This window comes from Scomber scombrus, chromosome 7 (assembly GCF_963691925.1).
Source record: "Scomber scombrus chromosome 7, fScoSco1.1, whole genome shotgun sequence".
Taxonomy (NCBI): domain Eukaryota; kingdom Metazoa; phylum Chordata; class Actinopteri; order Scombriformes; family Scombridae; genus Scomber; species Scomber scombrus.
The window spans coordinates 6,270,455-6,414,633 of NC_084976.1; the positions used below are offsets into that span (position 1 = coordinate 6,270,455).

The 144,179-nt window shown below is 42.1% G+C and overlaps 2 protein-coding genes across 2 annotated transcripts; one reads left to right on the plus strand and one right to left on the minus strand.

Annotated features, from left to right (window-relative positions):
• The first annotated feature begins 6,118 nt into the window (after nt 1–6,118).
• si:dkey-122a22.2 (uncharacterized) lies at nt 6,119–30,114 on the plus strand. The gene is made up of 11 exons (XM_062422776.1): nt 6,119–6,258; nt 6,893–7,055; nt 7,255–7,326; nt 7,463–7,539; nt 8,210–8,310; nt 11,309–11,425; nt 14,148–14,222; nt 25,086–25,224; nt 28,008–28,090; nt 28,200–28,296; nt 28,413–30,114. The coding sequence occupies exons 1-11, from the start codon at nt 6,199–6,201 to the stop codon at nt 28,578–28,580; spliced, it is 1,152 nt and encodes a 383-aa protein (XP_062278760.1). The 5' UTR covers nt 6,119–6,198; the 3' UTR covers nt 28,581–30,114.
• Nucleotides 30,115–30,306: 192 nt separating this feature from the next.
• zfpm2a (zinc finger protein, FOG family member 2a) lies at nt 30,307–116,352 on the minus strand. The gene is made up of 8 exons (XM_062422393.1): nt 116,346–116,352; nt 115,646–115,804; nt 108,382–108,483; nt 91,895–92,019; nt 74,484–74,595; nt 34,190–34,396; nt 33,264–33,491; nt 30,307–32,922 (listed from the first exon to the last, which is right to left on the minus strand). The coding sequence occupies exons 1-8, from the start codon at nt 116,350–116,352 to the stop codon at nt 30,362–30,364; spliced, it is 3,501 nt and encodes a 1,166-aa protein (XP_062278377.1). The 3' UTR covers nt 30,307–30,361.
• Nucleotides 116,353–144,179: the final 27,827 nt, after the last annotated feature.

Below are 144,179 nucleotides of genomic sequence, written 5' to 3' on the forward strand. Positions count from 1 at the left end.
TAATGATATAGCAGGTAAAATGGAGCTGTCACTTCACTGTATACCAGTAACATAGTGCAAGTTCTTTAACGTGACAACCTCAGAAATAAAAATGCAGCTATTGTAACTCACAGCTATTGCTGCCACAGAGAAGCCATACATCGCAACAGAATGCTAATGGAATATAATACCAAAACTATAGATGATAAATAAAATGACAAAAAGAGATCAATAAACTTTATATTGAGAGTCAGTACAAAAACTACTGATTTATTATTAGTTGCACAATTAAGAGCAGTTTTTATACTATTAAATCTTGATTAAAGGTAGGATCCATGAATGAACCATATCAGCTACTAGTTTTACTCTCTAAAATACTGTCTGTATAGGCCAACAAAATAAACATCCTGACAGTGATGAAGTGCAAACACCGTGAGCCATTGCTTTACATGAAATATGTGTCCTTGGGAGATTATAGCCTCATATAAACTATTGCTTCCTCTCCAGGGATTCACCCAGGAAGTCCCCTGCAGGATGAAGTTGTCATTGTGGGTGGAAAAAAGAAGCTAGACATCAAACTAGTTTAGTATTGGGGCCGTATGTTGCAGAAAAGCCTCTACATGGACACAAGAAATTGATGTAAACATGTGTTTTAGATGCTGTACATGGTTGTGCTTGTGTTTAAAATGTATATGGTAATTTTATGGCTCACTATATGCCATGACATGGTGATGTATGTACAGCCATGTATCAGTTGTTGGGCAGATAAGGCTCAAGGCCAAATGCAGACTAGTTTCTGCCTCTAGCTGCATTGACAACGCCAGGACTTCGTGCCCACTGAGTTGGAAACTGCATTTCTCAAGTATAAATGAAGACTTGTTACTGTATTGATTGATGGTGCACTTCAGCAGCGAGGGGCTAAAATCGATGAGCGCCGCATGGAGTCCGCAGACTGAGGGGCTGAAGACTGATGCCTGTGATGCCTACCCTCCTGAAGACCCCAGAGCTGGCTCATAAATAAATGAAGGAGACAGTGCATTTCCTGACAAATAGCTTGTTCTTTATCAGAGGGAAGGCCGATATTTACCTTTTCAAAATGATTCATTGAGAACAGAAAAACCCCCATTAAAATATAAGCAATCATACATTCTGCAGATATACAATATATTCCTGTTATTCATGGAACAGCAAGTCAATTCATCAGAAATTAGTTAAAGAGGCACTTTGTTGCAGCCACTGTAAACAGTCTTGCAGAAATTAATTGGGCTTGAGACCTATTGAGAGGCAGTAAGTATGAATTTTTCATCTGAGCGTGTCTCAGTGAAATTACTTGGAAGACATACTGTACAATATATTGCCTGTAATGTTAAATAAAGCTCAATGGGATTGTTGAAATTAAAACTTACTGTAATACAACCTTGGGAGTGATACTATACACCCACATTTTAGTCTATAGAAAATGAGTTGTACTGTTGCTGATTGATCATTGGTGATTGATGTGTTCACAGCAACATGGAACATTGAGTTTTTTTACTTTGTATCAACTGCTGCTACTCGAGTTCTGTATTTCATGCAGCTGTGTAGACAAAATTGACACTGAACAAAGATGCAGTCAGTCAGTGATGACAAGAAAGTGTTTGAAATGAATAGTCTCTTTTGGTGATATTACACCATTTAGTATGGCAGGCAGTTGCTTCATCCATTTATAGCGTATTTCCTATCTTAGCTACAGGACAGGAATATAGTTGTTGTAAAGCTACCAAGAAAAAAGGGGAAAAGGAAAATATTTCCTTCAGTCAGAAGCATTAACACTTGTATATAAAGAAGACCCTAGAAGGCCCTAGAAGTCTACAGACATGCCAGCTGCTCCTATGCTTTACTTAGGCACAGCATTGATAATGGCTAATGTCAGCATGCTTACATGTTCACAATGAAAATGCTAATGGTGCGTTCCATTTGTACTTGGAGCTTGGAATTTCCAAGTTCCCAGTTGGAAATTTTAACTGGAATGACCCCTGAAGTCAGATTTCACACTCGGAAGGTCGGGCGAAATTCATCAGCCCCTGATCTCAAAATCCAAGATGGCTGCCCCATGTATCAACAGTGTGAAAGTTGTAGCAATATCCTGTTTATTAGCAGTTTTGTCTTATTTGTGTCTCATTAAATCAGTCACACAGTACTGTCCAACTTCTATCTGTGGACAGTGAAAATAATGCATTGTTATCTAGTGGTATTGCTACCAATGGCTAACCTGGCTAGAACTGGTTTTCTGACTTCTAAACTGGAATAATTCAAACTTTTGTGTGCCAGCTCCGACTTCAAACTTCCGAGTTAAATGAAATGCAGCATAACATACAGATTTTCAGCAGGTAGCTTCTATTGTTTGCCATGTTCATCATCGCTGTTTTCAGCCAATAGTTCCAGGTACTAAGAAACAAGAGCAACAAAACTGAACTAGGAACTAAACTAGGAACTAGGATGCTGGTTCCATTTCCACTGTGTCTGAAGTACTGTAAGATAAGGCAACTTAGACAAATGACAAAAAGATTAAAGACAGTAGTTTGTAGTGTGTTAGCATGTTGACATTTGCTTATTAGCAGGACACACTTCTCGAGTTTGATATTGGACAAGTTCAAATACTTGGGTTAGATGAAATGTCAAAGGTCACCAAAGTCATTATAATTCATGCTCTGGGGCACAACGAAGGTTTGCACTTAATGGCAATCCAGCCAATGGTTGTTTAAATATTTCAGTCTGAACTAAAGTGGTGGACTGACTGACAACCCAACTGACCAATATTTCCATCTCTGGAGCCACACTGTGAGTGTAGCTAAAACCCACAGCTACTGTTTATCACAGGATTTCCTTTTAAGCACAGGAACATCATGTCGCCATTCATTCAGGTGGATTTAATAAAGGCAAGAAAACATGTTGTGTGATATGAATGCCCCAGCTGTATTTGGTGATGGCCTTTGGTGATACAGATAGCCCGGTGCGGAAATGTCACCCAGTTAACTTGCTCTATGCGACAAAACAGATAAGACAAACAGGAAATAGCTTTTCATCTGCCTTGCCATGCTATCTCAATTACAATTTGATTTCATGAACTGTACATGTGGTAGTCTCCTATGCGTGTGATGTCTCAGTAGGATGTGATTTAAAAAAAAAAAAAAAAAATCAATTTCGAGTGCTTGAGATCAAAATTGAGCGCTATTGTTTGGGAAAGAGCCGAAACAGGCCAGAGAGAAATGGGAACAGAGGCATGTGAGAAACGTCAAAATAATAGGTTATTATATGCACTCAGGCTCTGCTTTTCATTCCATTTTTACAGGCTGTCCTCTCCTATATGTGTTGTTTGGGAAAGGTGCCCTGTAACTAAGGATGAAATGCATTGGCTCTGCTGAATGTCAGGGCTTGGGGGAAGAAGCAACACCTTAAAAATGGCTGCTGCCTCTAGACATGGTACAAATGGCAAAGAGGGTGTCAAGGTGACCTGGCACTGAAGGAATGGCTTCTCACTGTTGTGCAACAGCAGTGTAGAGATGTTGAATGGGGCCTGAAGGCAGATGTTGCTTATGAGAAACACCTAATTAGAATAGCAAAGCGTGTAAAGGCCAAAGGGCATTTTCTTCTTTTCTATGGGAACCAAAGGACATGTTAACATCATGTTAATCCCAAGCAAACATAAACTACAGTGCTCTTTTCATTCATTTTAGCAATTTTATATATACATAATTGCAGAACTGTTAGTATAAGGAATACTATAGCATTTCAATGATATCAAAGATGATTTTAAGGATTATCTAAAGGTAACTGTAAATACAAAAAGCACAATTTAAATCCCTAAAGGGATGTCGTAAGAAAATTTTTTTCATTGGGAATATTACATGGAAATAGAGGGAAAATGCTTTTCAGGAGAAAGCAATCATATAAAAGCATGACGGGTCATATCTGAAAATCTCATGGTTCAATCACTGCTGGAATCTGTGTTTGATTTAGAGCTTTGTCAACAATCAGAGATGTATAAAGCCCTGAACCCTGCACCAGTAATCCAAGGGACAAGCTACAAATACCAACCTTTAGTCTGGCGGTAAAGGACATCATCTTGTTCTTTAGTCCGAACCTTTGATGGAATGAGCTGTCTTTGATTTCCCAGAGGAGGCAGACAGTGAAAGACCCGGGTGTTTCGTGCACTGATTTTTGCCACCGCTGCTCAAACCTGACAAGCCACATAGAAGTCAAGAGCAAGGCGACTGTTGTTTGAATGGCATTCATAAACTGTACAGTGAAGCTACAGTTGTCTGATTAGGCCATCCTTCTCTCAGTCCTAATTATGTGGATCTGGAACAGAAGCAAGAGGCTGCTAAGGCCCTGCGTCATTAGCTTTAATCAACCCTGGATACCCTGAAACAAAAACAACGCACGCACACACGCATGCACGCGCATTTACACACACACAACCAATCTGACAGTGAGTCAATACCTGACATTCATCATTTTGGTACAGCCAGGCTTTTTAATTACTGCAATGAATTCCCCACATGGCTCCAGTCACCAGTCACCTGCTAAATATCGTTGAGCTTTTGCTTTGTCTAGACACTATTTAATGGATAAATGGTCAGGGTATTCCACTTTGGTTCTCTCTTTGGTAAATATTAAAGAAAAATGGGAATTCATCTTATTTACAGCTACCGCTCTCAAAACAAAGAGAGCAAAAATAGGGCCTCATTTTATTCTGATTACCTTTTGCCGATGTCATGGGTCGCCTAAAGCTGGAATCCTTTCCTAAAACCATTAAGCATAATTATCTAACGTCTTTCTAGTGTCTGAAATGTGCAAGATGATTACAGAAATGGAGCACGGCCAATCTGCACACCCCATTACCAACAAGTGCTACGTGAAAGTCTGTGTGAATGATGCAGGAACATCATCAGTATGAATGTCACAGTACCCCAATGACGCAAACCAGCCCCGTTTGGTACGACGCACAAGTATGACTGCATAAAAACATCCATTTGCATAAATTACTTGTCTTGGAAGCAGCTGTCCTGCCCCTCGTAAATGCGTTATTATACATGATGAGGGTTTGATTGGGTGTTCTAAGAGGAGCAGGGGACGTGCAATCACAGGCCCAATTTCTCATTACCTTCATCTATTTGGTTATATCAAGATGCAGTCTAAATTTTCCATATGTGTAGTCGTTGACCTCCAGTTTGTATTAGGGCTGTATTTCATTTGAGAGAGTGATATGTTTAAACAAAGTCTTATTAAATGGTGATTATGTGCCTATCCAGTGTTAATCCTGCTGCCTTTGCTGGGTAAGTGCAATACATTATGATGTGGACTACAGGATGAGTGATGAGGGATATAGCGACCCCCGCAGGCCAGCATCTATACTGCTATACTTCTCTACCTTTGTGTCTTTCCTGAGAGACAGACAGGCAGAGAGAGACAAATTCTTGGCATTATAATTTAAAATAATCAATAGACACAAATAAAATGACACCAAATGTTGTAAATTACTAAGTAAAGAGTGACTGTGATTAAGAATGAAAATTGTCATAAAAAGTATCAAATCAAAGTACACATATTTATGTACTTTGTCCTGTGAGCAAGACAGACAGGCTCACAGATGCTCATGTAAAAAACAGTCACTTACAACTTCATTAGGTACACCTGTTCAACCTAACTCAATCCAATACAGTTCTGCCATAAAAATGTTCTTTTTTGAAGTTTATACATTTTCAGTTTTTGTTGACATTGTCTGTGATAATTCTACTTTATGTTTATTACTGAGGTCATACTAAGTGGTGGTGGCGTACCGAGGTGAATTATAGTGAATGGTGTTCCTAATATTTTGCCTCTCTCCTGTATGTTAATACCATCACCCACTGTGACCTCAATAATAAACATAAAGTAGAATGATCACCTTCATGACAATGTCAACAAAAGCTGAAGATGTATAAGCTTCAAAAATCTTTGAATTTATAGCAGAGCTGTTGTATTGGATGGAATTAGATAATAAGGAGTCCAGTGAATGTATAACAGGAGGAGTAGGTTGCTGCTTCAAAGCAACGCGTTAACCTGACACATTTGTCCCTTATCGGCTTCTGTACCTCAAGTAACAAGGAAGTAACTAAGCAGGTTCATTCATTCAGCACAGTTTGAAAGCAGTTTGTTCAGGCGGTATTAGATATTTGAAATACCATTTTTTGCAAAATGCGGAGAAGAAACGAAACTCCAGCACCAAGCAGTGAACCTGTCAATACGGATAGAAAGGTAACGCGTCGTTTTCAATAGTCACTGATTGCAGCTAACTACAGTTTGCTAACTTCCATGTGATAGCTGATGTTTACCCAGCTAACATTAGAAACACTGACCTGTTTGCTTGTCTTCGTTCAAAGTATATTAAAGAATGACTGCTGCTGCTTTCACATTGGTCTAATAATACTATATTGTCTCTTAATTGGATGAGGAAATTTTGTACGAAGAAAATGGAGCCAGACTCCATAAACAAGAATTGAATTTTAATATTTGTGTGCTTGTTTATAGCTTATTTACGCCTAAAATTACTTATATTTTATTGTGAAGCATCAGTAACAATGGTTCTGTAATTCGGCATACATCCATGACCATTCATTGCCCATATTTGCCAGTAGTTTGCCTTTTACTGGCTTTTCCCACTTAACATATAGTTGTTAATGTTAGTTGTGATTCCCTCAGTTAACTTGTCTTTTGTTTCTCATGATAATTGAATATAATGCAATGATTATATATGTCAGGACTTACAATTAGGGTCTCACAGGTGTCATTTATAGATATACTGTATGTTTAAATATGAAGATGTTTTCTAAAAGTGGGATGCTAAGTCAAAGTTACTATGTCACTATACTTTCTTCTCTGCATGAACCAGGATGCTAGTCAAGGACCGCACAGGAAAGCAGAAGTGAAAAGCACACTCTCTTACAGAACTGTACTCCTGAACATTGGAAAGTGTTTGCTTTTAATCATCATCATCCCTCCATTCCTCAACTATGCATCACTGCAGAGAGAAGGACAGATGCTCTTGCCCAAAGGTTCTCCTATTTAAGTCTAACAAAGTCATTGCTCATTTTGAGTTTAATTTTTGCCAAACCTGTAAAACAAATGTGTTAATTAAACTGCGTCTATTAGGAGGCTGTCGGCAAGTTTTTTTCTATGAAGTTCTCAAAGCCAAATGAGACTTCTTGTGTGAAGTTTAATCTTTGTCTCTGTTCTGTTCTGTCTTACATCCAGATGGCCAGATTGTTGATGTTGGTTTGGGTCAAAAGATGCATCTTTTGTGTAAAGGGCAAGGAATACCAGTTGGTAATAAAACATCCTCCATTCTATGAATTTAACATACCCGTTTAAAAAAAGCGTCTACATTTTCTGTCATATAATCCATAACCCATAATCCTGTATATGTGGCTCATTTGTGGCTAACCAGTCTGTTTATCTTTAGTTATATTAGATGCACCAACTGGAACATCTTCAGACATTTGGATACATGTCCAAGAGAGTGTTGCTACAATAACTAAGGTGAGGAAATGACACAATTACATGTATCAAATTGAATAGATGTCTTGTATTTCTGTGTTAAACGAGTGAGCCCAACACAGCTGAAACATATCTGAAATGTTAGATACATCATTAATGACCTACGCTGAGGGTGATAGACAAAGGTTTTTTCCCTTGAAGAATGAAGTCCACTGTGGTTAACTTTGTGTGTGTGTGTGTGTGTGTGGGTATGTGTGTGTGGGTATGACTGTGTGTGTGTGGGTATGACTGTGCGTGTGTGTGGGTATGACTGTGCGTGTGGGTATGACTGTGTGTCAGGGGCATTTAGGGACAGTCCCTGCCACATCGTCTCTGCTCAGCAGGGACTCAGCACAGCACAGAGTCTGGCCTGACAGCCTGCCCCATGTTGTTTGTTTGAAATGTGACCTGAATGAGGTCACAGGCTGGTTGGGGATGGGCCTAGATCCATCCAAACTACTAAATCACCACCGCAGTTACAAACACAAACCTACACTGCATTGTTTTCACTTGCATCTATGTCTTTTTAAGGGGAATCAGAGTTACATGGCTGTCACACTTTTTAAAATGATTGTCCAAGATAGGAAAGAGCATCTCATGTGTATTTAGAGCATGGTGTTATTTAAAGAAAACCCTGTAAACCTGTGGTGTCCCTGTTTTTCACACTGCTCAGGTTTGCACATATGACAGAATGGGACTGGGCTTCAGCAAGCGGATGATGCAGAATGAAAGCACAGGAACTGAGAAAGTTTGGGGGGTGTCAACGACTGGACGGTGAGCACCCTGCTTGTTGGCACTTATCCTGACTGCTTGTGGCACGTAAAATGTTGGGTAACACTTTTGTTAGTCATGCACGCTGTTGTACACAAAGTCTACATTGTAAACATGATGTCTGTGTCTGTTTCAAATTGTCTCTTTTTATACTGCCATGAAGTGTTTTCTGAATGAGCGAGTGGGCTGATTTACACCTGCAGGGCCATCTGTCTCATTTACTTATTGTTGCTGAGTTTGTGAAAATTCGGGCCAAATGTTTAGTAGATGTAGTATCTGTGTCTGATTTCTGCTCATTGTGGGATGCCCAAATCTACCATGGATCATTCTGCAGGTGACACAGGTCTGGATCTATCAAACAGCATCTCTTCACAAGGCATCTTTGTTAAATTTCTGCATTAATAAGCTTGTATAGCTTCCATGTTGACCTAATAGAATGTCTGTCGGTTTCAGGATACTCTAGCTCGAGATATTAGGAGGAAAAATGATTTGGAGATAAGCCAGGAGTTTGTGTAGGAGGAGATATAGCCAGTCATATTCCTTCTAATCATCAACAGATGCCACTGATGAAGGTCACACATGACCTAATGTCTATTCAACATCTATGGCAGTTATTTTTAGCGGCGGATACTTGAGTTTAACAATCCAAAGGGTAGTCCTGTCTAGGGCTGTAACTACGTTTTTTTTGACTGACTGACTAATCGTTTCGTCTTAACAATATCAGAAAATATTGAAAAATGTCCATCACAATTCCCCAATGTTAATGATGTAGTCAAATTACTTGTTCCCTCCAACCAACAGTCCAAAATCAAAAGGAAAAAACATTTGAGAAGCTTGGACTGTCAAATGTTTGGTCTTTTTAGCCACGCTAACCATGCGGCTCATCAGTTGCCCAGTCCAACACACCACCTAGACTGAAATATCTCAACAATGATTGGATGTGTTGCCATGGAATTTGGTAAAAAACATTCATTGTCCCCAGAGGATGAATCCTATACATTTTGGTGATCTCCTGGCTTTTCCTGTAGCGCCACCGTGAGGTTGACATTGTGGCTTTTGAGAGAAGTGTCTCAAAAAACAAATGTGATGTATTGACTGGAAATTAGGTACAAACAACTCGACATTCATCCAGTGCCATCATCAGGTCAACATTTGAAGTCATCCAGTTATGGTTTATGAATTCAAATCACATTGCCATCAGTCTCAGCTGTACTTTATGTCTAACACTAATTAGCTCATGTTAGCATGCTAATACACTAGACTAAACTAAGATGGTGAAAACCATGGATACCTTTATAAGAGCTGGATACCGGACCAAAAATGGCCCCATTCAGTCCTATAAGAATTGCTCGGCTGGCGTATATACCAAAAGGTACTAGTTTCCAGGTTTACTTCTTTGTTATGTGGCCCACTAAATATGTGCAGTAGTGTTTCCCGTGTTGGCCCAGTTCGTGAGTTTCCGCTCGGCCCATAGACTTTACATTGTGACAGTATCATACAAATATATGAAACTTCCATGGATCAAAAATGTATATTAGAAAGAGTAATTGACCTTGTCTGTTGTTTGAGGTGTCTTGTCAACAGTTTTACAGACGTCCCTTTTGAAATGGTGATCTATGGGTAAAATGCTTTTTCGGCTGCAGGTGAATTATTTGCTGCAATACCGTGAGTGACCACTGGGAAAACTGGCTAATGGCTGAGCAGCCAGTTGAGCGATCCAGCTTTTATAGTACATCCCTGGTGAAAAATAACAAATTATGAAAATTATCTAATTATGCCAGGTAACCGTCAGCATATTAGCATTGTCAGTGTTAGCATTTTAGCACGCCGATATTAACATTTAGCGCAGAGCACCGCTGTAGAGCCTCACAGAGCTGTTAGCATGGTTGTAGACTCTGTCTTTTTGCCTGATAGATCAGTGAAACAATCATTGCAAATTAATTTAATGTTGACCAAGTTTGATAAATTGCCCAATCACCTCATGTAATGTAACTATGACAGTGTAAGTTTCCACTCAGTTAGGTTTTATGTGCAATAAATAATCTTTAGACATCATAATCCTCTCTCTGGCTGGTTGGATCTCTTAAATGTACCATCAGCAGACACTGATGTGTGAGTGGGCGCCTCATGTCCTGCCTGCCTCTGCCGAACACACCACACCACAGCCCCTGTCCTGTCACCTACTGCTGTCGGATTGGGCTGTAATCTTCCTCTCTTTGACATCGTTACGCGTTTGTCGAGCCTTAAATCTGCCTAAGGGATGAGCAGACATGATTCACCGGCAGTCAGCAGTCTAGTTTACCTTGGCATTTGGCCCACAAAAGTAGGTTGCTGCCCATCTGAGATGCAAGCAATCAATTTCACAGAATTCAATATCTCAGGTAGTTTGATGACTGCCGAACCTTAACCCTGTGAGTCCTGTGAAATCTCTTCATTTCAGTGTGGAAGCCCCTCAGGTTTGATTTATTAGCACAACAGAACCAGGACAGTGGCAGATGGCTCTCAGAGAGGAGCTGCTGCATCTCATATAATGATGATGCTCCTCCTGATTATATAAGTTTGCTGGTGATTGTTTTTTTCCTACTGTACTTTGCTATGGAAAAGAGCCAGCAGTCCCCCCCTCCTTCATGCTGTCATTGGGATTTCAGTGGTGCTGTTTATTTTGGTGCCACGTCTGGAAGGAGATTAAATACAAAACTAAAAATACAGCTGACCTTAACTTTCATCCAGTTGGTAACATTCTTTATCGTAATTTTAGGGTCTAATTTTTCCCCCTCCTCTCTGAGGTCATTTCTGCGTCTTCATAACGACTCTCCAGTGAGTTCCTAATAAACCTCTAAACGAGCGGATCAGAGATTAACGAGATTAATGACGGCCTGTCGTATTCATCTTTCATGTTAGTGTTCCTAGGCCAAACTAGCTTGAATACATCAACCTCCTGGCCTAGTTTGCAGCGTGTCCTGGTTTAGCGCAGAGACAGATGAGCTGTGTTGTCTTGCAGGATGGTGGACGATCTGCACCGACTCCTGCAGGCTGCAGAGATAGCCAAGCCCTTCATCCTGGTCGGCTCTGAGCTCGGCGCGCTCAACAGCAGGTTCTACAGCCACATTCACGACGTGTAAGTTCACTGTAAATAGTTGATAATGATGATATATGATATAGGATGCAGTAGTTACTGTAAGATCATTCACAGGTGGCAAAATAAAATTGCTGACACCATCCAACAATAGTAATTTGGTGAGTGACATACAGAACAACAACACCAAGCAATAGTAGCCAGATAAAATAAGTAAAAGGAGAAGACTGGTCTTATTTGCTTTTGCCAATAAACATGTTAATCAGTCTCTCAACAGTTTCTAACTTTCCTTACATGTCCATCTCTCTCTGTCCCATTTGTTCCTGTTGAAAAAAAGGTTAAAAGGTATATGTTGTATATTCAGCTACAGATTTAATAGGTTCCTTTTTTGTCTAGTTTTTCCTTAAAATTCCTATTACATTGAAAAAAAATGATGGGTCATATTGACGTGCACTGTTTAAATACATTCACAAACAGGCAAATAATCAGTTCAAACCAATGGCATTTAATTATGGCTTGTTAGACAATTTAGAAAGACCATAAGAGGATTTGATACATACACACTTTTTAAATTATTTAATAAACATTTTTCCATTTTCTGATGTCTGACATCTTGACAGTTCTATAAATGTAAAAAATAAGGATTTTCACTGTCTTAATAGTGTTGTCTTTTTATATGTTGTAGAGGTACCGCCAATCACCCAGATGTGATATAATCATTTTTGCCAATATATATTCCTCTCCCTTTTTCATTATTTCCCACATGATGAGCACAATGTAATGTTTCTGCTTCCTGCACACATAAAGTGCAAGGCATCTTTCAAAGTTAGTCTTTTTATATCAAAATGCCTTCTTTGTGTTACTATCAATCCACTGTAGCTCAACAAGGAAACATTGTTAAAAGAAACAAAAAGAAAATTTTGGACACCTCCTATTGGCTATAGATGAACTTTAAAAATCAATTTTTAGCTCTGAGCAAGGAATGAAATTTTAAATACTACAGTGCTGTGTTACCCAGTGCAACAGTGTGGCTCATTGATGTGTTTAGTTTAATAGTTTATAGAACTCTATAGCACAGAGGAATAAGGCTTTGACTACTCAGACAATACTTGTTTGTTGGATCAACTATTTGTTGGTTTTGGTCTCTTCATGGATCATACAAAATTAAATATGACCAGCCTTATTCTTTGTGCCTAATACTAATATCTAATACTTTATAGAACATATTCAGTCTCTCTTAATCTCATGCTTATGGGGCTAATGAGGGCAAACATGCTGCCAAACATGCAAATTAAGAAAACATCTTTATCATCAACACATGTGCAACATTTAGAAAATGCGCTGCAAATCCTACAACACAACACATTACAGAAACGACAACGGAAATGTTTTCAGAAGACACTTAAGAGTGATGAACATTTGAGCTGGACTGATACTGGATTTTAGGGGCCAATACGGATATTAGGGAGTCAAAAAATTCCAATATTGATATATTAGCCGATAATCTTGTGTATACAGAATATATACATAAGCACACATTTTTGTTATGATTCCTCAAATATAGTATCAAACACAAATGTAATGTAACAAAAAAACTCACGTCTGCATATATTAGACTTAAATTAAACTAAAGGATAACATATACATAAATACTGCCTGTATAACTGACTAAGTCAGGCTCTACTGAAACAGAAGTGTTTCCAGTAGACAAGAGTGATGAACATGTTAATAACTCATAGGCTAAAGTTTGTTAAAACACATACAAGGCATCTTTCCTACTGTAAGGTGTAAGGTAGACAACAAGCTGCAACTTTATTTTCATTAAAAGAGCCGTCCTCCCAGCTGGACAAATACCATTGTTCTCTATCTACAGCCGGCTGTGAGACTAGTGTGCAGGGAACATCTAAAAACAACAAAAGCAACAACAAAAAGAGATACTTGAAACTATATTCTAAACTTCACTCTTATACATTTTAGTGTACCCAAAATCACTTACAGTACCATGTTAGTGGTCTGCTGGTTGTTAGACTACAACATATAGTTTTGAAAAAAAGCTTTTGAAAGACAGCTTGTTATGCTGGAAATTAAGTTGTAGCTTGTTGTTTGCCTTACTACAGTAGCAAAGAGACAACCTTTGTATTCTAACAATGTTATGCTAAGTTGTTATTTCTATGTGCATCACTCTTAAGTGTCCTCTGCAAACACTGTTGTTGTGGTATTTGCAGTGCGTTTTCTAAATGATGCGCATGTATCATCATATAGATGAAGATGTCATCTTAATTTGCTTGTGTTTTTCTCTGTTTCCATTTGTTCCATTAAGTTGCAGCACATTTGCCCTTTCTGGCCTTCGTACACTCTCTTATACAGAATATATTTCCAGTGTCCATTCCCATCATCCCCCATAACTCAGCCATCTCACAGACAACACAGTGATTAATGTGACAAGCAGCTCATACCAGGAATGAAAGATTTAGTATTTAATCAGGCACAATGTTGCTGCCGTTAAGGGAGGAAAATTAAGTAGTTGTGAGTGGATGACACCTCTCCAAATGGAAATATTGCCCCTGGATCTGGTGTACTTGTGGTCATCTGTCTGTGGGGGTGGTGGGCGAATCTACGGAAAGACAGACGGGATAACGTTATCCATCTCACACTCATTACGGCCCGGCCCGGGAGGGTAAAGTGGAAAAGGGTAGTCAATGAGTCTTACCTTGTCTAAGAGTGTACGTGTGTGTGTGTGTGTGTGTCCTCTCCTTGTCCTCAGGCAAGTGTCGGACCTCGTGCTGATTGATCCCATCCCAGAGGGCGCTTTTGAGGAGGACCAGTGGAAGGAATACTGGTGAGTTTGTTGCAGGATTCAGAGGAGTAGGATTGACAGAATAGTGGGGGGTGAGAGGAAGCAGCAGAGGATAAAAGGGAAGAAGGAGAGAAGATGGAGAGATGTTGAAGAAGCAGCAACTATGGGAGGGATGCGGAGAAAAGAAGATTGAGAAAAGAGGAAGGGGCAGAGCGCGGAAAGGAGCAAAGAGGACGATAAGCAGCTCTAAAGGGCAGAGAGAAGCAAGATAAAAAGTGAGAGAGTGGCAGGGAAGAGGAATAGCAAGAAAAAAAGGGAAATGCATGAAGAAAAAGAGGATTAGGTTGAGGAGAGAGGAGGCGTAGAGGCACGTGTGTTTCATGAGTCAAGCTCCAAACTCCTCTCCTTTATTGGCTTTTTACAGTAGGAATAGTTGATTATCTTTACTGGGTGGGGCTCATTAACATGATTAATTGGAGGCCAAAGAAACTCATTAGCCGATCACACACTTTAAGCATGAAACAGATGAGGGGAGAGCGAGGGTTGTGGCGGTGCTCGGGACTGACTGACAGTGTAATAACACAGCTTTAATCCTCCAGGCAAGATATATGTCAAGTGGTAGTCATTTTCAACACATATATCTCATTATGCAATAATTATCATATAGGGGGAGTGGGGGCACGGGCTGTTATTAATGATAACAGAGAGTCTGGGGGAGGAAAGTGTCAATTATGCAACACTAACAATATCTCAGATTGTTTACAAGTATAGCGTGTCATGTGCAATCATTAAAAGGTATTTCACTACAGAACAGACTATAATTAATCAGTTATATAATTTAGTAAACCTCGCTAAGCTGTTAGATGTAACTGACAGCCTAGAAGAGACAACTACATGATAAACAAATCTCTGGAGTGCATCTCTAGTATGCTTTTGTCACTGACTGAGCAGATCAAAAGGGTTATTTTTCCTCACTGAAAATCCAATAATACAGTGCCTACGTTAAGTATTCCACTTCCTTTGCAAGATTTTGTGATTTATTGTTGTATAAAATGGAATCAAAGTAGATTTAATGTGCCTTTTTTATGCTGAACAATGAAAGAAAATACTGTTAGGTGTCACAGTGAAAGCAGATCTCTACAAAGTTATTTAAATTAGTTGCAAATATAGCATGCAATTTACAGGTTTGCACAAGAATCCTATCACAGTCAGTTTTTAGTAGATGCACCTTAGTTTATGTGGAACGGTGTTTCTCAGCTTTGCACATCTGCTCACTGCAAATCTTCTCTCTAGTCATACATTCTCAACTGGGCTGAGACTCTGACTAGCTCTGATTTATTGGAAATCAAATCTCCCTCATGTCTTTCAAGTCACGCCCTTGTTGCAGACTGCATCAGGTTTTCCTCCAGAATCTCACTGTGTTTTGCTGCATTCATTTGACCCTCACAAGCTTTGCAGGGCCTGCAGCAGAGAAGCTTCCCCACAGCATGAAGCTGTTCTCACCGTGCTTCACAACGGGGATGCTTCTGTGTTCATGATGATGTGCTTAGACCAAACATGGTGTGTAGTCTGATGGCTAAAAAGCTCAGTTTTGGTCCCTCTTATGAAAAAAATACATGTGCTTTAACATGAAACTTTCAAGGGTGCATGTGCCCCTGAATATTTCACATGCAAAATATTCGGGGCATGGTGCTTTTCAGACATTTCACATGTGAAATATTCGGGGCACGGGGGTTTTCAGACTTTTCTGATATGAAATATTCAGGGGCACCTGTGCTTTTTGGACATTTCAAATGTGAAATATTCGGGGCATGTATGAAAGTTTGAATTTCACATGTTCTTTTTTCATAAGGGTCATCAGAGTCTTCCTTGTACTTTCTGGTTAACTGTGGCTGTGATGTCTTTTTCTTAAAAAAAATCTCATTTCCACTCTCACCCAGGTAACTGCTTCTGTTTTAAGCACAGTCTCTGAATACTCAGGACTCCTTCAGTTTTGTCACAGGTCTCTCGGTGGACTCCCTCGCTAGCCACCTTCTTGCACGCTCCCTCAGTTTTTCAGGGCAACCTGCTCTCGGCAAGTTTAATAGCTGTGCCACACTCCCTTCATTTTTTAATGACTGCTTTAACTGTACTCTAAGGAATGTTCAGTGACTTAGAAATATTCTTATATCCACCCCCCTGGCTTTTCAATCACTTTTTCATGGAGTTGCTCAGAGGGTTCCTCTGTCTTCATTTTAGAGGTTTTGCTATAATGCTGACTCAGAGGTGCAGGTATACTTATACTGCAGTCAGTTGAAAAGTTGGTCCCCATTTAATTAATTATGTGACTACTAAAAGCTATGAAAAGAGTTGAATACTTGTGCCGACATATATTTTGTACTTTAATAATCATAATTAATGTAGTATCACTTTGCAGCAATCTATTTTCACTTTGTTTGACTTTGATTCAGTGTTTTAAAACAAGAAAACTTCCAAGACAATGAGTACTTTTATAGGAGCAATATTTCTGTTATAAAGTAGTACTAATTGTCATCTGGAATCCTTAAAGAGGAGTTAGTATGTGCTGAGAGAGGACAGAAAAGAGATGGTAAAAATCAAATAATCTCATTTTGACCATGACTACACGACTTAATGCATCTGCGGCTCCGTCCACCAATATTAGCTCGCAGGTTATATAAGCACGAGTCGAGCCTGATAAGAAAAACGGATCCCTGAAAATGGCCTAATTTGTACGTGACTCAAAGTGGAGCAGCGCCATTTATCAGGGGTATGTGTCCAATTATCCTCCTGATTAATAGGCATTCATTTCACTGAGTACATGACAGTGCAGCCACAATCCAATTACTGTGTAGTGAAGAAGTGGAGAAACCAAATGAACCAAAGACTTACATTTACTCCGTAAAAAAAACAATTTTATCATCACCGCCGTCTGATTTCCATGGGGGAGTAAAAATAGAAACAGGGACGGGGATATACAGTAGGAAAGCTATAAGAACTGCAGCACAGCTCTACACATCACAGCTTCTCCTTGTGCTATTGGCATCCCTCAGTTGCTCTCCTCCCTTTTCTTTCCCTCTCTCTTTTGTTCAACGAGATTGCACGTAGGTGTGTGTTTCTTCTTCAGATATGGGTTTATTAGCTGTCGGAGGTCTAACAGTATTTGGTACACAAGATAAGTAATGCAGAAGGGAGCGGGGCTGCACCTGAGCAGGATTGCGGGGAGACGGTATCAGCTTTGCACTGGGACTGGAGGATTTACACATCAAAGACCTGCTCATTAACAGAGGCTCACTCCCAAAATTAGTTCTGTTACATCCTACAAAACGAATCGCCACCATCTCCCGAGAGATGTATTTCTGTCTGTGTGTGTGTGTGTGTGTGTGTGTGTGCATTGGAGCTTGTGCACACTTGTTGTAAGGGGTCAACGTTCTTATTTGAGATTTTCCTCCACAGACGTCGCAGCACGTGTCTCATTTCCTCGCAGGCGCACAGATAATGCTTCCTGATGAGAAAACAAGCGGCGGGTCTAGCATCAGAAATTAGCACACAAGCCCCGGCATACGTCTGCATAAATCGCATTCAGGACAAGAGCCAGGGGTTTGAGTCAGTTGGCGCTGTTGTTTTTTCCATCGGGGGTGGAAGCTTTCAAATCAGGCTGCAATGCAACGTGGGATTGACAGTAGAAAGATGACAGATGGGGAAAGGTGGATGGTAACTGGAGGGGCGAGGTGGGGGATGCTGATTGTTGGGCAAACTTTTACCACATTAATCTATCATTACTCTGTTAAGTGCAACTCTGTTCTCACAGCACCAACTTGAAAGCATCCTCATCCCTTTAGCATGTATCTCACTGCTTTGAAGTGTTAGCGGTGATCATTTGAATAATTTGATGCTAAGTCACAAAGTCTGTGGTCCAGGTCTGTTTTCTGATATGCAACTGTATAAAAATCCACAGTATATTGGTTTTTAGCTTACATGATGCATGTAAGTGGCTGCTGGGGGAGTGTGTCAGGTGACGAGTCTCTCAGTGTCTCTCAGTGTCTCTCAGTGTGGGCCTAACAGCTGTGGCGGCAGGCCTGGATGGAAGCGTGATTGAGTTACATTTCCCAAAATGAAAACAACACTTCCTGTCCCATTCATCATCCTACCCTGTCATCAATACGCTCGGCATGGCAACCAAGCACACACACACACATACACACAGGGTCAGGATGACACAAACATTTACACGCGCACATACTGCATGTATACACACACCTATTCAGTAACATATGTGTTATTCAGTCTCCCGCACAGCTTGCCGCAGTGTGTAGGAGACGTTCTGTGACTCACCTGGAGCCTGCTCTGTTTGACGGCCAGCGTATGACTGTCACTTTGACTGACGACCCTTCAGAGTCTCACAACTGCTGCATTTGGTTTGATTTATAAGCCAGACAGGGGTTTAATATGAGGAACAAGAAGAGGGTTTCTATCCACTTTGTTAGCAGATAGATTTACAGGCATGACAGAGTCTCCTCTCCTCTCCTCCTCTCCTCTAGTCTAGTCTCCTATCTTCCCCTCCTCCTCATTACCTTGCTTTCCATTGTTGAGACATTTAAACATTTCAATTATACTTGGACGCTACAGTCATTAATTTAACACCTTGAGAGGCGTTATGTAATGGCTGAGCTCTCTCTCTCTCTTTCTCGATCCGTCTCCTCTGCCTTCATTGGTAAACAGTAGCAGCCAGTGATGACATATCCAGTCTCCCCCCCTCGGAGCCCATTGGCTTACACTGTGAGCTGCGTTCAATAACCCACTGGAGCACAGCCCTCCTCTAAACCCCTCTAGGGGATCCTCTGCTGAGATTGGCAGCAATCACCTGGCCGTGGGCTGATGGAGGGAGGGAGGAATAGAGAGAGAAACAGAAGGAAAAAGTTGCGACAACAGGGAGGAAAAAGGAAGCAGTAGGAGATGATGCAGCCTGTCAAAAGCATGACGCAGATACTAATGATTGCTTTAACTCATTAACTTTCGAGTTGTTTATGCCTGTCAACTTTTACACACAAAATTTGGTTAGAAAAATTAACAATCAAGTGAATAATATGTTTAAAATGTAAAAAATGATATATGCACAGTGCCAGTCAAAACTTTCTATGTCCAAACGTTTAACTGCTACTATATGCTTTGTACAATTTAAGTGATAGAAAGCTTGGTATAGACTGAGCATGTGAGCTAATACCAACATTGTTACCATCCACATACAGTATATACATACATTACTGTATACAGTCTGTCTATGTTGTGCAGAATCTGACTGTGCAGGCTCCAGCTAGTGTGTAATTCATTATACTTCACACCATGGTTCTGTAATGGCTCCCTGTGTGTCGGCCTCCTCCCTCAGTCTCTGCCTGACTCCGCTGCCTCCCCTCCCCTGACCGTCCGGAGACTCCCAGACGAGTCAGGAATGCCAATTAATTGTAATTAGGAACCACTGTAAGCGTAACTATTGCTGTTACACTCCACTAATGAAGCAGGGCTGCCGCGGCCCCTGTGTATTTACCTCGGTGTAATCTATAGTATTGATGCAAGGAGGAAAGGCTGAGAGCAGGCAAGGGATGCTCACTGGCCTGGCTTAGGCTGTGGTGCAAGAATGACACCTTGTGTTCATTGTGGGTATTACAGCTGCGAGTAAAAGATTTGAATTTGTAGTTGTCTTGTATTTGAGCAGTTTATGAAACACTTAGAAGTGTTGTTTATTCCCTGATCAAAATGATTGTAAATACTGTCAAAAACATGAAATATTCTAGGCTCAAAATTGTGATTATATTTCAGTTTTGACTTATTGTTTGACTGTGTACAATGTTATAAAGTAGCCGATCCCCAGAGCTCATATCCTGGATTTCTTCAGTGAATCAAACAGTGAATGACAGAAGTGAAACTACATAGTAATTAAGACCAATTATCAGGCTCATAATAAAGCAGATATGGTCCTGAAAAGGAATGAACAGTAATAATGATGTAGAAAACACTTTTCGATTGTCCTCCAGTATTCAGAAAAGCAAAATCAGGGTAGTTCATATCAAATAATGATCTGATAATTATAGAGAATGTAACTGACATGTATTTGCTTTATCAGTAAATAGTAGTAGTGCAGTCTTTGGTCTGTTTTACTCTGTAAACACTATTTTACAGCCTCTTGTTGACATAAAATATGATAAAATGTCCTCATAGGGTGAAAATATAAACAAGTGGATGTTACTACTTTTAGAGACAAAGTTTCTGCCAGGGTCTTATTTTTTGCCTTTTCAAATGAAAATGTTTTTTCAAAAATACCACATAATACCACATCAGATTAACATAAAACTGTCTCCCTATATGTGAACAGTATTTTAGTTCATAGTGAAAAATAGATGGTAAAGTACAGTTTGTTAGGTTTATTTGACATTATGAGAAGGAGGTCATATAAAATACACAGATTTTAAGAATAACACAATAACAAATAACACTTATTTCTAATGCGGTCATTGATGAAAAGATAGCACAGATGCAGGAAAAAAATTCCCCAAACTATTCTTATCATCAGTAAAATCTGTCCAAGTATATTAGTCTAAGCATGGCAATCCATACAGTAACTAAAGGTAGTGTTAATTGGCTGGTTGAGTCTCTTTTTTTTTTTAGAAAGGTCAGATGTTTTAGTGTCTCACACTGATTGCAACACTTTAATTGACTGTCTGCTACCATGAACATATTTACTGTGTGAATCTTTTTGAGAATTGTGGTTTAGTTGGTGTAGAAGAGGCTTGGTAGTTCAATGCCCGACTCCTTCTGCTCACATGCAGAAGTGTCCTTTAGCAAGACAGTGAGTGAACCCCAAATTGCTCCTGATGGTAAGGCCATAAATTTGTAGTAGACTTGATTAAATAGTACTAAGTACCTAGGTATTAAGGTATTAAATGTTATAAATGAGGGGGTTTTAATGTTCCATCCTTGTCATACTGAAGTCACATTTAGCTGTAATGAATATTGATTCTAACAAGCCATCATAGATCTGCTCATGTTGTCCTTTCTCTAAAAGAGTTAAAGGCCCTCATCATGTACCTGTCCACGTCTATATTCCATTCATCAGCGATAGTCTTTAGAAGCCTTTGCACTAACCGCTTTTTCAAAAAATGTTCTTTCAGGCCTAATAGTTAGTTGAGCCTCATGTAATAGTCCATGTTTAAATGTTCTCTGCTCATTGTAATAGTTGGCAGAAGCTCGTGTAATAGTTCGTGTTTTGTCTGTGAGCAGGCTCTCAGGTAACAGAGGCCCTGCATATGAAATGAGATGGTAATGAGGAGGAGGGAGGGAGGGGAGCCTTATCACTACAGGGCCAAATTCCGACAGTGAATTGCGCAGTTGTAACAAAAGTAACAGAGCGTCCATTCAGCCTGCACTAATCCAGATGGGAAAGTCAAACAGCAGAAAGTCCACGGCACAAACTCATTTCATCACTTTATTAATTTAGATATTGCCTCCTCGCTCCTGTGGGGAGAAAAAAAAAAAGAGCCCCTCTGAAATGACCAACATCGGTGAGGCGTTTTGCTCTACATGGTTCCCCCACTTCGTCTCCTCCCGTTATCTGTTTAATTCATCCCGCCAATCTTGGCTGTCTTTACCCACTAAATTTCCCTTTGACACGCATGCCTTGCTTCGCATAATCCTCACTCCGGGGCAGAATTAAAAATGGAAAAAAAGAAGGAGGGAATAGGACAGGTGGCTGGAGAATCCTTGAAATAATGTTCAATGCCAGACTCTGGAATGATTTGACCAGATTCGAACTAGGGGAGGCCTGATAGGAAGAGGAGGGGGGCTTTTTTCCCTTTTATTTTTGGAATCAAGGGGTAAGAAAAGGGTGACAGGTGGAAAATGTGCAGAGACTGAGAAGTCCCTTAAGAGCCAGGTCTAAGAGTCAGTTCTAAATTGTGGTGCCAGAATGACTTCGGGGAGGAAAACTGTGGCAAGGAAGATGAAAATGTCAAAGTGTCACTCTCCAGAGGTCTGATTTGAAATGTTTTCTCTGCATATGAAAGACTGAAAATTAGAATAGTCAACTTCTTTCTCTTCCCCTCCTCTGCCTTTATATCCATTATTGACCTGTAGGGACTGTTTGCTGTACCATGAATATAACAGATAATAAGCTATCTCTACACAGCCATTTGTAATGATGGAACAACCATTCTGTGCTGCCTCTATCAGCCTTATCTGACCAATCAATGCCGACACGCTCCGAGCTCCATATGTCAAGCTACAGATCTTTGGTTAGCGACACGTTCTATCAACAACAGGTGCAAATGGGTTATTTTACACATGAAAAGTGCATGTTTATGATGCCGACTTGATATGAGGAGTATAATGGCAGTGAAGCAGTACCTGCCTGTTGTAAATTGCAGTTCACTGTGGCGTGTACTGCTGGCATAAAGATACTGTTACAACTCAAGTATTGGTTGGCTTTAGTGCTGAAAGGATTTAGTTGATTCAATGATTGACAGAAAATGATTTGACTTTTGACAACTGATTAATCATTTATGTCTTTTATAAAGGACTTCTGCTTGCTCTAGCCTCTCAAATATGCTTTTATCTCATATGAATGTAAATAGTATATCATATTTGGTTGTGGACTGACATCCAGACAAAAGAAGTCAATTGAAGACATCATCTTTGACTTTGGGCTATGGAAGCAAATACAGACCATAATAATTAGTCTAATAAAGACTTTAACCTTTTTCTAAATAATGTTGAATTTGAAATACAACAGATTTTCTAGCATTTAAATATTTTAATCTGAGAATCATTGATTTGAATTTGATTTGAATTAATTTAAACCTCCAAAGTTATTCCACATTTTGCAGTGCTAAAAGTTGGATTTTATTTTTGGTTTAATGTCTGGTGTCTCCAGTGTTCACCTGCACTTCTTTTTCTTGGATGTTGTTACTGAGAGAAGATAACCTGATGGGACAGATGTCTTATGGATTCACTTCACACACTGGAAGGCTTTTTTCAAGTTCAAGTTTGAATTTTTCATGTTGAATTTCTGCTATCGGAATTTCACTGATCAAATCTGAACAACTTGACTTTTTTATACAAAAAAAAATACATTCAAGGTTGAACAACTTGAAAATGTTTCTTTTGCATAGCAGGCTTGTGAATTTGTAAACCCTTTAAACCAATATTTAGACATTGCACAACTTGAATTAATTAATGTTCTCAAAGATCAAATATTTCAATGCTATAGATAATGAATTCATCAGAAAAATAACTGACAGTAAATCATCGATTGCAGGCTTAGTAAGCTGCATGTGTACCTCTGTGTTCACCTCAGGATAGACTGCAGCTGAATGTAAATGCTGCTGTATAAGCTAATGGAGTTTAATGTGTTTTTTTCAGTAGTGAAATCTACTGTAGGATCACACATAGCAGAATAAAATGATAAAACTTGGGGGCTACAGTACTATAAAGCGTGGCCCAGTTCAGTTATAAGACTGAGGCAGGGACGAGTGTCTCCTGGTGCTCGGGGGATGATCTACAATGTGTTGGCAGCATGTAGGGGCAGGCTGCGCCGCGCGGCACAGGGATGGCGGCAGCAGCAAGCGCACAGCACTATTGATTGGGCTCCACAGGCTGAGACCAGCCAATTCAGAGCACCAGTGAGCCGAGACCGATTGGGCCTCCTGAGTTACAAAATCGCAGAGCTCTTCTTCTCTCATCTGCCAAAAAAAGAGTGTTTCTCATTCCCCAGGCAAATGTTTTTTGAAGAGAAAGTTTTAGATTTTAGGTTAAAAAAGAACCAGAGGAAGGTAACTATTCATGTATGACTTTGGTTGTTTCACTGTTACTTTCATCATAAAATCACTCTTGTTGTTGAAGTGAAGCCATTAGAACTTTATAATGTTGTTGAACAGCACGAATCAAGACTAACTTGATCATTAACTTACTGTTTTGGATGTCATACTTGTACTTTTAACATTAATGGAAAACCAGTGATAGAGACTCTGTGTTGCACTGATGGTTACAATTTAAAGCTGCACTAATCCATATCATAATCCTAATGTGTATATATTTCAAAAGCTTAAATCATTTTAAAGGGATAGAAAGTGGTGAACCAACATCTCCCTCAGCGCTAGTGTGTTTTTGGCCTCTTTTAGCCCATTGTTTTGGTTTTATGGCCCACTAACTCTCATCAACTTCACTTCCAGCATTAGCAGGTGGCCGTTCTCAGTTAAAAAGTGCTGATTAACTAACTGAAGGCTGCTTTCCCAGCACCTAATTAATATTGGTGACTGGCAACTGAAAAATATTACCAAGCTAACAAGTGAAGACTTCGTAGAGTCCAAAATACAGGAGAGTGAATATTAGACTAACATTGATCAGGTGGACAGAAATGAATGTTAATGATGCATCTGCTGTTTATAACTTCAGCCATTAAAACTTTACACAATGATGATATGTTAACGTTCATTCAATGAATCGATCAAACTTTATTTATATAGCAACTTGGTACAGGTTCATGTATTTCAAAGTGCTTCACAGTTGATTGACAATATGATAATAAGACAGAACAAGTGACAACATAAAGAAAAGGAACAAAAAGGATTAAGGAACAAAAATAAAGAACAAAAGAAAAAAAAAATTAGAAATAGTTTTAAAATTTGGAGCAAAAAACTAAGTTAAAATAGATGTGAAAAAAATAATAATGTAAGTAATGTCAAATAAAAGGGATGAAGTTTAATAAAAGCGATACTAAAACGAGGTTAAAAAAGAGATTAAAAGACAAAAAAAACCCAGATTACTAAAACAACCAAAATAATCAATTAATACAGCTTTAAAAAAACGATTGAACTGATTTCCTGCTAAACCTTTATTGGTGCGTATGTGTTTGTTCAGGTATGGGAAGCTGTTGCCGTCGCTTCAAGCCAAGCAGTTCTCCGCAGCTACCGGGCTGAGCCGCATGCTGATCATCATGGGGGCCATTGAACCAACTATCAAAGGCGAAAATGTCTCGGAGGAGGTCATCCAGCGCCAGGTCAGGCTCATGCGCGCACACACACACACACACACACACAGAGACTCTACAATGGAGAATTCCCTAAGGGGTATGACATTGATTGTTCAAAATGAAAAGAAAAAGATGTAGGGTTATCATGGTGAAAATGACATAGCAGAGTCAGAGGTGATTTATGGATGAATATGAGAAGTGATTTATGTGGAAAGGTGCTAACAAGCCTTATATGTTTAAAGTCATATAGTCTGAGGATGAAGTTAAGGCATTGTTCGTCTGTTCAGATTATTTTTGGGGGTCCTTAACCTTAATTAAAAAAAATAAAAATAAAGGAAAGGTGATATTTTTCAGGGATTTCAAATATACTCCCATCTTTTCCTCTACAGCCACAGGATGGTGCTAGTGCGAGAATAATCACGCTCCCTCCTCAGCAAGAGATACGAGTGGATGATGATTGCAGGAGCGTTTGTTTTCATATCGTCAGAGACCGTGAATTTGGCATGATATGACACCAGACGTCATTTTGAAATAAATGAGAACTGAACCCGTTCCTGGAGCTGACATGACACCACCACAAATGCAGTGTGTCTTCCTGACGCCTGCTGTATTGTAAAGTCAGCCTTTTTGACAGGTCATACACTTTGCAAAGGAAAGAAAAGGCTGTTGGCTGTTAATATGGAGTACAATCTTTTTTTTCTGCCGTGTATGGCAGATGAGGTTTTTATATACAGGGGGGAGGGTTTTTATTTCCCGCTTGTCCGTAGTAGGATCTGCTGTGAATCTGGTACAGGGGGAAAAAACAAAAAAACACATACAGCCGTGACACTTCAGCCTGTCATGAAGTCCTGTAGTCATTTTTATTTGCTGTGGAAAACATCTCAGGCAGAAGAGAAGTAATGGATTCTGGTGATGAACAACAACCAATATCTTTGGTAACATGGGGAAATGCTCTATATAGACTGACACCTTATTTTAGCAGTGAAACAAGCCTCAAACACTCATGTAGGGTGCATCAGGGACGTAGACAGAGAGATTATAGCAGAAAAGCTCATTTAGTGGCTATTTATTGTATTCAAACCATTCAATCCAACTTCAAATTCTTTTATTTTTTGTGTAGAGAAGCAACTTACATTAAAGTGGTCCTCTGTGAACATCAGCAGCATTTGTAATATCTGCTCAGCATCATTTTTAAAAATGTTTATTTGTGTGCAGCTGTCTGTAATGCGATGACGCCTATTCTGGGATGAATGGGAGCAGTTCGTTAAGGCTCCTTGTTCTCTGCTGCCAGCCACCCACAATTTGATGGCAGTAGTGATGAGGGACCTATTTCAGCTTTTCAAGTATTACAGTTGTTGCCAAGGAGATAAGGACATCATTGTGCTCGAATTCTCCAAGGACAGAGAAAGGTTTTGTAGACAGGCTAGTGAAGGTTATAACGTACACACACACACACACACACACACACACACACACACACACACACACACACACACACACACACACACACACACACACACACACACACACACACACACACACACACACACACACACACATATATACACGAGCATCGCCGAACTCAATAGAGCATGCAGTCCATTTCTCAAGGGCATGTTCTGTAACCACTGCTTAATTGAACTGGAGCAGAATTGTTTGCTGCCATGTTAACGGCACCAAAGCTATCTGGTTTCATCACATTTGGGTGATGGATATGGTTAGAGGGGGAATTCTGCTTAATTTAAGAATTCACATCTGTTCTGGTCCATCCGGTGAACTTCACCCGCCCAGAGCTGGACAATCAAAGAAACAAGATTTCAGATGCGATATCAGTATTCTGCTCGGAGCTGCTCCGCTGAATGAGCTTTTCCATTTTTCCACAAATTATTATGGAAATTGTAAATATTGGATGAAATCACCAAGTTGCTTCTGTATTGGCAATGAGAGACTTTTTAGTAGTCTCGGTGAATCAATCAGTGTGAGAATACTATCATTTGTGCAGTGTGATGATGATCAGTGATACTTAAAGGACCACTCCCACCAATTTTCAACTTTATCTCTAGCTATCTGAATTAGGGGTATAGTGTGAAAAGCAATAAAAGTTGTTAATGTTCTCTGGGGTGCAGCTGCCAAATCTGTTGTTCTTCTGGCACCAACACTGTCATGTGACATTTTCAGGGTTGGGGGGTAAGGAAGAACTTTGGTACTTTCAGCTTGGATTTCTAGTCTCCACCTCTGAATTTCTGTAGTGGTGCTTTCAAGGACGGTCAAAAGTGGGTCTCCCAAAACACACCGCCTACCTTGTTAATCTAGTGATAGGGAAAAGCAGACACTAAATTATAAGAGATGTGGGGCCATTATTTAAACTTATGAGTCTAAATATAGTGCTGTGGAATGTAGACACAACAGAGTGTGGATAGTTTGTCAAGCAGACAAACTCTCCATAGACCTGCAGCTCTTTATATATCCATGACACAGAGACAAAGAGCAGAGCAGAGGAGAGGAGGGAGACAGAGAGTCCTGACCTCACGTCCTGCTTGTTGATATTGGCTGGGGGTTACACAGCCACTGCCTAAATGTCCCGAACACAGCAAAAATAAGAAGAAAATAAGAAAATAGAGGCAGAGGGCAGAGTCTCTTTAGATAGATACACCACCACACACTGCTAGTGGTGATTTGGTTGGATTCTTTTTGTATGAGGTTATATATTGTTTTTTTTATTTGCTGTACGACATCATCATATTCACAGTGTTGAATTTTCCTTGTAAGATTTTATGACTAATTTACATTTCCTGACATCTCTAACATAGAAATACCTACTCAGTAACCCTGCCCACCAGAGTAGTGCTGTGGATGAGCATTACTTTCTGAATGAAAGTGCATCTCAAGTAAGGTATGACATACTTAAAGACTTTTTTCAATATTTTCTGCAGTGAAAGTAACAAAAAAACACTGAAATATAACATGAAAAATATATTTACATCTTTCTGTTGTTTTTAAAGGGACATCACGCAATTTAAGCCCCTCTCCAGCAGGACATCAGTGAGCGTGATCACCGGGGATTCCTTTGACCAGGAAATACCAGATCACCTAAACCAAGTAAGCATGTTGTACTGAAGCTGCACAACTCTGTGATGCATTATTAAGTCTCCCGTGACAATATTGTTGTAACGGTCGTTTAAAACCTGCTATAAATGATCTTTTCCCTGCACCAGATGGTATCTAAGCTTCAAAAGAAGTTTCTAGAGGAGTCCTACCCATCAGCCAATCACATTCACATAAAAGGAGCAGACCGGCGAATGATCTACAAGAAGCCATCTGCCATCAGCCAGCACCTGAGAAAGCTAGTCAACCAACGGCAAGCCAAACAGCTGAGAGAGTGACACATGGCTAAAATGTAACTAAACAGCAGACCTGGGCTGAGCGATAGTTGAATATGTTTTAAATATTCAATAAAATATTCCACTTATCTTGTTTAGCATTTCCTGCAGCAATACGTAGAGATTGTCTCCAAGTCTGGTGAGGTTCATCATGGAGTCAATTTTTGAACATATTTTTGCACGGCTCTGCTGCATCAGAAGCTTTTTAATTGAAGATAACTGGAGGGTGTTCAGTGTGATGAAATATTTGCTTTGTCTTAAGATTCAGAAAATCTTATCTTCCACGTCGTTATTTCAGTCTCTTTACCTGGTTGGCCAGTGCCAAAAATTAATACATTACTTCTTATCAGTGTAAAGGCCACACACGTCACTGCTCAACCTGATGTTTTTTTTATCTTGTGGAGCTCGGTCTTAATATTCTGCAATGTTATAGCCATAGGGAAAGGTACAGTACATTGGGTTCCTCTGTCTCTGTTACATCAGCCTCAGTCATTTATTACTTGAATATAATTGAGTTGCACCACAAAGAGACATAGACCTTAACATTTTGTTTAGTATTCATTTTATAAATTGCACACAGATGAGTCTTCAGAATTTTTATGAATGAATTTGTGTACTTTTGTGTAGTATTTTTAACCCTCATTTTCTTATTTGTGTGGCAAATGTGAGTTGTTTTTATACAGTAATGTGAAAGAAATACCAGACAGCAATGGTTTATCCTGAGGATTTAAGTTTAATTATGACACCACATCAAAATAAAAATTTCCAACAGATCTGGAATTTAATTCCATCCATATACATGCATAGCAACAACGTTTTAAGAAATATTTTCTCCCATAATCAGGACATTGGAATGATAATTTTACATCAGTTTCCCCACTGACCTCCCACCCATCTTGTTCATCAGCAATAAACTTAATTCTTGTACAACTTCTTTTTTTCCCAAAGGGGTTACAAATAATTATATGCACAGTCCCCATTTCATAATACTGCTTTCAGTAATGTTCCCTCATTTACAAAGTATTGCATTGAGAGCAAATTTCAAAAAGGGAGAACAAAGTGTATCATCAAACAGAAATACGAGTACTATACAAGAATGCTGCCATCCTCATGAAAACATCCACATCTGAGTTGAAGAAAAGAGACAGGGACAAACAGCCACATATGTATGCAAAGCCATGTGTATATGCCAAAATGTGAGATGCAGGGTTGTGCCTGGTTATCACCGCCAAATGGTGATTTTTAAGGCTAACAAGTCATTAGTAGCAATCTGCAACCTACATTGTGGGCATATACAGAAACTGGTACAGCAAATAAGAATACACAAGTGCCTCAGTAGCTATTTTTGTGTCTAAAATGCATCTCATTTTTGTATTGTCTATTGTTTCATTGAGCCTACATTACAGTGTAAACAATATGTGTGCTACACAAGAATGACTATACAATAACATTACAAACAACTCTGATATAAATTTCATTTGAATTTAAATTAAGATCACTACTCCTATTAATACTGATTGTAAAATAAATTAATGTGAAAGTGGCACCAATATTATTCTTGATTCATTTTTCTTTTCTTTTTCTTTTTTAACCAATGGTTTTGCATTTTTAAGTCTTAAAACGATGAAAGAAGAAGCTTCTCTTGATTGTCCACAAGCAGCGTTTAGCACTGCGTGATGCACTATTCCAGACACAACAGTGTACCAAAACAAAGGAGAAAAAAGGGGGTAAAAGTTTGAGGGGGAAGGTGTGGGGGCGGTAGAAGAAGAACATGTCTTCTCAACTTATTTTACATGCTCTGCAGCATGTGATGAACAGTAAAACTTCTTATGGGTAATAAAGTTTGACAGGTTGTTGAACTGGATATCACAGAGGCGGCAGTACTTGCCACTTCCAGAGCCGTTCACCCCTTTAGTGGCTGTGGGTGCTGCCTCCTCGTTTGGGGACTTGGAGGAAGGTGACATGTTCTCGTTGGAATCGGCCTGGTTCTCAGTGGCCCACGTAGGTGAGGGATTGGGGGCTTGGCCGTCTTGCTGGGGCTGGTTCTCTTGCTGTGGTGGAGCTGTGCCTGAATGCTCCTCGGGCTTATGTCCCCCGTTGACGATGACCATGCCCCGATTTTTGGGCAGTAGGGGAAGGGGCTCCTTTCCAGGGTGGGGGCAGCCGTTAGCAGCCGGCTGCTGGGCCTGCTCTCTGGTTGTTCCTGTCTCTCCTCCTCCTGCACCTCCTCCTCCCCCGTTAACACTCTGCTCCTGTTCGCTAGCCTCTCCCTGCATCACTGGGCCCCCAGTCACATAATCGGTTGGCTTTATCCCAAAATACGGCGATATTTGCTCAGGACCTTTCATCTTCTTTATTGCTCCGGGATAAAGGCAATGGGGCAGAAACATATTCTTGTTCTCATCTTTTGATGGGATGAGCTGGGGCTCAGCAAAAGACTTGAGTCCCGGCACAGGCCCCAGGTGAGGGGGGAACATGCCTCCATTCTGCACCATCACCTTCCCATTGCCATTCTTCTCACATTTGCCTGGGCTCTTATCGTAGACGTCATCAGGGTTGTTACTGCCTTCGCTCTTCACATCTGGGAACATGGTCAGCTCCAGGCTGCCAGTCTCATTGTGTTGTTGCTGCTGTTGTGGCTGTTGTTGCTGCTGAGCGGCAGCAGCGGCAGCAGCGGCGGCTGTTGCAGGGCAAAAGTTCTGTTTGTGTGCCAGGTAGTTCTCCACTTTGTTAAAACTTATCTTGCACACAGCACATTCGTGATAGTCCAACAGTCTTTTAGGAGAGCTACATGTCTTGTCAGAGACTGGCGAACACTTTTTGCTGAGATCAATAGGAGCGTCTAGCTCCTGCTGCTCCACAGTATTGCATTTGGGAGCCAGAATAGGTTTAGTGACAGTCAGAGAGGCCTCCAGGTGTTTGGGTACCATACCTGGAAAGATGTCACAGCGGGGGTGGAAGCGGTCTGCTAGGCTCTCTACAGCTTCCTGGGATGTACAAGGGTTCATAGAGGGAACCCCAAGGAAACCTGGCTGGCTCATAGGGGGCCTCTGGTGGTCCTGGTCAGGGAGACACATCTCATACATCTTCCTGCGTTTGCGGGTTCTCATGGTCCTCTGCATGGAGGGCACCTTGTTGGCAGACATGCGTTTCATGGGTGGGTCGTGACGGGTGGCACAGTAGTACTGCTTGTGGACCATGAAGGTCTCATGACGGCTGAAGGTGATATTGCAGGCCTCGCAGGTTGTCTTGTTTGGGTCATTGTCACTTTCCACCAAACCAGTAGTGGGACTTTTCCCCTCCAGCGGCTTGCCATTGAGCCTCTCCTCAGCCCCAGTTGGGGTAGAGACCTTCTTCACCTGTCCTGCTAGATCCTTATCAGGCCCTTTGGCCCCGGCATTGATCATGTCCAGCACATTGGAGTTCAGACAGGCAGACTGCAAGAGGTGGCTGTCGGCCTCTGAAGGGTGGCAGCCAGTCAACATGCTAACAGAACTGTGGCCACTGTTGGGGCTCACTGCCTCAGGGACCTTATCTGAGAGGGCAGAGAAGTCAGGGGACTTTGCCATATGTTGCCAGCGGCTATTACAGTAGTGCTTTTTGTGGACCAAATAGTTGTCCAGGTTGCTGAAGGTGATATTGCATTCAAAACAGGTGGCCCCTTTGGGCATGAGAGGACTGTAGATGACAGGGGGGTAGCTGTTCCCTCCGTGGCGCAGCCTCCGGTGAACTAGCTCTGACATTTTAGCCAGAATCTCAGAAGCCTGCGGGACCACTGAAATGTCTTGGGAGAAAGCAAACTGAGACAAGAAGGGGCCCATGGGAAATGTAGGCATGTTATGCTGCACAGGGGAGGAGGCCAGCCTGGGGCTGGAGGGCTCAGACTTGATCCTAGTGTAAGAAAAACTGGCTTTGCTGCCTTGGTGGGCCTCTCCCTTCTGAACAGACAGCATGGGCTTCTTCTCAGCCTTGTCAGCCTCTCCGTCTGTGCTGGTCTCCTTGGTGAGGGCCCCTTTGGGACTTCCCAGCAGAGCATCCTTCCTGTTGGCCAGTTCAGCACGGGCCTGCTGCTGCTGCTGCTGGAGGCTTTCCTCAGGCCCCCTGGGGGAATGCTCGGTGCCGTCGCCTTCCCTGTGAAGTTTGCTGCCGTGCCCATGTAAGTCCTGATGCTGTAAGAGTTCCCTGTGGCTCTGGAAGCTGATATGGCAGTGATTGCATCTGAAGGCCGCCTGTGACAGGTGAGACATGATGTGATGCTGGAATGTAATAAGAGAATCTGCCGTGTAGTTACAGATTGTGCATTTCAAGCTGGTGCCAGGAGGGAGGCTCTCTTCCATTTTGACACCTGTGAAGGAGATAAAAGGGAAAAAAGCTCAGAATCTCGCCTCCCACTTCTCCTTTAGAGTTAACTGTAGAAACCATCAAACGCTCATGCATTATGCCAAGCTTATTCCCCTCCAGTAGATGTTTTTTTTTTTTTTTTTGCTCAAGGATAAACTGTCAACTATGCCAGCTGACAGAAGGATATGTATATTTCTGAAAAGGAATGACAGTCATTTCCCCCCAAAACAACACTTTTCAGGATCCTCTTTCTTTTAAAAGTGATTGAAAGTATCCATCTCTAAGTGCTGTATAAAAAAAAGGAAAAAAAAGAATCCTATGTCCTTCATACATGATATCACTCACCACTGTGTGATGTGCTCAAGTGCATTTCCAGGGCCCGCGCTCCAGAGAAACTCTTGTTGCACTGTGGGAAGGGGCAGATACTGGAGGTCTGATGGGGTCCGTTGTCGTTCTCCTCCACGACTGTCTCCGGCTCTCTTTGCCGCCCGCTGCAATAGTACATCAGATGGGCCTGCAGGTTCCTCTCACTCCGAAACCAGATTCCACACGCCTTGCAGGGGAAGATGTCCTCTGGAGAGACACAGAAAGGTACAAAGGGGGGATATGATATCAGGGTACATACAGTACAGTACTTTCTTATTCACGTAAAAGTATAAAGATAAAGAGCTTGCACACATGGACACACATGCCTACACATACACATACTCCTCTTCTATACTTCTACAGTTCTGACTCTCAAAGCCTGTGTTAAAAGGCTTTTCCACCAAATCCTCAGCTGCTGCATATCGCTGTGTTGCTACCACTGGGTTGGTGCCCTTTCTCAAGGGCAAACAAGAACACTGGACCATCTGCTTACAGAAGCCTCCCTGTTGAGCTGAACCCAGATAGCCCTCGCTAAGTAAACAAACACACTATTTGCATGAGGCGTGTATTTTGCAATTAACACGTTAGTTTGAGCCTCAGTGTGTTTATGTGAACCCAAAACTTGAAGGTCGATGGCTCTTATCTCCAGTGCAGAGACTCATCTGGGTTAATCTACGCCCGGCGGAGACGACGCTCCTTGTTAAGCAGGTGACTGAGTGCAGGCTGTGGACTGGTGTGTGTGTGTGCGTGTGAGACAGAGACAGAGAGAGAGAGAGAGAGAGAGAGAGAGAGAGAGAGAGAGAAGAAGAACAAGAGCAAGTGTGTGTGATTGTGCGTGTCTAAACAAAAGCACATCTCGGTCCAGCTCTGTGTATGTGTGCTCGTGGCGGCGCGTGGACACTCACTGTTGACGATGGCAGTGGGCAGGATGGAAGCCATCGCGGCCTGCTGCGGCAGGAGCTGGATGCTGTCCAGCAGCCTGGCTGGGTACATGCCCTCGCTCAGAGACATGTGGTTCACCGCCTGCAGACGAGAGTCAAAGTCCACTGCAAACGCCACCAGCTCCTCGCCCTCCATCATGTTCTTGGTGGTGGTGCACCACAGTTGACCACCTGGACAAAGCAGAGATAGAGCAGACGTTTAATGCTTGCTGTGAGAGAAGAGAAAGCTTTGCTGTGTGTACACATGATTAATTCTAGCCTTAAATGTCATTATGTAAAAGCAGAAATGTTGTTTGTGTGAGCCTTGGATGGTGTGCAACATCTCAGAGACATGTCAGTGGCGTGTTGCACAACAGTATGAAGTTAAAACAGGATGTTAGGTAGAACAAGTGAAAAAGTGGATTGTGCAAATGTGTAACTTCAGTCTACACATCTTCCTTGGAATTAGAAATAAGCCTAATAGTGTTTTGAAATTAAAACCTGCATGAAAAATAACCGTTTTATTAATTTTATCACATTCATTACTGAATATGCCTAATGATGTTGAGAATTTATTTAGTTTAGAGGTTCAGTTCATCCAAATGACGAAGATTTTTTTTTTATCACCTAACATTACTAGATTTCAGCACAGTGAAGCTGAATGGAATTTCAATGGTAGTGCTCACAGCATTGAAAATGACATTCAGCAGCATCATCTCATTCCAATATCAATGCCATTACTCTGGATCATCAACAGAGCCTGCTGTCAACAGTTTCCATGAGGGACTATTTTTTCTGGAGTTGTAAAGATTACTTTTCACAGTGAGGTCTGTAGATGATCCAGAGTAATGGAAACACTCTAATGTCATTTTTCAATGCTCTGAACACTACTAATGAAAGAGTTTTGGCATCATGGCAGAAATCTCAGGGATGTATCAATCTATACGTAACCACAGTCAAACCAGGTCAAATAAAGCCAAAACTATGTAACTAACGGTAACTTAGAGAATTTGTTTTGTTGTTATTTGGGGAAAAGATAATTCTTTTCTTTTTTTACTGTCACTCAAATGTCATTTTAGACTACTGGCGCTCACATCCAGAAGCAGAGCAAACCTCTGCTCGGGTAAACTGTAGCCTACAGTGCTGTCAGCTAGAACACTGAGACAGGTCCTCCATATTATTAGATTGTTGTGTTTTGGGATTAAGCATTCCTCTGAAATCTTCTGAACATATTCATTAAGTCAGAGGAAGGGGGAGGGAGCAGGAGGGAGGAAAGGGGGGGGGGGTAGAGGAAGAGAGTGAAGGTTTTAGCTTAGATAATATTTATCTCAGCACATGACAGGCTTTTCAGCTGCACTTCATTTTCCATTGAAGAGATTAAAGTTTTTAATATGACTATTTACAGAAATCTGGCTGGGGAGATAACAACAAACTATGATACGCTCCCGCTAAATGGCAGAATTAGGACATTGTTTCTGAGGAAAGCTGGACAATTAATTAAAGCACGCTGTTAGCTTTCAAAGATGTGCAAACATACCAACGGAGTGTCAGGCTGAGAGGGGACATGTGATTTGAGCCCTGGCTGATGTGGAATAAAGAGAGTCCTGAGGAGAGGTGCAAAGGCAGGGGGATGCTTGCTAGAAAGCCCCCACACATGTGGAACACTGATTACTCATGTTTACACAAAACCTATGAATCACCAGGTTTAAAACCGCCCTGTAGACATGGTGAAAGTGCTCAAGTAAGGCTCTGTATGAAAACAATCCACTTCTTCTGTGGATTTATTAGGAAATGGAAAACCAGGGGATGGAAACAGAGCCACCATGAATTTACACTACTACAGCATGCATTATGTATAAATCTTTGTTAAGTTGCTAGAATGAATTGCCCCATTATTTCAATTTAAAATTGAATATTTCAGATTTCACATCGCTGTTTTGATTAAAACCTTTCTAGCCCTTCCTATCTGCTGGTGAAGCACTGAAAATTAGACCAGCACAAACGTGTCAAAGGAGTGAAATGGTATTAAAATATGCTATCTTTCAAAGTCCCATTTGTGTGCAAGCTTTCTCCCTGTGTGTGTGTGTGTGTGTGTGTGTGTGTGTGTGTGTGTGTGTGTGTATGCGAGCGTCTTCACCACTGTGTGCATGTCAGCGCCACTTTAAAGAGCAGTGCCTATCTGTCGGCCAATCTGCTGTGACGAGACACACACTTCAGGCCGCTCCACTTCATCGTTTTGATTCTGTCATACCACACACTGCCTGGAGAGGCCCTTTGAATTTTTATCTCCTAATTAAAATAACAAAACTCCTCTCCACTGTCTGCCCAAGTTACCATCAAGGTAGATACAAACTGCCACTGACAATGGCGGGGAATATACCGCAGTCATGGCCACAAAAGTTTCTCTCCTCTGTGTGGATCTCTTAGTTCAGACGCACTCAGCTTACAAAGAGAATTCTAAACCAGGCCCCCCGACGCCCAGATACAAATCAGTGTTTTTCGGATCAATCTAAATCAAAGATACTGTATGCTCTCCTCAGCTGAAATGAAGTAGATTATGTGGAGTCTGATGAAAATGTTTTACTGCATTCTGACAGCGGAATATTCGCTCCGATTGCATCCCTTTAGCCAAGAATGCTACAGATCCATCTGTTGTGTGTGAGAATGCTGGAAGTGAGTTTTAGGGACTGCATGTCCCAGTTTTACAGAGCTGCACAAAACACTGAGGCAGCACTCTGCTTGTTACACTCACTCATCCAAGACAAGGTAGTGAGATACATGTGCTCAGGCTGCAGGATTATGGTATAAACTACACTTAATATTGTCATCAGAATTAGGAATCAGAGCTGCTTCTCTCACATTTGTGACAGTTTTAACTGCAATTTTGTGTGTTATGTATTGAGTTTTTGACTTTTCTGAAATGCATTATGCTGATATTTAGCTTTATAATATATGAATGTTTCACACAAGTCATTCAGGAGTGTAAAACTTTATAAGACATATTTGAGTGGTTACTTATGCAATTAAATGTAACATGCATACCTATTGTATGTGCATACACTGACACCTGCATACAGACTATACTGCAGGAACATGATGCAATAAATACCAGGCATACGAAACACAGAGGTGTCACACTGAAACAATATTCCACGAAGGAGCTCTCTGGAAAAGATTTGTCATGGCTGTTCTCCCCTGACAGCCTTTTTGTGACAGGTGATTTAAATCACAGAAACACGGGTGAACCACCTATGACAACGGCACAATCCGTATGAATGAAGAAGTCAGAAGGAGGAGGAGAAGGAGGGGACGGGGGGGTCAAGAGTTAAAAAAAAACGAAAGACCCAAACCGTGAGTCGTGAAACTGGGGAAAAGGCTGGAAAAAGTGCAGCTTGGTGATTTGCACTTGTTTGCCTGCTAACTGTCTGCAGTGAGCTGCCTTTGTGCAGTGGCCAATGCAGTTGGAATGAAGGCTATTGTCTAAATCCTCCTGCAGAGCACCTGATAAAAGAATAAAGAACTATGACATATTCTAAAAACAATGGAGGAATTAAGGGGAGACAATAGGCCAGCTGCCTCATTAAAACAATCAAAAACGGCATCCTGTACGTAGTCCAGATAATTAAAAACCACTGCTTCCTACAGTCTCTCAATACCATATCCACCAGCTCACTGAAGCCCTGAGACTATGGCTCCCGTTGGCTAAATGCCCTCTCTCCTCTCTTCGCCTTTGATTAATGCTTTATTTGAACATGCAGTTGAAGATGAACATATGAAGGAATTCATGAAACAAAATTATAATGCAAACCCTTTCCTCCCCTATAAGTACTTATAAACTAATCAAACGTCTCAGGATGAATCGCAGGGACTTGGGGCGTGTGTCCCCTCCCCTTTGCCTAAAGCCCCAAGAGATTTCAAAGTGCAGGCATCACAGGGCATTTTTTAATTTTCTCATTTTAAATGACTTTATAAGAAAATGGATGTGTACAGTATCTGTATATGTATGGGGCGGAGGCAGGGAGCATAGAGTATGAGATACTTGAGCAGGAATGAATATTTTTTTCCTTTTTTTTTTCTTTCTGTGCTCCCCTGCAAACCGCTACCGCCACCATATCTTAATGAAGCCGCAAACAAATCTCTCATGCCTCGTGCAAAGCTGAGAGACAACAAAGCAGCAGAAATAACAGAAGGGCCCGGATAATTAAACTGGCCTGAAGACAGGTATTCAAATGTTGGTGTGTAAACAGCACAACTCTTTAATAGTTTAGCTGTAAAATGCGTAGTTAAGCACATCAGCACTTGCCTCTCCCATCTGTCCAAACACATTACCATTGCAGAGGCCATTACAGCACTGGAGTACAGTCCCACTGCACCGCAGCCACATATGATGGGAGGGGTTGAATGAGGCTTGTGGGAATACTAACAGTAGCCCAGTGGCATTATCTGACTGCATCGTGGGGTCATGTATTGTAAAAGTTTGCTTGAAGTATGTTGCAGGAAGTGTTAAACATATATTAAGGAGCAAAAGTTAAAAAAAATACATTTTTCTTTTTATAAGCTCCGTGATGATGGTGTAGAAACTTCTTTTTTCTCTGGGTCGATTTTCAGGGCCCTTAAAGTTAGCGTCTCTGTCTATTGGCTCTGCTGCTAACTGCTGGTCTTAATTGTGAAGTGAGGCCCGTGGTGCCTGAAGCCACAGAGAGGGTTGTAATTAAAGACCTCTACTCTTCTTGTCTTCAAATCAGCTCCAACTCCTCCTGGTCAAATGGGAACAAGCTCCTCGCACCTTCGAATATCAAGTAGCTGCATGCTGTTAACTGCCACTTCTTGCTTTTTTAACAAAGCTTTATCATAAGGAAAGATGGGGGAAGGAGGAGGGCCTACACCAAACAACTTCCTAGTAAACTTCCCCACCTTTTTTCTGACACTGCGCATCTTGTGAAAATATTAATCAACAAATGGTGGATGAATAATATCTGTATCTGCACCTGACAGCAGACGGTTGCTCCGACAAACACTAAACAAATCCTTCCTCATGAATACTGGTAAATATTTGGACTGTTTCTGGATCATCAGAGTTGAACACATTAGGATGACTCATGGCTGTCACGCCGTCGTCACAATCGGAGCCAGAGCAAGCAAGCAGAAAGGAAAACGCTGAGTTAGACCTGAGCGGGAACATCATTCACAGGGTCAAACAAGCTTACTATTATTGACGGTACACTAAACTAGAATTAGCTGACTCTACTATTATTTCTCTAAGGCACTGACACAGATTGACTCTCTCCCTCTCTCTCTCTCTTTCTTTCCCGCTCTTCCTCCTCAGGTTTTTTTCTTGTTTTTAAACCAGCCACTAGGAGGCACTCTTCTCATGCTCAAGCTGCAGCCGGTGGATGTTTTTTTGCTGTGATGATGCAGAGACGCCTCAGACATGGCATAGCAGCATTTGCAGCCAGTCTGCCTATACATCCTTGCAGGTAGGTGCTAAAGATCTTACTCTCATGAGAAATGTATTTGGGTCCCACAGCGTTCCTCTGTCCTTATTTTGACTTGATCTTTACCTGGAAATTACGTTGCGCTGGCTTGAATATATGAGTGAAATGTATGATTTTTCTATGATTTCAAAATCTTTTGTCTGTTGTTGCCGCATCTCTGTAATGACAGCACTCAAGCATGCCTCATACATGCTTTATTTTTTGCTCACATTTTATTTATTTTTTAGGAATTTTAATATTTTATTTCTAACATTTCAATTCTTCAGCAAGCAAAACAATCCTCCTATTTTCCAGCAGAATAAATACTGTTCAGTAAATATGTGTTTACAGAGCCCTGACTTGCCACATCTTGCCTGACCCCCCCCCCTTCCTAAAACACCCCCAGATTTCACTCCTTTCCCTCCACTACAGTGTCCAGACTAATTTTAGCATCAAGTGTTTTTGCAGATATAGCCAGCACCGAGAGCTCATGCATGGCCTCGAGCGAATGGCACGCGGGTCAGAATCCACAAATTAAAAAGTCCTCCCAGGGGAGCCTCACACACACGCGGCTCTCTCTACAGTATACATTCACAGGCAACAAAGACATAAAAGCAGCACACCACACCGAACAATGTCATCCAACACACGGTTTAGGAATTGTTTGAAGACCAAAAAAAAAAAAAAAAAAACAGTTAAAAAAAAAAAAATTGCAATGATGTGATTCAGCAAATATTTTTTTTTACTGTGTTAAAAAAAATTAAATGTTTCACTTTGAAATGAAAAGACGTTTCTCTGGCTGGTCTCTGGAGATTTTCAGCACAGTGAGAACGATACAGGCAGGGGGATGTTTGCCTGCTAATAGTGTTGTAATAATTTTGAGGGAAGTATAAAAAAAAAAAAGAAAGAAAAAAAATGTGAATTAGCAGCTATTTTTGCTCTATTAGAGTGCAGTGACAGAGCTTGAGTATTTCAATTTCACTTTGCTCTACAAATGTGTTAATTTTTCTAAGTTTTTCAGCAGAAATGTATTAAATTATAGCAGAAATATTTCACACTGCAAACACCACCTTCTTTCTTATGAATTATTTTTTTTAAAGAAAGCATTTTAAGATGGAATTTATAACTGTCATTTTTCTTTTTTTTTCTTTTCCAAACAAATTAAATGTTCTCCCATAAACAATATACTGACATTCAGAGCATTTTACATTTTCTATATAATACACGTAACACATGTGGGCTCTGTGCTGTCAGTCTGAGACAATACCAGTCACAAATTCCAACAGTACAAAGCGGTTCTCCCTCATTAGCTGCCACACACACACACACACTCACACACAGTCAGCTCCTCCCTGTCCACAGTAAAGTGGAGTAGACTATTAAAGCAGAGCTCTGACTGGCTCCTCTCCTCTCTCCTCCACTCTGCTTTATTCTTTATTTGGACAGGTTTGTCCCATTGAGCACTCTATTAGCTATCCCTCTCTGCGGGTAGTGCTGCCTGTGTCCTGGTTGTGGCCAGTCGACATGTGTTTACTGTGGCCCCTGCTGTGGCGGCAGGCTGGTTGGGGGCCCGTCCTGACCAAGCCCTGCTAATGGGACCAGAAGACCCCTCGTGACAGGACGGGGCTGTGTTGAGCACCGCAGCAGACCCTACCCCTCCCTTTCCCTCTAGCTGCGGCCCCATGGCCCATGTCCCCCTACCCATCATGCCTCGGCGGGAGCAGGTGAACGGCGAAGGGCCAACGCCGGCGAGGCTCGCTTTTCCTGGGAGAGCAGAGCGCCATCGCCACGCGCCTCAGTGGTTCCTCCAACATGGCTCCGGCCCTACACCACATGGGCTGGCTGGCCATTCTGCGTGTGTGTGTGTGTGTGTGTTGGGAGGGGTGTATGGTGGATGCCAGCCCTAATGCAAATGCTTGCCGTTTAAAAAATGGGAGCCTCTCTCCTCCTCTGTCTCTCCTCTTTGGAAAGGTCTTTTTTGGCCTTCTGGTGCTGGCAGTTATTTTTTTCCTCTCCAGAAGGACAGAGAGCCAGAGAGATGCACCTGTCATCCATTTTGGAATTCAGCATTATTGATCTGGTCATAAGGAATGGAATTTATGAAGTTAAGTGTTTTTCTTCATGAATCCTTATCGATTTGCGCCCTGACAACCTACATTTTTCTTATTTGCAAAGTGTTTGCGGGCCTTATTTACGAGCACGCTAATTTGGTGTACTACACAGAAATAATACACACACACATGCTCTGACACACACACACATGCACACACACACACACACACACACACACACACACACACACACACACACACACACACACACACACACACACACTAGGTACCGGTGCAACATCCCAGCATGCCCCCTGTCTCTGCACCCCTGTAATTCTACATATTGCTTAAAGTATGCACTAATTAAATTTTCTGTCGTTTGCAAGAGAAATAAATAATCTGCAGCTAAAAGGCCTAATTGCGTTTGTCACATTGTGTCTCGGTGGCTGGTGCATCGGGAGCACAGCCGCTGCCCTTGCTCATTGCCATTCTGTCGTCCTGGCAAGCCCCCGCGCTGCCCCAGGTATCACCACGCGGCCATCTGGAGCCGACATCTGTCTCTCTATTGATCACAAGGGTTTAGCACTTGATCAAACAGACTGCGACAGGAAATTGCTCTTTTCCCCACAGAAAAGGCCAATCGCCTGCGTGAGGGTAATAGAGTGGAACTGAGATGCAGCACCAGCGCGGTGGGCAGGCGGGCACGGGCACAGCCAGGCAGGCAGCGGCACGGCGGTGTCGGCCGCTGTGGAGGTGGCAGGGATGGCACGGGCGTCCGAGCCCACTGCCATATTTCTAACAGTTCTGCTGATGCAACAGCAGCTTTGCAGCTACGATCTCTCATCTTTTTTTATATGTTTATATAATTCACAATCGTGCAATTTTTTCCCAGTTTCATTCCACGCACATCATCAGGAATGTGTGTATGCGTGCAGAAGATGAGAGAGCATCATCTCAAATTAAAAAAAATGTCATTTGAAGAGCAGAATTTATCTTTCAAGTCATTCAGGTAACTGTCTAAAGCCAACAGCTGTCTGAAAGTGTTAGAAAAGCTGGATTCAAGTGAAATATGCTGCATGACAAGTGCACCAGATGGTGGCAAATTAATGTATTTCCTCTAAGAAAAAAAAAAACACATCTCAAAATACTTGACACCAGGGTTGCATTATGATATTTGAGAAGGCCTTTCTATCAGTTTTTTAGAAAAATTTAAATAAAAGACAGAGGGGGAATTCTAGCTCAAACACTGCACTGCTTTGTGCAATGACTGAACAAACATTTGTGTTTTTATTTAAAAAAAAGAAAAGAAAAAGTATTTAATATGTAACTGAGAACAGGGTGTAATGTTTCAATAGTGGGAAATCCCTGACAAGGCTGCAGTTGTCTCTTGCTCACTGGTATCCCCAGTGGAGTTCAACACACTATTAGTGCCTGAGGTGAACAGCTCCTGAATGTGTGTTACAGTGTGTTAGCTGAGGCTGTGGTCCACATCTAAAATAGTGGTTTTCTCGCTGCTCAGGCATGCTTTCCAGGCACTCACTGTAACATCATGTTTAGCAAGTATGGACAATTTGATACTGAAGGTGACATTTATTCAGCATTGTAGAAAAATATTTAATTGTTCCTGCAGAGAGCGAGATATGTTTCCCCTTGCCTACAGTGCTGGGATTGTCCTTTGGAATATGATGCAAATTTGGGATGAAGCAACTAATTCCTTCCTTGCACCTCTGTACACCCCCCACCCTCTCTCTCTCTCTCTCTCTCTCTCTCTCTCTCTCTCTCTCCTCTCCCCACCCTCTCTCTCTCTCTCCCCCCCCCCACAATCCTCCGCCAGCCTCCATCCTTCCCCAGACACGAAGGATTCTGATTAATCGTGTGACCGCCCCTCGTTTTGCATTTTACACAATCTCACGGCGCCACGGTGAGATGTGTGAGGTGTTTCGCCACTTTTGGCAAGCTGAAAAGATGTAGCCCAAGGAAGAACAAGTCGAAAGTATGAGGAGGGAAAAAAAAAAAATATGACCAGGGGACGTGATAAAAAATTATCAGCCAGTGTGTTTTCCTGTTTGGTTTTAATCTACATTTAATTAAATTCTTATCTGCTGTGTGCTTATGGCTGCATTTGAATGGCGAGGCTGCATTCATTATGAATGGTAAAATTGAACTCAGTACATTGTGTGTGGCCCAATAAAGAAACAAGACTCTTATTGCAGTGCATGCACAAGCTCCGACAGACATGCGGAAAAAATAAGTCAATTAAGATCTGTCTTTAAATTACCGCTGTATCAAAACAAGGGGCGGGAGCATGCTCCATAATAGAATCCTGACAGGGGGGAGAGAGCACAGTTGACTGTGGTTAATATACATCCCATTTGATACAGCCAATTGTATTAGCCTGTTTATGGAACACGCGCAGTCGATGCACACTAGATTTACTAGTCTGTCATGATAGTTCATAATCGACAGTGCTGGGGATGAAAAAAAAAAAAAGAAGAAAAAAAAAAGTTGACTTCTATGAATGCAGAGGTCAAATGAAAAATGGCTGCAGCAGTATAATAAGAGTTCCTCATAAAGATTCTGCTGGTTTATCTGAATGCTAGAGGTCAACAGCAAAGGTCAATGACAGAATATGTAGACAATATGTGGGCCACACTAGATACTGAGGAGTTAAACCCAAAGGAGAAGAGAGGAGAAGAAGAAAAAAAAAAAGAGAAGATTCCGCTCCAAAATTGTAATGCTATTGACAAAAGACACACAGCTTATAACGGGCGGGCGGCACTTCATAAGCTAAGAACAATATCCCATAGGCAGCACCCCGGAAAACGTCGAAAAAGACCCTGAGCCGACACTACAAAGTTGGGCCCCGGCAAAATCCCTAAATCTTCCCGTTTGCTTATTCTGAGCAGCGTGGGGGGAGAGGGAAGCTCCCTGCTGCCTGCCCATGTTTACAGAGCCGTTCTCATCTCTAGGCCTTGCTCATCCACGGCACTGACACACGGTGTCGACATGATTAGGGGTCTGCCTTTGCATAGGGCTGCGTGTGTGTGTGTGTGTGTGCGGGGGGTGGAGGATCGGCAGATGAATGACTTTGGTGCATCGGAGAGGGATCACAGCAGATAATCGCTACCCGACTGCTGCGCTGGAGCTCTCAGATCTGGTCTTTAAAATAATGTTCGGAGTCAAGTCTCTCCAAAGCTTTTTTTTTTTTTTTTTTTGTGCAGGTTATCTTCCGCATTTTATGTTTGCTGTTTAAATCTTAACAGGACACAAGCAGCAAGAGAGAGCAAATATGTCTGGAGTCGGAGGAAGCGGAGTGGAAATGTTATTGCGAGGGGTTAAGATTAGCTGTTGCAGGGGCTGAGGAGATGAAACTCCTCCATTCGAATGGCTTTCATTCCTTGAGTAAGAAAAAAAAGAAAAAACTTGGAATGTTGTATTTAACCTTGGGAGGCCGGATCCCTGAGAGAAGAAACGAAGAGGATAATGAATCTGACCTCTCGCTAAAACTGACATCGTTCAAAGACGTTCACTCAAACGCAAGACAAACACCAAATCTACTTAAGTGCATTTAAATACAGACCACCACCAGCTCACAGACAGAGTGAATACAGTACAACATAAATTCCAATATCATAAATACTGCTATCACACAAACAGAGAAGCCATAAAGTACGGCTGCCTGTGTCTGGGACTATAAACCTCTGGCGTTACTCATAGGGAATAAACACACATGCACAATTTACTGCACTAGATCCCCCCTTTGTTTATCTTTTAAATAAGCACAGTTTATCACCCTCCTGCATAAGCAAATTGCATGCAATGTGTGTTGTTTTAACATTTGATATGGTGTCCAGAAGATTCATTTCTCCCTACAAATTCAATTGTCTTTGCAATATCCTGCTGCCATAGGCATCAGGCCCCATCACCTGTTCGTTATCACTGGCCGTCCTGTTTGGGAGCTCTTGAATCGGTGCCATGGCATTGACTCTCAGTTAACAGCAGGTCTCTGAACTTCTCACGGTTGATGGCGGAGGCTGGAAATTACGCTAACAACTAATTAACATCATAAAGAGCGTTTTAAATGGACGGACGACACCTGCAACCTTCATTTGCACACGCTAACACAAAAATTACCTGTGTTTTTATTTTTGCAGATAAAGCATGCATATTTTTGAACACCTAGAATATTCATTTTTTTTCTGTCTGTGTGTGTGTGTGTGTGTGTTTGTCTGGCTTTCGAATTGGCACCGCTGTCCTTTTTTTTTTTTTTTTTTTTTTTTTTACTATGTACTGTAAAAAAAAAAAGCCTAGGACAAAATAATAATTGTCAAAACAGAGTGCTGGCAAAATTCCTACAGCTATTTCCCCCCCCCTTTAGAATCTCATGAGTTTGTATGCACCTTTATAAAAAAGTGAAAGCCATTTTCTGTGCCTGAAATAACACATTCCATTTCTAATTTCTATTTGAATATAAAATATTTCCAGGCAGCAGACATGGACCTCCAGTTACTGGTCCGAATAACAAAGTGCCGCCTGTCAGTCTGAGACACTTTGCTGGCTGGCTGAACTAAGCTGGTTTAGACTGACAAGTCTTCAACGGTGGCAGCCTCAGCTTCCACTGGCAGACCACTCTCTGGAGTCCTTTCTCACTCCCATCCGTCACCGGCTCCCAGCCTCACACAGCCTTTCCCACTCGCGGCCAAAAAGGAGATGACCACAATACAGTCAAGTATCCGTGTTCTTTGAAAGCTCTCTTCTCTCCCTGTGTCTTTACCTTTAAAGGTCTGAAACAGCGGCTAACTTCCACAGGACGGTAATGCACTCACACCTCATTACAGAGCCACATTATGGACTACAGCAGTAATACGGCTTTAATCTTCTCCAAATCGTTATAAATGTCAAGCTGGGGCCAGGGACTTCCCAGTCTACTGCACCAATGGCTTAGCCTGCTATCCCCTCTTTTCCGTATTAGCTATAGCCAGAGAATTACATTCACTGCCAGATCCCCTGAAACTTTCAACCCCTTTTGTTCCAACATTCAATGCACCATTAACATACCCTTTGAAATCATCTCTCTCTCTTTCCCCCTCCCCAAAAAAAAAGCCCCAAACAGCTAAATATGAAAACAGTTGATACCCCTACCCCGCCACATACACCGCCCGTACCTCCCCCTTCTTTTCCTTAGCCTCTCTTAATGAGACGCAACATCCCTGTCTCTCCACTGAAGGATCCAGACTTTCTGTGTGATAGAGAGACTGCGGCTGTTTATTAATAATGAATTTGGATGTTTGCGTGTGGAATGTTATCAGCGCGCACACAATCCCACCAATAGTTTGCCCTGATGGGGTAGCTGGGTTCCTCATTAGCAGAACATATTTAATCCAGAAGTTTCTTATCAAATGTCACACCTGCATCTCTAAATGGCATTTTCACATTCATTTGCCTGTATTTGGGAGATGAGGCTCCAAGGTGCTTTGCAGAGATTAAGAAGGAGAGAGAGTGCAAGCTTATTTTATCATTTAGCGGGTCTGGAAGGAATCCAAGGAGTTTTTGTCTTGTTGTTGTAATTAGAAAGCCTTTTAAGTGATAACGCCTGCATAGGAATATGAATATGTAGCGATCAGGCCAGCACCCCCCCCCTCTCCCTCCCTTCTCTCTCCCTTCTACTCTCCTCATCTTTCTCTCTCTCTCTCTCTCTCTTGGCTTTTTTAAATTGTTGAATGCTGAGTTTTTGTTCTACGTACAGCAAGGATTAACTCAGAAGCTTCAGAAGTTTAATGAAAGACTTGAAAGTACACACTTTTTCTTGTTTCTGACTGTGACAATGTTTCTTTTTCTTGCGCAAGAACGGACATGACACGAGAGGTTCTTAAACCGAAAGCAGAAAGGATGGACTTTTTTATTTATTTTAAAAGGACGCATTTCAGCAACAGGACTTGACTATTGTACAGCAATAAAACAAAAAAAGCACATTTTTTTGGACACCTATCCAAAAATCCAAATGACCGTTTAATAAAATACAGCACTGTTTTATAGAGTTACAGAAGCATTCCAACCCTTCACTTAAGCCCAGAAACCTATTTCAAAAGCTGAATAAAAAAGAAGGCTCAAATATTTAATGTTTCCTGTTACCATGCTCGTCTCCAGCTGTGGAAAGATGGAGCAGGTATGCAGTCCCCCTCTCAGTAGTGGCATTTAGTCCCAGTGTATATCCAGAAAAGCTGCTGCTAACCATCGGGCCAGAGATAAGTGCAAAACTGAGAAGTATTGATCCAGTAATAGTGGTTCACGCTTTGACTCTGACACCTTAACCCTGCAGACATAATGTCATAGCCTCTTATCCTTTCCTCTTAACACAACCTGCCTATCTCCCAGAAGCTGTCACCTCTAGTAATACGCTTCTCAAAAGCTCCCCTAAATCACTGAAATCATTGCACTTTCAGACATTATTTATTTTCCCACCTCTTAAAAGTGAAGCATGATTTACAGTTCGGTAAAAGGTTGTGCTTTTCTCTTTTTTTTCTTCTTTTTTTCCCCCTCTCCTTCATCCTCCTCCTCCTCCTCCTCCTCCCCCCCTGTCTTTCCTCCTTCACCTCCTCTACCTCCATTCCTCTCTAGACCTACTAACGCTTTCTGTCAAGGTAATTCCATTTCTAGCATTGTAAGAGCTGCTACGTAGCAATTACTATGTTAGGTCTGTGTAATTGTGTTGGCTTACAGCGCATGACAAATACAGTTGAGCTAGACCCAGCATAGTGATCCCAGATGTACGCCGGTTTAGACGTTTTCATTAATTGAAAGCGTCACTGTGTAACAGTGCGGTATTACACTCTGGCAGGTATGAATGAAGTCTAATACAGCTTAATTACTCCGCAGCTAAATATGTATTGTAGGGATCCCTTATGTGGGGCTTTTTATCTGTTACAAATCACAAGTTTAAACCACTGGAGGGTGGGAGTGATAATTAGTGAGGATTTAAGCATCCAGAATTCTAATAGAAAAATGCTCGAACGACTCCAAACATCTCTCACATACAAACGGCTGTAAATAATCAGACGTTTTGCCCAAACTTTTTTGATCGATGCGTTTCAAAAAAGGGCTGCTGTGAGAGCGGCTAGGCCATCGCCGAAACATGCCAAACGTTGACATTATATGCAAATTTTGTTTATTATCTCGCAGACAGCACAGATCCTGCCTTGGTTGGGCTGCAGCAGCCCACAGCAAACTTCCAAGCAAGGTTTATGCACAAGGGTTTCTAATTAGCTCTCTGAGGGCCGCAGTTAGCGCAGCACTTTTCACAACAGCCGTTGGGAAGTTGAACACTAACTTGGAGGGCTCCATATGTTGCCCAGGAGGCCTGAGAGACAGACTGATCCTGTGTGTTTCACATTAGGAGACACTATGTTCACTCCTGAGAGCAGATTTTCATTCTTGTGTGGATGGAGAGAGAAACGTAGCCAACTCAATGAATGGAGGCTTCTCGCTGTGTTCATCATTAGTTATGTGTCTTTGGGCTGCCTTCATTTAAAATATACAGTATCCTTTTTAAATATGGAGCGTTTGATGAATAAGAAATTCAGGCCAACTATAAACGCACATGTGATTTTTGGATTCAACTTTAACCCCGGTGGCCCCACACTCCCCACCCCCTTAAAAAACTCAGAACAACCCTTTAAACATTTATCTACACATGAACCAAATGTTGCATCGTGTATTAAAGCTGCAAACCATTTAAAGGCCAGTCGACAAGAAGTGATGCTGTTTGAGCAAATGTTGCTCAATTATTGCTGCGACTAACTTATTTTCATTATTGATTCATCTCTCAATTCATCATTTTCTTGGTTTAGTCTACAAAACATCCGAAAACTGTGAAAAATGTCACAACATTCCAACAACCGACAGTTCAAACATTACAATTCCTCACATGTGAGAAGCTACAACCAGAAATCCTTTGTTGGTTTTACTTGAAAAATGACAAAATGGTTTATTTCAACTGATTGATGTATCAAATTTAGTTTCAGGACCGCATTATCACACAAAATGTGTGCAAGTAAAAAACAAATTGAATGTATACTGTGGAGTTTTTGACTATTAGTAGTGCTTTGGAGCAATTTTCATTCCTGCTGCTGGTTAGTTATGAGCATGGTGAACATGCAGATGTGGCTGTAACAACGCCTCATTTAAAAATATGAACTAATTGGCTGTGCAGATGTTTTATGAGGAGGGAAGAGCATTCAGCATGTCACACAATGGGTTCTGGTGAGAAACACTGAGTGTAAACAGACAGTTTCAAAGAAAACTCAACAGGGTACCTTTGAGTTCAAATACTTGATGACCTCTAACAGCTTGCAATGAATTACAACACAATTCTGACTCACTTACTGTCTTTTTTTAGAGTGCGGCTACGCTACCTGAGCTCAGACGAAAAAACCTCATCAGCAATATCCATGTTGAGTCAGTGTCTCCCCGTGTAGGCCTCAGCTAATTCATCTCCAGGCACTCCCCGAGCTCCTATTTCAAGGCTCTGATGATCTTATATCTCCTTCAAAAGCTGATTTTTGCCTCGGCTTCACCCTCCCTTTCTGATCTCTCCTCTTTTTCTGAATTGCCATCTCAGTTTGCCTCCCTTCAGTCTCAATCAGCGTGCGTTCTGCTTTTGACCCCGGCGGCGCGAAAAGAAGAAGAAGAAAAAAAAAAAAAAGGCGACGTGCCTCATTAACCGAGGCATCACACTGGCTTTTTCAACTTATTGTCTCTCGCACCTTATCCGGCCCTTCATCTTAAACTTGGAATAAATTAGAAACGATAACGATCGCGCGTGTGCCATTAGTCACAAATGAAGTGGTTAACGCAAAAAAAGGGGGGAAGATAAGGCTGAGATCTGATGCCGATTCATAAAAGGGAAGGCAGATTGTTGTAAAATGGCAGATAGACCATGCAAATTGGGTGCCGACATCATGAGGCAATGTTATTACCAAATTAGCTTGTGTGTTTTTTTCCCGCCCATCCCGATCACAACCCCAGGAGGAATGGCAAAGAAAAGGGACACTATTGTGTGTGTGTGTGTGGGGTGGGTTCACAGCCATTATTCATTGAACAAATACTTCAGATTATTACAGGAGGCACTGATGCTGCCTTTACCTCTAAGATGTATTTGCTTTTAATTCATACATTCGATTGTGACATTTTAAACAATTTCTCTATTGAGACTTCGAGGCATTACAGGCCAAATGACAGTCCTGAGTAAATAGAAAATGGGAGTCGAGATAAGAGAATACAGTGTTTGTTCAAGTTGAGTCCACGTTTTCTGTTGGCTGAGGACTTTTGCTGTCTTCTCTCAGGTGAAGCTTCATCGGTATCTAATGTTTAGTCACGGCCCCCGCAGCTTAACACCTCCAATATTTGGTGGTGCGATTTGAACCGGAATGAGATTTGTAGAGGAGAATCTTTTTAGCTAAACTCTGGAAACGAAAAGGAGGACAATAACTGAGTCAAACGCAAAGGAAAATTATCATGTAAATAAACTAGCGAGGCCGAGGTAGAGTCACTCCTTTTTTCTGAAGAAGACAAACTGGTGGATTGAAGGTCTCTTGAATCTGGGCTGTCACTGGGGGTAGGGGAGCTCTTGTAATTTGCAGAACTGAATCCATGGAGCAGGCATAAGGGAATAAGTTGGAAGAGGAAGAAGACAGAGAACAAACCTGGCAGGCACGTTGAGGCCATGCCAGTCCTGCCTGCGCCACGCGGTGTGGCAGGGGGGCAGTGCCAGGAAATGTGGCAAGAGGAGGAAAGATCAAACAACAAGGGCTGCAGATCTCCACCAATCTGCTCTGTATTAATGTCAGAGCCAAGGAGCAGCTGAACCAGACGTGATCCACAATGTGTGACAGCGATGCATTTGTGTGTGTGTGTGTGTGTGTGTGTGTGTGTGTGTGTGTGTGTGTGTGTACGTGTGTGTCTGTGTCTATATGACCATTCGCCGCAAACTGGACCGGATTCACGGTGGCCTGGTGGTACGAGAGACAACTCAAAACTGTCATAGAGTGAGAAACATTTTTTTTTCCAACTCTGAAACTTGAGGACAGCAGATACTAGAGTTTGCATTTCTCACGTCTTTGCTGTTCTATTTCTATTAGGGGAAATACAGCCACGGCGCTTGAATCCTAGGTATTCTGCATGTGTCTCTGCGTGGATGTCAGACACACGCTAGCCCATGATGGAGTGGTGGGAACCGGATGCCTGTATCGACAAGCCTCTCAGCTCCAGTGGGCTGCACACGCAGGCCTGCATCCTGCTCCAAAAACTTGTTCTGTATAGCTGCAATAAAGCAAGCAGACGGCAAATGAGCTCCATGCTGCCATCGCTCCCTCCCGGACAGATGGCAAAATTAGACAATATGCTTTCCAAAATTACACTGAAATCACATGGCCGCGTTGTCTGTCTGTCTGTCTGCCTGCCTGCCTGCCTGCCTGTCTGCGCGTCCAGCCGTCCTGTCCCGCATGGCATCACGGCCATCTTTGCCGGGGTGTGGCGCCTGGGCAGGGGGCGACGTGGCGTCCTTTTTTTTGGGGGGGCTGATGAGGAGGAAGCTGGAGCCAACCTCATTGCTGTTGATTGATATCGGAGCGCCGCGATGGGATGTAGGGCCAGCAGGAGCATCGGTGGACGTGGGGGGTGGGAGGAGGAGGGGGGGGAGGGTTGGGTAGCTTGGGGAATGAGCCTGCTCTATGACAATGCATGATGAACAGCCTGCTATTTGGAGTGCATCTGCAGGAGCCAGTTTGTAGCGCCTGGGTCCTTGGAGAGATGTGGGAGGAGAGCAAATGTTTGAGGAGCGGACTCTGCAACTGCTGATTCTCCCAGCGCTCCATGTATTTTTGGGGGAGTGACACAGAGCATCTTATGACAATATTAGCCTCTATTCCTCCTTGTCTTCTTTTGAATAGAATCTCGAACCGGAGACCGATAATGGTTATCTCCTCTGATATGGGAGTCTGCGCTGCGAACTGGGGGGAAGGTCTGCTGTTTTGGAGGAATCTCTGCTGAAAATCTTGTCTGAGGGAAATTACGTGATTCCTCTGCTATTCACAGAGCGAGATAGAACTGCAAAAAGTTGGCGGCATGACTATCTTGTCATGTAAATAATTCAACAGAGGAGTCTTTTGCCCTCCAAAAAAACCCAGCTTTTAAGGATAATGTGCAAACAGAACACTTAAAGTGTAACCTAATTTGGAAGAACAGCACAGAATAGATAGATAGATTTCATAAAAGAGTTACTTTCATTTTCATACAAAGACTAACTGAAGAAAAAAGGAGATATCTGACCCCAATATATATATTTTGACTATTTACAGCTTCAAATACACTAGCTCAGCTGCAACCATTCAAGTACCAATTTGAACGTGCAAAAAAATATCCTCTAATTTACTCCATAAACATAAACACATCCATAACTGGGATGAGAGCGGAGCTGCAGATGGCAGGATAGTCTGAGTCTGGACTGAGCCACGAGTGTAGCAGCCAGACAAAGTGTGTTAAAAAACTAATAAGTTACACGGCGGCTCAAACTGTTGGGGACTTTCTGAAGAGACGGATGGTATATATATTCAGTAGGATGATCACAACCGCAGACTCGCTCCTCGCCCGGCTTTGATTGGCCTCCTGGTCTGTCGCTTGGGAGGAACCTCGGTCCCCTCGGTGAAGGCTCTGTCTCTGTCTTTGTGCCCTGTTCAAGCAATTATGCCCGGCTACATGTTTTCATATGGGAATGGATGGAGGGAAGGGGAGGTGTGTGTGTGTGTGTGTGTGTATGTGTGGGTTTGGGGAGGAGGATGAGTGTGGGGGGGGGTGTCATGTGAAAAAGTCATTTTGGCACTGCACTCTTCAGTTCCGGTCATGCTCTGTACCGACGCAAATTAAAACCTCCCCAGTAGCCTATGTAAATATGCTGTCTACTGCGCTGCGCTTTAATGAGCCATGATATGAAAGACATCTAAAACCAATGGAAAATAACTGGCCACTTAAAGGTGGGGTGCGTCTGACAGGTGACAGGTAGAGCCAGGTTTAAGATGGGGTTGGGTGGTGGTGGTGGTGGTGGTGGTGGTAGTGGTAGTGGTGAGGGTGGGGAGGGGTTTGCAGGATGATGGGGGCAGACCAGCTCTGGCATTCAGGAATAATCTGGAGCTGTGAGCTGCAAGCCAGGGGAGAGTAACCAGCTTTTTAGCCTCAGGCATTTCAAAGAATTCTGGGTGGCGGTGGTGGAAAGAGAGAGAGAGACTGGGAGAGAGAAGGGGGAGCGGGCGGAGATTGTGTCTGTGTGTGTGCATGTGTCTGTGTGTGTGTGTGTGTGTGTGTGTGTACCTGGTGTGCACGAACTTGCCCATTTTTAAGGAGGTGGGATGTTGTTAGGTGAGAAGTGAAAGGAGACAGCTACTATGTCTCCTGCCTTGAGACACAGCTCATTGTCACCAACTTAAAAAATGTACATAATTTCCCCTCTGTGCAGACACACACACACACACATACACACACACACACACACACACACAGCCCTCAATCCTCTAATAACCTGTCTTCTAAAAACCTTACAAGGATTACCTATCTGGAAATCTGCTTTGTATGCAGAATGTGATGGCGGAATGGAAATGAGCAACTGTTCAATATGGCGTCTACCAAAAAGGGAACCACATCTGCACAAACCGATTAATCCGAAACATTCAGAGGAATCTCAAGTCATTTACAATATCACAGAATCCATAATCAAGATTTACTGCCAGAGCCTGAGTCTGCAGCACAGAGTCAATGCCCAGTTCAATGAGGGCTGATGGAATGTATAATTTCATGACAGATGCACGCATTCACAGGGGAACACAGGGTCATTTTAACATTCACAGACAAAAAAAAAATACAACAACTTACCCTAGAAAGGAAATGCATACCCAATTATTAACGGGCGAAAAAGAGGCAACAGCAAATGAAATGTATTAAATGTTTGTTCACTTTATAGCACACCATTCATAAAATGCAAATGTGTCATTACATACAAATACGAGCCTGCTTTTAATAGCAACATGCTATTTGGAAACATCCTATAGATATAAATATGCGTCTCTAATTGGACAAATCCCTGTGTATGTAAAACATTAATTAGGATGATCATGTTTATTGTAAAGATTACCGGTTTATTTGTTCTAACAGGTGACTCACAGAGAAGACACATTAGAAACAAACCGCGGTGGTCTTAGATTCATAGTGGGAGGAGGCCAATTTAATGTGTGGCAACTTGAGCGCAATGCATTTCAAATGGGAAAATGGGGCGAACTGATATGTAGATTTAAAAAAAGGGGGGGGAAAAAAAAAAAATCTGTGGCGTGGTTCGTTGGTTTGAACCTTGCCAAGCCATGCTAAATCCAGTCTTTAAAACGACACAGCGAGCTATAAAGGTAGGAGCCGGCTGATAGGCTGGTGAGATCTATTGTTGTTGGGCCATCTGACAGTCTAACTCGTGAGGAAGGGGGAAACAGAGGAACAAACCAGCGGGGTGCCTTATGAATTTAGACTAAGTTGAGATTCAACATTTGGCCAAAACACACTCTCTCCTGTGAACTGTCAACAAATGCAAACCAAACACACCAAGAACTGTACTGGTGAAAAAAGCGTTTTGCCAGTACCTCTTTGTAATCTGTCATGTGTTTTTTTTATTTTATTTTATTTTTTTTTTATCATGGGGGCCACTTTGACAACATGTGGCAGAAACGCTTATCTGGGGTTAATGAAAGTAACAATGTGCACGGGAGAAATAAATAACACTAACATGGCTCTTACATGTGTAAATGCATGTGTCAGGAAATGCAAAACTGACTCCTAATATCTTCAAAGGAACACTAGCTGTATTTTTTATATCAACAATTGATAGAAAGATTATTGTATAAGCTGTTGTTAGTAGGTAAGAACTCACAAAATGATTACCTTACAGCAATATCAGTAATAAAAGCTCTGACAAACCCTACTGTAAGCTAAATGCCTAACACCAGATGCCAGACAGATACAGTTAGCACCTAGCTGGTGAACATAATGGAGCAGCTAACAAGCTCAAGATCCAAATATTGATGTAACTACCAAAAAAGAGTTAAAAAGAGGGTCAATATTTGACTTACATGTATCTGGTGACCAAAAATATGACCCAAGATGAATGCTAATGTTGCTCCCTGTGTACAGGATGCCGCTTACCCATAACAAACTTGTTCCTTTGCTCCTGAGTGACCTAAAAAAATCAATTAATGCAGCTTTAGAAGCAAATTCAAACCCATTATATGCAAACAAACATGGTGAAAGAGAGTTGTTTTCCCACAGTGCCACAAATGTGTGACCCTGATGTGTAAAGTTCATGGTAGCGGCTACGTAGAGATGCTGAGACATCTATCTAACCAGTTTGGGTCTTCTCTCTCTCTCTCTCTATCCTGCTTCCCTCAGCCCTGATTGCTTTACAAGGAGCCATCTTTCGCCCTGGCAACTTTGTGTGACCTTGTGAGCCTGAATAAGACTGTAAAATTGATTCAGCTCCTGTAATAAAAGAGCACACACATTATCAGCATTCTAATTATAATTAATACAGGCAGCAGCGGCAGACCCATTATTTACGATGGAGGTCCATGGTAAGCAAACACAATAATAATCTGCTCCATTTTTTATTGATATGTTGATGAATGGCTCTCTTTCACACAAAACACCAATGGAATGTCTCAGTGGCCGATCATACAAGTGCTGATTATTTCACTGCCAGTTTCCTTCACCCCTGCTCCACTCCCGCCTTCCCTTCCCTTCAACCTCTCCTCTTCAGTCTTTCATTAGCCCATTGTTTGTATCACCTTAAGTCCCTGACTCCAAACCTCATTACTGAGAGCTGGGTCAGGTGATAGAGTCCAACTAACCTCTAAAAGGTGAATTACTGTCAGAAATAAACAGTCCAATAGCAGCATCGCATAAACCGCCTCCTGTCCTGCAAAGAGATACCCAGCACAGTCTGAGAAGAGACCAAACTTCAGGTTTGATTCACAATGGAGATAGTTTCCCTCTCTGAATTTAACATTCAAAAAGGCCAAACCACAGTTAATTTTCAGCTGATTTAAGCGGTACAATGAAACATTATTACAAAAGCTCCCTCCATGACTTTTACACCCACTGCACAAACCAGAGTTGTTACACTTTCCAAATCATGTCAAAAAAATTATAATCATAATTCTAGATATTCCACTCATTTGATTGCTTGTGGGCTTTCTGTTAGACCCCAAAAATCATCTGGCCTTCCCTGTGTTAAAACACTGTTCCAGTAGTTTAAAAAAGCCTTTATGTGAAGTTATTAGTCATTTCTTTTCTCAATGGATTATACACTAGTTAGAGAATGTAGACTGCTGGCAAAGAATAAGAGAATACTACTATATTAAATAGTCGCTGTGAGAATGTGTCTGTGAGAGGCATCTGAATATTCTCAATCCAACAAATATCTGGTTTACTGGGCACAAAAGACCCTCCTGCCTCACAGTCAAAGTGTGTAAAATAAAAAGACAGCAACCTTCATATCTAGGTTATCCTTTATAATTAGGTGTCTATGTAGCTTATGCCATTTCCCCTGTTTGATAATTGTAGTCCATCCCTCCTAATTTTGCAGAGAGTTAGAAAAAAAAATGCTTATTTGTGCCTATCTTCCTTATTAATTCTCCTCACAAATCCTTGATTATTTTCCAATCCTTTCCTCTGATATCTCTGGCTCTGTTTGTCTGTTTCACTCACTCCTCCACTGAGCAGTCTGCCTTCCTTCTCAATCGCCTGTTTTGTTTCCCGTTTTAATGAACAGTTGGATTCTTTTATTTCTCTACAAGTGCTGGATTTGCCTTATCACCCCCCGTCCCTTTGAGGGTTGCCAATTGGTTTTATCCATGGATGTATCATTTCTTAGGCTTCCTCTTTTTTTCTCCACAAAGAGAAAGAACCACTCCGTCAACAAGCCTCTCCGGAGCCAGAGATTAAAAACCTCAACATCACCTACCTTCCAGCGCTACTCCCAACTGGTTTGTGTAAAACTCAATTAAACTTGTCCCCACTGAATTTCACATTACAGTACATTAAAAGGAAATTCTTCAAGCGTGATGACAAAGCTCAAACCTAGCTTCAGAGCCGCTATTTAGGAGCTTTCCTAAACGTTGTAGTCTTCGGGGTTTTAGCCTCGTGTCGATGCAAAAGGCGCTAAACACAAAGACAAAGAAAAAGGTTTCTTTTAACTCGAGAGAAAAACAAACTTTATGATTTATTTATTTACAGACGGGCTTAAAGTCACGGCGTCTGCTCGGTATGCTGCATACAAACGACGAGGTCTCAGTCTATCAATTAGCTCCAAACAAGAGGTAAAACGCATCCGTTTGATGATTAAAGTAAATACTTTCAAAAGTAACCAGGACATAATGATAGTTGTCAACCGTGTGACATTAGCCACCTTTGTAAAATACAGATGTTAATCTTTGGGGGGTTTGCAGATTTTTTGATCTCAGTTTCAGAGGCTCTGTGAGTCGATAACAAATTATTCCACCGCCTTCATACAATCTGTCTGGGTGAAAAGGGAGTGTTCAGTCAAGCGTTGCACTGACGCAAAGAAACATCGCAGGTCGATGTGTGTGTTAACTTCATTCACATGTGATAATGTGCTTTCAACTACATGATAGCGAACCTGAGAATCTAGCAGGGGGAGGCGGGGGGGGGGGGGACCCTTAAGATGTCGTCTCTTTATGAGGAGCGTCGACTCTTTTGTAGTTTGTGTTTTCCTACTGAGCGGGAGAGAACAAGCACGGCAGAAAAAAAGGTGGAGGGTTTTTCTACAAAAGCAGAATTGGAAGGAGAAAGGGAGGCTTGGCTTGACTTCAGCCAGGTCGGCTTTACAAGAAGAGAATCTGGAGATACACTCGTCTTTCCCTCCCCTTCACTCTTTCTCTTGTTCTCCCCCGTATAGCAGTCCCTCCCTGCAGCCCAAGAATTTAAGGGCGGCTTTGAACCCTGTCCGTGTTCATCGACATTGTACAATGTGTGCGCGCTCGTCTCCCCCCGTCAGCCACCCAAAGGTGTTTTCGTGCTGAGATTAGTGGATGAGGTGCAGTCTGTGTTTTGGGCCAAACATGCCCATCCTTTGACACGAGGGCGGACTCCGACTCTGACTGGGCTACCGACCAAGATCACTCCCTCTTGTCTCCTCTGCTTCCTCCTCAATCCTCTCCAACACATGACATGTGTCACTGCCACAGATCTGCACTGGAAGATACGACCAGTTCAAGGTCAGGGCAAATCCCCAAAGCAGAGAAGAGAGAGGAAGAAGAAGAAAAAAAAAATCTTATAGACCTCCTTTTTTCACACTGATGGACTATTTAAAAAATTCATTTTACTTAAATGCTTAGCATATTTCATGGTGCTATAATGTGAGCGCTATAATGTGAAATCTCCATTAGCCAAAGATGGGCGCTGCAGTAATGCAATGGATATGTCAATTTTCTTGTTCTGGAAAAAAGAATTTTTGTAGGGATTTAAAACCCATGTAATATTCATATTTTCTATTTCACAGCACAATAGCCAGTGAGGAACTAAAGTGATTATACATAGCCAGAGTCAAACTCCAGGGCCGTTATCTATTATAGTTTAATAAATCAACAGAGAGAGAGAGAGAAGGGTGCACAAATATTCCGTCACCATATTGGAGTCATTTCCTTTACCAAATATGTTTGATGAGATAAAAAAAAAAAGAAATATTTCAGGAGGAGTATTTAACATGGCAGCATGAACCAGGAATCATCATATATCTTCATGCATCAGTTTCATGCATCTGTAGTTGCAGGTCCTGAGCAACAAAACTTCAATTAACTCCAAGTTTCACCAGTGACAAAATGTTATTCAGTCCAAATGCATTTCTGAGGGTAGGTGAACTCATACAGGAGGGGGAAAAAAGGGGGCACTGTGTAATTATTTGGCACTTACAATGTCCTACACTTCAGATTTGTGAAGATGGCGAGCAGAAAATCTGTTTACTATGGAGCCGAGTTCCTCACTCTTCTGTGCGGATGAAGCCTTTTGAATAATTCATAGTGAGAGCCATAGGCATATGCAATGGAAAAAAAGTGTTGGAGAATATCACACCAAAAAAAAGATGGCATCCTCCATTATGTGCACTGTGCCCGGCGTGCCCACAGACCTCACGTAATGTAATTGGATAAAAGTCAGATGCTGCATATTGAAAAGCTACATAAGGCAGCGATATTCTTCAGAGTCTCTGAAATGTGCTAATTGACTCAAAGGCAGCTACAGGAAAAGGATTGCACGGCTTATTGTCTTCATATATTTATCTCCAACACCTCATTACTTTTTCGTGCAGTTACAAGAAATAAGTGGAATAAATTTACTTACAACAACTTGTGTTCAAAAAAGCATGACCTCTTCCAAATAGAACAACGGTTAGGAGGGGGGGGGGGGGGAAGAAGAAGAAGAAGAAGAAAAAAAATCTCTTAAATTAGAATGTCATTATTCTGATTTGGTCCAGCAAAGATGTTTTTTGTTGTCATTTTACTTCTGTTGACAACTTGTCTCATCTGGATGTGACTGACTGAAACAGTGTGACATGTGCTTTACATATCAAAACTGGCGAGCCTTTCATTTAAAGAGACTTCATCTTCGCTGACAACATTTTTATTGACAGGTAAAGCCCCTGGAGATTAGACATGGCGGTCTAATTAGTCTCTTCCTCCAACCGTCGTATTTACACACCAGAACCCCCGTGAAAGGAAAGTGATCCAGACAAAGCCAACACTCGGGGAAGAAGAAGAAGGGGGGGGGGGGGGGGGGGGGGGGGGGCGGTGGGTAGAGGAGAGGGGACGATGATGGATGCGGTGGCCATGTAACTGTAGAAAGGAGTCGCTAGGTATAGGCTTGCTTAATTCCTGACATGAAATATTACCTGCGGCACTTGACAGAGCAGACCTGCTTGGATGGCGGGAGAGATAGCATCCATCCTTTCAGTATAGGAAACAAATAAACAAACAAAAGCTCCAAGACCTCTGACCCGACAAAGGAAGTACAACTGATAAGTTAGCACCAATTTCTCCCCTCTCTCTCTCTCCCTCTCCTTTTTTTTTCTTTGAATAGCATTTCTCTGCCTTTGGCCCCAGTTTCACCTTGCTACGCCTGTGCCCTTCTATTAAAGGTGGTAATGGCTGCCAACTTCCCTCAGGCCTTCTTTTTAATATTTGTCACTCATGAAAGAAAGAGGGGAGGATAGAGAGATGATAAATCTTACTTTTTGCCAGCTAAGGGCTTCTATCTCCCAAACAGAATAAAAATCCAGTCCAAAACACTGCTGTGCGTATTAGGAAGCAGTGGGTTTAAGCCTTGTCCGCCATGATCAAACCAGGATTTATGAAGCATCATAACTCCCGACAACATCCAGCGGCTTATTAATTTTATATATTTCTGTCCATTCCCTGATATTCCCAGCCTTGACAGTCACTCAAGATAAGCCAAAAGCGTTCTGACAGGATGGAGTGTGTATATATTTTTCACTGTTCTGCCGCTCCCCCCCCCCCTCCAGTTGAATAGGTTTAGTAGAAACCTTGAGACTGCTGGGGTGTGATTTGTCTCTGGTTTTTGTCTTCACTTGCAACCTTCCCATTTGTAAGGGCCTTAAATCAGCCTTGCACTCTGCTGAGCCATGAGAACAGGCCAGACAGAGACTAGTAGGGAGGGAGGGCGAGAAGAGGAGGATTTGTGTGTGTATATGCGTGAGTGTAAGTGTGCATGTATGTCTCTGTGTATGTTTATGCACGGAGAGGCAAAGACAGAGAGGAGGGAGGAAAAGGGAGGGAAGGAGGGAGGGAGAGAAGGAGGTGATTGGCTCCACCAGAGTATCACACATGTGGTTGAATTTTAATCAAAACACTCACTAATCACCATTTACAGGCCGTCTATATAAAGGCCTGTTCTCCGATATGAGAGGGCAACATGCTGATAGGGTTTAATTTAACTAGAGTCTAGGTCGGACGCTTGATTTAATGTGGCCCACAGGAAAACTGAGCAGGAAGGAGAGAGCGAGAGAGCGAGAGAGAGAGAGAGAGAGAGAGAGAGAGAAATGGTAGTTCTTTATGCAATGATCACATAAGTTCACATCAATAAAGCCCTAACCCATTACCAGAAACACTACATGAAAGAGGAGGGGCCCTCTGTGAGCACAGGGCTGCTCCTCAGCGTAACGACATGACCGGCTCTAACTCTCCTGACGGCTGCTTCACTTTTCTGTCAAGCTATGCAGGAGCAGTGCAGGATCCTGACAGGCTCCCTTAACCTTTTGTAACCCAGTTCCTCTTTAAAGTTCCTCTTTAAAGTTAGGAAAACAATCTGTCAAACTCTATGGAAATGTCACATACTGTATGGATTCTGTACCTGCTTGTTTCAACACTGCTTTAAAGCTTTATGATGCTTATAATGAGAGGAATACTACACTCAACCCAAACTCAATAAAACATTTAAGCAATATTCATATATTATGTATTCATTTTATCATATTTCCTCTTTTGAAAGAATTTCAAATTAAAAATCTAAGTATTTTAATTGGTAATACACATATATAATTCACACATGATTCCATACATCAGTTTAAGCTGATGTTGATATATGATGTCTTAACATTATGAGTAAAGCAATAATTCTTATAGAGCAAAAAGAACTGTTGGCCACTGCTCTACTGAACTGCTCCGGTAAAGCAGCTGGAGATGCCTTGCTCAAGGGCACGCTGAGAGTAGTAGAGAGAAATAAAAAGAATACTATGATAATGTTCTTTTATTTTCCCCAAACCGCCCAATGTCTCTTTTCACTCAAACAAACTTTTGAAGCCGGTCTTCAGTGGGTCTCCTGAGGGCGCGAGCCTGCTCTCAGCTTATCTCCCGCCATTCTCACTTCTCTCCCAGGTGCCTGCAATATGGCCGCCACCCTGACCAAGCTAACTGGCCACAGCGGCTATCACACCCAGCAGTCTTTGACTAAGACCCTAGCACGCACTAGCCGGCTACAGCCACAGCGACTGAAGCACGCAGCGGTGAGGAGGCAGGCAGGATGTAATCTCTAGGAGCTGTTGATACAGGGAAACACACAGGGTTTGGGTCAAAGGGATTAAAATGGTGGAGGTGCTGGTTGTAAGAAGGAGAGGGGCTGTGAAATAGTGGCGGGAGCAGCGGGCGAGCCACCCTATAACAGAGAGGAGAGGGGAGATTACAGGGGAAAAATGGCGCAAGGGGGATTCCTGTGAGGAGAGGGGAAGAAGTGACTCCAAATGGCATTGGAACACAGCATTAGCAGCCACTATTCAACGGTATGCAGGCTTAGCGAGCTCAGGGCATCAGGAGGAGGTGGTTGCAGTTTATGTGCTGGTCAGGTGATGCTATAGGCAGCAGGTGTAAGGAAAACAGGATGAGGAATAGAAAAAAAAAGCAGCGCTTAAGAATCCCCACTTGAAGATTTTGTTTCTTTTGCCCCTTCTGTGACTGTCTAAATATTGTCAGCGCCATAAAAAAAAGAAGTCAAATCTTAAATAAAGGAGGCCAACTCTGCCGGGGTAATATGGAGCGAGGATGTCTGAGGTTTTAACTGAGCCCCTTCATGCCTATGCAAACCTCACATGGTTTGGATAGAGTTCCATCAACAAAACATGTCAATCACTTCTCCGTGAAAAAGGGAGAGATAGGACACTGAAACCTATCTCGCGCAAACTCAAATACTGTACTCACGGCTTCCATTTCACAGTCTGTGGGAGAGTAGGGGGTTCAAAAATCTTACATCAAATTTTTTTTTTTTTTTTTCCTTCAATCCAGCTATCCAAGGGCTCAGATTCCAGTTACATTTCACATTGAATAGACTTGTGTTTCCAGCAGTCTAGCCCTCTTCTAGTATGCTGGCTAGTGGAGCGATGACAGATTGGTTTCCACTCACTGCACGGGGGAGCACAATGGAGTGGCTTTGACAGAGTTAAGAGAAACAGTGCATCAATGCCCCCCCCTCTCCCTTCTCCATCTCTCTTTTTTCCTACACACACACACACTTCCCTCTTCCATTCTCTCTTCATTTCTTCTTTCCTCTTCCTCTCTCTCTCTCTCCCTCTCTCTCTTCCCTTGGGCTTAGAGAATGGATGGCCCTGTCTGACCTGGACGACACTGATGTCTGGTCCTCTACACTACTGTACCTACAGCACGCCTGTCTGCTCGCTCGCCGCTCCGTCCACTCTCTCTCTCTTTCATACACAGTAAGCGAACACGAGGAACAGGGGCACCCATCTCTGTCACCCAGCGTCGACAGGCAGAGGTCAGCAGAGCTCAGGCACTAAAGCAACCTTAGGGGAGGGAGGGTTTAGCTCATATGCAGCCAATACCGCTGTCAAGGTGAAGGCAGTGACATGGCTTAACTCCTAATAAATGAAAACAATGCTGTAACTGTACCTTTAACTTACTATTTATCAAACCAGAAAAGGAAGTTTATCTATCTCTTAAACAACAAAACAGGTGGTTTGCACCTATCAGCAGGCAGCCCTGTATCCCCATGAATTATACCCATACTGGACAATGCCAAACCTCACTATTTACAGTGTGCAGTTTATGGTGGTGGCATGTGGTGAGTCCCAATTTCAACCAGGAGACCAGAGATTGAACCCCTTTACACATATGTAATTAACATTAGCCTTTTATTAACTATAACCACAATCTATCCCTAACCCTAACCACACCTCAACCATAGTACAATCTGTATACCATTCTGTGTAGCACACGAGGCCAGGGATTGCTGTGAGTGGGCACCCTCATCCTGGCTGACTGAGTGACTATGTTTACATGCACACTAATATTCCACTATTATTCCAAATATGACAAATAACGCCTGTAGCATTTTCCAATTAAGACTTGCATGATACGCTTATATTATTCAGGTTTTAGGAGCATTCTTTGGTATACAACGCATTTGGAATATGTGTCTTAGTTGTTCTTTTTACTGTAGCCTCTTGCCTGTTAACTGTAAGCTCTGTGTGGTGTAAACAAACCAACTAGCCAACAGTTTGCAAGGCTGGGATAGAGATGCATGATGTGCTGGTTGTGTAACGCACCCCTGCGCAGGCAAAATGACATATGCTGGGGCAGGAAGGCATACAGAGGAGAAGGAATGAGAGAGGAGAGGAGAGCTGTTAAGGGCAGGCTGGAAAAAACAGAGCGTGCCTTCTCCACGGCAGGGACAGAGGGGATTGGTTGTGATCCTGACATGCAGCCATGGACTGATGGTAGACAACCTGGTGTGATGCACCAAAAAATACACAAGAGTGTGGTAAACATCACGGGACAATCTGGGTACTGGGTGTGCCTGTAATTATAAATGTATGATATCAGTCATATCAATATCACTTATAAATGTGAGGCAGCAGCTCACTAATGTTTTTCACCTCACTGCCTGCAGAGATCTTGTGATTTCCGTTCCCATTGGAGCAGAGGGAAACCCTGAAAACTCTCTGCATGTAAATGGGAACATTAGCGGAATATTCATTTTCATTAGCTATGTAAACAGCTGAGTGGGAATATTGTCCTTTTCAGAATATGGACAAAAGCCGGAATATTCTTTGCATGTAAATGAACACTGACAGCAGAAACACTGAATTTTATAATGACACCGACAAAAAAACTAGTGCATTTGGATCTGTCATGTCATGACTGATCCACTATTTTTAAGAAGTTGGCATTGGATGCAGTTTTTTTTGCAGAATCATCCAATATCCAACGTTTATTTCAGCTTTTTTCCACATGATTCTAACAAAGATGTTTCAACCATGCTTCTTGCAGGATTACTCACAAATTTACTAAGTATCACATTCCCAAATTGCTGCTTCTACACCTTCGCAGCTATTTGTTGAACCACCCTCATGCATCCTTGTGTCCTTACCCATGGCATTGGACTTTAAAAGGGGTAGAATAGCTATGATCCCTTGACCAGATTGCATGATAAAACAACCCGCAGATAAGGTAGTAGTGCTAGAGGTGGCTTGCAGTGGTCTTCAATGAGAAAAGAAAAACTGCGATATCACACTGATACGCCGCTCTAAAGACTATGGGGCTATGTGTTTTTTTCCATGCAGGTGGATGTACAATCAATAAAATGGATTAGCTGCAAAGGTATGTATAAAGGTTATCGCCGAGTTCTGCTGCATGAACACAGCGGCGACCCCACAAAACAATTTTGTAATGTGTCGAGCTGTTTCTCCCCCAGAAAATCTGATTATGTTTCGCCCGACCTAAAAATTGATTTGCAGGGGGTATACATTATCAAAGAAAAATGGATCCTGGATCAGTGGACGCTAAAGGGCTTGAGTGGAATTGCCGTGACTCTATTTGCTAAACTATAATAATCACGGTAACAGTCAGTGTTTGTATGTTTTTCTTTTCAAGGCTGCATCGGTGTTTTTTATTCCGCTGTCAGATTCCATTTCCTCCTCTGTGGGCTTTTTTTTCTCTTCATAGTATGATCATCTCCTCTTTCCATCAGTGCATCAGAGTTTCACCTAGACTCAGTTTCACTTGTTTAGTTCCACTCGCTGCAGTCCTGTGTCAACCCTCAGAGAGACTTTAACCGTGTGGTTTTCCATCACGCTGACTGACGATCTAAACACCCCTCCACCCCGGTGATTCCTCTATCTCTGTCCCTCCAACTCTCTCTCTCTCTCTCACACACACACACACACTGTGACCCCCCTCAAGTCTGATAAAAAGGTACAAACCCCCCCAACCACCCCTCTCAACCCCCCCTGCTTCAAAAAAAAGAAGCAGTGCGGATGTGCAGAAAGGCCCCTCTCTCCAGCTCTCAGCTTTTGTCTCTGGTTATCCCTGCACACACACACACACACACACACACACACACACACACACACACACACACACACACACACACACACACACACACACACACACACACCTCCACGACCCCCTACATCCTCTCTTCCCCACACACACACACACATATATATACTCTTCTTCTCAACCTGCTCCTAGATCTTGTGTGTATTTGTGTGTGTGTGTGTGTGTGTGTATGTGTATGTGTAGAGGGGGGGGGGGTTGACTCTGACCAATGGCATCCAACAGCAGGGCTTTATCCTGAAGCACACTGACAATGCTTTTCACACCTACTTACCACAGCAGAGATGGGGGCGGTGGGCTGGATCATACCCAGGCCTAAAAGCAGGCTAAGGGCTTTTAGAAGACACACACAGAATGGACTCTTTAATTACTGACTCAAGATCCCGCAGTAGATTAAAAAAACCTCGCGGAAGCTTATTTTCATATCCGCGGAAATTTTTCAATGAATATAAAAACGGTCATTGATTATGCCGTTAAGGGAGGGAAGTTAAGAAGAGAAATATAAAGTACATATAATCACATTAACTTGCAGTGATTAATGTAATAAAATGTGATCTTTTTCCCCCATCTGTATAGAACACATTCAAATACTGGAGAGACATGCTCCAAATATTAAGAAGCAGCTCCTCAAAATCCACTTAACCAGTTCAGCGTTCAAAGACATCCGCGAAAGCAAGGCTGATAGCTCATACAACATGCTTATACAGCTCAGATAGGGAGAGAGCGCCGCACATGCACGGATGAGGAGGAAAACAATGACTCATATCTGCTTTCAGATGCCTGTGGACTTGTGTGTGTGTGTGTGTGTACGCCGCCTTCACTCCCAGACACACAATCGGCCCTTCCCGGCGTGATCGATACCAAAGCATTTCTCATCATTGATTATACAATTATAGAGAAGTTAAATCTGTGACACGCTCTCATGTGGAAGCATTAACCACTACAGCCAGCGGTAGAGAGACGGAGTGCGTAGAAGAAGCTTCCTCTACACCTCTGTGTTTTTTTTTTTTTTCTTCTTTCCTTTCTTTCTTTTTTTAAACGCGGTGCTTAAAGCGAGCTCAGTGTAGTCCAGGTACTTCACTCAGATGATTATAATGCCACGAGGGTGCAATACATCACTCTTATTAGCCACACTGGAGCACAATGGTATCATAATTAATGGTCGCAGCAGGATTTGAACGCTGCCCTGACATGGAAAAGTGGGCCTACTTAAGCTCTACAAGGCATTTAAATATGCAGAGTGAATGGCACAACCCAAACCCTCCTGCTCTAAGGACAGCCCACGCTCATTAGCCTGACACCCTTCGTGGCATTGATACAAGGACGACCGGCTATACTCACACACATACACACACACACACAACACAAATCACAAGCACATACTCCAGAATGTGCGTGCAAGGGTCCAGACCACAGCTCCAAAATGTTACACAGTGATATACGAAAAGAACAATCTCGTCCCTCATCAGTGCCCATCACTCCTTTTTACATTCTCTCTCCGTTTTGTTGTTTTTTGTCTCAAGGCTTAGTCCACACTGAATGCAGATGGACATATATGTGTCAGCAGCCATTATGTGAATTTGAGGTAATGGCGTTCGGTCTGTGTGCGTGCTCGTGCGTGCTCGTGCGCGCCTGTGTTTTTCGCGATGAATGTGGGTGCTGTGGCAGAGTGTGGTGTCTGGTGCCTGTGCTATACTGTCTAGCACAGGGAAACTGCCTGCGCAGCGGGGAGAACAATGCACATAAAAGGCTGTCGGAGGAAGCGTCTGGAGCTGACGTCTTTCACATGGCTCTGAAAGGAGCAGCAACAAAGTGTGTGTGTGTGTGTGTGTGTGTGCGTGCGTGCATGTAGTTTATATGCTTACGAGTGAGACAGGAGAGGGGGAGAAAAAAAAAAGAAAACGCCCTCTTGAATATGTTTGTAGACAGGAGAAAATAATAAAAGTGTGTGTTCCCGTCTTGGTTATGTGTACTAGAAAAATGTGTGTGCTTGTATGTGCATGAATGCCTGCGCTCCTAAATACATGTGTGGGATGGTTAAGTCCTCTCAGATCGCTGTATGATTTGGATTTTGCTATCCTTAACCCACCATTCTCTCTCTCTCTCTCTTTCCTCTTTCCTTAAAGCCAGCTTTATAACTTCTCCTCAATTGCTAATGTGGAAGCTTCAGCTGCAAGACACGCTACTCAACAGCTGCCAAATGCCTATACCAGCCGCTCCTCTCCACCCGGCTCACTCCAGCCTGACCGTACCGAGTTATCGCGTGGCTCAGTGCAATCAATTATTGTTGCAGTGGAATCATTAATAATTTCCTAATGAAAACGATTCTGTTGATCTCTGTTGTCTTTTAATTAAACATAATTAGTCGGCTGCTCGGAGCTGTGGTGGGGACTCCTTTAGGGTACAATTTTGTTTTAATACACTGATAATGAAATTTTTACATTGTGTCAGTTGTTTAGTTATTATTCAGTCACACTATTTCGCTATGTTCCCAGATAACAGATAATAACCCTCGCACCTCCTATTCGCCGCAGTCATTTTAAAAGAGGAGGGTTGAAATGAACAATTAAATTTTGAACTGTAAGAGTCTCCTCTCACTGTTTAATGCTGCATGCTGCCAGGGAGCAGTGCAGGAAACAGTGCAGTTTTTTACGCTTTCATTTCTGGTGGTAGGGGGAGAAAAAAAAACCCTACAAATGTCTTTATACAGTACATTCCAGTAGTGATTTAAAGCTGGTTTTATTAAAAAAAAAAAGTCAAATAGATACTACATCTGTCCAGGCAGGTCATGCTAGTTCATCTTATGCCTCAGAGGTCTTCAGCTGTGGAGCAATGGAAATGAAATGGAGGCATAAAAAAAGGATCTGATTGTGAGGACTTAGAGAATATGAAATAATACAAAGACACAGCGAGTTAGCTAATTCTGCACTGTCCGGGCTTATGTAAAACGGCCTAGTTACATTGGTCAATTTCTGAACGAACAATGGGCTAAGTTGCTCTGGAGACTTATTGGACATGCTGTATCTGAATGTGGTCTGGCTTAAGAGGCTTACAGTTGAAAAGTTTAGGTGACCTCTGAATAATGCCACATAATGTGGTCACATAGAGTGTGTATAGTTTCAGTGGGCTCAGTTATCAGGTAACAATGGAATAAGCACAATGAAGGCTCACACTGACAATGAATGAAGTCATATATTGTACAAGGAGACCTAAAAATGACACTTGTTATTGCTTGAACTGTTTGCTCAAAATGTGACTGTGTCTACTGTCTGCACGCTGTAGCAGGAGAGAGGTTTGGTTTAAGGAGATCATAATATACTGTAGGAATAAATATGAACTCAGACTAGGCTTGATTGGTTACAGACCAAAATTAACAAATGTAAGTCTGTAGATGTTTTAGTCATAGAGCTCCTTTGTTGTCCAAAAACTATTAAAAACACACCAGTGAGTCACACTGTTGCACTGGCAGACGTGCTCCTTTATTATGATGAACATGGGCACTGTGGTGTATTTAAGTCAATCCTGCATACAGCATCATGGTGTTGTAAATACTAAATGTGTATTAATCCGCCATTGAAAAAAGTCCCTGACAAATGTAATAATCCCTCCTGTTTGAGTTACAGCTGTTAAAAACTACAGTGCCCAGCTGTTTTAGGAAATGATTTAGCCTTTTTTTTTAAGCCACAATTTATTTGGGACCAGTTGTTAAAGATTTACATCTTCAGTAGCAATGAGCTTTTCAAGTCCACTGGGAGTGTGTTGTTGTTGTTTTTCAATGGGATTTATTGACAGTAAGAAAAAAGAATAACACCAGCCTTAAACTTAACAAACAGTTTGACTCCAGTAACGCATCACAACTGGCTTCAAGTTTATTGGCTTGCTAAAGTTGCTAAAAAATCTTCCAGTCTGGCAGTTTTGCAGAGTTTACACTGAGCCTCTGTTGGTAACATATTCAGCGGGGAAATGCTAGATGACAAAAATCAAAGTGGGGTTGAATTTGCTTCTTCTGTTAAATCCCACTTTCCAGCTGTATTCTTTATCAATCTGTTGTTTATCTATACAGAAAATTCTCAACTGTTTTCTATCTCTCTCACTGTCTCTGGGTCCCTGTCTGTCATCCTCTCTCTCTCTCTCTCTCTCTCTCTCTCTCTCTCTCTCGTCTCTCTCTCTCTCTCTCTCTCTCTCTCTCTCTCTCATCTCTCTCTCTCTCTCTCTCTCTCTCTCTCTCTCTCTCTCTCTCTCTCTCTCTCTCTCTCTCTCTCTCCCTCCCTCCTCGGTCTCCAGCGTTACTGTAATATATAATTACTCTGCAGACTTGCTGCCTGTTTCTATAACTTCAGCGGTTCAAAGAAACTGTCGGAGTGTGGAGGAGAGCATTGTGGGAGTTCCAGGTGGATTTCTTGATAATGAGTTAGCGCAGTAGTAGAGTTGAGAGTTTTAGTAATGGCTGGCTGCTAAGGCTCTTCCTGGAGTTTAATGTAAAACAAACAGGGCCATGCTGACAGCCTGGGAAAAACAGATATTGCACTTTTCCACTTCCACTTCAGGGCTCTTGCTGCCTCTCATTTTAAGAACGGTAATTCAAAGAAGAATTTATCTTGGTGGAATGGCTCTGGGAATCATAATTTGAGACATTTTAATGCCTCAAACATTAATCATGGTCTGTGACTTTTAATTTTTTAAAAGGATAAAAATGTTCCTGTCTTGCTGTTCATCTGGATAAAAAGACACAGCTGAATCACCAAATACAAATAGTTAAGAATAGGAACGTTTTGCTGGTGAGAGGAATCATACAATCCCCAAAACAGGCCAGTAATTCTATATATATGATGTTACACTATACATTGACAACCAGGGGTGCACTATGAGGAAACTACTGCTTGTTACACACTCTGGTAATCATTTTGCTGTATCCTGTCCTCTCTCCCTCTCCACATATTTCCCACACTTCCTGAATGAGACGTATTGGTGATAGAGGATGAGCAGTAATGCAGAAATCACAGCACAGAACACCCAATAGTAAGCTACAGCCACTCAAACCAATCACCAGTCCTTACTTAGAGATACTCCCCCATAGATTCACACTGGCAAGCATCCAAAGCGAACTGCTACTATCTTTGCAGGCAGCCATAAAGAAAGCCGAGACCACTGAAACGTGAGCCAAAACATATTCTGTAAGCATACTGTGTATTGAGATATTCACTGTTTTCCATAAGTTACGCATCTCAGGGAGCAATGAAGCAGCCTACAGAGGAGAAACAGCACCGGGGTGAAGATATAAACAATCTGGGCCTCAGCTTTTCGTGGTGGGAAGAATGTTGCTGTCGGACTCTGAAGAGCCTTTAGTCAATCCACACCACTAGTGTCGACACGATAAACATTTTCCACTTCAGAAATGGGGCGAAGAGACTAAATTCAATATGAAATTCGACAAAGATTGAATATTTTTCACCCAACGCGCTAGGCTCATCGACATTCAATTTCAATGTCACCTCCAGAGGGTGCAAACATGTGCAAGATTGGAATATTTGAACGGTGATGAAGAAGAATGATGGTATAAAAATCCCAGTCACAGGCTGGCTTTGGACAGCGGACGCAGGAGTCAAACGGCTGAAAACCTTCAACAGCATCAAACACTTTCTTAACCGAGTCCCAGTCAGGCTAAGAAAAAAAAAAAAAAAAAAAATGTTGCCGGGAGCAAAATGTGGAACAATTTTGGTTACAGAGCCCCCCAAAAAAATGGACATCCAACCAATTTCTCCAAAGCTCTGTGGCAAAGCTGTTACAAAGCTGTTGAAGGAGTATGGAATTACAAAGCTTGAAATTTTTGATATTTGATGGTTTTAAAGTTTTCATGATGTGAGGAAAAAACAGCACGGGTGACGTTTTTTTTTGAGGACATTATTAAGAAATCTTCTGGAAACAGCTTATAATAAAACATACAATTCCTCCATAACTAAACATGCTAAACCTACAGTACAATGAACAGAATTATATGGTGTTTCAGCTCAGCGATCGCAGCTTCCAACGATGTAACACGAGATATTTAACTTCCACTCAGAGATTTAAATTAATTCTTTGTATTCATTTCTCTCTATTATCATTTATCATCAGTTGGCAAGCATGTGATGATTCTTTTGGAGGATTCCCCCCCCCCCCTCCGTAATGAACTTACACAGTACAACACAGAGAAACTCTCGCAAGGGGGAACGTCTGGAGATGTTATTGTGTTTAATTTAATAAGGTCAAACTGGAAGTGTCAAACAAAAGAGGATGTAAGTGATACACAGCTGAGGTGCTGATGATGCTGCCATGTGATGCTATCTCCAGGATACATGTATGAAGAGTGGCAGAGGAAATTCACCAGATTTAACACACAAAAAAAAGGAAAAAAAGGAAAAAAAGTGAGAAATCCTGTTATTGCCCCTTTTTTTTGTTTCATACAGTCAGTCTCCAAGCAAAAAGATTAGAAGATTTTAAAGAAGTGCATAATCTTCTTTAACAGCTTATCAAAACTTTAATGATTTGGTGATAAAGAGCACAAAGTTAAGTAGCCGGTTAAGAGGATAACTCCCCAGTGCAGTCTAGTGATTAGTAGATGAGAATTGGGAGACCGAAAATCCGGGTTGCAAATCCCACTCCTGCCACTTATTCACTTTGAGGGAGAAGAAGCTCCATTTCAGCTTTGGGGGTATTGTCACGGGGTAATCATTTTTGAAAAGTGATAAATAGAGGCCCCTTTTTCCTTCACCCTTTGGAATCCAAAACACAAATCTTTATTTACGTATTTATTTTGCTGTGTCTCGCTGGTTAACACCCGTCAAGACCCAATTATAGCTGCGGAAGCCTCGCGCTTTCATGAGGAGTGAAGCTACAGACTGTGGTGTCAGTGCTGTATACAGTTTTAAGCATCTCCTCGCACAATCTGCAACAAACCGAGCCCTTTACGGATCACTGTTTTGGGGCTGTTTTAATGAGGGTTTGCTGGACACAATGCGGCAGATTGAGGAGTTTAGCTTCATGACGGTGGGTCATTTAGGATTTTTTTGTGCTTTCAGGGTCGATTTTGAATAAACAACATGGATTTTCTATGACAGATGTGTTGTATTTTTTGTCTGCACATATTTACATAAATCTATTCCTTGTGGGGCTTGTATGACTATGTCTGATTTATTATAGATATACAGCTAAAGCTTTGCTGAATTAGTGAGAGAGCAAATTAAGCAAAATGGCAAACCCATCTCCACTCGTGCTTTGTCTGCTATCTACTACTGAGATAGGGATTCACTTATATAGTATAAAAGAGGAGGGGAAAAAAAGGGGGCATTAATTACCTTGTGAAATCTAAAGACCATTAACTTTGTGTGTCAAGTGATGTTTCTCAGTTCCTAATCAGAGTTTTAGTGATATAAATTACTCTTTGGATGAGAAAAACAGATAAAGTGTGGGAGTGTGTGCACATATGTCTGAGCGTGCATATGTGTGTGTATGTGTGTGTGTGTGTGTGTGTGTGTGTGTGTGTGTGTGTGTGTGTCTGTCCTTGCAGCTGTGTGCATGCAATTATTTGTGTGTGTTTGTGACTTTGAGAGGCAAGGAGAGCAAGGAAGAGAAGAGAAAAAGTTAAAAAAAAAATAAAAATAAAAAAAAATAAAAAGGGACAGAGACAGACAGAGAGAGAGACAGGCAGGAGTCGAGTGGATGGAGGATTGCCTGTGTGTTTGCAGCGGTGCTGTGGCGTGGTGTGGTGTGGTGTGTTGCGCTGCGGAGAGATAACAGGATGCCGGCGCTGCTTGCTTACCTTTGCTGTACACCACACAGTTGTTTTTGTTGTCTTCCGCTCCCTGCCAAGTCACATCCAGCAGCCACCTGGGGCCGGCGCTCAGCACCACCGGGACCGTGCTCTTCGTCTTCTGGACGGGGACAGATAACAAACACTAATCATTTGCTTATTTTGGTGATTAAAGAAACATTAATAACCACTGAGTTACGCTCTTCAGCTGCTCTGAATGGCCATAAACACACAATTTCAGAAACTATACAGCATGCAACTCAACCCACTCCACCCCAATCTTTTTTTTCTTCTTTTTTTTTAACATTGCTGGGAAGATTTGAGAATGAGGGCAGGTTTTGTGTGCATGTGTGTGTGTGCGAATGTGTGTGCATGTGTGTGTGTGATGGCCTACAGACAAAGGCTACAGTAGTGGTTGGAGTGGAGACAAATGGGAGCAAGAGGCTACTGTTGTATCAAAAAGGAGGAACTATCATCCAGGATTGAACCCAATGATTCAGCGGCAGATCTCTCAGATTAAATAGAACATCTCAGGTGTCTGTGAATTACAAAAAAAAAAAAAAAAAAAAGAAAGAAAGAAAGAAAGGAGAAAAAAAAGGGGCGATGACTTTCAGAGAGAAGGAAGCGAGTGTTCAGTGGTGAACTTTGGGCACATTGTGCCTCGCTATCGCCAGGATCTCACTATTTCCTGAAACAAGCAGGGAAGAATTTAAAGAATCAGTATCCATTTCAAAGGGCGATTGAGGTTAGAGTTTTTATAATATGCCAGAAAATTATTCCGAAAGTGTAAGGTCATTTTTCTTCTTGGTCAGAGGTCAAACATGGAGTTTTATTTCTCAGCAAGAAAAAAATAAAAGAGGGAGATAGAGTGCAACATCCACCATAATAGATTCATGTGGTGCGGTGTGACTAGATTTGCTTGCTGCATTTATCCTCATATGATTTTCTCTTCTGTTTTATTTCATTCCCCCCCTTTTGCTTCGTTGTCACTGCTCTTGCAAAACGGTGTGTTGGTATTGCTGCGTGTGTGTTGGAGGGGTAGTAGCAGCATCTCAGGCAGCTGGGTACAGTAGCCTATTACTCAAAGGCAAAATGTCAGTATTTCAAGGCCATTACTTTTGAACCCCGGGGCCCTCCTTCATTAGGATGTTACAGAAATAGTTTAGCTAAGAGAAAATGGGTTGGGGTGCAATCTCGACACTTCATTTCTTTTTCCATCTGAGGCAGGCAGCGACAGGACACTGTCCATCTGCCTAATGCAACAGAAAAATACTAGTCCTCCACCATGCTTTTCACTTATTTCTTCCCCCGCACAAGGCAACAACCTTCAAGGATAAATGCAAATGTCACTTGAGCATGTTAAAGGTCTGAATTGGCACAGATATGCACAAGAGATGAGCACTGTGCTCCGGCAGTGCACCTGCATGCCCCCTCCTCCTCCAACCGCCCATTTCTCTTTCCATGAACTCTATCTACTCAGAGGCTGGAGGACAAACTGATTTTTTTTTAGAGAGCATTATTTACAATATAGCAAAAAAAATAAACATCTCACAGAGGCGAGGAGAACTTGTTTTGGATTTTGTCTGGAAAATTAAGAAAACAAATGCAGACACTAAATATAGATAGATTTCTAAATAGTCCTTATATACATGTATATATATATAACCCTGCACATTGGCAAACTCCCCTGCCAAACTGATCAAACACAGACAGTAAATTGTGTCTGTTGATATTCTTATTTCTTCTCCTGGCATCTTCTTATCCCCGTCCTGGCAGCAGATGAGAGAGAGAAGACCTCTGTAATTTAAGTCATCCTCGATTTCACATTTCAAATTAGCCTCACAATAAAGTCTTCTATCTGGCTAACCTGAAAATCTCACACCCCTGTCAAAGGAGCAGAGCAGACCGGCCGATTGTTGCTAGGACGACTATCTGAAATGGGAATCAGATTAACCCTTTCTTAGATCTTCAGACTGGAGCCATCTCTTATTCAGCAGCGAGAGGCCTCTCTGCCGTCCCTCTGAGCCTCTGGGAATTCATGATATTCCAGCTGCTCTTAATGTAGCCAACAGGAACAAAACACCACATTAACTAGACATCTTCCCAGTGTTAAGCAATCACTATAATGACTGCACTAGTCACAATTGTTCCTTTAGTTATTGCTGTGATAGAAACTTTTAAAATTCTAACTAAGGGTATTGTGTATTATTTTGAATTAATTGTCCATTTCTACTATTTTCTTTGCTTTCTTTTTTTGTTTGAAACTGAGTAGCAACAGCCCATGACAGTATCTCAGTGCAGATTTACATAATGCATCCGTAGTGACAATAGTGGTGCGCTTTGTAAAGCATTGCTGCATGTACCAGCCGTCACAAAGACAAAGGAATGCACGAGAGCAACTGCGCACAACATATTTGGGATTAAGACACAGTGGCGTCACCGCAGGGGAGGAGCGTCTGCAAATGCAAATGAAAACATTTGTACGACCGCATCAGTTGGCCTAAGTGGCCGAGGCCAGGAGAAATGCAGATTGACAGGCAGAAAATTACGATTTCCCTGGAGCGAGGGAGCATATGATGAACTGGCTTTATGGTAACAAACTCCTCTTCTACACGACAACCACACAACCGGGGGGGGGGATGTGACGTATAGTGTGGAAGCTCTTTCCTGTCCCAAAAAGCACACTGAGTGGAGTTTGTAAAATATGCTGACCCCTGTTGGATTGTTAAGTTGCAAAAAAATGTGCATACATATTTTAATTTCATCTTTATGATGTGAAATATGAGAAAAAAAGTGGAATATATTCTATGTTTTGCTCTCATATGTTTGCAATAGGTGTTCAAATACATAAAAACAAGTAAATATGTCTTACATTTATATAGATACAGTGTTTAATATCAGTTTACAGTCTATCAGCTCAGTCAGAGGCTGTAAACCCCCCCCCCCCCCCCCCCGGCTTTCCTCTCTATGTAGTGTGTTATGGTTTATCCACCCTCTGCCTTCACTCCAGTGGTTTCAATACTCTCTCGCTATTTTTTTTTTTTTTTTTCCTGAGCTCTGTTACCGTTCCTCGTGTAAGAGATACAGTGACCAAAACAGTGTAGTCAGCGCGGAAGTGATTACAAACTGATGCTCCAAATTCGCTATAAAATGAAAATCAATATTTCCACAAGTTGCTGCAACATAAAAGATAACCTTCATTGATTTTTCTAGACTTAGGCCTCTGTGATAAAATCTAATATAAATTTTCAGCCACACGGATTTGGATCAGAGCGGAGCAGGAGCTGAACGATAAGTTCCGTGCACATCTCTCAGAGTTGGATTTTTTTTTCTCCTCTCCTTTTCCTCTTCCGAGGCAGGGCTGTACTATTTATAATTGGCCCTGTGTGAGCAAAAGCTTCTATCAGGAATCTGTTCTAATTTTTATTACTGAGAAGCTAAAGCCTGTTCCAGATAATTTGGAAATTTCAGGGGAATTGTGATAGAGCTGATGGCACAGCCGGACTGACTCCAGAAAGGAGCTAACCTGTAATAGCCTCTGTGGCTGCGCTGATTAAATGTTGCCATAGATGAAAGACCTGCCATCACCGCAATAAATTAACCAATCACACAAATCCCAAGTCACTACTAATCCCTCCTTGATACCATGATCCTCTGATCAGCTGAAGGAGGTGAAGAAGAAAGTGGCTTGTGACACTCAGCCTTCTCCTAACTCCCTGCTTCCCTGTGTAAACAACAAACTAATGATATCACCACTGACCATTTCACCACCACTGGCTACTCTTAACCTGCTTCATGGTCAGGGCAGGTGAAATCGATACAAACCTTGGTGGGAATGATTATTTTCCTCATCGCTTTTTTTTCCTTTTTTTTTTTTTTTTCTAACCCCCCCTTCCTTCCACCAAGGTCACTGACTGGCACTGTATCTGTCTTGATCCCACAGCTGCAGGATTTAGACAACTGAGAGATCAAAACCACTCTGTCTGAATATCTCAAGACATGCATTGGCTTTATACATTCCGCTTTCAACACCCACTTGGTATGAAGGAGTGCCATTTTGAAACAAAAACACGTAATACTACAGTTAAATAATGGCGTAAACATCCTTTGAATATTCCGTTTCTCCCTTTTTTTCCCTCTCTCTCTCTCTCTCCTCTCACTCTCAATAAAACCTGCTTTCACAAATCTGCTTTCCAGCTGATTTCTAAACGAATGACTGATTAATACATTTGACTTTCCCCTCCCCTGCATTACATTTTGACCAGTGTAACACCCTCTGCGACATGTCTTAAATTATCCGAATGCGTCTCGTCCTTTTCAGACGATGCCAGCGGTATAAATATAACAAAAAAAAAAAGAAAAACAAGCTTATGTATGGGTTATGTCAAGTTTATATGTTCTCTGTTTCTAACATGGGAGTGAGGATAAAGGATTTGTACCTGTTTTACCAGTCAGTTTACAGCAGACAGCACACTCACACCTTGATAACGTCCATTGCAATTAGTTGTTCACTGCGATGAAACAAATTGCATGTGGTCAACTGGAAATTTCATTAAGGGAGATTTTCCTCTAGCCCTCGTTATCGCTCTGCGTATTAATATTTTCTTAGCCTCAAGGATGGATGGGTTGCAAGGGTCTTTTTTGTTGAATAAACGGCCAAAGCCAACCTCACAGTCTATGTCTCCCACCACTATCCATGCTGGGGGGAAAAAAAGCTGTGTATATGCTTAGTTAGGCACTGCATATTTTTCATTGCGCCCCTGAAATAAGATTCTCTGTCAACATCCTACATAAAGTGGGAAATGCCTCCATTTCTCAAGTCTGCTTTTGTGTCATTTTCTCCTCTTCTAAATGGCCATGGTTACATCTGCTGAAATGAAAAGATACCTACATACCGCTTTCATTCCTTTTTCACCCCCACTCTCTCTCTTTCTCTCTCCCTCTCTCTAAGGCTATAGCATCTGCTATTGGGAGACTAAATAACAGAAATATGCAGGAATTGCACACTAATTCCCTTTAGAGATAGATCTTGGCTGGTGCCCTGTCATAAATCAGAGAATTTCGATATGAAATGAGGCAAGCTGCTCTAATCATTTCTGCATTTCAAATTGGATCACTGGCTCAATCGCTTGGCTTTTAAACTGCTTGCCTAAGAGCAAATGTGAGGTGGGAGATAATTCAGCTGAAATCTCTGCCTGCTCTGTGCGGCAGTTAGTTTACTGCTTGAGTGCAAGAGAATGCTTTTTTCTTCCCTTAGCCCATCTTTCTCTTTTCAACTTTCTTAAATTGACTTTTCATTTTAAAATCGATTAAATTGAGAGAGTCACTGCTGTTCCCGGAATCTTTAAAGGGACACCCATCACTGTGCGTATGTGCCTTTATTTGGCTGCTGCTATCATGGCGGCGCTATGGGGAATAAATATTTTCTCATTTAAATCACCTTTTATCCTGCTGACTGGACTGTAAGCATCAAAGTTCATGTGCTGCATTAGCTATTACTTATTTCACTCCATTGAAATGCTCACAGTGGTTGTATTTATATTGACTATGGGTGGCATGGCATGATTACTGTATGTCCACTCGCTTGTTTCAGACATAACAGAGCTGTAATAAAGCACAGTAATAATTGGCTGCTCAGGATTTTTGATTAAGGAGTAAATTATTAACAGCTCATCTGGAAATTATTTTGTCATATTTTTTCAAAAAACTGGAACTGGAGCTAAGTAAATCGGGGTGGAGAAAAGCGGAGAATAGAGAGTCTGAGGGAGGGTGGGGACTCCATCTAGCCTCCATTCTTCAAGACCTTCAGGCACATTGAGGTGCTCCAACTCTAAAGCCAAACAGTTTAGTATAAGCTGTACCTGCCCCGAAGACAAGCAACCCCCTTTCTCCACCCCTGCCTCCCTTCCTTTTCCTCTCCTTCCGTATAGTCTCCTACTCTCTCCTTCTCCTTCTACATTTACACATCACCGCTCACTACTGAATCCGTCAGAACTTCTATATATACGAATCATCCCCACCTTCTCTAGCCCCGCAGCATCGTTTGACAATGTCCCCCAACTTTTCTTTGTAGTGGAGAATGTTTAATTCGACTTCGACAAGTAAATGTGTGTATACTGCGATGTATAATGCGTATGTCCTGAGAACTATTTGAAGTTGTAAACAAGAGAAAAGCTGAATTTGTAATGCGTGTGCTCCAGGACTTAATCGTGTCTCGGAGGTACGGAGGCGCACGCATGCACACGTGTACTTCTTGTGTTTGGCTTTGGTCAGGGGACGGAACAGCCCCGTCGCTTCACTACTCACTGTTTGAATTACTCAAAATTTCCCATTTGAATTCAATTGGGAAGGACTTGTTTGATCTTTTTGCATGTATGTTAGGGGCTGACTCCCGGAGCAGAGAGGAGCTGTGTGAGGGAACATAATAGGGAACCCGGAGCCAGTAATGTTCACCTGTATGGATATTACCATGGCCCCTGGGGGTCAAGGTGGCAGGTGGCATATTCTTTGGACAGATCCACTCTTTCTCTGTTGGGAATAAACATACGGATGGGGAGGGGGGGGGGTTTCTTCAAAGAAGGAAAAAAGGGAACTCAGGAGTCAATCAGTCAATGGGGTCACAACAAATCCCTGCTCTCATAACCACACATGGAAGACTAGGATCAGTCAGAGGCAGTAAATAAAGACAAACAATAAAATAGCAGGCATGATGCTTGAATAAAGCCCCTGACTTTAGATAAACCTCTGTGCCCCCCTTTAGGTATTGGATTTTAATATTCTTTTGAACTCCCCTCTCTTCTCTGGTGGAGTCATACATTTCATGATGCATTAGAATAGCATCTTCTGTATGTGATTTTATATTTCAGGAGACTCTCTCCGTGCAGCCAATCTCACCTCCTGATTCAGAAACCGAGCTCTATCTATACATAGGTGTGCGGAATAACAATTAGAATAAACACAGCGCAAAGTACAATGAATTAAAAATCGGCGGAGACTGTAGGAACAAAGCAAAGAAACACGTGAAATGTATTCCATAGCTTAACGATGTTGTAATGACGAACACGCCGAACAAAGGTATCTGTGATTTGCATACCACCTGATCATCTCCATACTGCCGCAGTTGTTCAATGGTTTGATCTTTGGGTGCACTTCAGAGAAATGGGGTCTTACTAAATCCACCGTAAAAGACCAACAATATTTACACCAAGTTAAGTAAATAAGATAAAGATGGTGAACTTGCCCCTCGCTAAATGCATTAGACGTGAACTCTCTTATCAGAGTCTCAGCACACGGACTGTTAAAAGATGGGTTTCCCGAGCTGGAAATGGTCTTTGTTACCCAATTAGTTTGCTGACGACCCCGTGGTATAATATTCCTGCTTTGACAGCTTCGCACACATCCATCTAATGAGGCTCTGCTGGACCACCAGGGAGCAAATGGACACTGTCCAGACCTTCATCTCCTACAGCAACTATCAGCTTTCTTATCTTCAATGCTAACCTGACGCTAACCCTTTTTCTTTTTTTTCTTTTCTTTTTTTTGGTAAAAGGACTTCAATTTTTCTGCTTGGTCGTTCATCCGTCCAGAGTCATTTTGACAGGGCTTTGTCTTTGGTAGGCCCTGAGCCAACTAGGCTGAGGATCAGAGGGCTAAGGCCAGGACAGAGGACAGCGAGGACTTATCAAGGTCCACCAGCAGGGGTTTGCCTCCCTGTAGGGTGGCCGTCCTTCTTTCTCTAAAGGAGGTGAAGCAAGCAAAGCCTCTGTGTTTCTCTACTTCTCTCGACAATAATAGCAAAAGGCAAAGAGGAGAAGAATATAGCAGAATGTGTAAGATTGACAATACTTTTCTTTAAATTTGGCGATATCTTAAAGATTGCTGCCTGGTTTGATTAACCCACTTTCTAATAACTGTTAGGGGGGGGGGGGGGGGGGGCATCTCTAACTTCCACCAAACCCCCACTCTGAACTCACTTTCTGCTGGAATACCGAGAGGACTATCAGGGCCTTGCAAATGGAAACAATTGAGGATTATCTCCAGCACTTCTCAAGAAAGTTGTTTCAACATATCACAAGTACAACCATGACAGTGACAGATGGCAAAGCAGCTGGCACCACTCAACTTTACTTCACTTTTCTTTCTTTTTCGCTTCCTCTTCTTCCTCTTGCGCCTTTGCTGCAATAGAGGTCTGTTGTGTATTGAAGTGTTGGATAATCATTCATTTGGGAAGACATATTGCATACTGTAAAACAAGGCGATACGTGTGAAGCCGGGGAGTTATGAGCTTCGTTGCCTGTTAGACTATTTACTATTTACTTAGACATTCTGCAAAGACTGACATCATGCTTTGCTTGTTTGTTGGCTCCTTTAAAGCAAGGTGCGTCATAGTTAAAGGAGCATCTCCTCAAATCTGCTGCAGGTAGTCGTTCAAATTCATAAAACTCTGGAGATAAGTGTGTAAGTGATAGTGTGTGACTTGTATAAGCGTTATGCCATTCCAAATGGAACATTTGTTCATGAATGTTAATGTTCATATCATGCTGGATGTGTGTGTGACATACTAAAACCATATAAGCATACAGATACTTCATCTCCTCAGTGTGACAGTTTGCTATCCAGACTGTGTCCCTCCCTGATGGGTCACCGGCAGACAGCGAACATCCAGAGAGTTGCAAAGGGGACAGGGACACCAGCTCACCCTTGAGCCCCTGCGGGTGTCAAGAGTGGCCCCCCAGGACCTGGAGCCTCACTAGGGCCTTCAGCCATCACTAGTCCTGCTCTGCTGCTGCTGCTGCTGCTGCTGAACACACTGTTGCATGCAGACATTGTCATTACATAGACAGACGTAATGTTTTCTAGGTGTGAGATGTACAGAATAACACATGTCCACCTTGTAGTGATTAATAAAACCAGTGAAACAAACTGAAATACTAGACTGAGGCATTTTAGAACTTTTCCAGCAACATTTCCACTTCGATAAATCTGATTTGATCTGATTTGGAAAGAAATCTGCTGTATTGCTTTGCAGCACAAAATGTTACTTTGTGCTACAAAACAGGAAGAAAGGTGTAAGCTGAAGTTTTGTGGTTTTCTAGCGGTAATAGATGACGAAAAATGTGAAAGGATAAAAACACAAAACACTGTCAATGTTTAATGTTTTTATCCCTTTTGAGAAGATAAAAAGAAGCTTTGATCTTTGTGATATGAGCAACAGGATTTGTGAAAAATGTGATTTTTAATTCTGAGGAAATACTGCTATCATCCCTAACTATGGTTTCACTTTCATTACCATGTGCTATTATTATAACATGAAAATAATATATTCATAGATTAAAAAAAACAAACTCCCTCTGAACCAAAACTGCATTATGAATTATGCTGCAAATGATCTCCATCTTTGTATTTGTGTTATGATGTAGTGAATGTATCCTTAGTATGTTTGAGTAAAGCGTGCAGCCTCTACAGTGAGCACAAAGCAAATCAGTGAGTCCTGCTCTGCTTATCAGGGGGGGACCTGCCATATCAGTTTGGGTAGTTGTGTTGTGATGTAAGGAAAGCAAAATGTCAGGTTCACTTGTAGATCAAGTCAACCATACATGGAGCTGTGGGCAGCAGTGAGTTCCAGCCATGCACACAGACACTTGCACAGAGAAAACAGACTTGTACAATATAAATAACAAAAAAAAAGCATGCAACCCTTTCTCCATCTGACTCACAAACAGACATCAGTATCATATCATGTTGATCTATGATAAAAAGTATCTGTTTATTTATATATTTGAAATGCTATGTCTATAGAATTGGCTCGGATGTCTCCCCTCTTTCACATTACATGTTAAGAACATGAAAACCATTGATAATGCGATTGATAAATATATGGATGACATTGAGCATGGGAAAGCAGGCCAGATAATTACCATTTTACCCATCTGAAGAGACCTCAGCCCTGATATTGGTTTAAACCCAAGAAATAATTGATGCATGCAATCACAAATTGGTTCTCCGCCTAAAATTTGGGCCCATTATTTCATTAGATGAAGCCACATTCTTTGTGCCAAAATTATTTGTGTGTCCAACACAGAAATTCAAATCCTGTTAGTCCTGATAATGTCTGGCGTTTTCAAAACCATATCCAAGACAGTGTGACTTTCAGATAGAAAGCATAGGCAGGCACCTTTAAATGCAAACATAAATCAAAATGTTTGGACTTTAAATTGTTTTTTTTTGTTTTTTTCCCCCAGTTTAATGGCGTGTTTGTTTATGTGCATGTGGGTGTGATATTTGAGGCTGCGGCTGCGTATATATGTGTGTGTGTCATTTAGCAGCTATGCTACAGAGAGGTCCTATCCTAGGGTGCCTTCTTGCATATGTAATTGGATGTTACTGTAAATAATTGCCTGGGCATGTGCCAGTGTGATGATGGTGATGATTTGTGTGTGTGTCGGCTCATGTGTGACTGTATGTGTGTAGAACATGTGTGTATCATTCTGTATGTTTGTGTGAGTCTGTACGTATGTGTGTGTCTGTGTGTGTGAGTGTGTGTGTGTGTGTGTGTGCGAGCGCATCTGCCCCATCCGTACTCCACTCTCAAGTCCCACTGATTCTCCTTTCCAGCCATGTTGAATCCTCTTTTCCTTATCAGGCGAGCCCAGGCCTGCATCAGGCTCTCCTTGCTATGACAGAGGCTACAACAATAGGCCTGCGATACCGCTGCTTAGCGCTGCGTTTCGGAGGGGAAACCTGCCACGGGCGCAGATTAACTACAACACACACACACACAAAATAGATTGCAGCCTCCAAAACAAAACATTTTTCAGAATGCCTCCTCTTGATTAATGAAGCAATGACAAGAAGAAAAATATAATTTCTGAAACAGAAAAATCCGCCGCCACTTGTTAAAGTTTAGGGGTAGCTAACAATAAACATATTGGAGGGAGAGGGTGGGCAAAAGGGGCGAGATAAATGGCTTGAGTGATGGGCTGAATAATTTCTGGAGCATTTTTTGGTTGCAAAGGCCCATATTCCTACCCTTGTACTAAATTACACAATAATCACACTCCATCGGCTGACAGCCTCTGCCTCTCTCTCTGTCCCAGGTGAAAATTAGGACAGTATCTTGACATTTTCGCTCTTCTGTAGTCTACAAGCTAAAGCTCTCTGTTCACAGCTGAAAGCAGCACACAGTCTGCGCTCACACATGCCCTCCCACACACGGGCACATACACACACAAACACACAAACTCACACACTCACACATAAACACACACTGTGACCCAAAATTCACACCTTCAAGTGCATGTACACTCAAACACGGGGACACACTTGTGCACACGTGTAAGCACACAAACATTTAATAGCTGTGTTCTCCTGCACATTTTAGCAAAAGATATTTTATTTTGACACTGAAGAGTTGAAAAAATAAATAATGTTACGCAATGTTAGAATTTCATTTACTAGATGATTTACCCAGAAAAATGAAGGCTTCATTTTGTATATCTAACACAATTCCAAATGACAGAATTATAGAAAAACCCAACAGTGGTAATCATCTGTCTGTACATGTTATTTCTCGACTGGAAGATGTTTGTTGGATTAAACACTAAATATCCCACCAGCCTCAGATATTGGCAAAAAAATAACAGTTTCATAATTACGATGATGTATGACTCAAGGTTAATATTGTGAGACAATATCAGCTCACGTTAAGACTAAATTGGTTATTATACTCATGAAGCCATTAGCGCTTGTTGACTTTTATGACGTCCTTGTAACCTGCAATTTTCAAATCATTCCCATTGTGTGAAAAAGAGATCACAGTTGTAGATGTGTTTTATAATAAACCTTGGCTCACAGCAAATTCAACTAATATACAACAAGTATATTAAGATGGAAGATAAAAAAAAACTGCCTTGATCTTAATCTAGAATTAAGTCTTATGCATTTCAATTACTGTGTAATTTGCACTAAAAGCCCCTCAAAACACATAAAGACAGAATTCTATTGAATCCAGACTCATTACAGTGCACCTTGACTAAGCCCCAGTAATTAGCATTGGTAAGGCATTGTACAAGAGGCGGCAACACCCTCATCAACACACATTTACAACAGAGCTCTAAATCTGCTGCTCATTAATAGCTTGCCTCCCAATCAATTATTAACACCTACAATGGAAGCCAGGCTCACCGGGGCCAGGCCTCTTACTCCAGGCAAACCGTGGGCCACCTTCTCCTCCAGGTTCTGTCCAGCATAGGTAATTACCGCCTTTAAAGACACCTGCTACTCAATAGCTTCGACCCAGACTGTTAATTTAGCCCCCCGATTGCAGACATTTATGTCTGAGTGTCACTATTAATTTGCGTTAATTTGGAGAGTGTGAGGAGCCCGGGCAGAGGCGTTGTCGGCAGCCGGCTGAATGTGCTCGTCGCTCACCTGCGCCGGGGCTGCGGCTGTAATTGGAGTCTAATGGTCTGATTGATCAGTGAGAGAAGTGAGGGATGAGACGGCGCTCTGGCAGCTCCATCAGTCAGACACAGAGGAGAGAGGAGAGGAGGAGGAAGAGGAACAGGAGCAGGGAAGGCGGTCAACAACAGCAGCAATGCCAAATCTTTTCTTTTATTCCTAGATTTTTTGGTATTTCTGTCTATAACTTGCTTTGAGCAACCCTCCTCTGCATCCTCACTTTTGCCTTGCTCACCACTAAGTGCGCTGACCCGAGTGAATTACTTTGTTTTCAGTTCATACTCTAGTCTCTATAGAGTTGAGACCTTTCTGTTTCTCCAATTTCAGCCACTCATTGAGTACCGAAATGTTCACAAAATCATATATATTGTACCATCATCATCTTAGAAATACTAAATCTAGAAACCAGTTGAGAAATGATATTGGGATAAAAAAGCTATGCAGTCTATAAGTGATCTAAGAGTGATAAAGAGCGTAAAAAATACCACAGTTAGGCAAGGTATATGATCTGTCCAATACAGTGCAATGTGATTGTGTTAACAGGTCTGCAACAGCAATAACTATAACTCCAGTCCCTCATGCCAAGCTGAGCCCCTGGGGTCTACAGACCTGCCACGGCCGACCCATCAGCTGTGAAATCTGCTTTCCTCTTTGATAAACGGTCGAGATGTGACCCTATCTCTGTCCTGCAGATGCCCAGATTTCCTGTCATGCTTTTTCCCCTCTGTTTTTTCCTGCCTCCTCTCTCCCCCATTTCTCTCTCTCTCTCTCTCAAACGCACTCTCTCTCTCTCTCTTTTCATTCTTTCTTTTTCCAAGCTTTATGCCTCTCTTTCCAGCAACCGCATGTAACGCTCCACTCGCCGTTCTTTCTCAGCATCATCCATCACTCTGGTCAGCTACCGAGGCCCGTTGTCCACCAGCAGCCAGCCCACATCGGCTCTCATGCCACAGCGCATGTAGCTAGGGCCAGCTTTAGCTCCTGCTCCCATTTGCTTCCTCTAGGGACCAGTAACCCCCCCCCCCCCCTCTCTTCTCCCATCCATCCATACCCAACTCTCCATCAGACTCCACAAGACTACTCCCCAGACACCAGCCGGACCTAACATAGTCTCCACCTTAAACGGTTCTGCGTGTGCCAAAGTGCTACTCCTGTCCAGTTTAATGCAAAAGCTGCTTAAATTCACTGTATTTTCATTATTTACAGTAAGCCACTTTAAGGAGCCATTACACTTTAGTCCCTCTCCGGGCGCGATGCCAAGGATTGAGAAACGGACCTGTGCACCGTACGCGTTGGCTCTACAAAAATAGCTTGACCTCTAAAAAGTCATATCTGAAATGACGTGTCTTCGATGAAGGGATAAAATATGTTTGATTTCAGGGAGGGCATATCAATATCTCACCGGCGGGTGATGTGTTTCAAGCATGAGAGAGATGTCACTCCTGCCATATACCTGGCTGCCTTCGGGTAATTCATTCACCTCTATGGTTTCAAAAATCTAAGAGTAAAAGGAGATTTAATAGTCTGTGGAGGTCACATTTCATAAGAATGACTGAGTGTGCCTCCTAGGTGAAGTAGAGACCCATGAAGCAATGAGCCTTTTTTCTACCTCAAACACTTTCTACCACCTAGTGACCCCGCTACGCAGCACCGGCCGCCCTGAAATGCATCAAAACTAGCCAGCCCTTTTCTCTCCTTCTGTTTCCCTCCTCCCCGCTCACATTTATTATTTTAACTTTTCCCTCTTTCCCTCTCCAGGTGAGGCATCGGGGTTTTGTTCCTGTCCTCAGTCAGTCTGTGTTTGAAGATTTGCACAACTCCCTCGCCTCCCACTGACATAACAGAGATAAATGCAGCGCCATGTTCGGGATGTTGCCAACGGCTGCATGTTTAACAAGGCAACAGCTCAATGACTAGAGGTTTGATTAAACTAGAAATCCCGCCTCGCAGTTGTATGCCTCGACTAACCAGTCAAGTTGCGGTATACATCCGTGTCTGTCCGGATTCATGTAGTATTTGTAGTGAAGACTTTGAAGGTATTAGGCGTATTTTCATGTATGTCTTCACATGCCTGGCCGATAAAGCCGAGTCTGATAGAACACAAAGTTGTATTCGTGACAGCAGACGATGCTTCAGATATGGATGTTGCTACAAATTCCGAAAATGTGGATGCTTTACACACATCTTCAATCCAACAGTACATAAAATCTATAAAATCTCCACAGTTTCCAGGTGGGCACCAAGATTAGTGTCACCAATTCAGTATCAGACCAAATGTGAAATATGGTTAAAATCTCCCCTTCTGTTGCTGAGTTGAATAACTGAACAATGGCTGGAAAAATGTTTTTGCAGAACATTAAGATGTCACAGTGAAGTTGACCTTTGACCTTTTGGTATAAAGAATCATCAACATTGTATACTATTAGACATTTGTGTGAAACTTCTTCGTAATCAGCACATGAATTCCGGAGTTATGGCCAAAAGCATGTTTTGTGAGGGCACAGTGATCTTGACCTTTGACCTTTGACTACTAGTATCTTATCAGTTCATTCTTGAGTCCAAGTGGATGTTTATGCCAAATTTGAAGAAATCCTTTCATGGTGTTCCTAAATATATCACATTCACAAGAATGGAATGCATGGATGGACAACCCGAAAAGATAATGCCTCCGGCCATGGCATTAAAAGAAAAGAAAAGAAAAGAAAGAAAGAAAGCCATGCTAGTGTAAATGAGATGATTCCCTTGTCTTGCACTTAAAATACAGAAGTTGACGGATGGTTTCTGGTTTATTCAGCTTCTAAAAAACAAAGTAAAAAGTTGCACCCAACCTTAAAAGAAGGCTCAATAAAACAAAACATGCCAGTTGGGTTAACCTAGCCTTTAATGAGAGATAGTGAGAAGCTGCTAACAGCCAGTACCCCATTTCAGAGATGAGACTTTAGAGAGGAGGAGGGCAAGCAGCAAAGCATTGAAAAGGGCCCCCAAGAGAATAGACACACATGAGATGCAATATGCCAGCGCTTCTTTCTCTGCTTTTAATTGCGAGGGAGGCTTGGCATATTCTCTAACCCCTCCACAGCCTATTACAGGTGATGACCAGCACCTGCTCACTTTAAAAAAAAAAGAAGAAAGAAAACCTGAGGAGGATCTGGAAAGTAGCAATGAATTCCTCAGAGGGCAGTTAGTTAAGAACTTATCACTCCTGCCGAGAGCAATCCTGAAGAATACAATCAGTTTATGCGTTTGTTCAGCAGGTAGATGATGAATTTGTTCAGAGTTTGCATCTACTGAAAAAAAAAAACCTCAAGCATAAAAACATATTTGAAAAGATGTATTTATATGACATCTCTTGGTGAGTCTGAGGGTCATTTGACTGAAGGTTGGTTTTGGATGCCTTTTTAGGGAAATTCAGGCTGAGATTGCTGGAGAAATATATGGAGTGTGTTACTTTGGAAGGCAACTTGAGGTGTTGCTCTGTCAAATCACTTTTCCGCCCAAGGATAACTGGCTTTACCCTGAGAGAAGCCATATTTCATGGCTATAATACGGCCTGAGTTATTTAAAGCCACTGATGACTTCAAAAACCACGAGGGGAGCTTAGAAAACAGTTGAAACTGCTCTGAAAATGATTTAATAAAGTTATGCGTTTAAGGAATCTGGGAAAACAGAGGGTGGGGGAGCGGAGGGCTCTGAGTCCAAAATCCTCATGGACTTTTCCTTATGTTTCTTAACGGGATGAATGTGAGGCTGGTTACAATTTTAATAGGAATTGCTTAATTAATCCAAATGTAGAATGGAATATCAAACCCACGGAGGATTCTTCACTCCACCAGTGCAGCAGGTCAACACAAGCCTCTGCTGGGATCTTTAAAACAAGTGATATAAAGCTGCCGGGTGCAGGGTACCATCAAAAATAATGGATTGTGACTTCATTCAATTGAAGCTTGGACTGAGTTCAATTAAAGTGTTTTGTCATAAAATATGCAGATTAAATGGTTAAAATGGATGCACTTCAAAGGCTTTTGTTGGGGGCCAGTTGGATCCCAGAAGAGTCACCTCAATAGGATCGAATGTCATAGGAATTGCCATTAATATGGTCTTTAGATGTAGAACTTTCTAGTAATCATATTGCCATAGCTGTCAAGGGCAAAGTTTGACCAAATAAAGTGTGCTCACAATAAGTTCTAAGGATCCTAACAATTTCAGGGCATTGCTTTTGATCCAAATGGCTAATTAATCACTGATTAATGCTGTGTGGCGAGCTATTAATATGGAGAACATTTAGGCAACCGCTTATGAACATGTTTTAGCATCTTTGCTCCGGCTGCTGGCTGTTTTAGAATTTTACAGTTAATATTTGAAGTCAGGCACCTAGCTACATTGCTAAACTCTCAAATCTATATAAACCTAACCCTAACCCTAACCCTAACTCTAACCCTAAACCTAATCAATCCGACCCATCCTAGAGTGCAAGCTTAAGACCGGGGGGTGATTGAGCCTTTTTCCGGTTAAGACCCCACGACTCTGTAACAATGTGCCTGATCAGATTTGCTTAGCTGACACTGGGTCCTCTTTGAAATCACTTCTCAAATCTCACATTTATCATCTAGATTCCCCTAATTTGAGTCATGTGTTCATTTTGTTTTACTATAAAGTAAGTAGTGTGTAGGATTTAGTGGCATCTAACAGTGAGGTTGAGAAACTACGGTGGCCATGAAACTCAGGACAAATTAGAAAGCCACTCTCTAGAGTAAGTGTTTGGTTTGTCCATTCTGGGCTACTGTACTCTAAAGATGCCACTAAATTCTACACACTGCACCTTTAATTTGTGTCTTAAGCTTGTTTTGTTTTATTTTTCCTTAATTTCATAATCAACTGCACAATTTGCAGTTGCTTCATATTTAAAAGTGGTACCCTAATGTTAAAAAGTTGAAAAGTAGTTAACCAAAACATTAACATACCAGTGTGCTGTTGTCAGTGCTCATCTCAATCTTCCCCTCGAAGGGTCCCCATGTTGTCCCCACAGGCAGCTGCTGCCGGCTGTGGATCCGACGCTCGCCATCTTTGAGGAATGCGTCCAGCTCTCCTAAAAACACACCAGAACCAAACCACAGTCAGCCACAGCGCTATATTAAAAACGCTAGTTCCACATCCAATCACAGTGACGTTAAATTCATTGTCCTTTCACCTCGAACCTTTATGAGCCGTCATATTATAGCCTCAAAGCCCCGCAGTAAACAGTGAAGGTTAAAGCCAAGCACTTTCAAAATGGATAAGCAAATCAAGGAAGCATCCATCTGATGGTGTTCCTCAGACACATGGTGCGCTAACCTAACTTGAAAGGTGTCTTCTGTTTGAGATAATCTCTGTGAGACACTGCAGGCTCGCTGGCTGGCGGGTGCAGCTAGTGGCAGGCCTATTTCTGTTGTTCCAGGAAGGCTGGGCCCTTGTTAGTGCTGTGCAGAGCTTCAGTTAATTAACAGTGAAACCGGATAGCACTGTTAGTACTACCGGTGCTCACCTCCCTGACACCCACAGCTATCTTATCTCTTAGATTCAGTGTACTTTTTCAGGATGGTGATTAATCAAATAGTTATGATAAACCCCATGGCAGACCGTGACATAGTTTACCGAGGAGGATGTTTCCCTGTGTGTGTGTGTATGTGTGTGTATGTGTGTGTCTATGTGTGTCACGAGGGAAAAGTATGCAGCTCTCAACTGTACATTTCCGACTGGTTGCCTTGACAACACTAAGACGTCTTCTAAAGGGAAATCTGATGATTCAGACATGTGTAACTACAAGTTATGTTGGCTTTTATAAACTTTCTGATCGCAAGGAGTTCAACAAACTCAAACCAAACATATCTTTATCATGTTTGAGGCCTTCTTTATTTTGGACCGTTTTTATCACTGGACTGACCTTTGAGAGTTAAGAGTTCAGGGTCGGCTACAGAGCATCATCCCAGCTCTGGCGGGCCTGGAGAAGATTCCACTTTTATATTTTTACTATATTTCATTAAGGCAGAATTGTAGTATTATAATGCAAACTCTACACATGTTGTTAACATCGTGTCTTTTAACCTATTTGTTCACACATGTGACTAATCGGTATTCAGGGCATTCGCCTCATGCTGAATGAGCTGAAGTAATCACTGAACTTTCTGATGCGTCTGTGGTATAATGACCTATTCAGCCCTGTTCTACTCTGTAAATATCAGCTGTGTATCTATGGCGTGCCATTGTGTCCGTCTGTTGTGCGGGTATGGAAATGTGCGCTTATGTGCTCCTTTGCATGCATAAACACGATCTAAACATCAGGCTGGCGATATTACTCATAACAAATGACAAGTTGCAGATCATGTGCTCATCAGTCGCGATCACCCTTGTAACAATAAAGAGCTAAATGTCACCCCGTAATGATGAAAACCCTCAAACCAAACCTTTGTTATAGTTAGACGCTAAATCTCTGAAACACTAACACACAGTATAAACATTTGGTTACATTTCATGGAAAAAACATGTATAGTTTTGGAATAGGCCCAAAAATAAGATAATCGGAGCTGCGTTATCTTATTCTTTCTTTCGCTCTGTCTCCTCTCTCCCCCTCCTGTGTTCCTGCTGTTGCATGCTGTCTTCCTGGTGCTGCAGTGGAAGGTGGGTAAGCTCATTACAGAGAAATAATTAAACATTGGTGCACAGCTGGTCGTCATCACTGAGAGCAACAGCCACCGCTTGATGCATTCTGTTTGTCCTCAGATAAGACCCACGGCCTTTAACCGCTTGGATGCAAGTTCCTGTTTAGCCCCGCTTGACACACAGCTCAAACCATCCCCGGCCAACCATTCTGATTTCTTTCCTTTCCCCTTTTCTTTCCTTTTTTTTTGGGGGGGGGGGGGGGGGGGGGGGGGGGTGCGCGCAGAGTAAAAGTGGGTAGCGGGTAGTGAGGGTGGAAGGGGGGGTTGTACGATTCAATTTGTGCATTATGTGGTCCACCATGTTTAGGTGCCAGTTGTGTGTATCTCGCACCAAATGTTGCCTGAGGACCTTGGCTCACAGATGGCTTGTCACATCTGTTACAGATACTAGTGGAAGATCTCCACAAAAACACCCATGGATGAATAATGAGTTCCCTTTCATGGACTGTCTGTATGTTCTCTGAGAGTTTACAGGTTTACTAACGTTGCAAAAATCTACTGACAGATGTGTCTTGTTATCAACTGGGCTACCCACAATTCCTGTCATTATGAGTCCAAAAAGTCTTAATGTCGAAGTAATTATTCAACTCCTTACACGCCCCTACATTCCAAATCTATGACCCAACACAACAAAAATACATTTAGGACAAATTCACGAGGCAGTGTTTTACCCGTCAAACTCTTAACAACATTCAGAAGTATAAAGAAAGCTCATCATTGACTATTAGGAGATTTAACAAGCCTGTGTTTTCTCTTCAACTTTCCTCATCATCCAATTCTCAAATGCCACACATTTGGCCAATCATAATGATGTGGCTCAAGAGCTGTACCCCCTCCTCCGAATCCCAACCAACCCCTCTCCACCACCTTCACCCTCTACACCACCACCCCCCCGCCCTCAACACCCCCTCAACCACCAACTACCCTCCACCCCACCCTCGATAAGATCATCATCTGTCGCTAGACTCTAGGGTCTGTTCCTGCACTCCACAGATACTTGGCAGACCAATGAATGTCCCTTTGTGTGGAGAGATCCTCCTCAGATAGCACCCAAGATGCTCCACGCTGGCATCTGTTTGTTTTTTTTTGTTGTGTGTGTGTACGTGTGTCCATTTTCTGTTATTGTGCAGAGGAATAAGGAACCTCTTCTCTCCCTTCAGTGGCCTATGACTGAATACTAATACGCTTCTTGGTGGCAGGGTGCCAGGCTAGTATGATTTAAAGAAGAAATGGGTGTGGACTATTGACAGATAGAGACACTTTCTACTTTAAATACGATGCAATTTTCCCCCTTTTATTGCCCCTGATGTGGCATAAAGGGAAGGAAAATCATGTTATTCCACACTGTCTGACAGTATCGAATGTACAATACATTCCGTATGAGCTCGTTCCAGTTCTTCATTGATGTTATATTATGTTTACACTGATTGATATACTCAAACCCATGTGTTTAAATTCAAAACTCCAACACAGGTGATTTTCTTGCATCATTTAATAAACATTTTGCCATAAATTCAGCCTCATGTTTTTAGCATCTCCACTGAAAATTAAAGTAAAGATCTAATGGTTGAAGCAAAGTGTGATATTTAGGTGGTTAAAGGTTTGGAATATGGGATAACTTTAATTTTAAACCTGTTTAATCAGTTTTTTTAAAAACCCATTTACATTCTTTCTTTAAAAATTCCTCACATTTTCCTTAATACGTTAAAATATGATGATAGATTTCACCCTGAATGTTTCTATTAATGTAAAAGAGGTGTAAGACTGGATTTTCTTAATATAAATTCTGGCCTGGAGTAAAGTCTGTGCTAATGGTCCGAAATGACAAATGACATCATCAACTTGCTACTGCAGATTAACATTTGTTAAAGCAATGGATCTGCTCAAGTTCTTTTCAACAAGGATTTGACTTCTCTAACTAGTTCAAGGAACCAACTTTAAAGAGAAAAACCCCCTCCAGGGACAGTAAGAAAATACCCTGATTAGTGATCTAGCAAAAGGTTTATTTCACTATTTTCCAGATGTCTTGAGTATAATAGGAGCAAGAGCGGATGTTAGAGGGAAACAAGGAACAACAGAGTGGAGACAAGTGGGGAAAATATGCCTGAGCTTCACACTGCAGACGATCCCTTTTGATATCAAGCCGTACCTTTGAATCAAAGCAAATAAATGACTGCTGTTCAAAGTTCAATAACCTGTGTGTGGCAATTCAGAGATGTCCTACTGAATCCCAGTCATCTCTACTGATAGGGCGTGTTATAGAGCCAGCAAATGGGCTATAAATTAATATACCATGAGAGGCATATGGGGTGAAATGGAATCCACTGTATCAGTTCAACAAAAGGTGCCACATCTTTAAAGCAGATATGTGATATGAAATTTTACAGCTGAAGGAGAAATGTCACAGAGCTTTGATAAGAGAGCGATGAACTTTCTCCCCCCCAACCCAAACCGCTATTATCAGGTCCAAGTGAGCAAAATGCATCATTTATAACCCACAGCTCACACTATTATCTCTGAGAAGGGGCTTGTTTTAAAAACACTGAAGGAACCCATCCACCCATCCCAGACAGCACACATCACCTCCTCCTCACCCACCTCTATCCTCCCCAACCCAACCCGCCTAGATATGGCTGCTTTTTTGGCGCAGGTCCCTTTTGAACAGCAGGGGGGAAAGAGTTGACCGTTTGCTGGACAGCAAGTTTCCAGGCAACCACATGAGTTTGGTCAAATGAGAAGTGTGTGTGTGTGTGTGTGGGGAGAAGAGGGGTGGGGGGCGATTTGGTAAGGGGGGATTCACCCTTTAGGTCAGGCTTGTTTTCAGGCGGTGGACTGCTTGGGGGGAAAGAGTTAAACAAGCCAAGGGGATTAGGGCATTTTTAGCTGTGATACTCCACACAGGCTCAGTAGGGGGTTGTGGGGTGACGCGGGTGGTTGAGGGGGGGATTCAATGGATGGAAGACACTCACCCCGCTCATTGTAGAAAGCCTCAACAATGCCTTGGAAATATAGCTCAGAGACAGCTGGGAATTCAGGTGTTTCAACGCCATCGGCAGACAAGAATGATGAGATTATATCAAATGGTGATGAAATCCTGGTCGGTTCAGGTTGGGGGGAGAATATCATGGATATGTCAAATAAAAATGGTATAATTATGTTAAAAATTGGGGCAACTAAGCTCCATTTAAAACCTGTATCGTTTGGTTTGTGTTCTTATTTGGTATGATTCATCTGGGCAGCAATCATACCTGAGTGTGGATCAAAACAACCACGCCAAGACCCAGAGGAAGTGGTCTTGGTCCGGTCACAAAAGAAATTCTGACCTCAAATATACTCATGCAAGTTTGAGCTATGAGCTCAACAGCTCCTGTAGCCAGGTGCACTTTGCATAGTGGGATGCGGATGCATGACTGGACTGGCAAAGTATGTTGCCTCGTTGACATTTGGGCAGCCAGGACCTTCTTCCTGTGTTTATTTTCTCGCTCCAACCCCAGATACAGCTAACCTGTGAGAGGAGGGAGTGTCCTCATGAGACTTTTAATGATGCTGTTCGGTTTTCCTTAAATTTTTCCCATGTGAAAAGAAATGCACTGAGATGAAAATGAAAGTTACACTGATTAGGAACAGCGAGAATTGAACTATAGGTTTGAAAACATTATTTAAGGTAAGCAGAAACCGTGGTTACGATTATTAAGGAGCCAAACCTTAAGTCCAGGTGTGTGACAAGACTAGTCTGACACGCTACATGCCCATCCTCCTCCCCACACACTCTACACACTCTTACTTTCTGGCTCGCACTACTTCCTGCATACTGAACGTTGGCACTGGATGTAAATCATGAGGACAACCCAGGATCTTTCCCATGACCCTCTTTGAATCTGAACTGAAATAAATAAATGAGAAAGTACAGATTAGTGCAGCTAGACACACACACATACACATACACAGTCACTCACTCACTAGCTCACATGCAAGAACTTGCAGTACATTATCAACATGGAGACCGTTGTTTGGTGTCATTGAGCAATTGAAATATACCAGCTGTCAAGCGCTCAGTTTCAACAAAAGCCTGGCGAAGTTAGCGGCAGGCCTGCTGACAACAATCTGTGAGACATCCATCTTTAGAGAAGCACTACAATTTCTATTGATAGCATGTAAAGGCAGACAGCAAAACTTAAAGAATGACTGTCCTCACACAAAGATATCTCCCTATCGCCGACAACATCTAGAGGACACACACCACTCCTGCTGCAATCTGATTATTTTAAATGCTTTTCTTAAAATTTCAGAACCATCAAAAGGACATTACTCTACCTGAGTGTGTCAGGATGAATGAGTAATTGATGGTATGTTCACTGGGAATGCATGTATTTGAGATGGATGGATAAAAAGGCTAAGAATTGAGCTGCAAAAGGAAGTTAGTCTTTTCAGTCTTGCTCTTGCTATAAATAAGTGTGTAAAACACAGCATGAGATGCAATTGTTATATTTGGAAGTAAATACAGGTAGAGATTGGGGTTTAAAAATATTCCGTGCTATGGAATATCTAAACAAATAACTTTTTAGAAAGGAAAACAAGTAAACATTGCCACTTCCAGGTCTTGATATTCTGTAGTTAATTCAGCAAGAGACTATTTTTAAAGTACTCCTGAATCTCCTCCCAAGTCAATTACCAGGCTGCAACTTCCCCTGGGTAACGGGGAATTCTGTTTTTTTTCCTGGGTGACCTAGTTGTCTTTTGTGAGTAGGTTTTAGCCGGAGCAGTTTGACAGTCAACAGATAAGATGGATTAAGCTTTTTTTTTCATCCAGTTTTGATGTGAACAGCGTAAAAGCGGGTTAAATCATTGAGTTTCAGGAGTATTTTTAAATGCCTGGAGATAGCGAGATAAAGGAGCTAAACCTAAGACTTGGGCTGGGAAGGTCAAGGTCGAGGCTTGGGAGAGCAGCAACCTGGCGACCGGGGCCAGCTCTCGTCTCTGTCGGATGCGAGCCGAGCGCCGCGGCCGAGCCCACCTCTCATCGCTCCCGAGAAAAGATACACGAAAGGAGTGAAACAAAATCCAGCGAGGGCTCTACAGGCGGCATCAAAGAGCAGTGCACCCTCGCCTCGCGTGGGTGCAAGTGAGTGTGTGTGTGTAAGTAAGCGAGTGTGTGAGGGTGGAAAGGGGGGGGGGGGTTGTTTAGTTCCTGCGTGCATGCATGAACGAGTGTGTGCGCCTGCCTCTATGTGTGTGTGTGTTTGTGTGTACACTGTAAAATATCGTTCCTCCATGAGCAACTACCTCCATAATTATGTTTTGATTATTCGCGAGTACTAAAATAAAACAGCAATTAATCTGTTGATGTAAGACAGAAAATAGAAGTACGACGTACATATTAAACAAACCAGTTTACAGAGCGATGCAGCATTAAAACAAAATCACATTTTCGGAATATAATTTGTACAACAACAACCCCCCCCCCCCCCACCACCACCACCACCACCACCACACACCCCTCCACCATCACCTCCCCTTCCCACCTCCCCCCAAACCTGATCTAAGGCGTGCTTAACATGTGCATAGGAGCTGACAGCCGTACAATCACGTGACGCGGCTCAGCCAATCCTGCATTCATTTGAATTTTAAGCCGCGCCGTGATGAAGCCACTTGAGCATAAGAAAAGGTGAAGAGTCGACGGAAAAAATAACAAACAAAATCACACAAAAAAAAAGAGTGATTGCAACGGGTCAAACCCTATACGTGTGTAACATGTTTGTTTATCTCGTGTCACATCTGGTCTGCGCCTAGAGGTTTTTTTTTTTTTTTTGGTCTGAGACATTTCTGAGGGGACATATTTAGACACATTTTGTGGACGTGTATTCCCCCACTGCTCCTCATGTCGGTGACAGGGGAGAGTAATCCTATACACAGGCTGCTATTGTGAAATGAGAAACTAGCCTCCTTCACTGCCAGAGACCAGATGCACCTCTCTCTCTCTCTCTCACTCTCTCTCTCTCTCTCTCTCTCTCTCTCTCTCTCTCTGTCCTAATCTGTAAACGACTTAAAGGAGCCTTATCTCCGGGCTCTTCTGCTTCATTTCATGCTTGATTTACTTTAATTTGTCTGATAGGGCACAAGGATTTGGAAATGGCCCATCTTTCGGTGGAAAATGTTCTGATTTTTCTCCGGCATTGTTATGTGGAGGTTTTTGACTTTTCTCTCCCCCCTCCTCTCTCTTTCTCCCTCTCTCTCTCTCTCTCTCTCTCTCTCACTCCTTCTCTTTCTCCATCTCCATCTCTCTCCCATTACCCCTCCTCCTCCTCCTCCTCTCTCTCCGTCCCTCCCTTCCTCACTCTCTCTTTCTTTCTTTCCATCATCTCTCTTTTTTTTTTCTTTGGTGGTGGTGGTGGTGGTGGTAGAGTGGTAGTGGGGGGATATTGCTCCAGTGCAACAGTCTGTTTGACTGCATTTAGATTCAAGCTAACACAGCAGAAACAAGTTTTCCATGAGGTGTGATTTTGTGATGGGCGACGGCGACACTGGATTCATGTTTGCCTTTCAGATCCACATTGGGGCGCAGAGCAGCCGAGTGCTTCAAACCACAAAGATCTTATGTTTAAGTTAAGAGGCGACTGGCCCTCCAGTTTAGCAAGTGGGTGAGCGGCTGGCGCTGATAAAGTTGCTCCACAATGAGGGACAGGGACAAGCGACATGTCTACAGATGCCTTGAGTTCTTTTTCTGCTGGCGGAACTCAAGTACTTGCACGGCTGTCTGGCTGCTCCCGTCACCAAGACATTTTCTCACTTCTATTTAGTGACTGAATGACAGTAGAGGCAGTGAGCTATGATTACAGAAGCCCATATCTTACCAGATCCTGAATAATCTCCATCCCCTCCCACCAATGAGCAAGGCACAGAGGCGGCACAAAAAGAGCAGAGAAAAAGAGACAAGGAGAATGGGCAGAGCTGTCCTGTGTGTACAGAGATGTCATATGGCTTCAGTAGCCTCCTCTGCACATTCAGTGTGGCCACTGAGAGGCAAAAGAAAAATCTAAAGCCATACAACCTGAGTCAGTCTGACTAATCTGAACCGTGGTAGTCACAATCAAAGACTATTAAACCTTCAAATCTGTGCAGAAGGAATGGATATAATTTAAAAAAAGAACTGCCACATGAATTGGAGGTCTATATTAAACAATTAAAGTCATTCTCAACAGCTCCTTACACGTGTGAAAAAAAATCTATTTCCCACACAAACTGACATGAAACGTCACTAACCCCACCTCCAAAACACAATGTGCAGAAACAAATGGTTAACTACACACACACATATGTGCGAACACACAGAGGAAGAAGCAGAGAGACCATTGAAATTCATCTCACAGCCTGAATTTACTTAACTGCGGGTCTGTGCGCGGTGATAAACGGAGTGATGATCCGGCAACACGTCTTTATCCATGCTTTGCTTTAATTAACGGCGGCTTGTTTGTTGAAAAGATGATTAATATGCCAATGAAAATTGCATAATTGAATACCACAACACTCGCACAATCAGGGAGGAACATGCCATTTTTTATTAACTTTTTATTATCATTATTATTACTATTATTTGGTATTTTAATTCACTTGACAAGCGGGCCCCACCCCCCACCACCCCTGAACAAAAAATAAGAGGAGGCGGAATTGGCGTGACAAGCGGGCCAAGCCGGGCCCAGCTGGGCCCAGCTGTTCATCACCTATGAGAGGCCTTCACAGGCAGGAGCACTGTTCTGATATCAATACCTATCAGTGTGAACGCTGTACATGTGTGTGAGTGTGTGTGGGAGGGAGAGAGAGAGAGAGAGAGAGAGAGAAGGGTAGGGGGTTTTGGGAGAGATATGGCTCGGATGAGACTGAGTGCATTCCTATGACCAAATAATAATGACAAAAACCAAACTGAATGAAAGAAAAGCAGTATTGCACACATGCATATGAAACTAAGCACTATCTGAAGTGCTCGCATCCAGATTTAGCAGAAGAGCCTTGCAAATTCATGTATGAAAAAGAACTACAAACCAAAGTCACTCAAATATCCTCTGTAGTTTTATTTAAAAAGGCCAAAAGAAATGAACATTTCCACATGCAAGTAAGTTTCAGTTGAGCAATCCAGTTTACCCAGTATTATATTCCCTAGCACAGCTTGCACAAGTGTCTCCATGTTAATGCTAAACACACACATCAAATATTCAACCAATTACAATGATACCTCTTAGAAAAACGTGTGCCTGGGAGGGTAAGCATTGCAGAACAAACATATTCAGAGAGCTAAAGAAAGACACGATGGGTGTCAAGTCCCTGGGGGCAGAAACACCACCACCAGCCGCGTTTTAAGTCAGCTTTATATTTAGCAACAGCTCTTTTTTTTTCTTTCCCTGCTGAATTCTTTGGACTTGTTCATGTGAAATAATAATCACAGTAAAAAAAAAAAAAAAAAAAAAAGATAAAGAAAAGATTGTGCTATTGATGCTATTGTGATTTTTTTTTTTAAGTGGACACAAATTTGGTTGAGATGTGGACAAAATGGGTTGAAAGTGAATTATCTTATTAAGGGCATTCTCAATGTGCCACATCCTACGTATCCATACAAAACTAGAACCGAATATGGTGACATCTTCCTCAGATGATAAGAACGGTGATTGCATTTTGCCCTATTTTAGATTATATAACTAACAACCATGAAGTTCCTCCATAAAGCCTCTTAGTATAGCGGATCAGTGACTAAATTTGCATCAAGGCGATGCAGCACAGGAGTACAGTGATTTGTCTAATCTCTTGTTGCATATTTCATCATTATAATCACACATTGTGAAATTGTATGTGTGTATGTGTGTGTTTGTGTGTGCATATTTTTGTTACCTTAGTATGCGTGTGCGTATTTTTGTTACCTCATTGGGACCTTTTCCGGTATAAACACAGACCTTATTGGAACCAATAGTTCTTATGGGGAGCTCAATCATAGTGAGACAAAACGTGATTTCTGAGGTCCTGGTTAAGCTTAGTGGTATGTGTGAACTGAGGTGAGGTTAAGATTAGGGTTAGGAATCAATTGGTTATGGTTAAGGTTACGGTTAGGGTTTGGGTAAGGCTGCCCACAATGAAGGGAAATCAATGCAATGTCCTAATAAGGGAAGCTATGTGTAAAAACATATGTGTACCATTCTATATGTTTGTCTGAGTCAAGTCTCTATGTATTTGTGTGTGTGTGTGGCGGTGTAGGAAGGGGGGAGGGTGTTTTTCTCTGCACACAGGTGATGCATACAGTATAAAGCCTTCATCAACAATCTCTTAAGAAATAAATGTATTTGGAAGAAGACAGACAATGTTTACACATAGTACTTTGATTGCAATTTAATTTTACATCGCTCAGGGCCCAGAACTCACAGAGACGCTGATGATGTACTTTCATCATCAGTATCAGCAATCTCAGTGTCATTCATGTTTTGTGAGACTTGTCAGAAGACTTTTGAATAAACCCCTGGAGGAGCGAGATAAAACCATCCTTTTCTGAGAGAGAATTGCCATGATGCACGTCCAAATTTCTTGATTACAAGACGAGGGGGGGAGGAGAAAAAAATAAAACCTTGAATGAAAGCCTGCGCAGAAAGTTTTCAGTTTGCTGATATAACAGTCAAGTGTGTCTATAAGTCTACTTAAAACGCTTAGGTATCAGTGGAGACAGCTGCGACACCCTCGTCTTATGATTCTGTCGAGACAGTACACTATCAAACCTTTCATACCGTTCCCAAGCTACATTTCCGGTGACAAAAGCTTTGCGAAAGCCTCCTGAAGGATTCATCTATATCCTAATATTTCCAATCCAATTTAACTGGAGCAGCCGGAGTGGTCTGAGCACTAGTTTACCAATCTTTGCTTTCCAAGACTCCGTGTGCTGAAGGCTTGAGGGGTTCAATCAATGGCGCTTTGATCTCGGCTGGAACCATAATTATTTAACATTGTTACAAGGATTTCTCTAATCCATCCTACCATTAAATCCCTTTTACACCCTCATCTTCTGCAGCCTAATCTGCATCTGGGTGCTCCGTTTGTCTCTCTCCCTCATTTCAGCTCACCCCTCCTTCCTTGACGACACCCTGACTTTATAATGGACTTGGGTGCCGACTTAGAAAATGCCTGTTTACTGAGAGTAACCTGACTGAACTGTGCTCAAATGGACTGTTGCTATGCCAGCAACTTCAAAGTTTTTCACAGTATTTGTACTCGGTTTCACTTTCAGTTCAGTTAAAGCCAAATGTCCAAAAGACTATGCAGCTTAAATGCAAAAATATGAACAATACTTCATGCACCATTGATTACAATTAAACAAAATTGAACTATCTACTAATAAAGACCACTTGAATGATCATATTTCTACCTTTATTTTAGCTTTTTCATCATTTTTTACACCTGAATTGAAGTTTCTTTACATGAACTAAGGGAATTTCAAAGTTCAGGTGACTGATGCCCAAAAGGTTTAATCCCATCTGTTTATTTTGGTGATCACTTTGACTCACAACAAAAAGGGCCCACTGTCCTTTTGCAAATATTTGTGTGTCTGTGTTTCACCACGATATAAATAGCAGCACGGGCAACTGCAAACATTTGTTGAGGCACCTGCCACAGTATCGTGGCCATCTGGTCTTCCAATTCTCCTAGCATGACATATGTGCATTAAACCTGAAATGGTTATTGTTTTTTTTTTCTTTCTCTTTTGGAAGACTGGAAGAAGACTGATCGGTCACAGACCCTTCTGGGTTGGCTGGAGTCAAAAAATGAGACTGGAGAGTTTTTACATCTGAGTGAAGCTGCATTTTCAGCGTGTGCATGTTTGATGTCTTGAAAGGGCGAAAGAAAAGGGGGTGGATGAAAATGGATATCGTTTGGGGGGAAGGTTCTCTTTGCTTGTGCTCCGTCTGTGTCCGACTGTCAGGTAGACTCTCAGATGGCCACTCCTTTCGGCTGACCCCTGCTTCGCCCTGGCCGGTGCCCAACTGGCACCGGGAGCTGAGCAAGCTGGGACACGCCAGCCGTCAGGGACAGCCAAGAGAAGAGATATTTGTGGACAAGGTGATCACAACGCTTCTGTTTTTGCTGTGTGAGTTATCTTAGGTGTATTTGATGAATTATATTACATCTAAATTTAGTCACTTCTTTATATGATGCAAAAACATAAGGGAGCACCTGCTTAGAATTAGAAGTTAGAGAGCAGAGTGTGGGACTAATGTGGGATGAAAAAGGTTGACACATATATTACAATCTAACAGTAGCATAAGACCCTTTTATATTTACTGATGCATTTCTGGAGAGCAACTCGTGGTATATATATGTCTTCTTTTACTCAGACCGAAATAAAGATGAATTCAAATATCAGTAACGCTGTTGTTTACATGTTGCTGTTGTCTCTAATATTCTGTGTGTTCAAGGGGAATTGTAGCAATTTAATAGTACACTTTGATGCAGTTGAGGTACTCACAGTGGACTGATTAAAAAACTAGAAGGGAACATCTTAAAGCAGCAAAGTCTAAGATTTCCCATAATGCTCTCAGTTTGTAACGAAGGCTTTCTGATTCAAATGTGTTGACTCTGGCTTAAGCCAAAAAGCTAGACTTGATGTATAAAATGAGTGGCGTGCCCCTTTATAATAATGTTTTACTCTGCAGAGATGTGGTAAAAAGAAAAGAAAAAAAGAGTTCCCCAGTATATGACTACACAGTTGTATTGTCTTGTATTCTGTATTCATTGTGATACAGTTATTTAACTAACAAATACATCACATGCAGAGTAAATGTATGTATGCGTGCTGCATTACAATAAATTCAGGTCAAAGGGTTTACAACTGCATGTGTAGTATTCATCAATTAATATGTAATCAGCCAAATGAATCATCATGTCTGTGGTGGACAATGGAAACTGGCAAATGTGCTATTGTTAAATGTCAGCAGCCTTTAATCTTGATTCAGTGGTCCACTAGTTCATAACAGTATTAACATACTATATGTATAACACACTGAATCATATGCTATTTTACAGGCTAGACACTTTTTTAGCAGAAATGACAGCGATCGCAATTACAGCGCTCTTAACGAACCCTTGATTTCCCTGACTTTCATAAGGGGTGGTGGTTTACACGAGCACGCATTTAGATAAGGCCGAGAACAAGTTCATTAGCAGAGTTAGCTAGCTAACACGCACCATTCCCAATTAGCCTAGAGGAGAGCAAATGGGAGAGAATGAGAGAGACGGAGTCAGATTCTTATCACCGCCGGTCCATGAAAATGAATAGAATAGCATGACACGCTATCGCCCCAAATCAGCGGCTGATTGCAAAACATCCGTGACGAGAAATGAACACGAGACAGAAGATCAGCTCGCAGATTTGCTTAAGGACATACTTGTAGAGACGAGGGAGAGAGAGAAAAAGGGAACTCGCTGGGTGTTCCACATCAGAGACCCAACAGAGAAGAGCAAGCTATCAGATTAATAGCGAGTCATTCTGTATGGTTCTCTGCTGCTCCAGACAGAAAGACAATCAGAGAACAGGGGGGCAATCGCAGACAGCACTTGACATGAGTTACTAAAGTGGAGATGAAATGTAAGGGACAAAAAAAAAAGTTCAATTACAGGATGTAGATTGTAAAGGCTTTTGTTGTTACTCAGCAAAAGGGAAACGGTATGGAGGTGCTTCAATAGATTCACCAAAGCAGGTGGGCATGTACCGAGTTAGCCCACCTCATTAAAAGGCTTCACTCTCTTTTTATGCAACAGCCATTACACATCCTATTCAGATGCACACGCGCAGTGATTAAAAATTATCTGTTGGTGATCATAATCACACCTGCTTAAACTTAAGCCAAAGAATAACAAAGAACTTTTGAATGCTGAACTATCTGAACATTTACAAAGAGATTAAAGGGTAGACAGTCTCAAACTAAATAAATTTGCTTTTAATCGCTGTGAACAGGAAGTCATGTCATTTCAAATGTTCCTATCTGATTGTCTGATTCCCCTCTTTATTCAAATTATAACATGCCCATCTGACTTTCCCAGCACAATGGGAAAAATTAAAAAGGGAAATGACCTTTCATGGCAGCCATGATGGGAGAGTGAATGGCATTATTATGCGCCAAGATTAATTTCTGCCCACTCTGTGCTGCCCATTGAGAAAACAGAGGAGGGGCACAAACGCCTCAGTGTGAATCAATCATTAATTGGTTGGAATATTATAGAGATGTTGAGAAATGTACAGCGGTGATTATGAAAAACGATTTCTTTTTTTTTTGTTTTTCTTCGATAATCCTTGCAGCTAAGAGCAAGCTTGAGTGTGTACAATACATATATATAGAGGCAGGTTTCTTTGAGTTGGATGCAGCCATGTGCTAAGTGCCATTTTCAGTATGTAATACAGCAGAGATTAGGACACTGTGTTGAAGTCTTCAAACCGAATGTCACTTGATAACTCGGAACCACTCAGGCTGTGGTTTAGTAAAACATGAAATGGGCATCATGTCTCACATCACCTCCTCTGCAGTTCAACTATCCTCACTATATGCAAGAGACACATAAAAACTCCATTCTCCCTCCTCTGTCTCTCTGTCTCTCTGTCTCTCTCTCTCTCTCTCTCTCTCTCTCTCTCTCTCTCTCTCTCTCTCTCCTCTGCCAATCCAGCACTGTGTTTCTGAGCCTCTAATTCTCATTCTGATGGCTAAGTAGAGGGGGAAGCATAATTACAGTCAGTCATACATCTAGTCATACTACATCCATCCCTCCTTTTCAAAGCAGTATTTTTAAGCTCAGCATTTTCTCGCCAAAAAACGGCCTTTTCCCGCATGTGATGCCTTCTTTTTGTCATGGCCCCCATAGTTCTGAGCTGACCCCCTCAGCCCTGTCTCCTGACTGATCACAGTGATGGTTTATTACTGTCGTCCCAGCGCTCTTATCTTTAGCCAGCAATGCTCATTTCCTTCCCCAGATTTAAATGCAAATGTGAAATTTAATGATAAATGCATTATCTGATAGGTGCGATAACACTGATTCACTGTCAGTATAAAATACACACCCCGGGGGGCTTCGAGCTAGCAAGCACAACTTGCCCAAATCCACTTTTTTCCTCCCTCTCTCTCTCTCTCTCTTTTCTTTTTTCTTTTTTACAAACGCATGTACCTGCAATAAATTCTTGAGGTCATTTCATGCATTAAAAGGAATCATATTTTGTGTGTTCAGCAGTGTGGGTGTAGGCTATTGCTGAGCAGTAATTGCTGTGCAACTATCTTGTTCAATGTATTATCCATCACTTTGATGAAGTTACTTTTAGTAAAAGGGCAAAACAAGATAGAGAATGTGTTGTTGAATGTGTCTTCAAAAATGCTACATCTGCATTGCATTATTGGGATTTTTATAAAAAGACGTGATGAAGCTGCTTTTTGAGCGAGCAATTGTTGATAATTGAATGTACTGTTAACTGAATGGCATGTTGAGCTAAAGTGTGTCCTATTGAATACAGACTTCTAAATCATTTATCCATCTAAAGTTGCCATACTAGACATGATGCTGTCTTAATTTAGACGCTAAAGTATCTACTAATATCCTTCATATGCTCATTTATACATTGGCCAAATCAATACCTTCCATCGAACTGTAGTTTACATATTATAGCATGCGTTGCAGTTTAGTGGCAGTAACTTTGTCAGATGGCCCTCAGAGGCTCTCTAGGAAAGATATGTGAAGGCTTTGCTTACTTGGACCATCCCACTCGTCTGGCCCCACTGCAGCGTGCCTGTTCTTTTCGGCCTGCCCATCCACCTCCGACTCTCCTGCTTCTCGGTTGCCGTCTTCCTCTCCTGCAAGGTAGGAAAAAAATGGAGTCCTTTAAAGAACAGAACGCACAAACTGAGCAGCAATCAATCCCAAATTAATGTTCACACACCTAATGTAATTAAGCACAGCATTATGGACTGCAGTGCTTTTCCAAAGGGCAGATTCTCATAGACTTTGGATGTCATCCCATCAAAAAACAACCTAGTTTTATAACTCTTTCCTATGTGTGTGTCTCACAATCTGCAGTCACGCTCTCATGTAAACTGTCATTGTGTTCGACTGTGTTTTTGTGTTTATATAGTACTGTATATGTACATTTGGAGTGAGCTCACCGAGTCCAGCTGCACACTTTTATGTAAAAGGAGTTCCCATGAGTGCTTGCAGGAACAGGAGGAAGCCCAATGGAACAGGAAGGAAAGCAATGTGTGGGAGAGAGGTGGCTATTTATTACCGTTTGATCTATTGTGGAGCGAGCTAGAATGTGTGTTATAGGATGTAGGGCTGATTTACAGTCTCGGTGCTCACACAGACCATGCTAAAGGATATTTGGGTATCTCTCTCCAGGATGTAAGTGCTTAAAGACCTTGTTAAACAGACTCCACCTCTGAGTGCGCAGTAGTTAAACCGACGGGAGCGCTTTTTGAACGTTCTTAGACACACTTACATAGGAGAGAAAAACTATTTTTGTGGCGCCTACAGTAAGCACAGTTTGTACTCAAAGTTCATAGGCACATAAATCAGTGCTTAGTAGGTGCCCCTAGTGTGGTGTTCTATATAAATCCAATGTGGCTGACACAGTGGTTGCAGAGTGTCTCTCCAAACTCTGGCAAGTAAGAGCAAACCTGCCTGCGGCATGTAGTGGTGGTTGATAGTTTATGGAGGAACATTTCTCTCACTTTTGTCACCATATCGTTTCCATCCCTTTGATGTTTTAAACCCAATAGTGAACGGTCAAGGACAGGCCTGGATTACTACAATGGATTACTACACTCCATACTCAACAAGGAAAAAAAGGATGGATGTGTAGATTTAAATTTGAATATATCAAGATGTGAGCGACAATATATTGTTAAGATGTGGCAAGTAGAGCACAAAATGAAAAAAATCCAACCTGTCACTAAATGTGATAAGACAAACATATATACATGTCATTGCCATATGGTTGTTTACCACAGCTGTATCTGATTTCGCCCCCCCTCCCAGCTTCCAAAAAGCATTTAAGAGTGTTAGTTATCAGACTTCCAGTGACAACTGCCACGGGACACACACTTCTTCACTCAAGCGCCGTCCGTCCTCAGTAAGGTTAATCTCCAGATCAAGCACACACACCATGCTTGTTTAGCTTTTTTTGACATGGCTCACTTCAAAGAAGGTAGCAAACATTGCCAAAAGGATGTCAGCTTTCTGCCTCGCACTAAAAGAGGAGATGTATACGAAGAAAAAAGTGATACTGAAGGGAAGTCTGCAGAAATGTCCTACTTACAGCCCATGAGGTCATTATGACCCAGTTTTGCTTATGCAAGTGTCTGCTTGGGCTGGTGATTTCTCCCCCCCCCACCCCCTCCCTGCCCTCACTCCTTCCCTCTCCCAGTATATTATCAGGGAGCCCACTCAACTAAATTCCCCCACTATTTATTGTTGGGCCTGGAGAACCTCTTTAGCATACCAGGCTCGTATTATGACGAGGATAACAAAGGCGTATATCAACAGTTCCTTCCAATGGAGCGGAGTTTAAAAAAAGCTGGCGAGATAACATTAAAGGCACTACCTTGATCTCAGGCGAACATGTTAAGCCCTGTAACGAAACGTATTGGAAGTGTTTAATTACAGCCCGGGAAATGAAGCTACAAGATGATTCCTTAATTAAGCAGTGATTAAGGATTTTCTGCCTTCTATCTAACACAGTTTGCAATGCATTTTAAACACAATCGCCCAAGCAACCTCACAGGGAACAATGTCACAGGGCTTTGATGAAGTTTCCTGCACAAATGTCAGTAGGAAAAAGCACAGCAGTGTTGTAGCAGCACTCCTTTTCTTACAGTAGTTTGATAAAAATAACCTGGAATACAGAGGAATACTGAGAGCTGTTTTTTTTATGGTTTTAAATTACAGAAATTTTGACCTTTCTGATATAGAAATGGATTGATTGAGGTGCTCCATTTCATTCACAGAGGTCTACTATAAGTAATAGAGACTCTGCCTTGTTTCATCATTTGAACCGAAACCCTCCGCAGCCTTATCAAGAGAGACAGATTGTCAATGATCATCCTCTACATTATCGCCTAGATCATAATTTACATCTGGCTTAGGTTCCTTTCCCTGAGCAATCAAATGGAGATACTTAAGGTTGAGTGAGAGAAAGCCGAACAGAACAGAAGGGACGGGGAGGGACGGGGAGCGAAGCGGCCTGCTGGGTGCAGGGTTGGCGGGCATGCATGAGGAGCCAGTGAGCTGTTAAAATCAGCCCTATCGCTGCTTTATCAAAGGACAGCTCTCTAGCCAAATCGCAGTCACACGCAGCGTGCCACACATTCAGGTCAATAAGCTTATAGGCGATTTACACAAACAATTCCTCGAGCAAGGTAGCAACAAAGTCATATTGGCTTTTTCTCTCCCTTTTAGCATTGTCTCTGCCAAGGAAGCCCTTGAAAATGTCAATCTCTCGTGCGTGACTTTAAGGAGCTCAGAGCACTCTAATCCTGACCACTGAGTCTAGAGACAGGTCGCAATTTCTGCAAAATGGAGTATAAGTAATTTTAAGTCTTCGTATAAGATTGCACAATTCTATATGTTACTGAATTCTAGCCTCGAATACTTTAACCCACTGCCACTTCTCTAAACCCATCACAATCTTCCTAGTATTGGAGCTTTGCAATGATTCTCAGAATGTAATATTAGGGGAGGGGATACCCACCATCCCCCCAGCAGTGGTGGTGCTAGTCAGTTGATATTGCATATTTGGTTGTTGATGCAGATTATACTGCGACAGATAAAGTCAAATCCAGGAAGCAACCTTTTTCACCAAAGTCAAGCATAGCTGTAAGACTTGTCTGCTATCGGAAAAATAGGTCTGAATTGCATGCAATTTGTGGCAGGCAGAGCACTCCAATGGAGGGAGGCTATTAGTGAAATGCCTTGCCACTGTCTCTTTAAATGCCAATAAATTCCCATCATTACAGAATCTGGCAGTTTTCCTCCCTGTCTGCTGCCTGGGTCTTTATCTCACTCTGCCTCAGTCTCTGAGCATGTAGATCTGGCCCAGTTAGATTGTCATACTTAACAAACATTAATGATTAATTTCCTCCACTGAGTCAAATGGGGCTAAAGGGATGACTCGATTCATCTTATCGCACCACAAATTAGCATTTCTCCATATTCTCCAGCATCAACTGTGCATTAAAATTCCACATTTACCATTCTGGGCACTGGCAGCTGTGGCTAAAGAGCCAAGGAGATCGTCCCTCCTCTGTTACTGAAGATTCTGATTACTTCTGTGTTACACAAAGAGTAGCGTAATTAATTCTGCCACTTTCTGTTTTGTTACTGTATGTCTCTCACTGCTCGCATTGAAAAGGTTAGCTGAAGGGTCAAGGTGGGTTTGTTATTTTGCTATGTGAAGTCCTAAGTGAGCTTTCGATCTACACTTCCACTGTGATAAAATGTTTCTGCCTACTTTATAATTTGAGGAGAACGGTGCAGAGTGCAAATGTTCACATTTAGTTTAGCTCGATGCATCCTGACACATTAACATCGTCAACAGCATCAGAATCGAATGTTTCGAGCTGGAAAAAAATCATGTAATATCACTTCATAAGAAGGTGTTTCTACTTCTAGAAAATGAGACACATGAAATGACATGTAAATTTACTGTCAGAGCTAACTAAGGAAGTCATTCGTCATCTGACAACACTTGGAACGCACAAAGGGAACAGCTTGTGGCAACACCCTGTGCTGAACTTCACAGATAGCCAACAATAAAAGAGGGGGTGGAACAGCAAGGTGAAATTTCACAATTTCAGTAAAAAAAAAAAGAGATGCCACTCAGTGTATATAAAAAAAGGTATCTTTCTTACAATTATAGCGCCAGGTGTGTCAATAGAGTATAAATCTTTGCTGTGGACTCACTTGTTCGTCTGTGGGCTCTTCACAGGCAGAGCTCCATAAATGTGAAATTGGCCGAGCACAAGAAGTTGTTTGAGGTTAACGTTCTGTTTTAATCGCAAGGGAAAGCCAAGGTTATTTCTTTAGATACATGCCTTTTTTTTCCACACAGAGCTCTTGATAGGTAGGGGTAGGCAGACCCCCTCTAACTCCATGTTTATTAAAACAGTGTTCGTTCTCTCTGGGGCTCCACTATTCTACCAAACTGCTTCATTTCACACCCTGGTATATTGTTTCAGGATTGTTATGTGGAGTGGCGCCGACAAGGTACATTTCATACATTATAGGGCAGATGAGAGGTAGAGCTGTAACTGATATACTCTCTGAAGAGTCTGCACCATTTGCTGTATGATTGATAATATACTGTACATCAGTATTTACCACCCTGGGGGGTCAGGAGGCTACCGTGCGAGACAACATAAATGTGCAGGGTTTCAAAATGAAACAGAATCTCTGCTTCACAAAACTGACTGTATTTGTATGTGTTCCACTACATTTTGCTGTATTTCATCATGAATTACTGGATAACTTCTTTTTTTAACCTCTTCAGATGTCTAAAGATGAATCAACAACATTTTTTTTTATTTTGAAGAGGTCACAAACTGTTGACAGGCAAATAGATAATGCTTTGTTTAAAGGATCACAAGCCAAAAGGGTTCGAAAAACACTTTTTGAGGAACACATATTGAGATATGAAACTTCTGTTTGTCTGAACCATGTATTACACTCACAGTTTTCACTATTGTCATTTGAGTTGCAACAGGCCTCTGTATGTGATGCCACCAGACAGTCATGCCATCATTAACTAAACACGTTATAAAGGTTATGGTTATTGAGGTTATGAACCATCACCTCATATAGAGGTTTCCGAGCCTCATACCAAGATGGGACGTCAAGGTGCTCCATGCACTTATCAGGGGAGTCCCTTTTCTGCAAGGGTAAGGCAAATGGCTGAGTCTTTGGTGGCATTCAACTTCTTGACCTTTGCGCCTTTAAGCGGCTTTGCTACTTCACCGCACTCTGATCAAAGTTAATAAGTGCTTCATATGTTAATGAAAATTGGTACTCCTCTTTGTGTTCCTACAGCTTTTTAATACCTATTATAGACTGAAACTTTTAATGGAGGTTTTAGGTCCCCCTGACAAGCCCATTTCAGAGAGTGACTACACAGATACAAGGCTAAGCTAAGACCAGAGAGTCACTGCTCAGTGGAGGAACCTTACACGGGAGACCTTATTCTCCGGGAAGCAGCAGAAGATAAAGGCCATGGGATGAGTGGCTGCTTTAAAACCCACGTTCAAGTCCGCACAGGGCTAATTACAGCACGCCATCACATTTGAGAGGGTTTAGTTAATCAAGGGGGCTCTCTTTTTCCTCCTATAGTCGAGGAATAACACACTTAAACCATTTAATGCCGCCAGGATTGCGTCCTGTTTAATTCACGGCAGTTTTCACATAAGTGGGGTAAATTTAAGCCACGCTGACATTAGTTTTAAACAGATCTAATTGAGGAAGGGATCATGGAGAAAATGGCTACACCTGATGATGGCACACAACTTGCTTTGGATAGTACATCATTCGGGTCTTAGGAGGCAAAAGGAGACTTAGCTACTGTAAGCTTAGATAGCAAAGTAATACAAAAAAATCGGACTAGTAGGGCTTGTGTATGACAAGGAACAGATTACCAGTGTGCCCCGAAAAGTAGCATTTGACATTTTGGATTGCTATTTAGTGTTGACTTTATTCATAAACATGGGAAAGTAGATTTGAGGCCCAGTTCCTCATGCGGTTTTATCCAAAACAATAAGAATATCAAATGGCTTTGACGAGCTTCTTTGAAGATTTTAAGAAGTTGTACTTTCTTCTTCTTTTTTTTTTTCTTTGACTTGCCTCAACCACCAATACGTACCGCACCATCTATTTCATAGCTACTGGGCTATTGCAAGACCATACATTCTACTTTGAAGTTTGAGTAGGGACACGGAGACAAAGGCTAAAGCAAACGAGGCGTTGCTGGTAATTGCAATTTCCAAACAATTGTGCCGTTCAAATTTTCCCGGAGAACAAAAGGAAGACATTATTGATACGATTACTGGGGCATAGCCTACCTGCAACATGAAAGATTTATTTTTTCTTCAATAATGTAATCCCACGAGGCACATCAGTTTAGAAGTGTGAAGAAATAATTCTAAACAATTTTCCCTTTGAAAGGAGAAAGAAGAGGCACACATTCAAAGCATTGGTTCTTCATTAAAAAGTCAAATTTATGGCATTCGTGAGCCAGTAAGAGTGGGGACACCTGGGGTAGCGATGCCACGCGACCGGGGGGTAAGAAGAGGTGGTGGTGGTGGGGGTGGAGGGATTTGAAGGGGGGAAAAGGAGGAGGCGGGACAAGTCTGTCATCTTCACACTGTAACCTGGAGCAGACCACAAATTAGCTCCTGTGATGGCAAGGTGTGACCGAAATGAAACAAACACACAAAGAAGCAATCTAATTGAATTGGAGTTCAAAGAGGACTTGGGCGCATTTTGGCGATGCTAGGCGCTTTATAGTGCTGGACCTCCGAGCAGTAGCAGGTGCTGCTGAGTGTTCACAGAGCTTTAGCGCCGACTCAAAGGGAAAGTGCCACGCTCTCCAGTGCATTGGTGTACCGTAGCACACCTTCACAGCACTATCACAGAGGGAGAGCCGGTGTTGCCGATGCCATCTCTCTCTCAGATCAAACCACTGCTCTTGGGTGGATAGCAGGGATCAAATATCAAAATGGATAGTTTCAACTCTAGGCAATGATGCGGGAGAAATTCTGATACGGATACAAGTTCTGCCAGGTTTGATTTGAACATGTTGAGGAATTTTATTAGACGCCATTGGCAGGAGTTTAACTTATTTTTTGATGCCTGGCACAAGGGTTGGCTTAGCATATTGTCTGGTGTTAGGAATTTGAAAAAGAGAGCACCGCACGCCGCTTGTGGAGAACTGCTTTTTGGAGTTTGGGTTGAAAATAAGTAAACGAGCGTCCTCACCTTTGTTGCAGAAGTACTCCATGTCCTCGCAGCTCATGTTCTCGGTCTCAAACTCGGTAGAGAAGTTCTCTTCCACCGAGAACTCGTCTTTGGCCAGGAGCTCGTTCTCCTCGGAGACACACTCCTCCTCTTCTTCCTCCAGGCCATCCTCCAGAGGACCTGAGGGAACACGCACACACATGCAGACACACACACACACATACAGACACACAAGGGAGATGTTCAGGAGTTTCATCACACCCTTCAGGCTTCTAAGACAAAAAAAAAAACACAAAAAACTTCTGCTTCTCTTTGTTTCTTTTGTTGAAATACTACAAACGCAGACGCAATTAAACACCCAGCAGAGCCCTGTACTGTCTGTACACTCCGTCTTCAGATATTCACTATAGTCAAAAATTAGGCCATGTCAATAAAGAATATTATTTTACCATCATATTTCACAAAGGTCTTTCCATTGTAGCGGTTGAAAAGGACCTGTGAGACTGTGTGTTTTCTGAAAAACAAGCTGATATGCAGCCAAGGTGAGCGTTGATGTTAATCCCGTTACCTGCAAAGCAAAACCCTCACACAGACGGAGGGGGAAAATAAAAAAGTTCCCTTCCAGACTTTTCATACAGGCATCCGCATGGGAGGAGGAAAGAAAATACTTTTATTAATTTGTTAGCCTTATCACAGGGTACAATGTTGATTTTCCATTTACATTCCATGCCTCCGGGTAATACACCAGTGCAATCTTAAAGGAGACACTTTTCCGTGTGATTAATTTTTCCCCCCTCTGTGCAATATTATTTCTTTAAATCTAAATGATTTCAGAGTTTTGCTTGTAGCTGTACATCTCTTTTGGTATTTGCATATTACCATTTTGCTTCAATCAAGGGCGTTGATGGAATTACTGTACTGCTACCTGAATTGTATTAGCTCTGAAAAACATCTCACCCGGCATTTGAATGTTATTAAGATAATGTGCATCTTGCACACCTCTCCTTCACGCCAAAACATGTCTCCAATGTCTGCACATGAATTACCATAGCAAAGAAGCGATGGAACACTTCAAATTTAGAGTTAGTTTGTATATGAAATAATACAGTCCAGGCAAGAAATCTGTGTCATTTTCAACCACAGAAAAAAAAGCCTCCTTCTGGAGCTGTGTTTAAACTGAGAGTGAATAATCATATCAAAAGTGCTGTCATCACCGCCTGCTAGATGTGGGTGCTGTCTCCGTTTCTGCCTGTCACACATGAGCTATGTTGCAGCCTCTTGTGCATCATCCTGGAGCTCAAACAGAGTACGCTGATATCCTCTCGACACCTTTCAATGTGTTTGTTCTATTGTAGCGGGAGTGAGCCCCTCAGCTTTAATAAAGCAATAATTTCAGTTCAGAAAGTGGGGCTGGTGTGCCTCTCCTGTTTCTCTTTCTTCCCGCACCGAGCCTCATAAAAGACCCCCCTGATGTCCACAAACTGCTTGCTCTTTTCATTAGTCTTATAAATTACTCCTTTGTAGAGGCCTACATCTGCAGGAGCCCCGGACATGAAAAGAATTAGCACACAGATCTCTAATAGACACTGCGGAGGCAGAGTGCTGCTTTTAAATTAGGATACAGTTTTATGATCTTATCTGATGCCTTCTGCTGATTCGCTGAGGAGTGAAGCGAGGCGTGAAGTGACTCGAAGAGTCTACCATCGCTTAAGATGATACTGAGAGATATATATCGCAGTATCAAGGGGAGATTGTATGACTGGCGTTAAAAGCTCCTGCCAAGGCAATTGAAGACAGTGTGAAAGAAAGCGGGAAAATACATTTCTATATACACACTCTGTACACATTCCATTACACAGCTGAATAAGAACTGTGTGTACAACTAAATGATTCCTCCTCTGTTGCCGGCAAATACAGCAACACTGAAGCACCATAGAAAATAGACCTACAGTGTTGTGCGATAATAAGGGTAAAGAGAGATTAAAGATAAACTTCATGGTCAATAAGACACAAAGATTAGGTAGATAAGATGAGATAGAATTGAGGTTTAATAGACTCAGAATAAGGGCATCTCACTTCCCCACTCTAACAGTAACTAAATGGAGCATTTTCAAACAGATACTGAGATATTGGAGGCCTTACTGAATATGAAAAAATGAAATACTCCACATAGTCAGGGACTTTAAAGGGGGTCTGATGGCTACTTCTTAGGGAATGCGTAGATTACCAAAGTTTGTTCGCATTCTCACATGTTTAGTTTATTATACAGTATTCATTGCATGGAGAGACCTGAAATTATTTCAGAGACAGCAATGATAAGAATAATGACTTTCTAAACGACTAGCACCACACTCCTAACTCATTTTCTGATAGTGGCGTTCCTGCTATATTTAGTTGTGTACTGTTTAAAATCCTGTCACATTCACTGTGTGACCCGCGCTTGTTGGTGCATTTCTATAGGGTCTGCTGGCGAATTGGGCCAGAGGAATGTCTGCCGCTTCACCCCCTTATCAAGCCTCCTCTGGAGTTCAGATGGCCAATGACACCGCAGAGAGAGCGTTTGCATTTCCCCTCCGCCATAGAAAACAACACAATCTGCTCAAAAAAAAAAAAAAGGGGAGCGCTCATTACAACAGATGCAAAAATCTGCAAGAAGCGAGGAATTTAAGACAGGAGGTGATCTCGGAAGTAATCGCTCAGCAGAAATATTATACAATGCTTTTTTGGGAAATCTATGTGATGTCTTTCATGCTTTCTACTTATTGTGTCTGTTTTGTTTTTGCAATGTTATCTGGGAAGACCGCTCTGCTCCATGCGGTTGTCTTAAACTATGATACTGTTTACACAAGAAAACCGAGCCTCCATCAAATGGAAACTTTTTAGAATTTTGAAACCGCTTTCACAACATCTCATTAACTGCATTTTGTAAACCCCAATTCCTGAACAAATCAGCGTTCAGTTAGATTTGTTGTATTTTCAAAACCACACGAAAACAGAATAAATTAGTGCTGAACTGATTGTCCTAAACCTTCAAGAATGCCTAACATTGATTCTGTTATTCCAATCTCTGACAGTAAATGCCTGATTTTATGCTTGTCTCTGTTTTATGCCATTGAAAATTAAATGCATTAATGTTTTGGGATGTTTGGTTGGACAAAAAACAGCACACTGGACCTTCAGGAGGTGTGAGGCTAAAAAAACAAACATAATAAATGCTAAATAAAAATAATCCTGTTATACAAAATGTAATGCATTTCCAAAAAATTGGACTTTGCTCTTATTGGTGCCTTTTTCTCATGAAATCCTGGACACTTTCATCTTTCCAGGCCTATTAAAGTCCTCCAAATGTAACAATCTAAGAAGGAAAAATCACTATAATCTGTGATGAGAGGTAACAAGTATAGATTTTGCTTAATTTAAAGGTGTCACGAGCCCAAAAGAGGTTGTGAAACACTCAATTAAACAATTAATCAATTTATCATGAAAAACATTCATTAGATTAATAAAGAGAATAATCATTAGTTGCAGCCCAGAAATAAGTATCTTCACCCTTACAGCTGACAACTAAACCGATAAGACTTTCAAGTGTAAATTCATCAACTTCACTCTTTACAGAGGCTGGGTTTGCCACCACAATGATTCATATTTGCAGAATTGAACTAGCACGTTTTAGGAAACTGCACCCTGTCTGAACTTCCCCTCAATCAAGGTCAGTGTCCAGGTATCCCTGTCCACCCCGCAATCCTGTCATCCACACCTCCCCGCCCTCAGCTGTATCATCCACATTCATCAGGCTCTTCCTCTGCTGACTAGAGAAAGAAATCTCAGCCCCTGTTCAAACAGTCATGCAGCAGGAGCAGCAGGCAGGAGCAGCCAATGCTAATAGAGACATTGGTAGCTGAATGCAGGCTTGATCACAGTGGCTCTTTTGTTCATGGCATGGCCTCTGTCTGATAGGGATCGGCCATGCGGAGTGGAGCTCCGGAGAGGGATATGGTAATGCCCCCACTGAGTCTATAAAATGGGGTGATACTCTGAGACCATATGATGGACAGAGGATTAATGAGTCACAGAGGAAGGGGAGCAGGGAAGAGAAGAGTACGGACAGAGGTGGTGGAAGGAGTATATCTTTCAGGAAAACACTCAGTACATGAGCCTGTGCCTCAGTGGGCTAAAACAGAAAATGGAAGAAGAAAAAAAAAAAACATACAGATGTGCCAACCTTGCCTCCAAAAGTCACACTGAAAAAAAAAGAAGAAAAAAAGAAGAAGAGCACTAAACAAATATATGTGTGTATGTGTGCCTCGAAACTGTATGAGTGACTACTAATTTCATGGCATGCTTTTTCCAGCCGTCTGCAATGTGGGGAGCTTGTGGCCGGGCTGTGATAGCGATACCTCACATTATCAGCAGGCTCCACAGTGTGATGTGTGGATCACAAACCCAGCCTCCTCTATAGCTCCCTAATTAGAGGTGAGGTAATTGAATCTGACAGAACAAAGCGGCAGATCTCTATAAGCATGAAAATCATTTTTGCTCCCACCTATACAGTTTTTCATCCAAAAGGTCCATTGAAAATGTGTCCAAGCTGGCCTGGGGATAAAACGTAGCACCTGAGACTAAACATGAATGCATAATGCAGCCCCTAAAATCCAACAGGGCCACACAGCTCAACCCCTGCCAACTCCACTCCCTGTGACTGGCCCTTTGTGCCAACACTGATACTGGGCCTTCCTCACTTCCAGGTTAACAGACTCATACTCTGCAGAACTCTTTTAAACTTAGGGGGGAGGGGAATACAGAAATATAGACTTTGTCTCAAGTTGCAAGTGCGCTGTTAGCCAGGTAGGCTTATATACACATTCATATGTCTACACTCACAACACAAGAAGAGGGGGGGGGGGGGGGGGGGGTGGAAAAAAGGATAAACACAGTAAAGTGTGAAAATAGAAACTTAAAAAAATGGTCTCGTCTTGTACGATGGTTTGGAAAGTATGAAAGAGAAGAGAAAGAGAAGGAGGAGAAAGTGGAGAGAGGCAAGAAGAGACTGGGGGCCATATTCGCTCCTCAGCTCTAATGACCTTTGGGAAGCAGAGGGCTCCCTCAGCCTTGGAGGAGACTTAATGTATATGTTACAGGGCTCAAGCCTCTAATTTAATCCTTGATCACTGTAATGAAATAGATACCATTTACGCAACTCTTAATAGCTTAATATGCTACAGGAACCCTCAAAGGATTTTTTCATTTCAAACATCTTTTTTCATACTGCAGAAATCTTACAAAAAAAAAGGGCCTTTTTTCCCAAGTTGTTCACTCTGTGATCAAACTAAATGTGGAGCTAATGCTGTAACACAAGTCAAAAGTAAATTACCATTTGTATATTGTCTGTGAATGGCTATGCTTGCGTGTGTGTGTACATGTGTGTGTGTGGTTGTGTGTGTGTTGGGAGGAGCGTGGAACAGCTTCAGTGGAGACTGATGCGTTCTCAGCGTTGCAGTCTGTGACCAAGAATAAGCAATGGTATTGTTTAACTTGATTTTCCGGTTGCTAAGCAATGTAATTCTCATGATTAGAAATGGCTGCCTTCCTAAATTCGGGCACTTACAATCAACAGTCAACAAACTGCTTGAAAACTCAGCACCAACGCTCGTCTGGAAATTGCGGTGGCGGGGAGGGGGAGGGGCGGGTTCATCGGGGGATGAATAAATGTATTCACATCTTTGTAAAACACACGAGCATACAAACATGCACAAGAACATACCCGCCTTCATGTGAGGCTGCGGCTCCGAGGATGACAAGGCATCTAAATGCAATCTGATGACATCATGCATTTAAGATGGCCCACTAAGTTTACATTACTATACATTTATGCATTCATGCAGCAGGATTGAGACACGCCCATCGGCTTGGAGAAAGTATTGCTGTCACTGCAGCTAAGTTTGGCCATTCCTCATGACAGCTTGTGAAAGTGTTACACAGGCGCAGAATAATGTTATTCTCTAAGTCACAGATTTTTTTTTTTTTGCATTTTCTCAAATACTGTTAACATTATTCTGTCGAGTATCTTATTCCAATCAGACACAACGTTGGATCCCAGCATGTTTGCATGAGTTGCTAAGTTCTGTGTTGTTGCGCCCAGTGTTTCTGTCTGGACTGTTGAAGGGGAATAACACGCTCTTACTTCTTTATCCAATGAATTTGAATTGGAATGGCATGAAAACATGCTGGCATTTGACTATGCCATTAAAATGCTGGAGGCACCTCTGAGCGTGCCCGAGGGCTTCAGCAGATGCCAGCCAGTTTCTCTGTGGAGTTAGCTGGGTCCTGCTTCACTCCACCGCCTCTACTTGTCTCTCTAGAGTTTATAGAGAGACTCGCACACAGACACACACGTCCAAGTGGACACTGGTACCATGTTTGGCCCATAAAAGTCACAAAGCTTGTCCTCCAAGTAAAACGGGCTTTTCTAATGCCTGTCTTTGCACGATAGCATTTGCTTTGCAGGGGAAACATTAAAATGCAGTTTAAATGGCCTGTATGTTCTATTTGAGCATCCTCAAGTTCTTCCTGTTGCTACAGCTCTGGTTGAATGATTTATTAGTGTCATTTTGTTAGTTATAAGGAAATAAAAGTTAACCATGTGCCTGTACACCAGATGTGACAGCTGAAACAAAGCAGGTAAAATATGTGTGGTCTTAATTACTGGTTTATAAGCGAGCTTTTCACTAGAACGTTCACTTTTAATGAAGCCATTGAGTGAGGCTCCTCCAGGGAGCTATCATGGTTAAGTGGGAGCATCCATCTTCAGCCATTGGCTCGTCTGCAGACGAGTGGAGGCTCTGTCTACAGCACGCTCACCTCATATTGGCTCACTTTATCTCCACTAAGTAAAGTCTGCTGGAAGGTGGTAACAGTGGCAAGAAAAGACTTTTCTCCACTAGCTCTGATGTGGCAGAGGGAGTTTTCATCCTGTAGAGACACCAGGCACTTCACTGTGTTAAACACTTAATAAGATGCTGCTGTTTAACTTGAAAAAAAGCATCATATTCACCACATTCAGTGGCCTGCGAGTCTGTGGGGGTTGCAATAGCAATATTGTAAACGTTAAAAGTGCCTCTGCAACAATTAGCTTTTAGTGGAGCATCATTTCAAAGAATTTAATGGGAAGCCTTTAGAAAAAAGGAAAAATGATTACTGTATCAAATAATGTAGATAAAACAATATTTCCCCATCAAGGAATTTCTATGAAATGGATATATCTAAGATGTCAATTTCATTCCAGTATTAAGAAGGATGGGGGGTTCCTTTTGCAATAAATTCTTCATTAATTCAATTCTAATTTGCCTCTGGTTCCTATTTCTACTATTGATAGTTCCACTTCTTAATACCTCGGATAAGGAGGAGAAAATCATTGCAATAACTCATTGGAGACTGTGAGCTGCAGATATGATCTAAATATTACCAATGCCAAAAGAAGTGTGAAGTCTGATGAACATTTCAAAAGAACAATTCTTTATGGATCAGCTAAATCTTTTCCACTTTTTAATTAAAAGTAAAGAAAATAGAAGTTAATTATCCTGTAAAGATTAGCTGGTGGGCATCTTTCTGTAAATTAGTTCTAATTAAAAGGAAATTGTCAAATGACATTCAAAGCACTGTCCTTTAAAACACAGACCGAGATGGGCTTTTTTTTCTCCTCCCCCCCCACCCCCCGTACACCCCACCACCCACCCCCACCACAGCCACTCTCCTAATTCTTGATCTGCCCATGTGAAGCTTCTTGCTAGAAGATTAGGATTCTGCCAGTGCTTCAGACAGCAGACACACACACACACACACACACACACACACACACACACACACACACACACACACACACACACACACACACACACACTCCCAGCTCCCTGGATAGCAGGCCTCTAGCACACTGTGAAATACTGTTGCATCAATGGGGAACTAGTGGCTGTTAGAGATAAATACTCCTCATTGATAAATGATTGCACTGATTAGCTGCTTGCTTTAGAATCGGGCTGACGTTGCCTTTTAATGAAATATTTGATATTGGTGATGTGGGACTATCCAGTGTAAAAACACTCCCTCACAACCTTCAGTGAAGTAAATGTTTTTCTTTTCACATTACAGCTATTCATTTATGTTTTCAATTTCTAAAGTTTCTCACACTTGAATAGGAAGAGATGGCACATGACATAAAAAGCTGTTAGTTTGTGTGTCTTTAAAGACTTTTTTTGCCGTAATAAGAATAAAAATCTGGGTAAAATATAAAAATTTGTGGCAAAAATTAGTATATTTGAGATATTAGCATGGGAAGAACATCATTTCAAATGTATCATCCAGGGCTGCATCTAACAATTAAATGCTGATTATTCTCAAATTGTGAAAAATGTCCATCACAAGTTCTCGGAACCCAGCGTGATGTTTTCAAATTGCTTGTTGTGTCTTACCAATATTCATTTACTCCAGTATAAGACAAGTAAAGGCAGCAAATCCTCATGTTTTGGAATCTGCAAATGTTTGAATGTTGATTTGCTTGAGATATGACTCGATAATCAAAATATCATTATCAGATTTCAACGATGTCTTTAGTTAAACTTTGCATGATATGCTTTCCTGTCACACAAAAAAACAAAAGAACACACATCCACAGCACTTAACCAAACCTCTATTATCATCACTTCACCCAATAAATGATGAATCAGACTCCTTTCTTATGTGTGTGTACTGTAGCAGCTTTCATCTGATTTCATGTGGATTTCATCATTCATTGTCTGGCTCTGGCTGTTGCTCCCATCCACTCGCATTGTATAAAACCAGATTCCAGCAGTAGCCTGACAGAAGAGAGAGGAAAACAGTGCTGAAGCCCCTCCATCTGCTCCGGCTAATGATGATGCTCTCCCTGGCCTGGAGCAGAACTGTGTGAGGGAGATTTACACCCATAATACCCCTGGGGGCTCTGGAGCTGCACCGTGCTCCAAAACACCGTCACTCCATCACTTTCTATATGATAGCTGGCAGAGCAGGTAACAATGGAGCAGCAACAATGTCTTTTTGTATTACTGACAAGTGCCTTATTTGGTTGACATAACCTGACTCGGTGTCTGAGGAGTGCCACTAAGCACACAGGAAAATGGATGACAGCTACACCATTGAGACATTGTGCAGTTGCAACAATCATACCAGACTATATTTTCTTTTTACAAAAATACCCAGAAGTGTGTGTGTGTGTGTGTGTGTGTGTGTGTGTGTGTGTGTGTGTGTGTGTGTGTGTGTGTGTGTGTGTGTGTGTGTGGTGTGTGTGTGTGTGTGATATGAGGCAAGCAGGAGCAGCAATGACTGAGGGAGAGGTGGCTGTCTTTGCGATACACTAATTGGAATGATGGCAAGAGGGGAAATCAGGCATCACAGTGAGCTAAACTGAACGGAAATGCCTTTCCCCATTTACTCTATTATAAAGGTTTATAAGTTGTAATTGCCCTTCAATTTGGGAGCTTTAGACCCACTTTAAAGCTCTGTGTGGGAATAGCCTTGACATATATCTCCTAAAACAAGTGAGTTAAATGGTGAGAGGCAGAAAGAGAGACTATGTGCATTTGTGCATTTGTGCATTTGTGCGTGTGTGCTGTGCGTGCGTGTGTGTGTGTGTGTGTGTGTTAGAGAGAGAGAAAGTGAGAGACTCAGGCAGGGGGAGATGTAGAGAGCACCACTCCTCAGGGATTGAGTGTTCACACACAGTAAATGGAAGTGGCACAGCTCTGACCTTTGAGCCACAGCATACGAATGGAAGTGGCACAGCTCTGACCTTTGAGCCACAGCATACGAGTAAAGTGAAGGCGCTGTCAAAATATTGCTTCAGAAATGACAATCCACCTCGCCAGTCCCAAGTCTTGACATGGCAGGCAAGTGGAGAGCCGTAACCTGCTGATCCCGACATTACAAATGAGGGGATTATCATGACAACAAACCGCAACTCGACACACTGCATACCCTAAAGATATTCTGGCATTGCCCCCTTATTATCAGCAATGTCCCACACAGATAGCCAGAGATGACATTTAGAGCCGGCACCGAAAATCGAGAGGAATGAGAGCCCATGTGTCAGAATCTGTAATAAAATTTCAAATCGGGCTTTGCAAAAAAAAAAAAAAGAAAAAAAAAAAAACTTATTACCATCAGCATCAACTTTCCCCATTTCTCATATTAAGCTTACACTGTTTCTGAACTTTGGAATTTGGCAGCGGAGCAGCTGCCTCGCATCTTCATTTACACCCATGTAATACTCAAGTCCACAGAGAATAACTGAATCGTAAAGAATACCAAAATATCACGAGCAAATTACTAGTGCTCTGAGAGGAAGCTTGGGAGGAACAAAGACAGGCAGCCATAATTATATCTTGGCGTGTATAGCATGTCAATGGGCCACCTTCGTTCTGGAGGGCATTCCCCTGGGCCCCTCAGGCATCAAAATGATGTCCAAATTATTTTGTGCTCTATTGCAGCATGGCGTGATTATCATATTTACTGGTGGTGCATTATGACAACATTGATGTTTACACCTGTCTCTGTGAGAAGGCAAGGTTTACACTCTGTAATTTAGCAAATGTACAGTATGCATATGAGCTTGTTGGCAGGGATTTAAATTAGGTCAGGAATGGAATACATCAATAGCAACCCATATGTGCATCTTTCTCTTTCTTTTTTTTTTTTTCCTCTCTCCCTCCCCTCCCCAGCCTTCTTTGCTCAGAAGCTTGGCGATGAAGCAGCTTGACGACTGCAGAAGTGTGATATGTGCAAATCACATTTGCAGATGAGCTTGAAACTCCCTTTTAATATTCAGATATCAGACATCCCGCACTGAGAAGCCCGCTAAGACGCGATTCGGGGGAGAAAAGCAAGATCCGCGTCATTAAGGGAATCGTTAGAGGCTCGGTTTACATTTTACATATTTCCACAAAAATGTACAACCAAGTAAAAACATCACCAGTTATCTGTGATAACAATGCAAATTTTTGTCAGGGAGCGCATGAAGATTCTGTCAAAATCCAAAGTCGCTCAGGTCTTTCTTTTCTTTTTTTTTCTTCTTTTTTTCCCCTCCCTCTCTCTCTGGCTTAACACCCTCAGCTTATTGGCACTTTGATTTCTTTCATATTTTTTCCCTGAGAAGTCACACAGGCTTGTGGAGTCAAAGACGGTGAAAGGTATGTTTGCCACGAGGCACGGGAACACGTGTCCCCATAGCCTGCCAATAGCTCATCAAACACACAGGCCTGTGGATGGATGGAAGCCCGGCTGGCGTTTAGACGTCTAAACAGCATCCGCTCTGCCACACAAACCATCACTGACTCCTGTTTACTTGCCTCAGTTAGAGCCACAAAGAACACCCCCCCCCCCCCCCCCCACCATCACCACCACCACCACCTCCAACCCTTGTTTCCTGCCCATTTCAATGCACGCCGATGACAACAACGCCACCACAAGGTTGCCTTTTCTCCCCCACCCCCCCCACCCCTCATACCTGCTCCCCTTTGTGTTTTACAGTAGTGCCGTGACAATAATTTTTGTCGCTTTACCGCCTCAACTTTTTCATTGGATGACAGAACGTAGCCCCTGCAATTTCCCCCTACCTCCTTCATTTCCCCGTGTCTTAGCCCTGTGCCAAATTTGTCTCTGTGCCATTTTAATTACAGCCAAGGCAATCTTTATGGTGGTATTCTGCGAGAACACCAATCTGCAAAAAAGGTGATAAGTAGAACCCGCCACCCAGCTTTGGTATCAGTAATAAACAGACACTTAATTGAATAATTTGACCTAAGAGGCTGATCCTGGGAAATAGCATGTTGGAAAAATTATTTTGAATATTGAAGACAGTTCAGTGTTTTGCATGACGCCTGCAGTAGGAGAACACAGTGGATTTGGCTGCCTGCCCGCCAACTCACCAATGTGGGCCATGGTGAGTCTTTACGGAACAGATAAGTGAGCCTTTGGTATCCTGGAAGCACTCAGATGTGTGTGTGTGTCTGTGTGTATGTGTATGTGTGTGTTTTGGAAGGGGGAGGGTGGAGGGCACATGTATGCATGAGCCTGTGTGCAGGCGTGTGCGTGCATGTGTCCGATATGTACGATGGGGGGGGGGGGGGGGGGGGGGGGGGGGGGGGGGGGGGGGGGGGGGGGGGGGTGAGGAGTGTGAAGTGTGCCCACTCGAGGTCCATCTCCAGCCAGCAGCCACATGGGCACATCCTCCTGCGTTCCCTCCTGCCCCAAACACACACACACACGTACACACACACACACACATATAAAAACACACATACACACAGCAGCTTTCCGCAGAGCCTTAGAGACAATGACTCGCGGCCCCTTCCTGTTTAAGGATAGCTGTCAGAGGATGATGGCTCCGATTCAACACTGCAGCAGGTTTGCACAGAGCTCTCTGATAAAACGGAAAAAAAGCAAAAGCCTCCACTCTCTCCCTCTCTCTCTCTCTCTCTGTCTTTCCCTCCCTCTCTCAATCACTCTCCCTCTCTCTCTCTCTTCCTCCCTCTCCCTCCACAGTTCAACACTGATTTGACTGCTAGCATAATTTTGCAGAGGAGACTATTTGCAGATGCAGCAGAGTTATCAATCCGAACAGACACACAATCCGGGTCCAATGTCACTTCTCCTCATTATGTTAATGGTTAATACATGCAAATGAAAACATTCCGGCAATTTGATTTCTTTGAAGATAGTTTGCATATTGTCTTAGCCATAATGATGGTACACTTTCTCCCCAGCTCTCGATTTATGCAAGGCTAGTTAGTTCATTTTATCAGCTCTGAGTTCATTTCTAGGGCTACTGGAATGTGTTTTCCCCTTCCCCTCACTATTTAACTAATTAGGATTCAGGTACCATAAGCAGATTTTTCACGCTATTGGTGTTTTTCTTAATTAAGAAACAAATGAATTCTCCCCAGCAAAATAGATGGAACAACGGGATAGGGTGCCAGGGGCCAGATGCGGCGCTTCTTAATTAGAAGTCACTCCATTGTCTGAGGTTTTTTAATGAAGCTCCAATCTAAATGGATATCAAAAAAGCTTCTAGTGAAGAAGAAAAAACACACACACACACCGGCCATTTAAAATAATAAGGAAATAAAGATAATGAAAGACAAAAGATATGTACTGGCAGCCCCGGCTCACACCTCCAGTTCAGTGCATGCAGTTGCTCTCGTCACCTCTGCATGAGCCCTATTAAAACAGCTCGATCCTTCGCCTGCCCCTTCCTGCCTGCAGCCATGTCTAATGTTCTGCCAAGCCAACAGTGAAACACTCTCTTTTCAACTTCTCATCAAAGGTGGAAGTTTCATTACCCTGTGGATGGTTATCAACTAACTATTTCTGAAAACTGTTGCAGCTGTCAACTTCCTGTCTTGGCCGGTAAAAAAAAACAAAAAACACACAGTAGAGGCAAGCGGGATCCACGCTTATCATATCAGTGTCATTTGTGATAGGATGATGTTTTGTGAAGGGAAGGCCAACGCAAATTTCCAATTAGCCGGAATAAATTGTCACCTCGACACGAGATTGGAGGCTAGAAATGGTGGTGTGCAATTACATCTGAGCACCTGGGATGTATGTAGACGGGTTAAAAACAGTGCAGGTGGAACAAAAGAGAAGTTTTTTGTTTGAAAGTTAATTTGTAGGAAGAGGTGGGTTTTTCTTTTTCCTATGAGGCCCAATCATCTCGGTTAGCCTCTGTGATGCTGCTGTGCTGGAGACTGATGGCGATAACATCGGGGCTGTTTTGACTGAAATAAAACCCGTAGCATGTCCATATGTGCTGCCAACCCCATCAGTTCTTCTTCAGACGGCATGGCTTAGGAGCTCCCAGAGGATGGGCCAGTGCCCACTGATACGGGCCCAGCAACTATCTTGTCCAGGCCAAGTATCCCTGCGCCCAGGGGCTGTGCCATCAATGCCATGACTTGTGCCAGACTGGATCCCACCCAGCAATCCATTTCAAAGGCTTTTTTTATGGATCAGGTATGCAGTGTGATTTTCCTTTCCCTTTGTAATGTGCCGTGTCAAAGGCGAGCTAGGCTGACTTTAAAGTCATATACTAGTTTTTTCTGCCTTTCATTTGGGAAGGAGACATAATTGATTTCTGACTTTCCAAATGTCAAGTTGGAAGAGATTAGAAAAAAAGAGCAATGTCCTAAAAATCAATCGGCAATATGGCGTCGTTGATTTGGATGGTATTAAGTGTTTTCAGGGCTTTTATTTATAAGTAAGTTATTAATCAATAGTGAGCAAATATTGAAGTATCTACATATATCATCAGATAATTCCCAGGGGAATTTGGCTTTTATGGATCAATACTTTATCGAGTAACATATTTTATTGTCTACAGAGCATTAAAGATCACTTCATCATTAACTCATGCAGAGTATTTGAGTGAAATAGTATTTACTGATTAATTACTCCAGGTTCATGGAGTGAAAAGCTTTTTTTTTTTCATAAAGAAGTAACTTTCTTAATAAAAAGTCACATTTTTTAAACACCTCTATTTATCCACAAATTACCATAATCCTCTGGATGTTCACTCGTGTGCTTTCTCTCATTTAGAGCATTACTTGTTTATTTATATCTGTGAATGAGATTAGAGGGGAAGATTACACACGCAGACACATGAATAGCGATCAAAGACTGGAGGATAATGTAAGTCTTTCAGTGATTGCTCAGCTCTTTTCAAATCTACCGGTGGAGTATTAGAACAATACAAGTGGCTGTGCTCCATATAGTGTGACAACAATAATACAAAATCCTCAGGGAGTGAACCACATGTAAACCCTCCAGATCAACACACAGTACACTGGCACAAAGTGTCCTCTAATGCAGCAAAAATTAGCTTTGATCCTGACGAGGGGCACCGCAAAGTAGCAATCAGTTCACTGAAATGACATCACTTGTCGGACATGAATGCATGCAGGGCTGTGACACGCGTGGTTTAGTATCTGCACAAAGTAATGTGTTTTACAGCCCTCACTGTTTTCTAGAAGAGCAACTGGGGAAAAACATCTGCCACCAGTAAACATGCAACATTATGTCCTTCTGATTATTCTAAACAACAAAAAAATGCGGACACAAATATGACTCTCCTCCTCTCCTGACTCCCTCATCCAGATGATTTATGAAGAACGTTATGACAGCTGAATTGTCTTTTTTCCCCTGTCTGTCTGTGTAGCACACATTTGGAGGAAGCGCTGGTCCAAGCCAATTATCGGTGGCAGGACAGAGAAACCTGTCACTCGGATACACATGACAAATGAAGGAGGGGACGACACAGCAAAACACCAACAAATGAAGCTTAAAAACACACACACACACACACACACACACACACACACACACACAAATGCATGCAACAAAAGCCGGCGGCGTCATCCTGTAGTTTTGACAAACAAACTTTGCAAGGAGAATTTATCCGCAGCTGCAAATGAAGGGACGGATCTTAGGACCAGTTGGCTAATTATTTATCCTGCTGGCTTTATGGCTCTCATTAATTTCCCCCCCTCTCTCTCTTTACCTTCTATTGAAAATCTGAAGTCAACCTGCATCTGGTGCTGATAACGCCGGGGTCTCAGCAGCCTCCCAGCCTCCCCTCTAACCCACCCACACGCACCTCCACTAGAGAAAAGGAGCAGCTTTCATACACACCCACTGGATAATGCCATTAGAAATAGCACTCTACGCTTCAAATCCACAAAGATGGGCTCGCTCAAGTAGGAAAACATATGGGGAATAGGTTAAAAGCTGCATCTCTTAATTCAGAGGGGTCTGAGGGAGGACTGATGTATGTTATATAGCAGAGGAGAGAGGGAGCTCGATGGAGAAAAACCACAGGAGCAGAGGGATGTAATGAAATATAGGGCGAGGTATTGAATCTCAACACCTTTAAAGTGTCCGTATTAAACAAAGTGCTGAAAGTTGGCGCTGATCAGGGTCTTTGTCTTGTTTACTTCCGCTTTGGTCCAACATTTCCTTATTTACATCATAACTTTTGCTCATGTTAAACAGATTTTATGTGGGCAAAGTTCTTCTAAAGCTGCTTTGTGTTGCAAGTAGCACAAAGCCCAAAGCAAAAATGCATTTTGTTAAACATGAAAGAAATCTAAAAATATGTTTATATTCCTCAAAATAAGGTATTGAGAAAAAAATAGTGTTGGGAGTTGGTATCAAAAAATAACAAGGCTCCATCGGAATAAACAAATGAAATAAAGGGAGAACAGTGAGGTAAGTTGGACTGGAACTGGTAACATTTCCACCCTTCATCAATTGGGGTGGGAGGGTGGGGAGGTGGCAGGGGGGGGGGTGATTGATATCAGCCCATTCTTGATGTTTTTTTTGTGTGAGATCGCACCCCAGCAGGTCTGAGCTGAGGATATGTGCCACTCCCTAATAGCCCAGTCTGGCTTCCTGAGCCCTGCTCCCTCCCCTGTCCAACTTCCCCACTGCCCACCTGCTCCTCCTCCACCCGCAGCTGTCCGTCACGTTCACCCCCCCCACCTGCCAACCACCACAACAACAATAAACGCCAACCCCTTACTTCCAAGGACCTCATCGTCTATCCACCGACAAACCAAACGCCCAATTTGAGCCATTTCTTCCAAGGAGTGAACTGATAGAGACTCCACACTGGTCACACTTTCAATCGCAACAGAGACACAGTGGGCGAGAATTGCTGAAAAGCAAATATTGTCGACTTCTGCTGACTTCAAACAGCAGTCAGATGGCAGAGACTACCTAGGCAGTAAAGAAGCTGCATTACACACAACACAAGAGAAAGGGCCTAAAGAACTCTTGGTGATTCCTTTCATGTTTGGCTTTACAGGGAACCCAAAGCATTCATTTCTCTTTTTCTATGCAAAGGAAGAGAAACATGGCACTCTCTGCAGGCTCATGAAATTGAACAGTTTTGAGCATAACGGCCGGTTCTTTCTTTCTTGTGTTTTAGAATTAATGTGTTAACTCTACCGCCGCTTCGGCATATTCTACATTCTTTAAAGCTACAAAAAAAAAGAAGAAGCTTCAAATAGGAAAATTCGCATTTAATTCATGATACATATTTCATGCAAAAATCTGCCACCGTTCTATTGATGTGCCATTCCAGTAAACTCTATTTGAAGTTTTCACACTGAACTTTTGCTCAAACAGTTCAACAGACACACGGTACAGGTCATTGAATCAATGAGCAAACACATGCAAAACACATACAAACTTCTTGCCAGAGGAAAGTTAACCCAGTTAAGTCCTCTTTCACTGTCTACAATGCCCCCGCCGATGCTACTCTCGCAGTCTTATTGGGCTATCAGTGCTCGGGGGGTCATGAGCCTGGCCGGTCAAGATAAAAGACACCCTGATGAAATGAACCATGTGGGAGCAGAGAGGGCTGCTCTCTACTGATGGAAGGAACCCAGTCACTTTGAGAGGTGAGACTGTAACAGTGTCGTATTGACCTGAGTGACCCGGCTCACTACATGAACTCCACGCTCTGTTTAGAGACAAGGACACAGACAACCGCCTTCTACAAGATATACAATACTATGAGTGTTTGGCTGCCAAAAATAATGATTAACAACAGTTGCTTTAAACACAATGTTCTACCTTTAATATCCATTCAATAAATACTATAAGTACAAATTAGATTTCTATGCACACATTATATTTGAGCAATAGCATTGCACTGTGCTATGCTATGCCACTGTGTTCCTCCACCTTATTAAAGTATTAAAGCATGATGCTGTTTTCGTGATGTCATAATTTGGCTGCCATGAGGTTAATCCTTTAATATTGATATATATGTTTTGCTATAAGCTTGTTTAATATTCTAGTCATGTGTTTTTCTGGATACATTTTTTTATAACAAGTGACTCCACATTGACCAACTCCATATTAACATAAAGCTTAAAGAGTAGTCCATCATGATACTCTAATAATACAATATACTGTATAACATGCATAAATCATGGAAGAGTATTTACATTACTTTTGATACTAAAGTATATTTTGCTGTTAGTGTTTATAAATGCATGAATTTAACTTATAGTGACTTTAATTTTAGTAAAAGGATCTAAATACTAACACCAGGAAGTGTGTAGCAGCTCAAAAGCATGTATTAGCTAATTCGATTGAATAATTGATGACCTGACTGATGACACACATTCTTTTCCCAGCATCTTCCCGAGCACATAAAACACCTTCCTGTCTCCGAGCGCTGACATTTTTAAATATTCAGCACCGGAATCTGACAAAGTTGACTGACAACAGCGAGGGCACTTTTCAATATTCCGCGCCATTTAAATAGAGCCGGATGACACAAATCATTATTTACCACTTTCGCATCGGAGTCGTGCACTGTGTCGCTATCGTGGAGCTGGTCAATATACATCACTCCCCACCCACCCCAAAGGATTACACCTCTTATCTGAAATGATATTCAATAAAGTATGACCGCAGAAATACAGAGTGGAGTGTTCTTGCTTGGATCTGGCTTATGCTGTGAAAAAAAAAAATATAACACTTTATTGGAATTAAGATCCAAGTCAAGATTACCTGAGGAAACAGCAGTTAGATTTCTGTTCCAGTGCCACGTCCTACACTTTATTCTCCTCTGCTTGGGGACTAGACCACAGTGTACTGTTTCCCACAAACCATGGGGGTGTAATAGGATGCCTTTATGAAATATATAGAGCACCTTCCACAGATCATAGCATGGGCTAGGTTTGGTGGAGTTTCTATGCATGTGTATGTGTGTGTGTATGTGATGGAAACTAGGCGCCTGATTCATACGACCTTACTGAAATTCCCCCACAATCCAAAAAAAAAGTGAGTGAGGCAACAGCAAAAAAAACTTTCCCCGGGTCCCCTCTCTTGATGCTCCACCGCCATAATATCATCAAGGTGCGCGGGATGATACCACTCACTCGTTTGTGCTGCCTAATTAGCTGCTGCAGCTTCCCTCCCCACTGCTGTGCCATCCATTCAGAGCTTCTAGCAAAGCGGCCATCATTAACTACAGTGGGATGAAGTTAACTCCACCGCTGCCAGGGTGTTTTTCAAACTCTAGTGAATGCGGTCTGGAACAGTAGTAAGGTGGTTTCATCTCTTTTACAGTCTTCCTATGGTTTCCAACTCCAAAGCTTTTATTAGATTTAAATGTTGTATATAAAGCGGGTTTTGCGGATTCTTCACCCAAACGCTGAAAACAACTGCCGTCATTATACATTCTCTTTTCATTTTTTTTGTGTTTTGTTTTTCCCTGACATCAAATCCCACACACACACACACACACACACACACTTTCACCCTCCCAACCCTGCTCTGCACTGTATAGCTTTTCTTTTCTCGTCAGGAATTTGATAAAGCCTTTAGTGAGTGTGGTTAGAGCACTTGGAATGAGGATCTGATGAGAAGTGTGGGGTCTGTCGGCTCTGTCACACACACACACACACACAAACACTCACTCACACACACACACACACACACACACACTGTAAGTACATTCTAATTAGCTGATGTATGCAGGACCTCATCCACATTGGAGGGGTATCAAAAAGCAATCAACGCCCCATCCCTGATGAGCTCAGAGAGACACAGAGATTCACATTGTCTATGGAAAGATGATGCGTGGCTGGACCTCGACTCGGCTTTCCAAACCACCATAATGCCATGCAATCACAAGACATTATGCACAGATCTGAACCCCAAAGCCACAGGAATCGGAAAAAAAGGAGAAAAAAAAACACAGTAAAAGGGGAATATTGAGTTCATAATTCAAAAGCCTGATGATTATGATGGTCGCTCTTGTGAAATGCTGCCGTGGAGAGCCAGAAGTGGGAGAATTGGCCCGCGAGTGCCACAAAATATGGTTATACATGCAGAGGAGAAACATGTTTAAAAAACTGTCATGATCAAGAGCAATACAGCTCAGATAGCAGAGAAATCAGGAGAGTTAAGATGACAACTCGTTGCCATGGAAAAGTGGGAGAAAAAAAATTCACAGTCAGCAGTGAAGCAGTGAGCGTGCGAGGAGAGAAATTTATGAAAGTGATTCTTCTCAGTGGAAGGAAATCAAATAGAAATACAATATCAACCACAGCAGAACTCCACGTTATCAGCATGAAATGTTGGGAAAAATATTAAATATCCTAAACACACAATCTAGGATTTTGTCACCCATTCATAATCTAATTTGACCTGAGGCCATACAGCCGATTCGTTTCAGTAAAGACCATAGGTGTTTTAGCTGCGGGCTCCAACAGAGAGGCATGTGTGTCACACAAAGACCATCGGTTAGCGACGTACCGAAAGGGACTCTGTATCACCATCTTATCTTCAAAGGACTGGGCAGGGGCTCAGGGGAGCTGTGCCACCGCCTCGCCTCCACACAGACACACACAGAGGGGGGATTTGGACCTGCAAGCAGGAACCAGAGATCTCTCGGCCGGCACCCAGGCCTGGACCCTCCTCCAACTCGCCCGCGGAGAACAGGCAGGGTTCCTGCACACGCGGCACGACATCAGTGAGCTGATCCTCCCCCCTTCTTCTCTCTCTCTCTCTCTTTCTCTCTCTCTCTCTCTCTCTCTTTCCCTCCTCCACTGCAAACCCTCCCCTCCACCCCCTTCTGCCGACTGCCTGCCCATTTGCTTCCTGGCCTCAGCTTGACGGAGGGGATGGGATCTGAACTCAACTTAGACGCAGAGTTTCCACATTTCACAGATGGCTGGGAGAGGCTTTGCATGGAGGTGAGGAAACAGAGAAAGAAAAAGAGGGAGAAAGAGAGAGAGAGAGAGAGAGAGAGAGAGAGAGAGAGAGAGAGAGAGAGAGAGAGAAAGAGAGGGAGCCTCATCGCCAGCGCCGAAGCGGGGCCGATTTCACACCGCGGTAGAGTGCGCTAAAGCAGGCCGCCGTTAATCCACTCACTGAGGGGAAGGCCTGGAGCTATTCCGCCGCCCGACCGCCATCTCCCTCCACAAAGCCATAAATGGTGCATTATACAACTGGGCTTCAGAGACACTGCTGATATGCTGATAGGTGGTGGACAAAGACCAAAGCAACCACAGGAGCGGAGCCACATGCAGGACCGAGGGCCTTAGCGCGGGGGAGCAGAACAGCACACATGTATTCAAGCATGATCTCACAAAACGCTGTACCTGCTGAGGTGTGGACTGTTAAGAGTGCTATATCTGCGCTTTTGATCGAGGTTAGTCCATCCTCAGGTTTCAGCCTCGAGACAGAGATGGACATGCACTAACACTCCCTCTCCTGCTCTCCAACAAAATAGCTTTTTTTTTTTTTTTTTTTTTTTTTTTTGGTGCCTCTCCCCATCCTCACAGTGGAATTCATATCTGTAAAGTTACCAAAAGTCTTGAAGATGAGTCTTTGAACTTATAAAAGGCAATCATTTTGAATGAAAGGAGACAGGAAATATATAAACATGGGGGAATTTAAATAAATTGCCACAAAGAAAATCACAGAGAGGGCAGTGAATTATGTAACGATAAGACAGCCACCAGCCTAAGCCACAAAATGAGATGTTTTACATGAAACGAACAGCGGTCTAGATTAGAGAGCCATCCTGTTTAGACATGAAGCCAATTGGGTTGATATCACATGTAGAGAAAATTTGAAAGATAAGTGGGAACTATGAGAATTGTTATAATCCAACTGTAACAAAAAGCTGAAGTATATTGGCTTTTCCCCCCAAGAAGCACTGCACGATAAACATCTTTGATGAAAGAAGTTCATTACTGGTGCGCTTGTGTAATGTAACATGCTGTATTATGAGTCTATGCCAACCTACAGTGAAGCAGTCTCTAAATGAAGCCTCAGGCATTTAATGGACATCATTAGGTGAAAACGTATAAGAGATAATTATGGTAATTACAAATCCCTTTTATTCGCCCTGAGTCTTTGACAAGAAGGTTGTCATATCAACCACTTCAAACAAACAAAGAGTTGTTGTCTCTTACCCTAAATGATGTCCGGTTCCATTTGGATGGGAATTGTCTTCGGATTATCCTTTTTATTGTTTGGTTAGTGGCTCTGAATGGAGGCTACATTTCTTTCAATGAAAACTTGATTAAAACAAGCGATTCACAATAGTAGAATTTGACATCCATTTGCATTGCCACTTCATTACAAGTGAGACCTTGATCTTGAAAGCAGCCCCATACAAAGCTAATGGACATGTCTGTTATGTCTATTAGAGATGGACCCTCTGAGGAACCAAGGCTTTCTATTTAATATCAGACATGACCACGGGCAACCCGAAGCCTGTCTTATTAAATTTCTGCTCCGTAAAAAATAGCGAAAAGAACAAAAATGACAAACACTGGCGATATTACAGCTCGTTCCAACCCGAAAAAAATAAAATCTTCCAAGAGTTTGTTTTGGCGAAAGCGAATCCAAGTGTTAGTGTTATTTTGCCACACGAGGTCAAACCCAGAGCAACCCTAGTCACTTCATCTTAGCGATACATGATCTAAGCAGCGAGGAAAGATGAAATGTGGTATGGAACATCTTTATGGGGAAAGTGAGAGGCAATCGTGAAAAGACTTGGGTGTTTATTTACAATATGCATCCAATCATCCTTTGTCACGGTTCCACGTTGGGTCTTTTTTTCCCCCTCCGAAAAACCACAGAGAGACACTCACTGTAGATTCCATTTTTGGCCTCTATGCTAAACAAACTCATAATAAGTGCCGCCTTATCAGATCTTGCTTACAATAACAGATTCACTTCAAGTAAAAAGCTGTTGTTTAACTTATTCAATCCCATGGGAAAATTCAGTTCATACAAGTCAGTAGACATCTGCCAGTCCACGGCAGTTGATGATGTCAACGGGTCTCTGCTAGTACCAGATTCCTCCACCACTTTCAATCATTCCCTGTGAGATTACTGCAATAGGATATTACTGTACAAACTATGACCATGTGTCCTGCTGCCACAAAGCTTAGCAACATATTACAGTTTGTCAAAGCAAGCTATTGCGAGGGAGAGATAGATACAGAGAGGAGGAGAGAAGCCATTGACCTTTGTGTCCTTTATATTTGCCTAGCTTCCAACCCCAATCTTGAGAGTGAAATCATCTGATCCCAAACTAACTGTCAACTGGCTTGTGATGGTGGCAAAGCCAGCGGACATCAATCAATCAGATTTTCTCCTCGTCTATCAGAGGAGGCTTTTTTTTCCTGTTTTGCTCGGGCTTATCATCTGACCCAGTTGTTATCCTGTTTCTGAAGCTTAAAAAAAAAACTTGATTATGGTCAAATGTATGTCTCAGAGATTCAAAGGCACATCCTAGACTGAAGCAGAAAAGCGGAGGAGGAGGGGGAAGAAAAAAAAATATTATCAGTATTTCAGAACAGAAATGAATGCAGGATGTAATGATTGTAGTTTTTCAAAATGAGGCTCTTAATTCTACACCCATGCTGGAAATAAGGAGTTTGAGGCAGCTATCTTTGGTTTTCAGGAATGCGTGAACCTAAGATAAAAATCCAATCTGATATCATAAGACAAAAAGGCATTTTAGTTGGCTACAGCACTTGCTCAATGTCAACAGTTTTTAGTAATTACTAGATAAGCATTCTCTGAAATACACAGAGAAAAGAAAATTGGCTGATTCTGAAATAATAGCAGCTGTATTTCTCTCTGGATGTTTACTCTGTCACTTCACAAAGCCAGCTTTGAGATAATAAGAAGCAGGAGAAGCGTACTTTTGCAACACGTCACTCCTTTCGTCACTGTCGAGCATCCACCCACACACACACACACACCCACACACACACCCACCCACCAACAGACACACTGTCAGTCTAATCTGATTTGCATAATTTACTGCAAATATAATCGATCATCATCAACTCGTTCTCCGTTGGAATATCGCTCCATTATGGCTATTTATGTGGCGGTGCTCTCGGCTAATCACACGCAGGCAGATACGGCCTCTGATCACATGATGTGTAAGCTGTGTTGTCAACAGCTTTACCAGCTTTGCAATGGTGCAAATCAAAACACAGCCTCTTTAAAGTATTAACATGTTTTGAAGTTTGTTTTATATTTTCAGCATATTTGACATAAATTGTTTATCTGTTTACAAAGCTTTGTCATTACCGATTTTCCACTGAACCCTTAAGATGCTACGCGTTCGGCGCCCGTTCGTCTGGCAGGAAAAATGCTGATGTACAAATTGAACTGAAAAGCTTGTTACTTAATCCTCTGTTGCCACCTATCCCTTAACTATAGAGAGCGTGGTGCATTTCATCCCAATGCAAAGTTCTGCATTGCGCTGCCCCCCACAAACACATCCTCAGTAATTCCTGCCAAGCCAGAGATTTAGACTGAACAGCTATTAGGGGCGTCACTTTCTGGTGTGCCAGCAACTCTCCTGCTCTGGAAAAATGGTACTCACCAAATTATCCCCTTATTATTATTATCCTCTTTTTTTTCTCCTTAAATCATTATTAGTTAATTACTGAAATAATTTGTGAAATCAAACTCATAGCTTGGCCAATAAATACACTTGTATATTGCTGACATACACACATATTGTGACAATGCCTGCTGCAAAACATGACTCATATTTCCAAGGAGTCCCTTTTTCTTCCCCTAATCCAAGATCCAGTCAAAAACCCAAATATTAAAATCTGACATATTCCATGAAACTGTTTTGATTAACTGTGGCTAATTAAATTGAAATAAAACAAAACAAATCTTAATAGACACATAAGTTATTTATATCCCTGCAATGTAAAACTGACAGATTTCCACCCCTGGACTTTATTTTCTTGAATATGACTGAGGCGAGTTCCTGTTCCAAGCGTAGAGCTGTTTCTCTTCTGAGCTATGGAGATGTCAAAGCATCACACAAATGTGATGAACCCAATATCCATATCCATGATACATCAAAACCTCGGGATGGCACAAAAATAACTGCAATACCTCAGGAGCACCTCAGAAATCCCCTTAATTGAGCAATATCTTCATTCCTGATCCATGTGCATCACCAAGGTGAAAAGGGACTGTGCAAGTTAAATGAAAGAAGAATTCATGATGTGTGGCGGCCTCTCTTACTCACCCTGGCTATTTCCCCTCTTGGCAGGGGCCAAATAGAGAATGTTAAATGAGGCAATTGTGTCCCGGAGGCAAAAAGAGGAAGAAAAAAAAAAAAAAAAAGAGAGAGAAGCAGGCAGTGCCCCTGCTCTCTGCTCCAACCCTGAGGAGCATTCTGCTGCATGATGAGGTACATCCAAGCACCGGGGCCTGTCGCTACCCAAACAGCTCAGACCAGACACACATTGTATACAACACACATAGAACATGACCGCTCATTATTCAAATCCCTAATTAAGCTGTTGGTTCATTCATACACTGCATGAGTGAAAGAGATGTGCCTGGAAAAATGTTAAAAATAAGAAATCTCAATATTATGCAACACATTATTATCTCTGTTATTGATTCATCCGCAGATAACTTTCTCATTTAATTGTTTTGTCATAAAATGTTCACGTGTCTTGTTGTCAGCAGGCCAAAAATCCAAAATCATTAGCGTACAATCATAGAAGACAAAGAAAGACAGATGTATAAATATTCACATTTGAGAAGCAGGAAGCAGCTAATTCATCTTAAAGCTTAAAGTCAACAATCAAAACTGTTATAAATCCATTTTCTGTCGATCGATAAATCGCTTTAGACAAACTCTCTCAACTCTGCACAACTTTACGTAATAATTATATCACACAGTAAGGAGCATCAAAGCTGAGTTGCAGGATATAGTCTGCGGCCTGTTGAAATACCAGGATGTAGAGCGTGATCTGTTAACATTCTGTAGCGGTGCTTGCAGGAAACCGATCTCCCCTGCAGTCCCACACTGTCAGCTATACAGACATACTCCACGGTGACACCTCTGATAATCAAAGCTTTGTCTGGGGTTTTAAAAGGACGTACTTGAACAACAGCGAGACCAGAGGCCCTCTTTGCTGTAATGGCCTTTGGACATCAATATTTAAATCTTACATCTCTGTTGTGATTAGAATGCTGCCTTTCTCTCTTTCTCTCCCCCCACTCCTCCCTCCCTCTCTCCTGAAACAACAAGGCAGGGGTGAAAAAAGGCTTAAATCGATGATCTTTGAGTCTAAACTAGATTCCTAAGCAGTTTGCCACTCTCAGCAGCAAGATAAGATAAACTCTCTTTGACCTAAGAGATGAAGTTGCCATGACGATCAGGGAGTCCACTTTCTCTATTGATATTTGGCTGATGTAACAACAAATGGAACTAGATCCTGCTCTTGATAATGGTGATTAATTAATACCAATATTGATCTCTACAAGCAAGAGACAAGGCTATTAACTTAAAGCAGGCTGAAAGTCAATTGTTACCCGGGGGCTCAATGGGCATCACTGATATCAAATCTGAATAAACAGCTACAGGGGCTGAAATGTAAAAGTTTAAAAAAAAAAAAGAAAAAGCAAATACACAAAAACAGCAAGTGTAAAAGTAGTAACATATTGTGTTTTGGATGTGAACATATTTCTAAAATTAACATTTTGCTCCCACTGGTGACTGGTTAAAACGCCTGAATAAAAAAAAAAAAAGACACACACACACAAAAGTGACAGCTCGGTCCAGCGGTTATTGGAATAATAGCGGTGGAATTCAGGAAAGGGGATGATAGAGAGGAAACTGCGTGAGGAAGTGACCTCCACCTTTGCAGCAACCCTGCCCACATTTCACACTGCTGTCCAGGCACTGCAGGCTACAGCGACAGAGAGGGCAGGATTAGGCACCGTCAGTCCATCGGCTGCCAACCAGCTCATCCAACACATCACACAGCACTGTTTTCAACAAAGGAAACAGCAGCTGCTATACATTCCCCTCCCTGTAGCTCCAGAGCCTGTGACATAAGCAGTAATAGCAGTGCTGTAAGTACAAATACTTTTTTCTACACACATACACACACACACACAAACATTTTACTTTAGACACAATAGAAAAAACATTACAAGGAGATGACATTCATCTGCATTGTTGTTTTGTGTCAAAAAGTGAGGAGGCAATTGGGGATCCTTCAGCTAAGACGAGGCAACAACACAAGCTGTTATTGGCAGGGAACAGATGTTTGAGGGAAAGTTGGCATTCAACAACCATTCTTCTTCTGACAGAAATCCACACGAGAAACACAAGAGACACGGCGTGATTGTCACCCAATGAAAGAGAGACCCTTAAATATACAGGGGAGCCGCCATGCAAACATTTTTTTTTGATTGTACACCCCCAAAACATCTGACTACCAGTTTATGGGGAAAGGGGTGCGAGACGCAAGGCGCATACAACTTCCACAGCATCCGAACAGTTTCCAATATCCAAGAAAGTGAAGCTGAGTGAAGTCGTAGGAAATATAGATGAGTATGTTCCAGAGAGGGAAAAAAAAAAAACCAATTAAATCAAAACCATCAAGCTAACAGCTCCGATCCCTCTGCTAAAACATGTAGCCACATGCTCGTCGCACATACTGTACATGCACTGATGTATACACAAGCAAACACACACACACACACACACACAAACACACACACACATTCAGACACATACGCAGAATGTTGGCAGTCAATTCAGTAAACACTCCCTTTATCCCCTTACTACTGTAATCTGCCTCTGATAAATGCCCCTCAAAGATAGAAATGTCACCTGATATGATAAACAGTATGCTGACGTTACATAAAGTGGCCTTATGCTAAGGAGTTGGAAAGATTAACTGTAGAGCGTAGAGATGGAAAAACATGGTCGCTATGATTTTAAAAAGAAAGAAAAGAGTTGTAAGGGGAACCTGGTTTGGTTCTAGTTTAGCTCCAAACTGACCAGGAACCAGGCTGTAAATAATGAATAACACACGCACAAAAGAGTTGAAGAATTTCTCCAGGATCATATTCCTCAAAGGCTCTCATATAAAAATCTATAAGAAAAAAAAAATGGGATAGGAATAGCAATATTAACCAAAGCACCAACTTCATCCACAAGGTATTATGAGTATAAAAAATAAGCATTACTGAACACTGCAGTGAACCAGCTTTACAGATGTAAGATCACTATCACATGAGTAGATTAGGCATTTTGACAGTATGACATAGTGGTAAGCTCAGGGGGGGAGTTGTGCACTTGCCGCTCGGATGCTATACAAACTTACAGTAGAAGAGCAGTATAATCACTACAGTATGGTGCTTCATTCTGGTTGGACAACGTCGAGTAAAAAGAAACAAGAGGAAGCTGCATGAATTCTCAAACGGTCCATACGGTGAAGAGACAACAGTAAAGGAGAGAACACTAAGTCAGTTTAATAAGCACATTTGACATTAGATGTCCACTCGTGGCCTCCGAGGGCCGCTTCAATATGTTCCCATAAATACTGGCGGAGGCACGCTCCCTACATCATCCAGATTCTCCTTTATGCTGTGAAACTTTGGGGGGCAATTTTACAGAAAAATTACTCTGAGGAGCCTG

What these genes read in the sequence shown, in the direction of transcription:
- si:dkey-122a22.2 (XM_062422776.1), top strand. Translation starts at nt 6,199, where the DNA reads ATGCGGAGAAGAAACGAAACTCCAGCACCAAGCAGTGAACCTGTCAAT. An exon ending in CTGTCAATACGGATAGAAAG is followed by an intron (nt 6,259 to 6,892) that starts GTAACGCGTCGT and finishes TGCATGAACCAG; the next exon opens with GATGCTAGTCAAGGACCGCA. An exon ending in AGGAGGTCATCCAGCGCCAG is followed by an intron (nt 25,225 to 28,007) that starts GTCAGGCTCATG and finishes TCTCTAACATAG; the next exon opens with AAATACCTACTCAGTAACCC.
- zfpm2a (XM_062422393.1), bottom strand. An exon ending in GGAGTACTTCTGCAACAAAG is followed by an intron (nt 108,484 to 115,645) that starts GTGAGGACGCTC and finishes CCTACCTTGCAG; the next exon opens with GAGAGGAAGACGGCAACCGA. An exon ending in CTTGAGCACATCACACAGTG is followed by an intron (nt 32,923 to 33,263) that starts GTGAGTGATATC and finishes TCTCCTTCACAG; the next exon opens with GTGTCAAAATGGAAGAGAGC.